We start from the raw sequence: 107,056 nt of genomic DNA on the forward strand, positions 1-107,056 counted from the left end.
GGATTTGTGTGGATGGATTATAAATATCACAATTAGCAGAAAGTGGTACTATATTTAACACGGATTTAATGGCTATAAATATATATTTGGGTGATACCTGGTTCTACACAAACACCACTGTGTAATGAAAGATCCATGTCGCATACCTATATTACTTTAACAAACTGAGATACCTAAACAAAAATACAATTGCAAGAAAAAAATTGATTCCTCAATAAACATTAACAACTATATAATGGTTGGTACACCAGAAATCATTATTATTTCAAAACTTGTAAAAGAAAAAAAGAAAACTATCTTAAAGAGATCAGCTATAAATACATCGAGGATTTGTTGACGAAAATTAAATGAAAAATAGTATGTTTGTTTAGGTCTGTAAATAATCGAGTCTGGAGGGAATAGACATTCCACTGACTGACACCATGAGCATCGATCCACGCAAATGGGATACGATGGCATGCTGTCAGCAAGCCTGAACACCCGATGTCGTTTGTCGCCTCCTTCACCAAGTATGGTTTGCTTGAGACCAATTGTAACCAGAATCTACACCGGTGTGCACTTACTGAAGGAAACCAGGTACTATCTTGACTCATTAACACATATCCACACATGAATCTATTAATCTTAATTTATCTTTCAGGAATCACCAACATGTTCTGATATAAACACCGAAGTACCATGCGAACTTGCAATCTATTCCAATATCTTTCAAAGAAAAACAAATGCAAAAAAAAATCTTCGAATATTTATTTTGTATGACAGCATTGTTTGTATCAACACCACCCAGGACTCCATACACCGCCATAGTATTTTGGGTTCGCCCTTGGAACATGAGAAGGGTCCTGGGCCGGGACACGGGTTTTCTTCCAGTTCTCCAGCCTCTTCTTCATCATGTCCAATAGCTCAGGGTACTTGGCTGAGAGGTCGAAGTGTTCCGTTGGATCTGCAGTAATGTTGTACAGCATGAAGGGAGGGAACTTCTGGTTATCAGCTTGATAAACACGTTCATCAATTCCCAAATGTGGTAAAGGAGCCCAACCATTGTGAGATCCCGGACTTCCTTGCATGAGTTTGAGATCTCCATACCGTATTGCAGCTGCTTCCCGCTTGCCATAGATGTTGTAGACGAACTCATTCCGTTTGGAGGGTCCACCATTGATGAGCATGTCGTACTGACTGACTCCGTCCATGTTTGGGTCTGTGTTCTCTCCACCAGCCAGCTCCAACAATGTCGGGTACCAGTCTACAGCATGCATCATTCCAGTGTTGAGGTAGCCCGTCTTCTTCAAAAGTGTTTTACTGTAGATGAATCCTGTACCTTTCGTTCCCCCTTCCCACAGAGTAGTCTTGGCCCCTCTTAAAGGCAAGTTATTAGCAGCAACATATGTGGGACCACCATTATCGGTTGTAAAGACTAACAATAAATTGTCCATGAGACCTTTGTCTTCTAATGCCTTAGTGATATTCCCAACAGCTTCATCCAAAGCACTCACCATTCCACAATAGACCCTTCTGTTTATGGTTTCTATATTTTTGTACATGTTTTCATATTTAGGTGGAACTTCGAGTGGTACATGTACAGACTGGAATGGAAGGTATAGATAAAGTGGCTTACTATTGTCGTGGTTCTCAATGATTTCAACAGCCCTGTCCGCAAACACATTTGCAGAATAGGTTCCATTGGCGTCTCTTTTGACAGTCTTGTTGACGCGAAAATCCAGCCCCACTTCATCGCTTCCTCCCTGTCTTACGTGAGTAAAGTAGTCCTCTGAACCAGTGTAAAATCCAAGATAGGAATCAAAGCCTCTCTCCGTGGGTGTATATTTCCAGTTACAGAATCCAAGATGCCACTTTCCAACCATGTGAGCATCATAGCCAAGTTGTTTCAGTTTTTGTGGTATTGTTATTAGGTTGGCCGGCAGGTGTTTTGCTTCGTCCAACCCAATAACGCCGTCCTGTAGTCCGGTGTGATAAGGAAAATATCCCGACATGAAGCAGTTTCTGGAGGGCGAACACACAGGTTGGACGTAAGAAGAGTTGAGGATGACTCCAGCTTTGGCCAGTCTGTCCAGGTTAGGAGTGATCATTTGAGGGTTCCGAAATCCAACATCGTTCCATCCGAGGTCATCAGCGACTATAAATACAATGTGAGGTTTCTCTGCACATTCGCAGATAACAAAAGTCAGAAGAATAAAGACAGCTCTTTGGAGATTCATTTTGCTTCTGCTCAATGTGATACATTGTACTTCCATTTAAAGGTTTCCAATAGATAACATGATTTTCGTGACTTGCCTAGAGCATGAATTCTTTCTGTGTTATTACCAGCTGGATAGTTCCCTTGTCAAGATATATACCACAGAATTTATGCAGATGTTGCATGACCTTTTTCACGAAGCCTGCAAGTAAAACGATAACCCATATAATATATGAAATTCTTCAGTCTGAGATGTTTGAGAAAATCGGAAGAACTGGACAATGTTACGACTGCTGAGCATCATTGTTGTTAATATTTTAGTTCAGTGCTCGTATGTGTAATTGTGCTATGTGTTCATTGGACTCAAATAACAATACATTTACACTTCTTCTTTAAAATCTTATCACAGTGTTAATTGTGCATATGAACGGGGCCTACAGAAAAACATCAGCAGACACCAGCCAGCCATGAGCCGTGACCAGGGAACCTATCTGCCTTGTGCTTGGGACTCATTGCTTTGGCTTGCATTTGCCCATTGCTATGTCCATTCTTTCACCAATCAGTGCTATGCCTCATGGCATTTATTCGCCTGATGAAGGAGTAAGCATATACTCCGAAACGTTGTGTTCCTCATAATAAAGAAGTTGACATCCATATATTCTCTTCCTTACACAATAACACAAAGAAATATATGTTCAAGAATCAATGAACACTATCTCTTGAACTTTTTTACTCTCTTAACATAGTGTTAATTGTGCATATGAACGGGGCCTACAGAATAGCTCTATAGCTGGTAATTGTTTATGTCATGGTTTATGTAGTGGACATGTGGGGGACGTGTTGGGCAGGATACGCTCAGATGTTCCTGCTATCAGTACTATTTGATAATGAATCATGAATACATGCTCATGATAGAGTCGGAATCGTATAATAGAAAGGGTTTTGTCGCTTTTATTTACACTTTTACAGCTACACATCTTTTTCTTGAGCGTCATTGTATTCTATTACAAGTAATTGATGTTTTGTGAAGCTTTGACATGTATTAGTTTGGAAGAACAAATGCATTGGGTTAGTTGTCCTGTGTTGTGCACGTTGGTATGTATCTAGGACATGACTGAAAAAAGTCCGGGAGCCGAATTTATTAATTATTCATTGATCATTTGTAGTCATTTATTGATTTCACACTTACGTTCTGTAGATATTGATTCATGGGTTAACCTCTGATTTCAAATTTGATTTGCGGTGGATTTGTCTGATGCAGAATATACAGACAGGCGTGATTGAGCGGTTTTACCTCTTAATGTGGATTTATACAACAATCTTTCAATTATTCACACATTTGACTTGATTAGTGTTGCGTTGATACATTCTGATTTTGGTAAAAGACAAAATATGATTTTGACCGCATTTTTTTCAGGACACCAAGCATGACTCTTTATACATGTGGGAAATGTCAATTAAATGATTACTTACCCGCATCTACTGGTACAATTCATTAAACCAAGCCAAAACCCTATCTGAATCTCACCTTTCAGGTTATACAGAAAACCTTTGTATACTATTGGAAGAATAACAGACACACGTATCTTATTGATCAGGGTTACACCCTTCAAAGCTTCAGCAAAACTTTGAAAAAGTTTATTGTAGACATATGGAGAACATTTCGAAATTTGGAGCATCAGGGACAAAAGTGATGTCTGATGCAATTCCCTGTTTTGACTTCACGACGTGTCCATATGTATTTTCAGGTGAACAATTGACTTGCCTTTAATCGTTTTCCTTTGCTTATAAGTACTAGAATCTCTTTACAGGTACACAGCTGGGGTAATTCAATATTGACATATTGTTTCACTTGCCTTTGCATGCGTTTGTGACGGGTGCCAACGATGGGACAGTATACACTCAACTTTTTGCGAACATCTTGTATCATCACTATTTGATAGTGATTCAGAAACACATGCTCATGGTACATTTGGGAACGTACAAGCGACGCGCGAGAGTCTTATGATTATGGAAATGTTTTATGTCGTATTTCTGTCAGCTTTAATTTTTATCCTCGGAGGAAATGCTTCCGTCGACACATTCCTTATTATGTACACGTGGAAGCTTAAAATTGCTTAAATATGAAATCTATTGACATAATCGCTGTAGGCGAAAGGGCCCATGTTCTCCTCCAGACTGGATATATAATGTTAAAAACAGAAACACCATCGAATTAAATACGAAAAGTCAACGCACATATCTGATGCTGAAGACAGACAACTATGCTTCCAAGCCCTATAACTCCAGATGTTACACATTATTTGTATTTGCCAGGTCAGTGCAAAGACTTGGGGGTAGTGGGCCGGTATGTTGAGGGAGAAATCTGAAAAAACCGTGCATCAGTGATGGGTCCATCAAATGTACCACCCAATCCCTGTCTCAAAGAATAACCACAATCCTTAATACAACCAAGGAGCTAGTGAACGAGTGTGTGGTTAAATGAATGATTGAGTGAGATTTTATGCCGTTTTAGCAATGTCACGACCAAGGATACAGAAAGGGGCATCACGGACGAGGGGTATCTTCGGTGACGAACGCTGTAACAACTTAATGTTGCAGAAAGTATTTGAGACAAGCGTAATTGATACCATGTGGATTCTCCAAAACTCTGCTTAAATGTTTTGTTATATCAGGAAAGAACAAAGTTCAAATATGTCAATACATTTGATTATCAACGTTGTACAATAATATTCCGCACGAAATCTGAATTAAATACTTCATTCATCGACCCAAGAGCCTTTGACACTAAACGTGGTGACCAAAGATAAAGTTATATCTTTAACTGCAAGGTTCAGGACAATTTGTCCAACATGAAAGTTAAATTCATGTGGAATGCTGAACCCTACCTAATTGATAACGTCAATGCGGCAAAAGGTAGGCGTCTCCATAGTGTTCCCCTCCTTGCTGATCGCCGTGCGTACTGGCAACATAAAACAAAATTTAGCCAAGAAGTTTCACTTAAGCTCTGTGACGCATCGGTGACACTAATGATATCCGATGCAATTCCCCATTCAGGTGAACAATTGACTTGCCTTTCATGTGTTTTTGACGGGTGCTACCTTTAGGTACACGTGGTTTCATCACTATATGGTAGTGATTCATAAACACATGTTTATGTTACAGTCGGGATCGTACAATGGACTTCTCATGATTCTTGAAGGTTTTTTTCGCTTTTATCACACGTTCTCCTTTCTTGACTGGACCAGTGAAAATCTAGAGTAGAGTAGGTCTTCAGCAACTCATACTTGGCGTAAAAGGCGACTATGCTTGTCGTAAGAAGCGACAAACGGTATCGGTCGGTAAGGCTTGGACTTGGTTGATGCATGTCATCGTATCCCAATTGCGTGGATCGATGCTCATGGTGTCAATCACTGGATTGTCTGGTCCAGACTCGATTATTTGCAGAAAGCCGTCATATAGCTTGAATACTGCTGAGTGCGGCGTTAAACAACAAACAAACAAACTTTTCTTCGACTTACCATCACGATGTAGATGTTACTGAAGGATGGAATAGGGCAGCTATGGATTAAACAATCATATATCGATATATCGATAAAAGAATACAATGGCATATTTATACATTAATTAATGACATCATTTGTACAGAAATTAAATGTTAACATTGATACAGTCGGAATCTTACAATGGATTTCTTATGATTATGGAAGGGTTTTGTAGCTTTTAATACATATTCTGTTGTCTTGACTGACCATCACTATGTGGATGTCACTGAAGGATGCAGTAGGGCACTTATGGATTAAACAATTAAATTTCGATATATCCATGCAATATAATGGCATGCCATGAGTATGCCAATGACATATTGATACACCACGTAATGATTATCCTTTGTACAAAACATTAATTTTGACATTGAATTGTTGGTGACTTGTAAAATATGGCAGCCATAATTTCCCACAACTCTTAACCATGTCTTTACACGGAAAATCGTTTTTTGTCAAAACACAGAATATTTAAGTTGGTTCAGAAACTGTTTGTGAAAAATTTGGTTAAGATCAAGGTATCAGTACATTAGGTTGAATAGATGTCTTCATTTAACATTATTTGGCGATGTATACTCCTGTCATACAATGTTATATCTAGTTTGATCCTAAGTATGTTTGACACCAATGACTAGGTCTTTCTACTGCCAACTGTCACATGACTTAAAACCCTCAAGGGTGATGTGCTTACAAAGATAACACAGTTAAAACATTTCCACATGCCCTTGAATGACATCTTCTGACTTGTAGCATTTGTTTCGTTGCAACAACAATAATGAATGAATGAATGAATGAATGAATGAATGAATGAATATAATAAACAACATTGACATTACATATCATTACTATGAATAAAAACAGGGTTTGTCATGTGATTCTAAATTACCCACCGCATTTTAACTTTTTAAAATATTTTATGGGTACTTCTAAGCGACAACTTCCACCAGAACTGTTAATGTTGTAAGGGACACAGCTCTTCAAAATACTATTTTGTATATGTTGTAAACGACTTGACCTCATTGTGTAGTTGCGCAGCTGCCAATGAGACCTTTAAGTCAACTGTCAATATTACGTCACTATTGCTAGTAGGCTCGGTGGTTTGAGAGAGACGGCATATTTATTCACACAGTGCATTACAATTCACCGGGGCACTTATTCCTATTTCTATTACTTTCGTCATCACTCGCATCTTTCCGTAACCTGCAAGAAACCTCCGCCATGCGTCGAAACGGCGTAAGTTAATCAGAATGCTCGTCAGGATATGGGTCCTTCGAAACATACAATTTCGAGTATTTAAATCAAATTTGGCAATATGTGTTGTTTAAAAGCCTCGGAAAATGTAGATTGTCAATTTCACACCACAGTGTATACGGATAACAGTAATATGTTACACAAATTTATGTTGTTGCATAAAAGGCAGGATGTTGGATGTACACTGCGTTTGAGTACGTTGAGGAAACAGCTCACTTGACTACGACATCCGTTCATTTGAGCTAAAACTAGACCGGTTTCCATAACTACATTGAGTCTAATATCCAATGTATAATATCGCAAGAGTTGAAAAAAGATGTATTTAAGTAATTAACTAATCACCGATTGCAATACAAAGTATTCACGTAACTCTTTAACTCTCATTATGTGATATTGTGTTGCTGACATGTTAGTCCATTTGCCATATTTACAAATTTGATTGTAACAGACCAAGATAGGTAATGCTCCATGAAAGTCATAAAAACATGAGTAATTTTCATACAGATTAACGGAACATATGTTCGAGTGAAGTATTAGAATTTGTAAAATGGACATGTAGCTTGAAGAGATGGCTAAATTTGCTAAGGTCACACATATTTTTCATGGTATTGATGGATAATGTCTAAAGTGCACAATTGAAGTGTATGTCAGCTCAGCTGAGTTTAGACGTGCACCAATAAGACAGCTGTTATCTATAAACTATGTAAACTGCTCTGTGTTATAAAGATAATGTTGACCCGCCAGCACTGACATTTATAGAGACAATCCACTTCTATGACACGTGATTTAACAATGATGTTTGACGTTTCTTTATTTGCATAAACGCGTGGATTTGTGTGGATGGATTATAAATATCACAATTAGGGAAGTGGTACTATATTTAAAACGGATTTAATTGCTATAAATATATATTTGGGTGATACCTGGTTCTACACAAACACCACTGTGTAATGAAAGATCCATGTCGCATACCTATATTACTTTAACAAACTGAGATACCTGAACAAAAATACAATTGCAAGAAAAAAATTGATTCCTCAATAAACATTAACAACTATATGATGGTTGGTACACCAGAAATCATTATTATTTCAAAACTTGTAAAAGAAAAGAAGAAAGCTATCTTAAAGAGATCAGCTATAAATACATCGAGGATTTGTTGACGAAAATTTAATGAAAAATAGTATGTTTGTTTAGGTCTGTAAATAATCGAGTCTGGAGGGAATAGATATTCCACTTACTGACACCATGAGCATCGATCCACGCAAATGGGATACGATGGCATGCTGTCAGCGAGCCTGAACACCCGATCTCGTTTGTCACCTCCTTCGGCAAGTATGGTTTGCTTGAGACCTTGCACTTACTGAAGGAAACCAGGTACTATCTTGACTCATTAACACATATCCACACATGCATCTATTAATCTTAATTTATCTTTCAGGAATCACCAACATGTTGTGATATAAACACCGAAGTAGCATGCGAACTTGCAATCCATTCCAATATCTTTCAAAGAAAAACAAATGCAAAAAAAAAATCTTCGAATATTTATTTTGTATGACAGCATTGTTTGTATCAACACCACCCAGGACTCCATACACCGCCATAGTATTTTGGGTTCGCCCTTGGAACATGAGAATGGTCCTGGGCCGGGACACGGGTTTTCTTCCAGTTCTCCAGCCTCTTCTTCATCATGTCCACTAGCTCAGGGTACTTGCCTGAGAGGTCGAAATGTTCAGTTGGATCTGCAGTAATGTTGTACAGCATGAAGGGAGGGAAGGTTTGGTTATCAGCTTGAAAAACACGTTCATCAATTCCAAGATGTGGCAATGGAGCCCAACCGTTATGATGTCCCGGACTTCCTTGCATAAGTTTGAGATCTCCGTACCTTATGGCAGCCGCTTCTTGACTGTCATAGATGTTGTAGACGAACTCATTCCGTTTGGAATGTCCACCATTGATGAGCATGTCGTACTGACTGACTCCGTCCATGTTTGGGTCTGTGTTCTCTCCACCAGCCAGCTCCAACAATGTCGGGTACCAGTCCACAGCATGCATCATTCCAGTGTTGAGGTAGCCCGTCTTTTTCAAAAGTGTTTTACTGTAGATGAATCCTGTACCTTTCGTTCCCCCTTCCCAGAGAGTAGTCTTGGCCCCTCTTAAAGGCAAGTTATTAGCAGCAACATATGTGGGACCACCATTATCGGTTGTAAAGACTAACAATAAATTGTCCATGAGACCTTTGTCTTCTAATGCCTTAGTGATATTCCCAACAGCTTCATCCAAAGCACTCACCATTCCACAATAGACCCTTCTTTTTATGGTTTCTATATTTTTGTACATGTTTTCATATTTAGGTGGAACTTCAAGAGGTACATGTACAGACTGGAATGGAAGGTACAGATAAAGTGGCTTACTGTTGTCGTGGTTCTCAATTATTTCAACAGCCCTGTCCGCAAACACATTTGCAGAATAGGTTCCATTGGCGTCTCTTTTGACAGTCTTGTTGACGCGAAAATCCAGCCCCACTTCTTCGCTACTTAGCTGTCTCACGTGAGTAAAGTAGTCCTCATCACCATTGTAATATCCAAGATAGGAATCAAAGCCTCTCTCCGTGGGTGTATATTTCCAGTTACAGAATCCAAGATGCCACTTTCCAACCATGTGAGTATCATAGCCAAGTTGTTTCAGTTTTTGTGGTATTGTTGTTAGATTGGCCGGCAGGTGTTTTGCTTGATCTATCCCAATAACGCTGTCCTGTAGTCCAGTGTGATAGGGGAAATATCCCGACATGAAGCAGTTTCTGGAGGGTGAACACAAAGGCTGGACGTAAGAAGAGTTGAGGATGACTCCAGCCTTGGCCAGTCTGTCCAGGTTAGGAGTGATCATTTGAGGGTTCCGAAATCCAACATCGTTCCATCCGAGGTCATCAGCGACTATAAATACAATGTGAGGTTTCTCTGCACATTCGCAGATAACAAAAGTCAGAAGAATAAAGACAGCTCTTTGGAGATTCATTTTGCTTCTGCTTAATGTGATACATTGTGCTTCCATTTAAAGGTTTCCAATAGATAACGTGATTTTCGTGACTTGCCTAGAGCATGAATTCTTTCTGTGTGATTACCAGCTGGATAGTTCCCTTGTCAAGATATATACAACAGAATTTATGCAGATGTTGCATGACCTTTTTCACGAAGCCTGCATGTAAAACGATAACCCATATAATATATGAAATTCTTCAGTCTGAGATGTTTTGAGAAAATCGGAAGAACTGGACGACTGCTGAGCATCATTGTTGTTAATATTTTAGTTCAGTGCTCGTATGTGTAATTGTGCTATGCGTTCATTGAACTCAAATAACAATACATTTACACTTCTTCTTTAAAATCTTATCACAGTGTTAATTGTTCATATGAACGGGGCATACAGAATAACATCAGCAGACACCAGCCAGCCATGAACCGTGACCTATCTGCCTTGTGCTTGGGACACATTGCTTTGGCTTCCATTTGCCCATTGCTATGTCCATTCTTTCAGCTATCAGTGCTAATTACCCACGGCCTCCTGTTTGCCCATTGTCCATTGCCTATTACTTATCTATGATAACTTAGGTACTGTCTTTCTTTCTAGTTGCTAGTTTCTACCCGTTGTTCTTTTCCACCTTTTGTTATCTTATTAATTTTGTTGTCCTTACATGTACATATATTAGCTCTCTGCCTCATGGCATTTATTCGCCTGATGAAGGAGTAAGCATATACTCCGAAACGTTGTGTTCCTCATAATAAAGAAGTTGACATCCATATATTCTCTTCCTTACACAATAACACAAAGAAATATATGTTCAAGAATCAATGAACACTTTCTCTTGAAATTTTTTACCCTCTTAACATAGTATTAATTGTGCATATGAACGGGGCCTACCGAATAGCTCTATAGCTGGTAATTGTTTATGTCATGGTTTATGTAGTGGACATGTGGGGGACGTGTTGGGCAGGATACGCTCAGATGTTCCTGCTATCAGTACTATTTGATAATGAATCATGAATACATGCTCATGATATAGTCGGAATCGTATAATAGAGCGGGTTTTGTCGCTTTTATTTACACTCTTACAGCTGCACATCTTTTTCTTGAGCGTCATTGTATTCTATTACAAGTTATTGATTTTTTGTGAAGCTTTGACATGTATTAGTTTGGAAGAACAAATGCATTGGGTTAGTTGTCCTGTGTTGTGCACGTGGTATGTATCTAAGACATGACTGACTGAGTGAGTGAGTGAGTTAAAATTTAAGTCACATTGGCAATATTTCAGCAATATCGTGACTAGCAATAGTTTAACATAATACATATATTGAAATTTATATAAAAACCTGCCAACGAAGGACAGTAAAATAACTAGACTTATCACAGAAATATATTTTAAAACTAGTATGGAATCATAAAATTGATAGCACTAAAGATAACATCATAGTATAAAAACGGGCCGTAGATCGCAAGCAACTGAAGGTAGATCACCATACTAGGTCCCATTGGGACTTACAGTACTTCAGCTTCCTGCATGGAACCCAGCAGGATTTACATCATCCCTTCAGCAACTGGTGATTGTGCGCAAAATTAGCCAAAATTAAAATGACAAATATACTACGTTTAAAAGAGTATAGGCAGAACTATTCTTAATATATCCTCTCAGGGGGACAATAATTTTACACTACGTCAACCCCCTTTGAGGATACTGCCAGTAACAAACTCAGCTATATAAATTCATTCTACAAATGTTAAAAGGTCATTCATTTTATACAACACATGTAATCAAAATTTTCTATACAATTTTATTTCTTTTAAAAACCCAATAATTAAATGAGAATCAATATTGTTAAAAAGATCCTTTAGAGAAGATGATTTGAAATATTTATCCCTTGTGATGGCAAAATCAATACAGTCAAGCAGAACATGCTTGACTGATTCTCTCATCACAAGGGATACAAAATGGAGGATCTTCACCGTTTAATAAATATTTGTGACTATATTTACTATGGCCAATACGACATCATCGTAAAATGACCTCTTCAAATCTGGACTGACAACCCAAGTAGGTGTAACGGATATTTGGTTTAATTTCATGTAATTTATTGATACCTAATTGGGAGTCCCCCTTCTGTTGCATTTAATCTCTGATGTAACATCTAATAACTGGTTTGATGTCGCTGTATGGGATCAGATGTGGTGTCACAGATTTGTTGAGGGCTGCTTTTGCAGCAGCATCGGCCATTGTGTTCCCAGTGATTCCAACATGGCTGGGTAACCAACAGAAAACGATGTCGTATTGGCCAGTAGCAAGATCATTAAACAATTCAATAATTTCTATTAAAAGTGGATGCGTGGAAGACTTTTTTTTAATAGCCTGAAGGCAAGAAAGAGAGTCTGATAAAATAATGAACTCTTTATGTTTAGTTTGGTTGTGGATGTATTTTAGAGCTGTTAAAATAGCATTTGCATTCGCTGTGAAAATAGAGCAGTTATCTGGTAATCTGGTTGAGATAGTTCTAGATCCAATGACGGTGGCGCTTGCAACAGCGTCACCGTCCTTGGATCCATCTGTAAATATAGAACTGTGAGTATCATACGTGCTACGTTATTCATTTTATTGTTGTTGATAAATTAGTTGATTTGAGTCCGATTTTTTTAGTTTACTTAATGTCAAGTCCACCTCTTGCTTTACTAACTGCCATGGTGGAGAAGTGAACAGCCGAGTGGGGGCTATGGTTTCAAGATTGATTTGGGCAGCAGAAACATCAGATTGTATTCTTATTCCAAGTGGTGGAATAAGAGATGTCTTTTTATCTTATGGAATTTTAATGAAAGATTCTAAACGTACTAAATGATCGACGGTACTACAATTTTTGCGGAAACCACATTGAATGTTAGTAATGAGATTGTTGGTTTCCAAGTACCAAACTAAACGATTATTTATCATACGTTCCATAGTCTTACAAACACAGCTAGTGAGGGATATTGGTCTATAATTCGGGATCGGTATGATCACGACCAGGCTTAGGAATAGGAATGACAGTAGCATTTCGCCATGATGATGGAAAATTACCAGAAGTCCAAATATCGTCAAAGATATTTAACATTGTTTCTAAACACGATTCAGGTAAATGTTTAAGGAGCTGATAGTGAATATTATCTGGCCCCGAAGCACTATCATGAGCTTGCCCAAGGGCGATATGGAGCTCACGAACGGAAAAGATTCCATTATAATCCTCACCGTTATCGGACTTAAAATTAATTTTCTTTTTTTCTTGCTGTGCCTTAAATTTCTGAAAGTTTGGCACATAATTTGACGATGAGGAATGTTTAGCTAATATTTCACCTAATTTATTTGCAATATCAGATTTATCTGTTAGAAGAGTGTCACCCTCCTTCAGATGGCGAACACTGGATTTGGACCCATTTCCTTTAACTTTCTGCACCATATTCCAAACCTTAGTAATAGGTGTTCGTGAATTAATTTTAGAAACATACTTTTGCCATGACTGTCGTTTATTTTGCTTAAATGTGCGACGAGCCTTGGCATTTGAAATTTTAAATAGATTTAAGTACAGTTATGGACTGTGGGATGACGACGAAAATATTTTTCTGCCTTCTTTATGACCATTCTAGCTTGTTTGCAGTCGAAGTTGAACCATGGTTTACGAATATGTAGAACTGTAGAGGACTTTGGGATACACTCATCAGCAATTATATCATCAGAAAAGACTTTAATTGGATCAATTACACTTAGAAATAATTCGGGTTTTAATCGTTCAGTGCATAATGTGTGAAATAAAGACCAATTGGCATTTGTAAAATTCCATATTAGTAATGGTGGGGTATCAGTTTGGTTTAAAGTTGAAATAACAGTGGGGAAATGGTCACTTCCACAAAGGTCATTGTGGACTGACCATTCGAATTCATTCAATATATTGGCATCTACAACAGACAAATCAAGAGAAGAGTATGAGCCAGTTGCAGGATGTAAATATGTGTTAGTGCCATCATTATAAATACATAAATCATTATTTGAGAAGAAATCCTCGAGTATCTTACCAATTGAGTTGGTGTTATTACTGCCCCAAAGTGGATTACGGCCATTGAAATCTCCCATGATAACGCAGGCTTTAGGGAGTTGGTCATAAAGGGCCTGAAGTTCAGACTGACGTAGAGAAGATGATGGCGGAATATATAGTGAACACAAAGTAAAAACAATGTGCATGGTCACTCGGATAGCTACAGCTTGAAGTGTAGTATGCAGAGGAACAGGGCTGTGGGTTACACCATGCTTCACTAAAATTGACGACCCTCCAATAGCTTTAGGTCCTGGAGGAGAAAAGAAATGATATGAATTATAGTGTCTTATATCAAGTTGATCTGTATCTCTAATATAGGTTTCCTGCAGGCAAAATGCTGATGGTTTGAAGTTTTGTATTAATAACTGGAAATCATTAAAATTATTCTTTAGTCCTCTGCAGTTCCATTGAATTATATTATCTGAGGCATTCATGGGGATTCAATTGGAGAACGGGGGCGGGAAGAAGGTCCGTTCCCATGATCTGGGAGTGAGGGACCAAACTCCATGTCCAGAGGTTCAAATGGATTATGAACCTCAACAGGGATTTCAACAGAAGGCACCTCCAAGTGCTGGAGTGCCCTGGTCCTTTTCTTCATTTGTTTTTTTTCTGTTTACTAGTCAAGTGGGCTTTGCCCAAAGTTTGAGTATCATTTCCTGTTGCTGATGGTGTAATTGGTGGAAAACGTTTCAGTTTGAGAAGCAGATGTCGATACCATAGGGTCAGTTTGGGAGATCTGATGAGCGTCATAAAGGATTATCTGGTCATCTCTGACCCAGGAGATTGTTGTTTGGCACAGAATAGAAGCTGTGGAAACTTTGGACACTAGAGAGGGAGAAGAGACAGCGACTGAATATGATTTTGTAGAAAGAGATAAGGATGGAATTAACTTTTTGGCTTCATGATAAGTAATGTTATTTGTGTGCTTTTATTTTAGAATTTTGGTCTCATGATCCAAATCAGGGCATGTTTTAGAAGAAGCAAGGTGCTCACCGCTACAGTTAGCACATTTGACATCATTGGTGCACTCGGAGCTGTCATGAGCTCCACTGCAGCGGCAACAAATGATAGTCTTGGTACAGCAGAATTTAGCGCCATGGCCAAATTTTTTATATTTGAAACATCAGAGTGGGTTGGGTATGTAAACCTCCACTCCGATGTTGAAAAAGGCAGTTCTGTAACAATTTCCTCCTCACTCATGTCCGTCAGACAATGAGCTCGGTCCCGTACAATCCCTCTACTTGAATTCAATGTTCTGTGCTCTGACACAACAACCTAAGTATTGACAATACGGTGACTTGTTAAATATGTCAGTCACACTTGGCAGGTGAAATTCTTATCTTTTGCTCACATCGACACATTCCTGACTATTATATCACACATTAAATAGAACAGTCTAGATTGTACATGTAGAAACTTTAAAACCCAATGCCAATTTCGTACTGTCATAATGGATTGATGTCAGAGGGTATTCTGTTTACTTAGGAAGAAATCTGCCCAAAACATGCATCAGTACAACTACCTTTTGACTTGACTCTAAAACCTGAAGACATGCCCATTCCTCTTCTGTACTGGATTACAAAGCTGCAGTACAAAGCGAGATATATTGCAGGTCCAGCAAATGTACATTTAAATCACTGTCTCAAAGATTAACCACAATCCTTCATAAAGTCACAGAGTGAGTAAGTGAGTATGGTTCTTCGACGCTTTTAGCAATATTCGAGCAATATCACGTCGAGGGACACCAGAAAAGGGAACCACACATGTGGGGAATCGAACCCGGATCCACGCTTTAACAACTAAGCTACTCCACCGCCGCACAATCAAGGAAGGACTTATTTGCAGTAAGTATTTGAGACGACTGTAAATAATACCTTGTGAATTTTCAAAAACTCAAAGGATCTGCTTGAACTACAGTCAAAACAAGGCATACATCTGATATGAAATGCATATTGTTTCTGATGTGTGAGGTAAAACGTAGTCGTATTTAAGGGTGCTTTAAAAGATAGCATGACTCGTGACTGCCGTATTTTTGTCAGCTTTAATTTTTTTCCTCGGAGGAAATGCTTATATCGACACATTCCTGGTGTTGTACATGTGGAGGCTTAAAACTGCTTAAATATGAAATCTATTGACATAATCGCTGTATGTTCTCCCCTGTAGTATTAAAACAGAAACACCATCGAATTAAATACGAAAAGTCAACGCACATATCTAATTTTGAAGACAGACAACTATGCTTCCATGCCCTATAACTCCAGATGTTACACATTATTTGTATTTGCCAGGCCAGTTCAAAGACTTGGGGGTAGTGGCCCGGTATGGTGAGGAAGAAATCTAAAAAAAACGTGCATCAGTAATGGGTCCATCAACTGTACCACCCAATCCCTGTGTCAAAGAATAACCATAATCCTTAATAGAACCAAGGAATGAGTGAACGAGTATGTGGCTTAATGAATGATTGAGTGAGATTTTATGCGGTTTTAGCTATGTCACGACCAACGAAAACAGAAAGGGACATCAAGGACGTGGAGTATCTTCGGTGACGAACGCTGAAACAACTTTATGTTGCAGAAAGTATTTGAGACAAGCGTAATTGATACCATGTGGATTCTCCAAAACTCTGCTTAAATGTTTTGTTATTTCAAAAATGAAATAAGGTCAATTATCTCAATACATTTGATTATCAACGTTGTACAATAATATTCCGCACGAAATCCGAATTAAATACTTCATTCATCGACCAAAGAGCATTAGACACTAAACGTTGTGACCATAGATATAGTTATATCTTTAACTGCAAGGTTCAAGACAATTTGTCCAACATGAAAGTTAAATTTTATGTGAAATGCTGAAGCTTACCTAATTGATACATGCTTGTCGTAAAAGGTGACTATGCTTGTAATAAAAGGCGACTTACGGGATCGGGTGGTCAGGCTCGCTGACTTGGTTGATGCATGTCATAAATCCCAATTGCGTGCACGTGGATTGATGCTCATGATATTAATCACTGGATTGTCCGGTCCAGACTCGATTATTTACAGACCGCCGTCATATAGCAGGAATACTGCTGAGTGCGGCGTTAAACAACAAACAAACTTTTCTTGACTGACCATCACGATGTAGATGTTACTGAAGGATGGAGTAGGGCAGTTATGGATTAAACAATCATATATCGATAAAAGGTTACAATGTCATATGGATACATTAATTAATGATATCATTTGTACAGAAATTAAACGTTACCATTGATACAGTCGGAATCTTACAATGGATTTCTTATGATTATGGAAGGGTTTTGAAGCTTTTAATACATCTTCTGTTATTTTGACTGACCATCACTAGGCGGATGTCACTGAAGGATGGAGTAGGACAGTTATGGATTAAACAATCAAATATCGATCTTTCCATGAAATATAATGGCATGCCATGAGTATGCCAATGGCATATTGATACATCACCTAATAATTATACTTTGTACAAAACATTAATTTTGACATTGAAGTGTCGGTGACTTATATGGCACTTAACCAAGTCTTTACACGGGAAATCGTTTTTTGTCAAAACACAGAATATTTAAGTTGGTTCAGAAACTGTTTGTGAAATAATTGGTTATGATCAGTACATATAGGTTAAATAGATGTCTTCATTTAACATTATTTGGCGATGTATACTCCTGTCATACAATGTTATATCTAGTTTGATTCTAAGTATGTTTGACACCAATGACTGTAGCTATATAGATCTTTACTGCCAACTGTCACATGACTTAAAACCTTCAAGGGTGATGTGTTTACGACAGATAACACAGTTAAAACATTTCCATATGTCCTTAAATGACATCTTCTGACTTGTAGCAATTGTTCCGTTGCAACAACAAAAATAAAAAATAAATAAAATAAAATAAACATCACTGACATTACACATCATTACTATGGATAAAAACAGGGTTTGTCATGTGAATCTAAATTACCCACTGCATTTTAACTTTTTAAAATATTTTATGGGTACTTCTAAGCGAAAACTTCCACCAGAACTGTTAATGTTGTAAGGGACACAACTCCTCGAAATAATATTTTGTATATGTTGTAAACGACTTGACCTCACTGTGTAGTTTCGCAGCTGCCACTGAGACCTTTTAGTCAACCGTCAATATTTCGTCACTATTGCTAGTGGGCTCGGTGGTTTGAGAGAGACGGCATATTTATTCACACAGTGCATTACAATTCAACGGGGCACTTATTCCTATTTCTATTACTGCCGTCACCACTCGCATCTTTCCGTAACCAGCAAGAGACCTCGCCCCCTTCCCGAAGGCCTCCATGCGTCGAAACGGCGTAAGTTAATCAGTATGCTCGTCAGAATATGGGTCCTTCGAAACATACAATTTCGAGTATTTAAATCAATTTTGGCAATATGTGTTGTTTAAAAGTCTCGCAAAATGTAGATTGTCAGTTCCACACCGCAGTGTATATGGATAACAGTAATATGTTACACAAATTTATGTTGTTGCATAAAAGGCAGGATGTTGGATGTACACTGCGCGAGTGTACGTTGAGGAAACAGCTCACTTGACTACGACATCCGTTTATTTGAGCTCAAACTAGACCGGTTTCCATAACTACATTGAGTCTAATATCAAATGCATAATATCACAAGAGTTGAAAAAAGATGTATTTAAGTAATTAACTAATCACCGATTTCAATACAAAGTATTCACGTAACTCTTTAACTCTCATTATGTGATACTGTTTTGCGGACATGTAAGTCCATTTGCCATATTTACAAATTTGATTGTAACAGACCAAGATAGGTAATGCTCAATTAAAGTCATAAAAACATGAGTAATTTTCATACAGATTAACGGAACATATGTTCGAGTGAAGTATTAGAATTTGTAAAATGGACATGTAGCTTGAAGAGATGGCTAAATTTGCTAAGGTCACACATATTTTTCATGGTATTGATGGATAATGTCTAAAGTGCACAATTAAAGTGCATGTCAGCTCAGCTGAGTTTAGACATGTGCACTAATATGACAGCTGTTATCTATAAACTATGTAAACGGCTCTGTGTTATAAAGATAATGTTGACCCGCCAGCACTGACATTTATAGAGACAGTCCACTTCTATAACACGTGATTTAACAATGATGTTTGACGTTTCTTTATTGCATAAACGCGTGGATTTGTGTGGATGGATTATACATATCACAATTAGGGAAGTGGTACTATAAAACGGATTTAATTGCTATGAATATATATTTGGGTGATACCTGGTTCTACACAAACACCACTGTGTAATGAAAGAAAAAATTAATTCCTTAACAACTATATGATGGTTGGTACACCAGAAATCATTTAATTTATTATTTCAAAACTTGTAAAAGAAAAGAAGAAAGCTATCTTAAAGAGATGAGCTATAAATACATCGAGGATTTGTTGACGAAAATTTAATGAAAAAAAGTATGTTTGTTTAGGTCTGTAAATAATCGAGTCTGGAGGGAATAGACATTCCACTGACTGACACCATGAGCATCGATCCACGCAAATGGGATACGATGGCATGCTGTCAGCGAGCCTGAACACCCGATCTCGTTTGTCACCTCCTTCGGCAAGTATGGTTTGCTTGAGACCAATTGTAACCAAGTCTACACCGGTGTGCACTTACTGAAGAAAACCAGGCACTATCTTGACTCATTTACACATATCCACACATGTATCTATTTATCTTAATTTATCTTTCAGGAATCACCAACATGTTCTGATATAAACACCGAAGTAGCATGCGAACTTGCAATCTATTCCAATATCTTTCAAAGAAAAACAAATGCAAAAAAAAAAAATCTTCGAATATTTATTGTGTATGACAGCATTGTTTGAATCAACACCACCCAGGACTCCATACACCGCCATAGTATTTTGGGTTCGCCCTTGGAACATGAGAAGGGTCCTGGGCCGGGACACGGGACTTCTTCCAGTTCTCCAGCCTCTTCTTCATCATGTCCACTAGCTCAGGGTACTTGCCTGAGAGGTCGAAATGTTCAGTTGGATCTGCAGTAATGTTGTACAGCATGAAGGGAGGGAAGGTTTGGTTATCAGCTTGAAAAATACGTTCATCAATTCCAAGATGTGGCAATGGAGCCCAACCATTGTGAATTCCTGGACTTCCTTGCATGAGTTTGAGATCTCCGTACCTTATGGCAGCTGCTTCTTGGCTGTCATAGATATTGTAGACGAACTCATTCCGTTTGGAGGGTCCACCATTGATGAGCATGTCGTACTGACTGGTTCCGTCCATGTTTGGGTCTGTGTTCTCTCCACCAGCCAGCTCCAACAATGTCGGGTACCAGTCCACAGCATGCATCATTCCAGTGTTGAGGTAGCCCGTCTTCTTCAAAAGTGTTTTACTGTAGATGAATCCTGTACCTTTCGTTCCCCCTTCCCACAGAGTAGTCTTGGCCCCTCTTAAAGGCAAGTTATTAGCAGCTCTATACGTAGGACCACCATTGTCGGTTGTAAAGACTATCAATAAATTGTCCATGAGACCTTTTTCTTCTAATGCCTTAGTGATATTCCCAACAGCTTCATCCAAAGCACTCACCATTCCACAATAGACCCTTCTGTTTATGGTTTCTATATTTTTGTACATGTTTTCATATTTAGGTGGAACTTCAAGAGGTACATGTACAGACTGAAATGGAAGGTACAGATAAAGTGGCTTACTGTTGTCATGGTTTTCAATTATTTCAACAGCCCTGTCTGCAAACACATTAGCAGAATAGGTTCCATTGGCGTCTCTTTTGACAGTCTTGTTGACGTGAAAATCCAGCCCCACTTCATCGCTACTTAACTGTCTCGTGTGAGTATAGTAGTCCTCATCACCAGAGTAATATCCAAGATAGGAATCAAAGCCTCTCTCTGTGGGTGTATATTTCCAGTTACAGAATCCAAGATGCCACTTTCCAACCATGTGAGTATCATAGCCAAGTTGTTTCAGTTTTTGTGGTATTGTTGTTAGATTGGCCGGCAGGTGTTTTGCTTCATCTATCCCAATACAGCCGTCCTGTAGTCCAGTGTGATAGGGGAAATATCCTGACATGAAGCAGTTTCTGGAGGGCGTGCATAAAGGCTGGACGTAAGAAGAGTTGAGGATGACTCCAGCTTTTGCCAGTCTGTCCAGGTTAGGAGTGATCATTTGAGGGTTCCGAAATCCAACATCATTCCAGCCGAGGTCATCAGCGACTATAAATATAATGTGAGGTTTCTCTGCACACTCACAGACAACTAGAGTTGCAATGAAGCATAAAGCTGATATGAAATTCATATTGTTTCTGGTGTATGTGCATTAAAACGGAGAGGTATTTAAGGGTGTTTTAAAAGATAACGCGATGCGTGACTAACATTATTCTAGTCAGCTTGAATTCTTATCTCTTGGAATGCTTACATTGACACATTCCAGACTATGTTTATATCACGCATTAAATGGAACAGTCTAGATTGTACATGTGGAGGCTTTAACATGTAAAACTTTTTTTTGTATTCTATAATCGTAAAAGGATGGGATGTCAGGCTTTAGTCCTTGGATATGAAGTTATTTGACATAATCTATGGCGTCAAAAAGTCCGTGTCTCACCTCCAATGGTTTTTAGAACTGGGACACATACTGTAAAAACAACAAACCATCATGAAAATTATTAAAAACCAATACTCAACTCAAATGCCCACTACTTTTTTGAAAACAGGTTCTGTGCTTCCAAGTCCTATAAATGCAGATGTGACACATTATTTGGACAATTTGTCAAAAATGAAAGTACATGTCATCTGAAATGTACTTGGAAAACAATATGTTAAATGATGGAGTTCCAAGTTGATAACATCTATGTGCAATTTGGTCAACATGACTGACAGGCCAGAGGTAGGGGTCGCCACGTGCACTAATTGTGTTCCCCACCTTGCTGATCTTTTTGTTGAGGCATTTGTGTCAAAATGTCTTCTCCGATTGGCAATATCAAAACAACATTTGGCCAAGTACTTATAACTTAAGCTACGGGTATATACATGATCTAAATTCGTCTCTTTATGATTATAAACCTATTCCCTTTCACTGATTTACCCACCTTAACTAGAAATAAAAGGGACCAGTGAAACCGCCTCATACTTAGTTGTATGTATACATGTTGTTCAGAGATATTAAAGAGTATCACACAGAATGTCGACAAGAAGGATGGCTTCAACTTGCCAATAGTCAACTTTCCCTTTCTGTCGAGCAATTTTCCAGCATTTGGTGTCTACTTTCTGCATCTGTTTATACTCTATCAAGCATGCTCCTTCTACGAACATTTCAAACAGTGTCATGTGACTCTTGTTTGATCGGGGCTACACCATTAATGGCCTACGAAGCTCTTACAAAATGTTTTATGGTAAAATGTGGAGTGTGATATAATTTGTACTGAAATAAAATGTTGACATTGAATTATAGGATTGTCGGTGACTTGTCAACTATGTCAGTCATTATGTCTTGTTAATCTAAACCATGTCTTTACACAGAAAATCTGTTGTTGTCAATATATAGAATATTTTAATGAAAGTTGATTCAGATAATATTTGTGAAATAATTGGTTACGATCAAGGTAAGACACATGTCTTCATTTAACATTATTTGGCAAAGTATACTTATGCGTACAATGCCTTATCTATTTTAATTCTAAGTAAGTTTTGACACTATTACTGTAGGCCTTTCTATTGCTTACTGTCACAGAACGTAAAATCTTCAAAGGTGATGCAACTCTGCACAGCGAATTACGGTGCAAAGACGACAAAACGACAAGACGACCCGTCCCTAAGGATGTTTTACAACTTTATTGTTTGTTTGTTTGTTTAAAGCTGTTCTCAGTAAGATTCCAGCTGTATGACGGCCGTCTGTAAATAATCAACCAAGTCAACAAGTATGACCTACAGATCCTCTTAGTCGCCTCTTACATCATTCTTGGGTTGCTGAAGGCCAATTCGAACAAGGATCTTCACTGGGATGCAATTTCATGATTGAAACCAGGTAATATGTTGACTCAATAGCACATATCTATGTGATGTATAATCAGATATCTGTTATTTTTAATTTATCTTTCAAGGATAACCAAGGTCTTAGTGCATGTCCATAAGTAGCATGCTAACTTGCAATCTATTCCAATCTCTTTCAAAGAAAACAAATGCAAAAACAATCTTTGGATATTTATTTGGAACGGGACACGGGTTTTCTTCCAGTTCTCCAACCTCTTCTTCATCATGTCCACTAGCTCAGGACGTTTGGCTGAGAGGTCGAAGTGTTCCGTTGGATCTGCAGTAATATTGTATAGCATGAAGGGAGGGAACTGTTGGTTATCAGCTTGATAAACACGTTCATCAATTCCCAGATGTGGTGGAGGAGCCAAACCATTGTGATCTCCCGGACTTCCTTGCATGAGTTAGAGATCTCCATACCGTATTGCAGCTGCTTCCTGCTCATCGTAGATGTTGTAGACGAACTCATTCCGCTTGGTGGGTCCGCCATTGATGAGCATGTCGTACTGACTGACTCCGTCCATGTTGGGGTCTGTGTTCTCTCCACCACCCAACTCCACCAAAGTCGGGTACCAGTCTACAGCATGCATCATTCCAGTGTTGAGATAGCCTTTCTTTTTCAGAAGGGTTTTACTGTAGATAAATCCGGTGCCTTTCGTACCCCCTTCCCATAGAGTATTTTTGGCTCCTCGTAAAGGCACGTTATTTGATGCTGTATATGTGGGACCACCATTATCGGTTGTAAAGACTAACAAAAGATTGTCCACGAGACCTTTGTCTTCTAATGCCTTAGTGATATTCCCAACAGCTTCATCCAATGCACTCACCATTCCACAATAGACCCTTCTGCTTTTAGTTTCTATGTTCTTGTACATGTTTTCATATTTAGCTGGAACTTCAAGAGGTGCATGTACAGACTGGAATGGAAGGTATAGATAAAGTGGCTTACTGTTGTCGTGGTTCTCAATGATTTCAACAGCCCGGTCCGCAAACGCATTAGCAGAATAGCAGAATAGGTCTCATTGGCGCTTCTGTTGATGGTCAAGTTGAAGCGAAAATCCAGCCCCACTTCATCCCTACTTTCCTGTCTCATGTGAGTAAAGTAGTCCTCCATTCCAGAGTAATATCCAAGATAGGAGTCAAAGCCTCTCTCTGTGGGTGTATACTTCTTGTTACAGAATCCAAGATGCCACTTTCCAACCATGTGAGCATCATAGCCAAGTTGTTTAAGTTTTTGTGGTATTGTTGTTAGATTGGCCGGCAGGTGTTTTGCTTCGTTGACCAATATAACGCCATCTTGTAGTCCGGTGTGATAAGGGAAATATCCTGACATGAAGCAGTTTCTTGAGGGCGAACACAAAGGCTGGACGTAAGAAGAGTTGAGGTTGACTCCAGCTTTGGCCAGTCTGTCCAGGATAGGTGTGATCATTTGAGGGTTCCTAAATCCAACATCGTTCCAGCCGAGGTCATCAGCGACTATAAATACAATGTGAGGTTTCTTTGCACATTCACAGATAACAAAAGTCAGAAGAATAAAGACAGCTCTTTGGAGATTCATTTTGCTTCTGCTCAGTGTGATACATTGTGTTTCTATTTAAAGGTTTCCAATAGATAAAGTGATTTTCGTGACTTGCCTAGATTATGAATTCTTTCTGTGTGATTACCAGCTGGATAGTTCCCTTACCACAGAATTTATGTAGATGTTGCATGACCTTTTTCACGAAGCCTGCAAGTAAAACGATAACCCATATAATATATGAAATTCTTCAGTCTGAGATGTTTTGAGAAATTCGGAAGAACTGGACAATGTTACGACTGCTGAGCATCATTGTAGTTAATATTTTAGTTCAGTGCTCGTATGTGTAATTGTGCTCTGCGTTCATTGGACTCAAATAACAATACATTTACCCTTCCTCTTTAAAATCTTATCTTAGTGTTAATTGTGCATATGAACGGGGCATACAGAATAACATCAGCAGACACCGGCCAGCCATGAACCGTGACCAGGGAACCTATCTGCCTTGTGCTTGGGACTCATTGCTTTGGCTTCCATTTGCCCACTGCTATGTCCATTCTTTCAGCTATCAGTTTAATTACCTCCGGCCTCCTGTTTGCCCAGGGTCCATTGCCTATTACTTATCTATGATAACTTAGGTACTGTCTTCCATACTAGTTGTTAGTTTCAACCCGTTGTTCTTTTCCACCTTTTGTTATCTTATTAATTTTGTTGTCCTTACATGTACATATATATGCTCTCTGCCTCATGGCATTTATTCGCCTGATGAAGGAGTAAGCGTATACTCCGAAACGTTGTGTTCCTCATAATGAAGAAGTTGACATCCATACATTCTCTTCCTTACACAATAGCACAAAGAAATATATGTGCAAGAATACATAAACACTTTCTCTTGAACTTTGTTACACTCTTAACATAGTGTTAATTGTGCATATAAACGGTGCCTACACGATTAGCTCTATACCTGGTACTTGTTTATGTTATGGTTCATGTAGTGGACGTGTGGGGCAGGATACGCTCAGATTTTCCTGCTACCAGTACTTTTTGATTATGAATCATGAACACATGCTCATGATAAAGGGTTTTGGCGCTTTTATTTACACTTTTACAGCTGCACATCTTTTTCTTGAGCGTCATTGTATTCTATTACTTACAAGTTATTGATGTTTTGTTAAGCTTTGAAGTTTGGAAGAACAAATGCATTGGGTTAGTTGTCCTTAGTTGTGGTTTGTATCTAGGACATGACTAAAAAAAGTCCGGGAGGCGAATTTATTAATTATTCATTGATAATTTGTAGTCATTTATTGACTTCACACTTACGTTCTGTAGATATAGATTCATGGGTTAACCTCTGATTTCCAATTTGATTTGTCGTTCATTTGTCTGATGCAGATTATACAGACAGGCATGATTAAGCGGTTTTACCTCTTAATGTGTATTTATACAAAAATCTTTCAATTACTCACACATTTGACTTGATTATTTTAGGATAATGCTTTAGCAGAAGTAGATGTTGCACCATTGCAAGAAAAAACACAAAGACTTGAGTTGGATGTAAGGCCTAAGGTTTATATACAGAAAAGTACAGGGACTGGAGAACACTCCTGGGTTGGGAAACGCTAAACACGGCTGACTGTCAACGCGAAGGTGCCCCGACAGAACAGCAAACGCGGCTCCGAGGGTACAAACCATACGGAGCCAAATGATGGGACCCCCCAGGGAAAAGCGCATAGGGGGTCTGCTGTAGGCTCTACAACCACCATTATACAATAGGGCCTAGAGGGTATGCCTCAAAGACGCCCAAAACACCAAAATCACTACTCCCAGCCCAAAAGTGTTACGCGTTGATACAAACCAATTGTCGTGCGATGTAATGTGTAGAATGTGCTAGTCCAGGATCTTCACCTGTTGTGCACATACAAACCCCTGTGACTTGTTCGACGCATGTTTATGCCAGGACACCTCTTGCCTCGCATATACTGAATTGTCCAAAACTTGCCACAACTACAATGTAAAGGAAATAAAGCAGCAGTACATGTTCCTGATACATACAAATACTTGCAATTAGATTAACTATCAACTGAGGAAATGTTATACATATATATATACGTTTGAAATGAGAAGTAATGGGCGGGATGGGAGGGAAAAAACGTGTCACCGGTGTGGTTGTGTGGATGAAAAGAGGATGTAGCCACTAGATTCAGCTGCAACATGGGTTACTTTCCTTTGTTTAGAGCATTTGAAGAACAATTCCTGAATAATACACTGATAAGGTGCCTTGCACTATTAAACCATGAAGAGTAGCTTTCTTTGCACTATTAAACCAGGAAGAGTAGCTTCCCTTTGACTGTGGACCACAAATGCATGGGGAGAACGCCCCTTAAATTGGAATAACGTAAGATTGACAAAATAATGCATTTTATTAATTAATAATAAAATTAATAATTTTAGGATAATGCTTTAGCAGAAGTAGACGCTGCACCATTGCAAGAAAAAAACACAAAGACTTGAGTTGGATGTAAGGCCTAAGGTTTATATAAAGAAAAGTACAAGGACTGGAGAAAACTCATGGTCCGGGAAACGCTAAACACGGCTGACTGTCAACATGAAGGTGCCCGGACAGAACAGCAAATGCGGCCCTGCGGGTACAAACCTTACGGAGCCAAATGATGGGACCCCCAAGGGAAAAGCGCATAGGGATTCTGCTGTAGGCTCTACAACCACCATTATACAATAGGGCCGAGAGGGTATGCCTCAAAGACCCCCAAAACACCAAAATCACTACTCCCAGCCCAAAAGTGTTACGCCACGAGATGTGTCTATACACATCTCCTCCAATACTTGTACTGTGATTACTGTTATATTGGTTATGGTGTAGGAGATTAATTAGCCAAAAATACCTTACTTTTTCAAAAAAGTTTGAAAAATCCTGTTTTAGACATGGTAAGCTTTTTATAAATACAGCGGCCACTCCAATGCAAAACTGCTTTGAACCCAGCTCGGTTCAGACGACTTCGAGGCCTCTCCATTGCCTCTGGATTGAGTGATCGAGTGAGTTAAGATTTAACGTCACATCGGCCGTATTTCAGCCATATCGTGACGACCTTTGAATTGACAACTCCATGCCAGTATAACCGTGGTAGCAGTTGAGTCAGGTAGTAGATGCCATCAGTAACATGCCAAACAAGGGAACCAATATTCTGGTCAACAAAATCATTTGATCCCAAATGCAAGAGTATTAGACTTGGGGGAGGTATACGGCCTAATTGTGTCTGGACGACTTGCAAGAGTTCTGATCACTTCATGCCCCACTTTCCAAACCAGTGAAATCATAACCCTAGATTGTCACCCAGTTTCAACCTCAAAGATTGACGATGAGTTAAATAAATGAATGGGTAGCCTATTATCCATACATCTGGAAGAATAATAATTATTTATAAATATCAAATTGCCTGAAGTTATTGACTGTGCATCCAAAGTTTAGAGTCTAATGTAAGTTGAGTACGCCTTAGACTTGCATCGACGCCACAACTGTATTGTCTCCGATGACATGCCTATTTTGGCGGCAGAAGTGGCTGCTCCATTGCGGGACGAGTGTGACTTGAACTTACATAGGTCGAGGTCCCATATATCTGATGCATTTGGAAACCATAGCTGCAAACTGGTATCATGTTAAAGGTTGACAGTTCCCATGGCAAAACGGAAAGACCAAACCCGCTGGACGAAGAAGTGCAACGTATTGCTTCATTGCTTTTAGTTGGCATATTTCACTTGCATTACCTTAGATGTGGAGCGAGCAAGTCCTTGCTAACTGATCTGTCTTTGACAATCTCACAGTTACTTCTAAAAATGTCCTCTGGACTGTGACATCTGAAATCCTAAGACATCTGAGATCGTTCCAAATAAACCATCACGCCAACTCTCATGAAACCGAAAAAGGCCAGGAATTTAAAAAAAAAATGCAGTTGTAAACAAAATAGCTTCATATGGAGAACAGCAAAGAGCATTAAGAGTGAGTGAGGGAGTGAGTTAAGCTTTAAGTCACATCGGCAATATTTCAGCCACATCGTGACTATCAATGGTTAAATATAATACATATATTGAAGCTTATGTACAAACCTGCCAACGAGGGACAGTAAAATAACTAGACTTATCACAGAAATAAATGTAAAACTAGTATTTAATCATAAAATCAATAGCACTATACATAACGGTACAATATAAAAAAGGGCTATAGATCGCCAGCAACTGAAGGTAGACCACCATGCTAGGGTCCATGGGGACTTACAGTACTTTTGCTACCTGCATGGACCCCAGCCGGATTTACATCATCCCTTCAGCTGTTGGCGATTATGACAAATTTAGCCAAAGGAAAACGAACATATATACTACTATTAAAAATGTGGCCAAAATAAATATACCTTGAAAGATGTGGTCTTACATACCCTCTCAGGGGGACAATAATTTTACATTACTTCAACCCCCTTCGAGGATACACCCACTAACAATCTCAGTTATCAAATTTATTTTACCAATTATAAAAACTATACTATATACAAAACATATCAATCAAAATTTATGCAACAATTCAATTTCTTTTAAAAAGTCAATAATTAAATGAACACTGATATTGAAAAGATCCTTTAAGGATGAAACTTTGAAATATTTATCCCTTGTGATGGAAAAATCAACAAAATCAAGCAGGACATGCTTGACGGTGATTTTTTCATCACAAGGGATACAAAATGGAGGATCCTCACCTTTTAAAAGATATTTGTGGGTATACCTGCTATGGCCAATACGACATCGCATAATGACCTCTTCAAATCTGGACTGACAGCCCAAGTAGGTGTAACCAATATTTGGTTTAATTTCATGTAATTTATTGATACCTACTTGGGAGTCCCACTTCTTTTGCATCAGATCACAAATATAAGATCTGATTACAGGTTTAAAATCAGTGTATGGGATAAGAAGTGGTGTCACAGATTTGTTGAGTGCTGCTTTTGCAGCAGCATCAGCCATTGAGTTGCCTTTGATGCCCACATGACTGGGCAACCAACAAAAGACGATGTCGTATTGGCCAGTAGCAAGTTCATTAAATAGTTCAATAATTTTGATTAAAAGTGGATTTTGACATGATATGTTATGGATAGCCTGCAGGCAAGAAAGAGAATCGGAAAATAGGATAAACTTCTGATATTTTGACTGTTTACTGATATATTGTAAAGCTGTTAAAATGGTATTGGCCTCTGCTGTGAAAATAGAACTATTATCGGGTAATCTGGAGGAGATAGTCCTGGATCCAATGACAGTGGCGCTGGCAACAGCGCCACTATCCTTGGATCCATCTGTAAAGAAAGATTTGTAAGTATTATATGTGTTTCTTAATTCATTTTCTTAATTCATGTATTTTTGTTGATAAATAAGTTGATTTGTTTCCGATTTCTTTAATTTAGTGAATGTCAGATCCACCTCGGGCTTTACCAACTGCCAAGGTGGAGAAGACAAAAGCTGTGTGGGGGCTATAGCTTCAAGATTAATTTTAGCTGCAGAAATATCAGATTGAACTCTTATTCCAAGTGGGGGGAGAACCGATGATTTTTTATTATAGAGATTTTCATAAAGGGGGTGAAAAACACAGTCATATGCTGGATTCGAGTTATTAGAGCGTAATTTAGTGACATATTGTAAGGATAATTTAATTCGGCGTTGTTTGAGGGATGGTTCATCAGCCTCAACGTACAGACTGTCGATAGGAGAAGTTCGGAAAGATCCAATACAGAGTCTCAGACCTTGATGGTGGATAGAGTCCAAAAGTTTAAGATTACTTTTGCAGGCTCCACCATAGATGATGGAGCCATAATCAAGTTTAGAGCGAATAAGTGCTCTGTACAGTTGAAGGAGGGTTTTCTGATCCCCTCCCCACTTGGAATTTGAAACAACTTTTAGGAGATCAAGGGCCTTCAGGCATTTATTTTTCAAATATTTTATGTGAGGTAAAAACGTTAAATGGTGGTAAAAAATAAGACCCAAGAACTTAGCCTCTTTTACAACTTTAATCGGAGTGCTATCTAAAATTAAAACAGGGTCTTTATGGGGTTTGTATTTCCTACAAAAGTGGAAACAATTTGTTTTGTTTTTTGAAAATTTAAAACCATTTTCTAAACACCATTTATTTATCTTATTTAGACATAATTGTAATTGTCTTTCGATAGTATGCATGTTTTTACCACGACATGATATGTTAAAATCATCCACGAATAAAGATCCATCAATGGAGTCATTTAAAACCTTAGAGAGGCTATTTATTTTAATACTGAAGAAGGTGACAGACAAAATACTGCCTTGTGGGACACCCTGATCCTGATTATAATGATCAGACAGGGTAGTACCCACGCGGACTTGAAATTGTCTGTCAGATAAAAACTTGGATATGAATTGAGGCAAACGGCCTCGCAATCCAAAGTCATGTAAGTCTTTTAAAATACCGTGCTTCCATGTAGTGTTGTATGCTTTTTCTAGATCAAAAAAGATAGACACTGCATGTTGCTTATTTACAATGGCATTTTTAACGAATGACTCCATTCGAACTAAGTGGTCAATGGTACTGCGATTTTTACGGAATCCACATTGGATATTTGTGATTAAGTTATGGGATTCTAAGTACCAGGTTAATCTGTTATTGACCATGCGTTCCATGGTTTTGCAAACGCAACTAGTCAATGAAATTGGTCGATAATTGGAAGGATCAGTATGATCACGAGCAGGTTTAGGTATGGGAATTACTATAGCATCACGCCATGAAGAAGGAAATTCTCCTGACGTCCAGATTTTATCAAAGATCATCAAGAGGGTTTCTTAACAGGATTGCGGTAAATGTTTTAAGAGTTGATAATGTATATTATCAGACCCTGAAGCAGTGTCATGAGCTTGCCAAAGGGCAGTATTGAGTTCATGAATGGAAAAGATTTCATTGTAATCCTCCCCATTATCTGAATTAAAATTAATAGGTTTCTTTTCTTGTTGCTTTTGATATTTTTGGAATTGAGGGGCATAGTTCGAGGAGGAAGAATGTTGAGCCAGAGTTTCACCAAGTTTGTTAGCAATATCAGAAGTATTGGTTAATAATTCATTCCCATTTTTAAGGTGGTGGACACTAGATTTAGAACCCTTACCTTTTATTTTCTTAATCATGTTCCATACCTTCGATATCGGCGTACGTGAATTTATCTTCGAGACATAATTTTGCCAAGTCTGACGCTTGTTTTGTTGAAATGTACGCCGTGCTTTAGCGTTTAATATTTTGAATTTATTTAAATTGTGGACCATAGGATGGCAACGGAAATATTGTTCAGCTTTTTTCCTCGCCTTCCTAGCTAGTTTGCAATCATTGCTGAACCATGGTTTACGAAAGTGAGGATTTGAAGAGGACTTCGGAATACATTCATCAGCTATTTTCTTAAGATTATCAGAGAAAAGCTTTATAGGATCAGTGGCATCAATAAAAACATCAGGATTTAGTTGGTTTGTGCAAAGGACTTCATATAAAGCCCAGTTTGCCTTAGGAAAATTCCATCTTGATGATGGAGGAATATCAGATGGTGTCACAGATTTTAAAATGGTAGGAAAATGGTCACTTCCACAGAGGTCATCGTGGACTGACCATTCAAATTCATCAAGTAAATTAGAGTCTACAACGGACAAGTCAAGACAAGAGTAAGTTCCAGTTACCGGATGTAGATACGTATGAGAACCATCATTAAAAATGCATAAATCGTTAGTTAAGAAAAAATCCTCTAGTAATTTTCCTTTGTTATTGATATCATTACTACCCCAAAGTGGGTTATGATCATTCAAATCTCCCATGATGACACATGGCTTAGGGAGCTGGTCATACAGTGCCTGAAGATCAGACTGTCGGAGAAAGTACGATGGTGGGACATACAAAGAACATAAAGTAAAGACAATATTTAATGTCACACGTACTGCAACAGCCTGAAGCGGGGTACTGAGGGGAACAGGACTGTGAATGATGCCCTGCCTCACCATAACAGAAGATCCTCCAGTTGCTTTATCACCCGGAGGTGAAAAGCAATGGTAAGAATCATACTGTCTTAAATCAAAGTGATCAATATTTTTTAGGAAGGTTTCTTGTAAACAAAATGCAGATGGTTTGAAGTCTTGAATTAAGAGCTGAAGATCATTAAAAGTGGTCCGAAGTCCTCTACAGTTCCACTGTATCAAAGTGGGAGAACAACTCATGGGGGTTCAACTGGAGATCGCGAGCGTGGGGAAGGTCCTCTCTGCTGTAACGGCAGCGGTGGAGGGACCTCCATAGCTAGAGGTTCAAAAGGGTTTTGAACCTCTAGTGGGACAGTTAAAGGTGAAGGCACCTCAATGTGTTTGAGGGCCTTGGATTCTTTTTTCTTTTGTTGTTTTTTTTCTTTTCTTGTCGAAGATACATTTGGTTTCATATAAGGAACAGATTTACGAGTTTCGTGTTTAGGAATAGAGTCTGGAAGAGAGTCGTTTAACAGCTCAGTTTGTGAAGCTGCTGATGAAGTTGGGGATTTTTTGTCAGCATGAACTTCATACAAGATGGTCTGTTCGTCAGAAATCAAGTTTATAGCCGTTTGGCATCCAGTATCCACTTTGAGTGGAGAAAAGGAGACTGCAGCAGAATAAGTCAGTGTAGAAGAGGAAGGATTAGATTCCTGATCAACCAATTTCTTGGCATCAGCAAAGATGTCATTTGTGTACTTTAGTTTTAGAACTTTTGTTTGTTTCATAAAAGCAGGACACGATTTGAAAGAGGACATGTGGTCGCCGCCGCAGTTGGCACACCTGATGTTATCAGTGCAATCAGTGCCATCATGATGTTTACTGCAGCGTGAACAAATTTGGGTGGCATGACAGGATTTTGCACGATGTCCAAAATGTTGGCAGTGAAAACACCGGAGTGGGCTGGGAATGTAAACATCCACACCAATGTTAAAGTACCCAGCTTTGACAGAGGAAGGGATCTTTGGAAGAGCAAACGTAAACAGATACGTGTTGGTCTTGATGATGGTATCGCCTTCTTTCCTGGTAAATCGTTTAACAGACGACACACCTTGTTGCTGTATTTCTGTTGCAATCTCCTCTTCAGACATATCTGAGAGGCACTTTGCACGATCTCGTACAATGCCTCTACACGAATTTAATGTTTTGTGCACTGAGACAACAATCTCAGTATTTGCAAAATGATGTGCATTGAGGAGATTTTGAGATTGTTGTCTCCTGGCACACTCCACAAGCAGTGATCCGGACCGGAGACGAGTAACATTTTTAACTGTTCCACATATACCTTCAATTGACTTTGAAACAACGAAGGGGTTGATCTCGAGGGACTCTCCATCAACTCCTCCAACAACCAGAAATCATGGCCACGAATCAATATTGTGTACAGACTCCTCATCCGAAGATGTGGCTGTATCTGTATCAACATGCCTACGTTTAGTTTTTTATCTAGAACCAGTGAATTGTTGGGTAGCCATAATGAAACAAATGAAATTCAACACCCCTGCTCCCCACCCACCATGGAGTGTCAACAGAAACGATGTTGAAGTTGAAACCAACTGCAAACACCAGGGTTACAGGGGTGCTATACTCCAGCAAAAAGGACACAGGTAGCTAAAATTGTCAAACAGGGTTAAAAGTCAGGCTGGTTCCGCCCTAGACAGTTACCTGATAACAAATAGAACCCGGAGGTCATTGATGCCAGATTGGCCCATGAGCCACCGCCTTCTGGCGTAAGACTCTAGGCAATTTATTCAATCCAAAATTGAGTATTCACACAAATTATGAACCGCCAAGACCAAAATATACAGTAAAATATAACACAGGTGTGCATATACAATATTACGCACAGGGCCTGGCATGACCAGTCGATTGATAAGACCGGGCCCATCTTACCACCCGTCTAGGCGAAGTAAGGGTCGAAGTAGTGTGTTGGGCAAAGGAACACAGTTCCAGGAACCAGTGCCCTCAACTACCAGACTCCCGTCCTTGAATTGAATAAATGTAAGATTTGGTAAAAGACAAAATATGATTTTGACTGCATTTTTTTCAGGACACCAAGCATGACTCGCATGACTCTGTATAGCCGTATTTTTGTCAGCTTTAATGTTTATCCTCGGAGGAAATGCTTACATCGACACATTCCTTATTATGTACATGTTGAGGCTTAAAACTGCTTAAATATGAAATCTATTGACATAATCGCTGTTGGCGAAGGGGTCCATGTTCTCCTCCAGACTTGGTATATCAAACAGAAACACCATCGAATTAAATATGAAAAGTCAACGCACATATCTGATTTTGAAGACAGACAACAATGCTTCCATGCCCTATAACTCCAGATGTTACACATTATTTGTATTTGCCAGGCCAGTGCAAAGACTTGGGGATAGTGTGCCGGTTTGTTGAGGGAGAAATCTGAAAAAAAACGTGCATCAGTAATGGGTCCATTAAATGTACCACCCAATCCCTGTCTCAAAGAATAACCACAATCCTTGATACAACCAAGTGGTGAGTGAGCGAGTGTGTGGGTTAATGAATGATTGAGTGAGATGTTATGCGGTTTTAGCTATGTCACGACCAAGGAATACAGAAAGGGCATCACGGACATGGGGTATCTTCGGTGACGAACGCTGTAACAACTTTATGTTGCAGAAAGTATTTGAGACAAGCGTAATTGATACCATGTGGATTCTCCAAAACTCTGCTCAAATGTTTTGTTATATCAGAAAAGAACCAAGTCCAATTATGTGAATACATTTGATTATCAACATTGTACAATAATATTCCGCAAGAAATCTGAATTATATATTTCATTCATCGACCCAAGAGCATTTGTCACTAAACGTGGTGACCATAGATATAGTCATATCTTTAACTGCAAGGTTCAGGACAATATGTCCAACATGAAAGTTAAATTCATGTGAAATGCTGAACCTTACCTTATTGATAACATCAATGCGGAAGTTGGTGGACAGTATTTTTAGGCAAGAGGTAGGCGTCTCCATAGTGTTCCCCTCCTTGCAGATCTCCGTGCGAACTGGGAACATAAAACAAAATTTAGCCAAGATGTTTAACTTAAGATCTGTGACGCATCGGTGATACTAATGATATCCGATGCAATTCCCCATTCAGGTGAACAATTGACTTGCCTTTCATGTGTTTGTGACGGATGCTACCTTTAGGGCAGGTCTCACCTTTTCGCGTACACGTGGTTTCATCACCATATGGTAGTGATTCATAAACACATGTTTATGTTACAGTCGAGATCGTACAATGGAGACTTCTCATGATTAGTGATGTTTTTTTTTCGCTTTTATCACACGTTCTCTTTTCTTGACTGGACCGTTGAAGATCCGGGTAGAGTAGGTCTTCAGCAACCAATACTTGGCGTAAAAGGCGACTATGCTTGTCGTATGTGTGTGTGTGTGAGTTAATGCTTTACGTCACATCGGCAATATTTCAGCCATGTTGTGACGAGAAGTTAGACATGAAATATACATATATTTAAACTTTATAAAAATCTGTCATCGAAGGACAGTATGATAACTAGAATATCACAGATAAGATTTAAAACTAGTTGTGGAACATTTAAAAGCATTAAGTATTAAGGAACAACACAATATAAAAATGGGCTAGAGATCGTCAGTAACTAAAGGGAGATCACCACACCAGGGACCATGGGGACTTACAGTACCTTTGCTTCCTGCATGGGCCCTGGCAGGATTTATATCACCCTACAGTCACTGACGATAATTGACCAGTTAAGCCTAAGATTAAAATGACAAAAATACTACGTTTAAAAGCCTGGCATGCATAAAAATACTTCGAATGATTTGGGACTTACATACCCTCTTAGGGGGACAATAATTTTACGCTACTTCAACCCCCCTCGAGGGTACAGCCACTAACAATCTAAGTTATTAATTAGCACCACCAATGTCTAAAAACTTATTATGGACAACAAAATTTATGAATTAATTCAATTTCTTTTAAAAAGCACAATATTAAATGAGAATGTACGTGATTAAAAAGGTCCTTTACTGTTTTTACATGATAATATTTATCCCTACAATCAAGCAGGACATTCAAAAGATACTCATGTGTATATCTTGAATGGCCAATACGACATCGTCGCATTATGACCTCTTCAAATCTGGACTGACAGCCCAAGTAGGTGTAACCGATATTTGGTTTAATTTCATGTAATTTATTGATACCTACTTGGGCGTCCCACTTCTGTTGCATAAGATCTCGGATGTAAGATCGAATCATGGGTTTATAATCAGTGTATGGGATCAGAAGTGGTGTCACAGATTTGTTGAGGGGTGCTTTTGCAGCAGCATCGGCCATTGTGTTACCAATGATACCAACATGGCTTGGTAACCAACAAAAGACGATGTCATATTGGCCAGTAGCAAGATCATTAAATAATTCGAGAATTTCGATTAAAAGTGGATGTTTTGATGACATATTTTTAATCGCCTGAAGGCATGAAAGAGAATCTGAAAACAGTATGAATTGTTTATGTTTAGCTTGATTACGGATATATTTAAGTGCTGTAAAAATGGCGTTTGCTTCTGCAGTGAATATGGAACTGTTATCAGGTAAACGTGAAGATATTGTTCTGGATCCAATGACGGTGGCACTAGCGACTGCGCCATCATCCTTGGATCCATCGGTAAAGATATATTTATAAGTGTCATAATTGTTTCTTAATTGACTGTATTCTTGTTGGTAAATTAATTCGTTAGTGTCTGATTTCTTTAGCTTTGTTAATGTAAGATCTACCTCTGGCTTTACCATTTGCCAAGGAGGAGATGAGAAAAGTTTAGTAGGAGCTATATCTTGGAGTTGAATATTAGAAGCTGATATTGCAGATTTTATTCTGATTCCGAGTGGTGGAGTAAGTGTTGATTTCTTATTGTAAAGATCCTCGTAGAGAGGATGGAATATGCATTCAATAGCTGGATTGGACTGATTAGGAAATAATTTAGTGATGTATTGTAAAGATAATTTTAAACGGCGTTGTTTAAGAGAAGGCTCATCTGCTTCTATATAGAGACTGTGAATGGGAGACGTTCTAAAAGCTCCAAGGCAAAGCCTCAGGCCTTGATGATGGATGGTATCGAGTTTTTGTAAATTACTTTTGCAGGCTCCACCATAGACGATGGAGCCATAATCAAGTTTTGAACGGATTAGTGACCTGTATAAGTGTAAGAGAGTTGTTTGATCCCCTCCCCACTTTGAATTAGAAACTACTTTCAATAAGTCGAGTGCCTTCAGGCATTTAGCTTTTAGGTATTTAATATGTGGAAGGAAAGTTAAGTGGTTATCAAAAATAAGTCCCAAGAACTTGGCCTCCTTTGATAGGAGTGCCATTCAGAAATAGTTCAGGGTCCTTATGTGGCTTATATTTTCTGCAGAAATGTATACAATTAGTTTTTGATTTGGAAAATTTAAACCCGTTTTCCAAACACCACTTGTTAATTTTATTAAGACATAATTGTAATTGCCTTTCTATTGTGTGCATATTTTTACCACGACAAGATAGATTAAAATCATCCACAAAAAGTGATCCATCAACTGAATCATTTAAAACTTTTGACAAACTGTTAATTTTTATACTGAATAAAGTGACAGACAAAATACTGCCTTGTGGGACACCCTGATCCTGATTATAATGATCAGACAGGGTTGTACCCACTCGGACTTGAAATTGCCTGTCTGTTAAAAACTGGGATATAAATTGAGGCAGACGGCCTCGTAATCCAAAATCATGAAGATCTTTTAAAATACCATGTTTCCATGTTGTATCGTATGCTTTTTCTAAATCGAAAAAGATCGATACAGCATGTTGTCTATTTACAATGGAATTTTTAACGAACGATTCTAAATGCACTCAGTGATTGATAGTACTTCTGTTCTCCCGGAAACCGCATTGTATATTGGTAAGAAGATTATTTGTTTCCAAGTACCACACTAATCGATTATTTACCATGCGTTCTATAGTTTTACAAACACAGCTAGTGAGAGATATAGGTCGGTAATTTGATGGATCAGAATGATCTCGCCCAGGTTTGGGAATGGGGATAACAATGGCATTATGCCATGAAGGTGGAAACGTCCCTGATGTCCAAATGTCATCGAATATAGTCAACAAAGTTTCAAGGCATGATTCGGGCAAGTGTTTCAGTAGCTGATAATGAATATTATCAGCGCCTGCTGCTGTATCATAAGCTTGCCCTAAGGCAGTATATATGTTGTGAAAATACCTCATTGTAATCTTCACCATTATCAGATGTAAAATTTACTTTTTTCTTTTCCTGTTGGAGCTGATATTTTTGAAATTCAGGAACGTAATTTGATGAAGACGAATGTTGAGATAACGTTTTCCCAAGTCTATTGGCAATATCAGATTTATTCGTTAGCAAAGTATCGCCATCCTTTAGATGGTTTACTGTAGAATTTGATCCCTTGCCTTTGATCTTTTTGATCATGTTCCATACCTTGGACATAGGGGTACGAAAGTTAATTTTTGAGACATAAGTCTGCCAGGATTGACGTTTATTTTGCTTAAATAGACGTCTTGCCTTGGCATTTGAAATTTTAACAGTATTTAAATTATGGACAGTACGGAAGTATTTCTCCACCTTCTTACGACATTTCCTAGCTTGTTTGAAAGTGTCATCAAACCACGGTTTACGAACACGTGGGTTGATCGAGGACTTAGGTATTGATTCATCAGCAATTTCATTCAGTTGATCTGAGAAAAACTGAATCGGGTCAGTAACATTCTGAAAAGACGTAGGTAGTAATTTATCTTTGCATAAAGATTGAAATAAAAGCCAATCAGCCTTCACAAAAGTCCATCGAGGTGAAGGTGGATCATCAGTGGGATGAATGGGCTTAAGCACCGTGGGGAAATTGTCACTCCCACATAGGTCATTATGGACGGACCATGAGAATTCATTCAACAAAACTGAATCCGTCAAAGACAGATCTAATGATGAATACGTACCAGTTGCAGGGTGTAAGTAGGTGTCCGAGTCATCGTTAAAAATGCAGAGGTCATTATCAGAAACAAAATCCTCGATGACTTTATCCTTTTGATTAATGATAGAACCTCCCCATAGAGGATTATGCCCATTTAGATCACCCATGATGAGACAGGGCTTTGGGAGCTGGTCGTACAGTTTTTGGAGATCATTACGCAGAAGATTTGAGGATGGAGGAATGTATAAGGAGCAAAGTGTGAAGGCAATATGCAGTGGAAGTCTAACTGCAACAGCTTGCATATTCGTGTCAAGCGGAACAGGACTGTGAACTACGCCCCGCCGCACCAAAATAGAAGCTCCTCCAGTAGCTTTATCTCCCGGAGGAGAGAAGGAATGATACGAACTATACTGCCTTAAATCAAATTTGTCGGTTGTTTACAGGTACGTTTCTTGTAAAGAAATTGCTGATGGACAAATATCCGTTGATAATAATTGCAGTTCGTTAAAATTGTGCCGAAGTCCTCGGCAATTCCATTGAATTAGATTCGAATGATTCATGGTGGTTCTACCGGAGATCGTTCACGTAAACGTGAAGAGGAGTCACCACTGTTTTGGTGTGAAGATGGGGTGACATCCATCTCAAGAGGCTCAAAGACATTATGAACATCTATAGATGTGCCAGTGAGAGTGGGGATCTTAGTTGTGATTTTTCTGTTTTGTTTTTTCTTTTGGTTTTTTTCCATTTCAGTTGATGGTTTGTTGGTAGCTGGTATATCAGGAGTGGGTGTAGAAGGGGCCACAACCTGAGTCACAATGATAGAATCTGGAGACATTTCACCTGGGCTGACAGAATGAGTTGTTTGACTGTCACATGAGTGAGTGAGTTAGTGAGTATGGTTTTACGCCGCTTTTAGCAATATTCCAGCAATATCACGGCGGGGGAAACCAGAAATGGGCTTCACACATTGTGCCCATGTCGGGAATCGAACCCGGGTCTTCGGCGTGACGAGCGAACGCTTTAACCACTAGGCTACCCGACCGCCCCGACTGTCACATGATGTAGTCAGAGGCAGCGGGTGTTCAGAATGTGTCCACGTCAAGTCCGTCTGACATTCTATAGATCTACTGGTTGAAGGGCGAGAGACAGCAGCAGCAGCAGCAGCATAAGATTGTTTGGATGAAGGTGTCCGGCTATCATAGAGTTTTTTCGCATCCAAGTAACTGACGTTGTTTTGACATTTGATTGTCAAAATGTCTTTTTCACGTGTCCAAAAAGGACAGGATTTTGATGACGCTACATGTTGACCCTTACAATTTGTACATTTCAGGTCTGCTGTACAGCCTGAACCATCATGATTTCCACCACCATGGAGGGCAAACAGTCGGACGATCACATGATTTGGAGCCGTGGCCAAACTTCTGACATTTGTAACATCGGAGCGGATTGGGGACATACACCTCCACTCCGATGTTAAAATAGCCTGCCTTAATAGATTGTGGAATTGTTGGAAGAGAAAAGAACAAATAGGTATTTGTTGGAACGATATTTTCACCATCTTTTCTATTGAAACGTTTCACTGATGTGACACTTTGTCCTTTGAGTTCTTCCAAAATGTCTTCTTCTGACATTTCTGCCAGGCAACGAGCTCTGTCGCGGATGATCCCCCGACTCGAATTCAACGTTCTGTGTTCGGAAACAACAACTTCTGTGTTAGCAAAGCTAGTACATTTTAAAAGATTAATAGCCTGCTGTCTCCGTGCACACTCCACCAAAAGAGAGCCGCTCCGGAGCCGTGAAACATTCTTCACCTCACCACAGATGCCGTCAATGGCTTTAGAAATGGCGAAGGGATTGATTTTCAAAGGTAGTTGATTACGTGATTCCACTACGATAAACCGAGCCCAAGAATTTGAAGTTTGTGAAATAGAAGCATCGTCGTCAGATGAGAAAATCTCAGCTTCCAGACGTCTCTTCTTGTCATTGCGGTTTGAACCAGATATATAGTGAGCCATGATGAAATTAATGTATTCAGCACCCCTGCTCACCCACCAAAGAGCGATGTTGTCCTGCACCGGATCTCCAACATGCAAACATCAGGGATACAGAGGTGTTATACTCAAGTAAGAACAACATGAATAGCTGTATTTGTCTATCAAATAAAATGTCAGGCTGGTTCGGCCCATGGCAAGAAATTGAAGACATACAGAACTCAGAGGTCGAAAGTACCAGATTGGCCCATGAGCCACCGCCTTCTGGCGTAAGACTCTAGGCAATTTATTCAATCCAAAATTTAGAATTCACACAAGTTATGGATGGCCAAGACCGAAATATACATTAAAATACAACACATGTGTGTATATACAATATTACACACAGGGCCTGGCATGACCAGCCGATTGATAAGACCGGGCCCATCTTACCACCCGTCTAGGCGAAGTAAGGGTCGAAGTAGTGTGTTGGGCAAAGGAACACTGTTCCTGGAACCAGTGCCCTCAACTACCAGACTCCCGTCCTCCGCCGACACAGGGACGCAACCCACGGCAAACAGGTTGCCCATTTTAGTCGCCTCATACGACCAGCAATGGGAGGCTGTGGAAATATTCTGCCCCGGTTCCACACAGGGGAAGAGCTATTAGCGTAACCCAGCACTAACCACGAGGAGGTTGCTCTTCACGAGTGCCTATGCTTGTCGTAAGAAGCGACAAAAGGGATCGGGTGATCAGGCACGCTGACTTGGTTGATGCATGTCATCGTATCCCAATTGCGTGGATCGATGCTCATGATGTCAATCACTGGATTGTCTGGTCCAGATTCCATTATTTACAGGTAGCCGTCATATAGCTTGAGTGCGGCGTTAAACAACCAACAAACAAACAAACTTTTCTTGACTGACCATCATATTTAGATGTTACTGAAGGATGGAGTAGGGCAGTTATGGATTAAACAATCATATGTCGATTAAAGACTACAATGGCATATTGATACATTAATTAATGATATCCTTTGTACAGAAATTAAATGTTAACATTGGTACAGTCAGAATCTTACAATGGATTTCTTATGAGTACGGAAGGGTTTTGTAGTTGTTTATACATGTTGTCTTGACTGACGATCACTATGTGGATATCACTGACGGATGGAGTAGGACAGTTATGGATTAAACAATCAAATATCGATCTATCCATGAAATATAATGGCATGCCATGAGTATGCCAATGGCATATTGACATCACGTAATGATTATCCTTTGTACAAAACATTAATATTGACATTGAATTGTTGGTGACTTGTAAAATATGGCAGCCATAATTTCTCACAACTCTTAACCATGTCTTTACACGGGAAATCGTTTTTTGTCAAAACACAGAATATTTAAGTTGGTTCAGAAACTGTTCGTTAAATAATTGGTTATGATCAAGGCATCAGTACATTAGGTTAAATAGATGGCTTCATTTAACATTATTTGGCGATGTATACTCCTGTCATACAATGTTATATCTAGTTTGATTCTAAGTATGTTTGACACCAATGACTGTAGATCTTTACTGCCAACTGTCACATGACTTAAAACCTTCAAGGGTGATGTGTTTACGATAGACAGTTAAAACATTTCCACATGTCCTTGAATGACATCTTCTGACTTGTAGCATTTGTTTCGTTGCAACAACAAAAATAAATAAATAAATAAATAAATAAATAAATAACATTGACATTACATATCATTACTATGAATAAAAACAGGGTTTGTCATGTGATTCTAAATTGTCCACCGCATTTTAACTTTTGAAAATATTTTATGGGTACTTCTTAGCGACAACTTCAACCAGAACTGTTAATGTTGTAAGGGACACAGCTCTTCAAAATAATATTTTGTATATGTTGTAAACGATTTGAACTCACTGTGTAGTTTCGCAGCTGCAACTGAGACCTTTTAGTCAACTGTCAATATTTTGTCACTATTGGTAGTGGGCTCGGTGGTTTGAGAGAGACGGCATATTTATTCACACAGTGCATTACAATTCACAGGGGCACTTATTCCTATTTCTATTACTTTCGTCACCACTCGCATCTTTCCGTAACCAGCAAGAAACCTCGTCCCACTCCCGAAGGCCGCCATGCGTCGAAACGGCGTAAGCTAATCAGAATGCTCGTCAGGATATGGGTCCTTCGAAACATACAGTTTCGAGTATTTAAATGAAATTTGGCAATATGTGTTGTTTAAAAGCCTCGGAAAATGTAGATTGTCAGTTCCACACCGCAGTGTATACGGATAACAGTAATATGTTACACAAATTGATGTTGTTGTTTAAAAGGCAGGATGTTTGATGTACACTGTGTGAGTGTACGTTGAGGAAACGGCTCTCTTGACTACGACATCCGTTCATTTGAGCTAAAACTAGACCGGTTTCCATAACTACATTGAGTCTAATATCCAATATATAAAATCACAAGAGTTGAAAAAAGATGAATTTAAGTAATTAACTAATCACCGATTTCAATACAAAGTATTCACATAACTCTTTAACTCTCATTATGTGATACTGTTTTGCGGACATGTTAGTGCATTTGCCATATTTACATTTGTTGTTGGTTGGTTTGTTGTTTAACGCCGCACTCAGCAATATTCCAGCTATATGGCGGGGATCTGTAAATAATCCAACTAATCACCGATTTCAACTCTTTAACTCTCATTATGTGATACTGTTTAGCGGACATGTTAATCCATTTGCCATATTTACAAATTTACAGATTGTAACAGACCAAGATAGGTAATGCTCAATGAAAGACATAAAAAACATGAGTAATTTTCATCCAGATTAACGGAACATATGTTCGATTGAAGTATTAGAATTTGTAAAATTGACATGTAGCTTGAAGAGATGGCTAAATTTGCTAAAGTCACACATATTTTCCATGGTATTGATGGATAATGTCTAAAGTGCACAATTAAAGTGTATGCCAGCTCAGCTGAGTTTAGACATGTTCACCAATATGACAGCTGTTATTTAAAAACTATGTAAATTGCTCTAGGTTATAAAGATAATGTTGACCCGCTAGCACTGCCATTTGTAGAGACAATCCACTTCTATAACTAGTGCTTAAACAATGATGTTTAACGTTTCTTTATTTGCATAATCGAGTGGATTTGTGTGGATGGATTATAAATATCACAATTAGGGAAGTGGTACTACAGTGAACTACGGTTATAACGAACACGCTTATAACGAACTGACGGATATAACGAACTTACATTTTTGGTCCCAACTATTTGCTGTAGTTATGTTGTATATATGCTTATAACGAACTACGGTTTTAACGAACAAAAATTAGTAGTCCCTTTGAGTTCGTTATAACCGTAGTTTACGGTATATTTAAAACGGATTTCATTGCTATAAATATATATTTGGGTGATACCTGGTTCTACACAAACACCACTGTGTTATGTAAGATCTATGTCGCATACCTTTATTACTTTAACAAACTGAGATACCTGAACAAAAATACAACTGCAAGAAAAAACTTCAAAACTTGTAAGAGAAAATTCTTGAATAAAAGGAAGCTATCGTAAAGAGATCAGCTTTAAATACATCAAGAATTTGAAGACAAAAATTTATTTAAAAAATATTATGTTTGTTTTGTTCTGTAAATAATCGAGTCTGGATGGAATAGACATTCCACTGACTGACACCATGAGCATCGATCCACGCAAATGGGATACGATGGCATGCTGTCAGCGAGCCTGAACACCCGATCCCGTTTGTCGCCTCCTACACCAAGTATGGGTTGCTGGAGACCAATTCTAACAAGAATCTACACCGGTGTGCACTTACTGAGGGAAACCAGGTAATATCTTGACTCATTTACACATATCCACACATGCATCTATCAATTTTAACTTATCTTTCAGGAATCATCACCATGTTCTGATATAAACACCAAAGTAGTATGCGAACTTGCAATCTATTCCAATATCTTTCAAAGAAAAACAAATGCAAAAAACAATCTTCGGATATTTATTTTGTATGACAGCATAGTTTGTATCAACACCACCCAGGACTCCATACACCGCCGTAGTATTTCGGGTCCGCCCTTGGAACAGGAGAAGGGTCCTGAGCCGGGACGCGGGACTTCTTCCAGTTCTCCAACCTCTTCTTCATCATGTCCACTAGCTCAGGGTACTTGGCTGAGAGGTCGAAGTGTTCAGTTGGATCTGCAGTAATGTTGTACAGCATGAAGGGAGGGAACTTCTGGTTATCAGCTTGATAAACACGTTCGTCAATTCCCAGATGTGGTAAAGGAGCCCAACCATTGTGATCTCCCGGACTTCCTTGCATGAGTTTGAGATCTCCGTACCTTATGGCAGCTGCTTCCCGCTCGTCATAGATATTGTAGACGAACTCATTCCGTTTGGAGGGTCCACCATTGATGAGCATGTCGTACTGACTGATCCCGTCCATGTTGGGGTCTGCGTTCTCTCCACCAGCCAGCTCCAACAATGTCGGGTACCAGTCTACAGCATGCATCATTCCAGTGTTGAGGTAGCCCGTCTTCTTCAGAAGTGTTTTACTGTAGATGAATCCTGTACCTTTCGTCCCCCCTTCCCACAGAGTATCTTTGGCCCCTCGTAAAGGCAAGTTATTAGCAGCATCATATGTGGGACCACCATTATCGGTTGTAAAGACTAACAACAGATTGTCCATGAGACCTTTGTCTTCTAATGCCTTAGTGATATTCCCAACAGCTTCGTCCAAAGCACTCACCATTCCACAATAGACCCTTCTGCTTATGGTTTCTATATTTTTGTACATGTTTTCATATTTAGGTGGAACTTCAAGAGGTTCATGTACAGACTGGAATGGAAGGTATAGATAAAGTGGCTTACTATTGTCGTGGTTCTCAATGATTTCAACAGCTCTGTCCGCAAACACATTTGCAGAATAGGTTCCATTGGCGTCTCTTTTGACAGTCTTGTTGACGCGAAAATCCAGCCCCACTTCTTTGAGTTTCTGGTGCACGTGAGTAAAATACTCCTCTGCACCAGAGTAATATCCAAGATAGGAATCAAAGCCTCTCTCTGTGGGTGTATATTTCCAGTTACAGAATCCAAGATGCCACTTTCCAACCATGTGAGCATCATAGCCAAGTTGTTTCAGTTTATGTGGTATTGTTGTTAGATTGGCCGGCAGGTGTTTTGCTGCGTTTATCTCAATAACTCCGTCCTGTAGTCCAGTGTGATAGGGGAAATATCCCGACATGAAGCAGTTTCTGGAGGGCGAACACAAAGGCTGAACGTATGAAGAGTTGAGGATGACTCCAGCTTTGGCCAGTCTGTCCAGGTTAGGGGTGATCATTTGAGGGTTCCGAAATCCGACATCATTCCAGCCGAGGTCATCAGCGACTATAAATATTATGTGAGGTTTCTCTGCACACTCACAGATAAATAGAGTCACAATAAAGCATAAAGCCGATATGAAATTCATATTGTTTCTGGTGTATGCGGTAAAACGTAGACGTATTTAAGGGTGCTTTGAAAGATAACGCGACTCGTGACTAACCTTATTTTAGTCGGCTTGAATTCTTATCTTTTGGAATGCTTACATTGACACATTCCAGACAATGTTTATATCAGGCATTAAACAGAACAGCCTAGATTGTACATGTGGAGGCTTAAAAATGTAAAACTAATTTTGTATTCCATAATCGTAAAAGGATGGGATGACAGGCTTAAGTCCTTGGATATGAAGTTAATTGACATAGTCTGTGGAGTCAAAAGAGTCTGTGCTCACCGCTAATGTTTTTTGGAACTGGGACACATACTATTAAAACAACAAACCATCATGAAATTATTAAAAACAAATGCTCAACTCAAATGCCAACCACTTTTTTAAAAACAGGTTCTATGCTTCCAAGTCGTATTAATGCAGATGTGACACATTATTTGGACAATTTGTCAAAAATGAAAGTAAATGTCATCTGAAATTTACTTGGAAAAAAAGGTGAAATGCTGGACTTCCTAGTTGATAACACCTACGTGCAATTTGGTCGACATGACTGACAGGCCAGAGGTAGGGGTTTCCACGGGCACTAATTGTGTCCCCCTCCTTGCTGATCTTTTTGTTGAGGCATATGTGTCAAAATGTCTTCTCCGATTGGCAATATCAAAACAACATTCGGCCAAGTACTAATAACTTAAGCTACGGGTATATCCATGATCTAAATTCGTCTCATTATGATTAAAAACCTATTCTCTTCCACTCATTTAACCACCTCAACTAGAAATAAAAGAAACCAGTGAAACCGCCTCATACTTAGTTCTATGTAGTCAACTTTCCCTTTCTGTCGAGCAATTTTCCAGCATTTGGTGTCTACTTTCTGCATCTGTTTATGCACTATCAAGCATGCTCCGTCTATGAACATTTCAAAGAGCGTCATGTGACTCTTGATTGATTGGGGCTATACCATTCAAGGCCTTTGTTAAGCTTACAAAATGTTTTATGGTTAAATGTGGAGGGTAATATCATTTGTACTGAAATAAAATGTTGACATTGAATTATAGGCTTGTCGGTGACTTGTCAACTATGTCAGTCATTATGTCTTGTTAATCTAAACCATGTCTTTACACAGAAAATCTGTTGTTGTCAAAATAGAGAATATTTTAATGAAAGTTGATTCAGAAAATATTTGTGAAATAATTGTTACGATCAAGGTAAGACACATTAGGTTCAATACATGTCCTCATTTAACATTATTTGGCAATGTATACTTCTGCGTACAATGCCTTATCTATTTTAATTCTATGTAAGTTTTGACACTATAACTGTAGGCCTTTCTATTGCCAACTGTCAAAAAAAACCGTAAAACTTTCAAAGGTGATGCAACTCTGCACAGCGAATTACGGTGCAAAGACGACTAGACGACAAGACGACCCATCCCCAAGGATGTTTTACAACTTTATTGTTTGTTTGTTCCACGCTGTTCTCAGTAATATTCCGGCTGTATGACGACCATCTGTAAATAATTGAGTCTGGACAGTTCCATGGTTGATATCATCATCGTCATCATCATCATCATCATCATCATCATCATCATCATCGTCATTATCAACCAAGTCAGCAAGTATGACTTACATATCCTCTTTGTCGTCTCTTACACAATTCTTGGGTTGCTGAAGGCCAATTCGAACAAGGATCTTCACTGGGATGCAATGTCATGGTGGAAACCAGGTAATATGTTGACTCAATAACACATATCTATGTGATCTATCATCAGATATCTATTATTTTTAATTTTTCTTTCAAGGAATCACCAACGTCTTAGTGTATAACTCCCGAAGTAGCATGCGACCTTGCAATTTATTCCAATATCTTTCAAAGAAAAACAAATGCAAAAAACAATCTTCGGATATTTATTTTCTATGACATCATAGTTTGTATCAACACCACCCCGGACTCCATACACCGCCATAGTATTTCGGGTTCGCCCTTTGAACAGGAGAAGGGTCCTGAGCCGGGACACGGGTTTTCTTCCAGTTTTCCAGCCTCTTCTTCATCATGTCGACTAGCTCAGGATATTTGGCTGAGAGGTCGAAGTGTTCAGTTGGATCTGCAGTAATATTGTACAGCATGAAGGGAGGAAACTTCTGGTTATCAGCTTGATAAACACGTTCATCAATTCCCAGATGTGGTAAAGGAGCCCAACCATTGTGAGATCCCGGACTTCCTTGCATGAGTTTGAGATCTCCATACCGTATTGCAGCTGCTTCCCGCTCGTCATAGATGTTGTAGACGAACTCATTCCGTTTGGTGGGTCCACCATTGATCAGCATGTCGTACTGACTGACTCCGTCCATGTTAGGGTCTGTGTTCTCTCCACCAGCCAGCTCCACCAATGTCGGGTACCAGTCTACAGCATGCATCATTCCAGTGTTGAGGTAGCCTGTCTTCTTCAGAAGGTTTCTACTGAAGATGAAACCAGTGCCTTTCGTTCCCCCTTCCCACAGAGTATTTTTGGCTCCTCGTAAAGGCAAGTTATTTGATGCTGTATATGTGGGACCACCATTATCGGTTGTAAAGACTAACAAAAGATTGTCCATGAGACCTTTGTCTTCTAATGCTTTAGTGATATTCCCAACAGCTTCGTCCAATGCACTCACCATTCCACAATAGACCCTTCTGCTTTTAGTTTCTATGTTCTTGTACATGTTTTCATATTTAGGTGGAACTTCAAGAGGTGCATGTACAGACTGGAATGGAAGGTATAGATAAAGTGGCTTACTGTTGTCGTGGTTCTCAATTATTTCAACAGCCCTGTCCGCAAACACATATGCAGAGTAGGTCTCATTTGCGCTTCTGTTGATGGTCAAGTTGAAGCGGAAATCCAGCCCCACTTCATCGCGACTTTTCTGTCTTATGTGAGTATAGTAGTCCTCTTCACCATTGTAATATCCAAGATAGGAGTCAAAGCCTCTCTCTGTGGGTGTATACTTCTTGTTACAGAATCCAAGATGCCATTTTCCAACCATGTGAGCATCATAACCAAGTTGTTTCAGTTTTTGTGGTATTGTTGTTAGATTGGCCGGCAGGTGTTTTGCTTCGTTGGCCAATATAACGCCATCTTGTAGTCCGGTGTGATAGGGGAAATATCCCGACATGAAGCAGTTTCTGGAGGGCGAACACAAAGGCTGGACGTAAGAAGAGTTGAGAATGACTCCCGCTTTGGCCAGTCTGTCCAGGTTAGGGGTGATCATTTGAGGGTTCCTAAATCCAACATCGTTCCAGCCGAGGTCATCAGCGACTATAAATACAATGTGAGGTTTCTCTGCACATTCACAGATAACAAAAGTCAGAAGAATAAAGACATGTCTTTGGAGATTCATTTTGCTTCTGCTCAGTGTGATACATTGTGTTTCTATTTAAAGGTTGCCAATAGATAACGTGATTTTCGTGACTTGCCTAGAGCATGAATTCTTTCTGTGTGATTATCAGCTGGATAGTTCCCTTAGCCCAGAATTCATGTAGATATTGCATGACCTTTTTCACGAGACCTGCAAGTAAAACGATAACCCATATAATATATGAAATTCTTCAGTCTGAGATGTTTTGAGAAAATCGGAAGAACTGGACAATGTTACATCTGCTGAGCATCATTGTAGTTCATATGTTGCTTAACATTCAGTGCTCGTATGTGTAATTGTGCTCTGCGTTCACTGGACTCAAATAACAATACAATTACCCTTCCCCTTAAAATCTTATCATAGTGTTAATTGTGCATATGAACGGGGCATACAGAATAAAATCAGCAGACACCTGCCAGCCATGAACCGTGACCAGGGAACCTCTCTGCCTTGTGCTTGGGACTCATTGCTTTGGCTTCCATTTGCCCATTGCTATGTCCATTCTTTCACCTATCAGTGCTATTTACCCCCGGCCTCCTGTTTGCCCAGTGTCCATTGCCTATTACTTGTCTATGATAACTTACTATCAGCGCTAATCACTGTAATGTGTTGGCTTCCATTGTCTATTGCTAATCACCTCTCAGCGCTATCTGTTGGCTTCCCTTGTTAGTTTCTACCCTTTGTTTTTTTCCACCTCTTGTTATCTTATTAATTTTGTTGACCTTACATGTACATATATATGCCCTCTGCCTCATGGCATTTATTCACCTGATGAAAGAGTAAGCATATACTCCGAAACGTTGTGTTCCTCATAATAAAGAAGTGAACATCCATATATTCTCTTCCTTACACAATAGCAGAAAGAAATATATGTGCTGGAATACATTAAAACTTCCTCTTGAACTTATTTAAACTATTAACATAGTGTTAATTGTGCAAATGAACGGGGCCTACAGAATAGCTCTATACCTGGTAGTTGTTTATGTTATGGTTTATGTATTTGACATGTGGAGGCGTGTGGGGCAGGACACGCTCACCTTTTCGCGAGTACCCGGTATCATCACTCATTGATAGTGAATCATGAACACATGCTCATGATATAGTCGAAATCGTATAATAGAAAGGGTTTTGTCGCTTTTATTTACACTTTTACAGCTGCACATCTTTTTCTTGAGCGTCATTGTATTCTACTACAAGGTATTGATGTTTTGTTAAGCTTTGACATGTATTGATTTGGAAAAACAAATGCGTTAGGTTAGTTGTCCTGTGTTTTGGTACGTATCTAGCACACGACTGAAAAAACCCGGGTTATTAATTATTCATTGATCATTTGTAATCATTTTTTGATTTCACACTTACGTTCTGTAGATATAGATTCATGGGTTAACCTCTGATTTCCAATTTGATTTGTCGTTGATTTGTCTGATGCAGATTATACAGACAGGCACGATGAAGCGCTTATACCGATGACTGCGGCTTTATACAACATTCGGGGCACGGGTGGCCCTGTCGTCTGAGGCGCCGCGATTCGCTGTGCAGAGTGGCGCTGTGATTGTGGGTTCGAATCCCGGTTCGCCCCGATTATGTTTCTTTGTTTGTCAGCACTATACCCGTATAAACGTCTGATACCTACATCACTTCGGGCTTTCCTCAAAAATCAAGCTGACCCGCCGTGATATAACTGGAATACTGTAAAAGGCGGCGTTAAACCAAGCTTACTCACTTATACAACATTCGTTGTTGTATGGTCCGTCACTTGATTGTCTGGTTTGTTTCCAGGCCGCAATTGCATGGAAGAATACTGATGTGTGGCATCAGGCGACAATTGTACATTTAATATTTCATGCAAATTGTGTGAGTGGCGGACATGCTTACTCATACTAGTGTCATCACTTATGTTCACTGATCATTCAAATATTTTGACCGCTATTTTACCTTTTATGACCAAAGGAATCAGTTTCGATGGCTAACTGGGGCTATTCTCTGGAGTTTTAAATTTGCATGTGTTTGTAACGGGTGTCACCGGTGGGACAGGATATACTAATCTGTTCGCGTACACGTGGTGTCAACACTATTTGATAGTGATTCATAAATATCCTCATGGTTTGGTCGGAATCGTACAATGGATTTCTTATGTTATGGAAGGGTTTTGTAGCTTTTATTATATGTACTGTTGACGATGTCGACTGAAGGATAAAGTAGGGCAGTTATGGATTAAACAATCATATATCGATATATCGATGAAAGAATATAATGGCATACATATTCATACATCCAACAATGATACCATGTGTACAGAAATTTAATGATAACGTTGAATTATTGCCTTGTCGGTGACTTGTAAAATATGTCAGTCACACTTTCTCATAAGTCTTAGCCATGTCTTTACAACGACAATCGTATGTTGTCAAAATCGAGAATATTCAAATGAAAGTTGGTTCAGAAAATATTTGTGAGGCAATTGATCACGATGAAGGTCAGATACACATCAGTTTAAATACATGTCTTCCTGTATCATTATTTTGCGATGTATTCTTGTCATACAATGTCATTATATCTATTTTGATTCTAAGTATGTTTGACACTAATTACTGTAGACCTTTCTGTTGCCAACCGTGGCATGACTTAAAACTTTCAAATTTGATACGTTTCCGACAGATAAAAGAGATTTTTTTCACATCTTCATTAAATGGCATCTTCTGACTTGTAGCATTTGGTTCACATTGCAAATAATAGAATAAGTATCTTTCAATGGTCGTGTTGTTTAAATATGAGTTTTGAAAAGAAACAAAATTATCAACAGTAACTTTTATCCACAAAATCACAGATCCTCGGTGAGCTGTATGTGTTACACAATAAAATGAAATGAAATTAAATGAAGCTTGCAGTGCCCCCCTTCTTGCAAATGGGGGCCAGAAGAAGTTAACATCTACGCTAAACAAGGTTAATTGATTACATTTTTACTTTTACAAATTACTTTTGAGTGAAAAAGTATGAAGAACATGTGTTGTTGCGAAGTAACGAACTTTCTGATATTTTAAGGGTACTTCAAAGCGACAACTTCTACACGTGCAGTGTTAATGTTGTAAAGTGAGTGAGTGAGTATGGTTTTACGTCGCTTTTAGCAATATTCCATCAATATCACGGAGGGGGACACCAGAAACGGGCTTCACACATTGTACCCGTGTCGGGAATCGAACCCGGGCCTTCGGCGTGACGAGCGAACGCTTTAACCACCAGGCTACCCGACCGCCCCTAATGTTGTAAAGGACACAAATCCACAAATACTATTTCGTATATGTTGTAAAGGTTTTGACCTCACTATGGAGAAGAACAGCTGCCACTGGTACCTTTTAGTTGTCACTGTGTCAATATTACTTCACTGCTGCCAGTATGATCGGTATATCTTCACACAGTACATCTAAATCACAGGGGCACTTATTGCTCTTTCTGATACAAGGGGGTTTCAGAGTGAATGAGTTGGGTTTACAACCGCCCCTAAATAATATATGTCAGCTTGATGGGAGTGTAAAAGTTGTGCAGGTCATTGACGTTTATCGCCTTTGTGAAACACACGGGCATAGGAGTGGTGTTGATATACTACCAATGGTAATTCTCAGGATGAATCTGAGGTACAATCCCCGACGGTTGGATGGCGGCTAGGCCAGGGGACGGAAACTTTGTATTACTTAGTCAAACGTGATCCTGTGAAGACACAATTAGAAAGTGGGCATTTGATCTCAAATTGAAGAGTCCCTGAATTCGACTAACAAAATGTCAAATCTGTTAAATTACGTCTGCACAGCGAATTGTGGCGCATTAGGCGACCAGACGACCCGTCTCCAATGATGTTTTACCACTTAATTGATTGTTTGTTTAACGCCATACTCAGCAGTATTCCAGCTATATGATGGCCGTGTGTAAATACGCGAGTCTGATCACCCGATCCGGTTAGTCGCCTCTTACACCCAACATGGGTTGCTGAAGACACAGGGTGCACTTACTCAAGGAAACCAGGTAGTATCTTGACTCAATAACACATTCCATACATTCAGCTATGATCCTTCATGAATCTTTCAAGGAATCACCAACATCTTCGAATATAAACACTGAAGTAGCATGCAAACTTGCAATCTATTACAATATCTTGAACAGAAAATCAAACGCAAAATATGTATCTTGGGTGATTGATGTGTATCCTAGCGTACTTTGTATCAACAACACCCACGACTCCATACGCCGCCATAGTATTTCGGGGGGAAATGGAAGAGAGTTCTGTTTCAATTTGGGAATCGACATGCATAACGTTGTTTTGACCGGCAGTTTACATCTATACATTTACTACTTCATTTAACTTTCTTTATTTGAAAATAAATGAAGTTGGAATGACAGAAGTTCTTGTTTGAACATTACGTATTCACAGTATATACGTATTTGAGACACATGGAATGTCTGCTTAAAAGAGTCATTAACACCAACCAGGGCTCCATACACCGCCGTAGAATGAGGGGTTTGCCCCAGGAACAGGAGTATTACTCTGTGCCGGAACACGGGACTTCTTCCAGTTCTCCAGCCTCTTCTTCATCATGTCCACTAGCTCAGGGTACTTGGCTGAGAGGTCGAAGTGTTCAGTTGGATCTGCAGTAATGTTATACAGCATGAAGGGAGGGAAGGTTTGGTTATCAGCTTGAAAAACACGTTTATCAATTCCAAGATGTGGCAATGGAGCCCAACCGTTGTGATCTCCCGGACTCCCTTGCATGAGTTTGAGATCTCCGTACCTTATGGCAGCTGCTTCTTGCCTGTCATAGATATTGTAGACGAACTCATTCCGTTTGGAGGGTTTACCATTGATGAGCATGTCGTACTGACTGATCCCGTCCATGTTGGGATCTGTGTTCTCTCCACCAGCCAGCTCCACCAAAGTCGGGTACCAGTCTACAGCATGCATCATTCCAGTGTTGAGGTAGCCCGTCTTCTTCAGAAGTGTTTTACTGTAGATGAACCCAGTTCCCTTCGTTCCCCCTTCCCATAGAGTTTTTTTGGCTCCTCGTAAAGGCAAGTTATTAGCAGCATCAAATGTAGGACCACCATTGTCGGTTGTAAAGACTAACAACAGATTGTCCATGAGACCTTTGTCTTCTAAAGCCGTCGTAATATTTCCCACAGCTTCATCCAATGCACTCACCATTCCACAATATACCCTTCTGTTTTCGGTTTCTATGTTCTTGTACATGTTTTCATATTTAGGTGGAACTTCAAATGGTACATGAACAGATTGAAATGGAAGATACAGATAGAGTGGTTTATTATTGTCGTGGTTTTCAATGATTTCAACAGCCCTGTTAGCATACACATACGCAGAGTAGGTCCCACTGGCGTCTCTATATGCAGTCTTGTTGAAGCGAAAATCCAGCCCCACGTCACCTTGGCGATCCTCTGACATGTGAGTAAAATACTCTTCCATTCCAGAGTAATATCCAAGATAGGTGTCAAAGCCTCTCTCTGTGGGTGTATATTTCCAGTCACAGAAGCCAAGATGCCACTTCCCAACCATGTGAGCATCATAGCCAAGTTGTTTCAGTTTCTGTGGTATTGTTGTTAGATTGGCCGGCAGGAATTGCGCTGCGTTTACAGCAATAGTGCCATCTTGTAGTCCAGTGTGATAGGGGAAATATCCCGACATGAAGCAGTTTCTTGAGGGCGTGCATAAAGGCTGAACGTAAGAAGAGTTGAGGATGACTCCAGCTTTTGCCAGTCTGTCCAGGTTAGGGGTGATCATTTGAGGGTTCCGAAATCAAACATCGTTCCAGCCGAGGTCATCAGCGACAATAAATACAATGTGAGGCTTCTCTGCACACTCACAGAGAACTATAGTCAAAATAAGATATAAAGCCGATATGAAATTCATGTTGTTTCTGGTGTATGCGGTAAAACGTAGACGTATTTAAGGGTACTTTTAAAGATAAGATGACTCATGACTAACCCTAAGTTTGTCAGCTTGCCATCTTATCTTTTGGAATGCTTACATCGACACATTCCTGACTCTCCTAATAGTCCAGATTGTACATGTTCAGGCTTAAAAACAGGAAGCTAATTTTGTATTGCCATAATCGTAAAATGATGGGATGTGAGTCTTCAATACTTGACCATGCTGTTATACGTTTTAACGTATTACTTACTTAGAAACATGTCTGATCGTCAAAGACTTGTGACAACGTAACGTCAAGTTCGATCATTCGCCTATTGCTCGGTGCCAGACTGCTTCCTGCCATTTTTCACATGTCAATGCCTTGACGGTTCAAGGCGTGCGAAGGTTTCACGGTGGATACATACCATTGTGTCTGCCCTGCCGGTGGCGTCACTCATTCTCTTCTTTATGACACCACGAATGAATTTTCTGGACGTAATATCGAGTACAACCGATTTCTAAGAGAGTAATTTACAAGCTAGTATGAAACTCATGAAAACAATTACAGCTCTATGTTAAATATGTGGATAACTTCTTATCCAAAAGTGTCTACCCATTTTCAATGAATATGCATTTTGTTTTTACGGTAAATCCGTAAACCCGTTTCAAAAACTTTAAACATATGAATGATACGTTTTATCTCATTTATCATTTCGTTTCTAACCGATAAATGTTTGTCTGTTGTTCGTGCGCACTCAGAAATATTCCAGCTATATGACGGCGGTCTGTAAATAATCGAGTCTTGGCCAGACAATCCAGTGATTGACATCCTGAGCATCAATCCACGCAATTGGGATACGATGACATGCATCAACCAAGTCAGCGAGCCTAACGTTAGTCGCCTCTTAAATCAAACATGGGTGGCTGAAGACCTAGTCTATCCCCGATATTCACGGGTCTAACTGTTAAATGATTGTTAAAACAACCAAACACACGTATGCTGGTCATAGTCAGGCATGATAACTTATCTGTTTTGATGTACAGCTGCAGATTAAGCCCCAACAACCTTCTGAATTATGCTTTGTATTGATTTTTTTATCTACCATATGTTACCATATTAATTATAAGCGACGCCCTCAGTATTTTCTTGTTGATAAGTGTAAGTCAGAATCTTTCCTCTGAGGCCCGGAAGAAATAGAAAAGCAATTAAATATAAAACCAATGTTATCTATTAAATGATATTGCGTCAGATGATCTTCCTTCAAAGATTATCTCAAGCTTTATGTTTCGTGATAAATGATGTCATCATGTTAATGTTAATTTAATAAATCGTCCTTTGTTTCTTCCATTTGGTGGAAAGTTTGGACAACGACATATTAATGTTTTGTTGCCGAACGACAAAGTATCAGGTGGCTCTTCAAACTTCTACCAATGATATTTTAAATTTGTGTTAAACGATTTGAGCTTAAAAGAAACGAATTACATTGCAGCCACTCACACTGTCTTCGCTTCACTAGTGGTCCCATTAACTTTATTCTCTCTATCACTTCATTACTGCCACTACTTCTAGGAATATTGCACTGTGAAGATTCGGGTTAGATTTTGGACTTCACCAACCCATGTTTGTTGTAAGAGGCAACTAACGGGATCGGGTGGTCAGGCTTGGTTGATGCATGTTATCGTATCCCAAATGCGTAGACCAGTGCTCATGATGTCAATTACTGGACTGTTTTTTCCAGACTCGATTATTTACAGACCGCCGCCATATAGCTGGGATATTGCTGAGTGCGTCGTTTAACAACAAAGAGACAAATCTAGGAATATGGTCATAATAATAGGACACCTATTCCTATTACAACATATCGCCTCCATGGTCTAACTAAACTTGCTGGGCCAAAAACTACAACTTACGTTTAGTCTGTTAATTCTACAACTCATCTGGAACGAGATTAATCATGGTGACGTCACTTCCGGAAATAAATGCAGCTGAAGACGTCAAAAGTTGGAGCAAGAAGAATGCAATTAAACACCAAATATACACGTGACAGTAATTAGGATGGATGTAATGTACCCAATACCCAGGAAGGTGTTTACGTAGGTATTTTGGAATAAATATTTTTACTTCAGTAAAACATTAAACAATCTCGGAATGAACTACACACCTTTCGATCACGTAAGCGCCGGTAGATTGCGGGACTATTTGAGCCGATCACTGGAACTATAACTGTTACATGTTACGATGAAACATTTAATTGATCTTATACCTACAATATACGCAGTCTTTTACACACAAGACGTCTATATATAATAATAATAAATAATCATATCTTGAACAACTATGAAAACTTCAAAACGATTTCGGGAACGTGGGCGAAAACCAAAGGTCTCGATCGATGAAAAACAAAAAACAACAACCAAAAAACAACTTACCTGTCGGTCATGTGAAACAATTTCAATGATTGTGCGAATAATGTCCAGGTATGGTAAGTAGACCAATGTTAGGCTGTATCATGCCTTGTCCTTTGTATATTTCCCGTGAAATGTAATCCAGTGCATCTGTGTCTGTGTGGTGCTGGTGAAGATTGTAACACGTTAAGGTAAGCGACAAGATGATAAACACCTACACCAAAAGATAGCAGATCTGAATACTATCAGGAGAATGTTGATAACTTAATATCATTCTGGACCATTTATTTGAAGTTTATTTTTTCACGTGGATTTAATTTGTTTTTAAAAATACTGGACACAAATTGGTCACTGGATGTCCTGACAAAATGTGTTGTCTCTAAGTCCATGCTTGTCGGTCTCCTAGACCCTAGAGAATAAATTACCAAATGAACCCAACCTAGAAGGAATTGATAAGTCTAGCATTTCCCTGGGCTCCTTTTGGATTTTATTTTGTATTTTGTAGACTGCAAAGTATCCACAGAACATTCAATGTATTTATTTATATTCAATTATTGTAACCATTCTATATTCATTAAACATTTTTTTAAATGCTTAGTTTTCTTAAAGCCCAATCTGCGGTAGCAACTACCGCATTCTAGTGGGCGGAGCTTATACGAGTGATCTGACAGGTCAATATGACGTCATGATAACACACACATTTCATTGGTTAATGCGTAAACGTGTGACGTCATGTAAACACCGACCCATGTATACCGTTTTACAACAAGGACGTAAGTTTTAATGGTAATAAATATCTATCAAAAGATTCCAAGACTTTTCAACAAACGCGTAGGTCTTTGGTTTCAAAACATACCTGCATGTCGTCTTCACATCTTCATAAAATGATACCGTGGAATGTCCACGATTTATCCAACAATATATACGGCAATCGGTGATTTCAACAGTGTTTTTCTTCGTTGTGTTGGTCTTGGCTCATCTGAAATCTGGATGACAACGATCGTGTAAAAACCCTGGTAATGGTCAAATATATTTTTAAGTGATCAAAGTAGTTTTTTGTCTTTTCCGTGACATGTTTTCATTGCCCAGTAGCAATGTATTTTGGCAAAGTCACACTTGTCCGAAAGATCCTCATGCCGAATTAACTCGATCCGTGAAACTTGGCGAGTCCCAGTGACCCAGATTCCTTGTTGATTGGCATGCCAAGTGTCATTTGCATAAGGCCCTACATAATTTTTTGGTATGTGTTTCTGACCTCAAGCCTCAACTAACCAGAGAGCGGGCGGACGAAATAAAATAAACTGACGTCCAAAAGAAGTCTATCTAAAACACAACCTAAATACAACAATAGTGTATGCAGAAAATGTTAATCGTCTGTTACATGTTTGCGAGATAAAACGCGAAAAAGTGAAAAACACGTGCACGTGCGGGTAAGGGTATAAAACGATTGCAACGGCAAGTCAGACATCCACAGTGATAAAACAATACAATAAGAAATGCAACGACTCACAGTCGAACAACGTGAACGAGCCTTGAGTATGGTACAGATGGGAGCCACCCACTCCCATATTGCACGAACCTTCGGTTGCTCCCATGTTGCCGTTACCAACTTGATGCAACGTTACAGACAGACAGGGCGGACCGCTGACAGGCCAAGAACAGGCAGAACGCCCCATGATGACCGGTACCGGAGAAGCTTTTTGAAAACCGTATGTAAACAAGATCACCAAAGACCCTCAAACTTCGTATCAACTTGAGTGACAAACCCTGGATACCACAAATGGCTCCATATCTAGATATAAGTCAATTCATTTTCTGTAGTTTTATCATAAAAAATCGAATCGATCGTGTTTGGCGTCTGCATCAATCACAGTAGGCGACGCTTATTTACGGTTGAGCTTATATAAATAGCAAAGCACATGGTCATGTGTACATGTGACACATTCAATGACTTTGTGGTCAAAGTGTATTGTGTTGTATATTTTTACGGCAGAACAGCAGCAGAACATCGATCAGTTTCGGTTAATGTAACAGTAACCATACATACATACACGATTCTTTCAGTTAAATCCGAAAATTACAGATATTTCTTTAATTTTTGGTCATTTGCATTCAACAGTTGAATCTGTGCCACACAATAATCAGATTATAAACTGACGTCCAAAAGAAACTTTACCAACTGAAAATATAAATTTCAGATAAAGTATAAATTTGTTTTCGATGAAGTCTATCTAAAACACATCACCTAAATACAACAATAGTGTATGCAGAAAATGTTAATCGACTGTTACATGTTTGCGAGATAACACGCGAAAAAGTGAAAAACGCGTGCACCACGGACAACTGCAAATGCACGTTCGGGTAAGGGTATAAAACGATTGCAACGTCAAGTCAGACATCCACAGTGATAAAAAAATACAAAAGAAATGCTACGACTCACAGTCGAACAACGTGAACGAGCCTTGGGTATGGTACAGATGGGACGCCCATATTGCACGAACCTTCGGTTGCTCCCGTGTTGCCGTTACCATCTTGATGCAACGTTACAGACAGACAGGGCGGACCGCTGACAGGCCAAGAACAGGCAGACCCAGGGTGACCACGCCCCATGGTGACCGGTACTTGCGTACCTTGCACCTCCGAAATCGCTTCCTGACAGTGACGTCATCGGCGACAAATGCCTTAGGTCCAAGGTTAGTCGACAGACAGTGGCCAGGAGACTCAGGGCTCATGGAATCAGGGCTTTTAGACCATACAGAGGACAGCTTTTGACAGCGCAACATCGTCGTCTGCGAATGAGATGGGCTCGGACTGTACGACGTTGGCAACGACGTGACTGGCAGAGGGTTGTATTCACTAACGAAAGTCGAAAGTTCCATCAGCCCTAAACATACAGAATCGACTTTCGTTAGTGAAGACAACCCTCTGCCAGTCACGTCGTTGCCAACGTCGTACCGTCCGGGCCCATCTCAATCGCAGACGACGATGTTGCGCTGTCAATAACTGTCCTCTGTATGGTCTAAAAGCCCTGATTCCATGAGCCCTGAGTCTCCTGGCCACTGTCTGTCGACTAACCCTGTGACTTAAGGCATTTGTCGCCGATGACGTCACTGTCAGGAAGCGATTTCGGAGGTGCAAGGTACGCAAGTACCGGTCACCATGGGGCGTGGTCACCCTGGGTCTGCCTGTTCTTGGCCTGTCAGCGGTCCGCCCTGTCTGTCTGTAACGTTGCATCAAGTTGGTAACGGCAACACGGGAGCAACCGAAGGTTCGTGCAATATGGGCGTGGGTGGCTCCCATCTGTACCATACCCAAGGCTCGTTCACGTTGTTCGACTGTGAGTCGTAGCATTTCTTTTGTATTTTTTTATCACTGTGGATGTCTGACTTGACGTTGCAATCGTTTTATACCCTTACCCGAACGTGCATTTGCAGTTGTCCGTGGTGCACGCGTTTTTCACTTTTTCGCGTGTTATCTCGCAAACATGTAACAGTCGATTAACATTTTCTGCATACACTATTGTTGTATTTAGGTGATGTGTTTTAGATAGACTTCATCGAAAACAAATTTATACTTTGTCTAAAATTTATATTTTCAGTTGGTAAAGTTTCTTTTGGACGTCAGTTTATAATCTGATTATTGTGTGGCACAGATCCAACTGTTGAATGCAAATGACCAAAAACTAAAGAAATATCTGTAATTTTCGGATTTAACTGAAAGAATCGTGTATGTATGTATGGTTACTGTTACATTAACCGAAACTGATGGATGTTCTGCTGCTTTCTGCCGTAAAAATATACAACACAATACACTTTGACCACAAAGTCATTGAATGTGTCACATGTACACATGACCATGTGCTTTGCTATTTATATAAGCTCAACCGTAAATAAGCGTCGCCCACTGTGATTGGTGCAGACGCCAAACACGATCGATTCGATTTTTTATGATAAAACTACAGAAAATGTATTGACTTATATCTAGATATGGAGCCATTTGTGGTATCCAGGGTTTGTCACTCAAGTTGATACGAAGTTTGAGGGTCTTTGGTGATCTTGTTTACATACGGTTTTCAAAAAGCTTCTCCCGAAACTCGGTTGTGTTTACATTGTCAGTCACTGTTCGAAACTGAAACTTTAATTGAAAACAAACGAAGTTGATGCAGTTAAGATTCGATTTTACATGTTCGTATGACTGTTGGTACTTTGAACATTAATATACTATAAACGTATCTTTGTAAGATAATGTGTCTGTTTGTAAGAGACATCAACACCAGCCTGGACTCCAAACACCGCCAAAATATTTGGGGTTTGCTGCAGGAACAGCTGAATTGTCTTGTGCCGGGACACGGGACTTCTTCCAGTTCTCCAGCCTCTTCTTCATCATGTCCACTAACTCAGGATATTTGGCTGAGAGGTCGAAGTGTTCAGTTGGATCTGCAGTAATGTTGTATAGCATGAAGGGAGGGAAGGTTTGGTTATCAGATTGAAAGACACCTCCATCAATTCCAAGATGTGGTAAAGGAGCCCAACCATTGTGAGATCCCGGACTTCCTTGCATGAGTTTGAGATCTCCATACCTTATTGCAGCTGCTTCCCGCTCGTCATATATGTTGTAGACGAACTCATTCCGTTTGGTGGGTCCACCATTGATGAGCATGTCGTACTGACTGACTCCGTCCATGTTGGGGTCTGTGTTCTCTCCACCAGCTAACTCCACCAAAGTCGGGTACCAGTCCACAGCATGCATCATTCCAGTGTTGAGGTAGCCCGTCTTCTTCAGAAGAGTTTTACTGTAGATGAACCCAGTTCCCTTCGTTCCCCCTTCCCACAGAGTATTTTTGGCTCCTCGTAAAGGCAAGTTATTAGCAGCAACAAATGTGGGACCACCATTATCGGTTGTAAAGACTAACAAAAGATTGTCCATGAAACCTTTGTCTTCTAAAGCTTTAGTGATATTCCCAACAGCTTCGTCTAACGCACTCACCATTCCACAATAAATTCTTCTGCTTTTGTTTGCGATGTTCTTGTACATGTTTTCATATACAGGTGGAACTTCTAAAGGTTCATGAACAGACTGGAATGGAAGGTATAGATAAAGTGGCTTACTGTTGTCATGGTTCTCAATGATTTCAACAGCTCTGTCCGCAAACACATTTGCAGAATAGGTTCCATTTGCGTTTCCATAGACCGTCTTGTTGAAGTGAAAATCCAGGCCCACGTCACCTTGGCGATCCTGTGACGTGTGAGTAAAATACTCTTCATCACCGGAGTAATAGCCAAGATAGGAATCAAAGCCTCTCTCTGTGGGTGTATATTTCCAGTTACAGAAGCCAAGATGCCACTTCCCAACCATGTGAGCATCATAGCCAAGTTGTTTCAGTCTTTGTGGTATAGTTGTTAGGTTGGCTTGGAGGAATTTTGCTGCGTTTATGGCAATAACGCCATCTTGTAGTCCAGTGTGATAGGGGAAATATCCCGACATGAAGCAGTTTCTGGAGGGCGAGCACAGAGGCTGAACGTAAGAAGAGTTGAGGATGACTCCAGCTTTGGCCAGTCTGTCCAGGTTAGGGGTGATCATTTGAGGGTTCCGAAATCCGACATCGTTCCAGCCGAGGTCATCAGCGACTATAAATATAATGTGAGGTTTCTCTGCACACTCACAGATAACAAAAGTCAGAACAATAAAGAGAGCTCCTCCGAGACTCATTTTGCTTCTGCTCAATGTCGTACATTGTGCTTCTATATAAAGGTTTCCAATAGATAACGCACGTCGTGACAAGCCCAGAGCTTGCATTCTTTCTGTGTGATTACCAGCTGGATAGTCCCTTTGTCGAGATTTATGCCACAAAATCAGTGCATATGTTGCCAACATAAATGTATTCACAATACCTATAAGTGAAGCCATTGCACCATTAATACATCGCATTATTATAAGCTAGCATGGTTTGACAAAATTGAAAAATGCCCCTTTCAGACAAGTGGCTGAACAACATATGTGTAGTCATATGTATTTCATTTATATTTAAACAAAAACTCTTTAAATGTTTGACTGTATGCATTATGCCCGTGCCCCCTCCCTGCGTGATGAAGCAGGAATATTTTTGAATGGGTTTAAGAGCCTTTTCTCAATGACTCTCTCATTTCACTCATATATCCTCGATGATCTTTAGAGGAGATTTGTTTTAGTGACGGATTAAATCTCATTGTTTCAGGATATCCAGAACGCCAGGCAAACAAGTTTGTGTGTTTTAAATCTGAGATAAAATATTTAATTTTTGAATATCCCAGACCATATCTGCATGTGAAATATCTCGTTATCCATATGACAGAATGTTTTTGTCCTTTTTTTATCCAGATTAAGTGTTCAATGTCATTTGCTTCAAGACATGCAGTACATGGGGGATTTTTGTGTTTGTTTGAAGCATATAGGAAAGTTATTTATGACGTATTTTCTAGTACAATTTTCCTTGTATATATCCCAGACCATTTCTAAATCAACCTTTCTTGTTATACAGCAACTCCTTGTTTCCGAAATAAGCATAACAAACACAGTTGTCATATGGCGTTACATGTTGTGATTGCACTGTTGAAAGGACGGTTGTATATGATAATGCCGACTTTATAAAAAAAACTTTAATTTCTTTTAATAAACCCGTTGTGAGATATCATGAACAGTAATGCTACATAAAAAAGGCCGATTGAAGGAGACAACTAATTACGAGCAAATCCGTTGATAATATCACAAAAAGAAAATTAGCTTGGGCAAGGAACGAACTTATGTTATAAATATCCAAAACATATTAAGCCGTCCTATATCACATGGTGAAGTATAAAAATGGAGAAGTGGGAAGTTGGTTAATTGTTAAATGTATATATCCCATGAAATGTAGTAGTGGTGGAGAAAGGAGAGGCAGAATATTCGCAAACTTACTACCATTCTGGTCCATATGTGTTTCTTTTAATTTCTTATCTTTGTACTAACCTTGTGCTATTTCTGACTTGAGCTAGAAAATACTTGAAATGTATTATGTGACATATGTCTTTCTCAAATTTGGAGATAAGGCATTTTGCAAGTGGTAGATACCACATACATGTACGTACGATTTGTGCCTGTCCCCCAGCTGACCTGTTTCACAAATCGGAATTGGTTAAATTAAAGAAACGACACGTTGCCCAAAAATTCAACCGAAGTTTCAGATATATATATGCCCCTCTTCAGTGGGCAACACAGCACCAGCATTGGCGCCACAAGAAGTGGAGAAGAGTCCTCTTCTCATACGAGAGCCGTTACTGTATCTCAACAGCAGATGGCAGAGAGAGAGAGAGTCTGGCGACGGCATTGGGAACGTTATTCGGATGCTTGTGTTGTTGAGAGACGCTCCTGGGGGCAGTCCGAGCATTATGGTGTGGGGTGGAGGCCCTGTGTGGTGCACGGAGGGTAGGCCCTGTGGTCTTCCAGAACATCGGTCCAGGGAGTGGCAATGGTGTCACAGCATTGATCAAGTCTTGAGACCAAACGCCATACCTCATTTGGCACGTCGGCGCAACCACGAGTTTCAGCATGATTACGCCCGTACCCACACTGCGAGAGCAACAAGAGACTTCCTCCAGCAGAATGGCATCAGAACCATGCAGTGACCTGCCCTCGATTTAAATCCCATTGAGCACCTGCGGGACGAGATTCAAAGACGGCTGAATGACGTCCGACAAAGGCCGACAAGTGCAGCTGAACTGCGTCAGGCGTTCCTCAGAGTGTGGGTTCAAGTGCCTATGGCCTTCATCAACCACCTCATCCATTCCATGTATCGACCTTGCACGGCAGTCATCAATGCACATGGCGGACACACGAGATACTGACTTGTAATGCCATTTTCTCAAAGACTAGTGTTGTGTTTCACTTTAAGAACATTTGACACTTTAATTTCAACCTTGATGATCAGTTTTGCCAAGTTTCATCTTTTAACATGTCTCAAAGTATGTTTACAGTGTTTGGACAAATAAGGTTTCTCATATATCTATCCATGGTGACATTTCTTTTGCGGTTCAGTATATATATGACCTAATTTGTTTCAACAATGCCGGGATAAATGAACATTACCCGATGTATAAATCAAAGAATGGCAGAAAACATATTCAATGTCTTTTCTGAATCTGTACATGGACGGACTCTGCTGGCAGCCTCCATACCAAGTTTCATGACAAGAAGGATGATTTTGATTTACCAATCGTGAACTTCCCTTTCATGTTGAGCAGTTATATCATCAGCTCCAGCTTAAGGTTTCTACATTTCTCAATTGTTTTGGTATGGCTGAAATATTACTGATGTGACTTCAAATTTTAACTCACTCACCATTTCAATTGCTTTTGTACTTTCGAGCGTGTATATTTTATTCAGATTTTACGGAAAGTCACATTTCGGACTAAAGACCTAAGCTTTTCAATTAGGGATTCGCCATCAAAGCCCAGTTTAGTTGTTCCAGAGCATTTTATGGTAGACATTCAGCAAAAATTACTTACAAATATTAGACGGAGTTATCTCACCTCTGACTGTCGGGCGCTACCGGTAGATCAGGACATGCTTTCCCTTTTCGTGTCATCGCTGATTTTCAGTGATCCATTCATACAATGTCCGTAAGTCCCCATGGTCCCTAGTATGGTGGCCTAACTTTGGTTGCTGGCGATCTACAGCCCGTTTTTATATTGTATCGTTTGTATTGTATCTGATTATTTTATTGCTCTAAAACTAGTTTTAAAATTATAATCTGTGATATATTGCTGGTTGTTGTACTGTCTTTCGATGACAGCTTTTAATATATAATATAAATGCCTAACTTGTTCAACCTAGTTCACATCGCTATATGGCTGAAATATTGCCGATGCGATGTAAAATTTAACTCACTCACTCACTCACTCATACAATGTCCATTATGAATTTCCCTTTATGTCCTATAGACATATAGGCTGCTTTTTAAGGCTGATTATTCTCTAGCGTTGGCGTTTTGAAGTCCTTTGCAGTAAGCACGTATTATTTATACATCTTATGCATTGACGTGATAAACCTTTGTTACATCACCATCGAAAAACCATTTCTTTTTGTTTCATTTTAGCAACCATCAATCATCAAACATGGGTGTTATTACATGGGTGTAGTTTATTGTTGAACAACGTTTGTAACTGCGTTACATTGTTAAATTGTGTTTGGACAGTGATTAGTTGTCAGGAAGGTAGTGCTAATTATTGTAAGCACTTTTGAGCAAGTTACTGTATTAAGATGCTCGTGTGATATGTAAACTTCCGGAATACCGTGGACTGTGGTAGTGTGTTACAGAAACATGTGGAATATTCTATATTGTGAGGGCAATGTGTGGAAGTTTCCAGTAGCTAGTTAGACGGTGTATTAGGGGACAAAAGCATGCCTGTCTTTCCCTCACACATTTCATCACACATTTTCATCTGAGAATACATCAATGCAGCTTTCGTTTGAAGATCACCCCGGATTCCCTGCCTAGGCGTCGCCGCTGGGTGAATATACATTTATCACTGACTTTTACTATCACCACCGTATTTTCGTATTTGAATATTGTACAGCCACTCTATTGTGTGCTGCCATTGTAATTGCTGTGCCGTCATTTGTATTGATTTGTGAACCCAGATAATTTTGTAATATACTGCTCACAAAAAGTAGGGGATATTGAAATTAAAATCAGTGGCACAAAGACAGTAACATAGAGGCCTACAAAAAAAATATGTATGATTGAGGAAAAGCATACCGGGTTGGCCCACCATTAGCAGCCATGCTTGTTTGGCTGCTAATGGTGGGCCAACCCGGTATTCACCCATTTATGACTTTTGGGTTTCTACCCCTCATGAACTTTCCCGTGTCTACAAAATGAAATTGCAGCTTGATCAAAGTCATTACTTTCAAAACTGTTTCTTAACATCTTTATTTCCACATTATTATTGTTTCCCAATGAAAATAAAACATAATTCTGAAGCTTTTCGTCGTAACTTTTCACTATCCCTTACTTTGTGTGAGCAGTATATTTGTGGACTGTATACTATTTGTCGGTTCTATTATGTGCAGATTTCTGGGTTAACATACTGTTTCAATTTGGGAATCGACATGTAACGTTGTTTTGACCGGCAGTTTACATCTATACAACATTTACTACTTCATTTAACTTTCTTTATTTGAAAATAAATGAAGTTGGGATGACAGAAGTTCTTGTTTGAACATTACGTATTCACAGTAGATACTTATTTGAGAAACAGGGAATGTCTGCTTAAAGAGTCATTAACACAAACCAGGGCTCCATACACCGCCGTAGTATGAGGTGTTTGCTCCAGGAACAGGGGCATTGCTCTGTGCCGGAACTATCAGCAACTATAAATACAATGTGAGGTGCACATTCACAGATAACAAAAGTCAGAACAATAAATACAGCATTTTCGAGACTCATTTTGCGTCTGCTCAGTGTCGTACATTGTGCTTCTATATAAGGAGAACCTAAATCTTGCATTCCTTACAGAAAGATAAACTACAATATGGCATTTTAGTTCGAGATGAGGACCACTTTATGAACGTCGCTTTAAGCAAAAATTAATTTCCATTATCTGTAAGATAAGATTCATAGATTACATTAAAAACATATTTTCATCGAATTGGAAGAACTCAATCAGCCATGGTATTTTTTTACCTGTAGGAACTATACGTGCTTGTATCTCATATATGTTCAATGCCATACATAAACACTGAACACATTGAAGTCATTTATAATGCAATTTGTAGTCCCTGCTTTGTTAATGAGCTTCATTCGTCTTGGGTGTACTGCAATGCGTGTTGGTCCTGTAAGACCTGTGCAAAGTTGAAATCAGTACCCCACCATTGGATTTCTTGTTTAAGAATACTCATGAATATTTATTAAAAGGTGAGGATTCTCCGTTCTGCATCCTTTGTGATGAAAGAATCACGGTCAAGCATGACCTGATTAGATTTTTCCATCACAAGGTTTGACTATTTCAACGTTTCATCGCTCAAGGATCTTTTTAACAATATCAGCTCTCATTTAGTGATTGGTTTATTAAAAGAAATAGAATTATTAAGTAATTTTGAAACATATGTTTTGTAATTTTTAATCGTAGAATATATGTTACTTCAACTTTGGCTTAATTTGTCAATAATTGCCAACAGCTGAAGGGATGATGTAAACCCGGCTGGGGTCCATGCAGGTAGCAAAAGTACTGTAAGTCCCCATGGGCCCTTGTATGTAACTTTGGTTGCTGGTGATCACTAGCCAATTTTGATAATGTATTGTTCCGAATATTCACAGTTTTATGGTAACACACTAGTCATAAATCTATACCTGTTATAATCTAGTGCTTTTACTGTCCTTCGTCGACAGATTTTATGGATTTCATTCTCATGGTTTCACGAAAGTGATAAACGTCTGAGACCTGCATCACTTCGGGTATTCCCCCCACATAAAGCTGACACGCCGTGGTATAACTCGGTATTGTTCAAAGCAGTGTTAGTCACGATATCGATATGGCTGAAATATTGCCGATGTAACTTAAAATTTTAACTCACTCACTCTTTTCATCCCACATTATCATGGGGTCCGCGTTAAGATGAATCTTTCGAAAATGTTTTCAAAATCTTACAGCAGATAAAATGCCACCTGGGGTGACTTACCTTGACATCAATTCCTAACAAGGTATCATTGCCACATTCTTTGGTTAGGCGACACTTTTTTTGTTTCTTGGTTTACGGATTTCAAACTCATTTCAAAAGTGAGGCAGGCCAATTAAAAACAAAAAACAAAAAAAACCTCTCACGTTTTTTTTACCTGAATTTTGTCCTAAAAAGTTAGGTAGGTATGAAAAAAAATATCCTGGCGTAATAAAAGTAAAATAACTCAATTTTTCAAGAACATTTTTTTTATATCCCTGGCACTCAGCTTGTGCAAGGATGGCAACATAACAATATTCATGTCATGGGTGGAAATGCATGAAAGACGCTGCTATTTTGGCAGCATGGGCAACGTTTAACTCTTTCAACACCAGCCAACCAGAAGATTACTGCTGTGACACCAAGTTCCCAGAGACTGTTGTGTGATAGATGAAACCAACATGTATCAAGGAATTATCTGCTGAAATTAACATCTTTGCTACTACATGTTTGGCCATACACTATTTGAAAGGTCTAATTAATCCTATCGTTTATAAATATGAAAGTTATGTGTATTTCATTATTTAAATAATTCATGAACAACTAAATAAAGTTTGTTTTAAATAAATAATAATGTAAGCTAAAACATTCATAACGTCCAAATTTAGCGCAAATCTAACGATTTTTTCGGCAAATATAAGAATTCATAAAATCCACTTACCTATTTCTTTTTAATTTTCATTTGTTTACGTTGTTGGAACATTATTTTAAAAAGAATTACAAATAATATCTGTCATCACCCATTTCCCGATGATAGTGGCTGTCCGCTCACTAACATGAGGAAATACCTCGGTTTTCAAAGCTTCGTATGAATAACACATACGTCCTGCCATGTCAGTATACATTAAAAAAACTTCTATTGTTTCACCGACAAAATCTGCTACAAGGTTCGTGATTGGTCAAATTTAAGCACGTGACCTAAGGCAGCTAATCAAATTACAGCAACGATAATTTTCAGACTTTGGCGAAAGGTTTGGGTTAAATCATGTTATTCTGAACATTTTAGCATGAAATCGCGATCTATATTAAAAATATGGAACTTTATGGATGCATAGAGCTAAGTTACGAGCTGTGACAAAGATTTCTTATGCATATATTTTGGCATTAAGACATCGTGTCCGAGCCGAGAAATCGAGGCGACGAAAGCCGAGATGTCATTTGACTTACGATATGCGATCGCACGAAAAGTTGGAAATAATACTTTTATAGATATATTTTTGATGATTTTATTACTTTGTAAATAAAGACGTTTCAGCGCGTGAAACGTCTTTATTTTGCTATTTGACATGTTCGATGAGGACCCGTTGTCGAAGTGTGCCCGAGAATTTTATTTTCAATAACATTGCGGGAAATAGTGTCAAGTGAATACATTTTTAATCTATAGATAAAAAAATGATAAAATCAAATGGAATACGTATTTCAGACATTGTGAATTGTGATAGATTTAATAAATGAATGATATGACAAGTAGGTTAATATAATTATAAACTATTTTGACGATACTTGGACGGTCTACCGTGCGGTGTGACTTGTGGCTTTGAACGGCCAACAGTGTTGAAATAGTTAAACTGGTCACCACTGCGCTTTGCGTTGACAAGCTTTGATGGTATTAGAGAAGGTTCCCAGCAAGAAATATCAGAGTGACTTCCCTTTGCTTTCCGCTTGACGAGGAAAAGAAATCTTTTTTAGTTTGAACTTTTTGTCGAAAAGATCGGCGGTAATAAAAAAAGGGTAATTTTCATTTTTATTTTTTTTTAACATTTGGACTTTGAAAGAGCGGCGCATCCGTAAACCAAGAAATAAAAAAAAATGTCGCCTTATCTACAAATGTGCGATTTGTCAGTGAATATTTTAACCACGCTGCATATTGCAGTTAGATAATGTCTCATAAAACTTAAATTGTTTAACATAATTTGCATAAAATGGAAATATAAATAAAAATAACTAATTCTAACAGATGTGTCCTGGAATGTTGTGGTTTTCTGTGTGAGCAATATTCCAGCTGCTCCGGACTTTGGGGTCCACATGTCACAACTTTTGAGGCATAAATCGAGCACTCTCTTTCCACAAATATTTCAAAGAGCATGATACGATTCGTGTTCAAAATTTGTTTTGTTAAGGTTTCAACATTCAGGCCTTAGTAAAGCTTTCAAAAGGTTTCACGGTAGACATGTGGATGACATTTCAAAATTTGACGCATGAATGACAAAAATGATGTCTGATGGAAACCCCTATTTTGACTTGTACCATATGTCCCTGTGTATTTTAAGGTGAACAAGCAGCAGAATATCTTCACTTGTACACAGCAAGCGTAATGTGTTTCTTAAATGAACATATCGTTTTAAGTTCAACAAATTCAGTAAATGCCCTATCGTGTCACTTGATTGTCTGGTTTGTTGGCAGGACTCTTGCTGTGCAGCGTCAGGGAACTAACAAATATTTACTTTCTTTTTGCAAATTATGTGAGTGGCTTGTGCTACCAGTGGGACTGGACATGCCTAACCTTTTCTAGAACACCCAGTGTCATCACCGTTTTTCTCTGAACCAATTATACAATTTTTCAAAGCTATTTTGTCTTTTACGCAAAGTGGAATGTGTTTTCGAGGTATAATCAAGACTGACTATCCTATGGCTGTGACGTTTTATATTTATGACTATGACTGATGCCACAGAATAAACTGACCGTTTGGTGAACACCTGGTAGTATCGCTATTTGATAATCATTCATCATATAGTCATACAAGTGACTTTTCCTTTAATGGAGCTGAATTATGATCATGAAAAGTTTTTTTTCGTTTCTATTAGCTCACCGGGTCCAAAGGACCAAGGTGAGATTTTATGCCATACCGTTGTGTCCATCGTCCGTTCGTCCGCCCGTCGTCCGTACGTCAACATTTTTTTCAAACGACTTTTGGTTCTGTACCACTTGTTTGAAATTATCGAAATTTGACTGGAAGCATTTCTTGGCAGTGTGGAATCAAAATTGTACAAATGGTGTGGCTGACCCCCAAAGGGGCTGAGGAGCGGGGCCAAATAGGGGTAATTTGGCAATATTGCTTTAAAAGACTTCTTCTCTGTATCTAAGAGATAGATATCAACCATATATGGTTGGAAGCATTCTCCAGTGGTTAGAATTCAAAATTGTACAAATGGAAGGACTTATCACCCCCCAAGGGGCTGTGGGGCGGGGCCAAATATGGGTAATTTGGCGTTATTGCTTTAAACGACTTTTTATCTGAGAAAAGAGATCGACATCAACCATATTTAGTTGGAAGTATTCTCGGGCTAGACCCCCTAGGAGCTGAGGGGCAGGGCCAAAAAAGAGTTTATAACTTTGACACATTTATGATCCCCACCGTATAACAATACCTTCAAATGCTGCGTATAATAAAATGAATGCACATATGCTACAAGGACTGGCCCTTTTGTTTATCTGTCCGGGACTCCCAAAGGAGTAATAACCTTGACCAAAACATGCAAACCGATATTATCCCCACCCTATAATAAACAGATACATTGTACACTTTTGTTTGTTTTAAAGAGAATAATACACTTATGCCAATAGGATTCGCCCTGGGACCCAGCCTTGCCTCTGGAAACTTAGATCCTGGATCATAACATGGAAACGGTTCAGATATTTATGCAACATTTGTATCTAGAGAAGTACCTGTTCATGCTGTCAGATTTGCCATCCACCCCTTTTAAATCCTGACAGAGTCAAAATTACCAAATATTTGCAGTATTATATACATGTACCATTCAAATGTATATTTTGTCATGATTGCGTAAATATCCCGGTGAGCGATAAAGGCCCTTTGGCCTTTTGTTTATTCATTTATTCATATAAATAGCATGTGATTGATATCATAACAATATTAATCCGACCTATATCACATATTTCAATCCAAAAGTTCAAAAGTCGAAGCTCCAAAATGGAAACAAGAACGACAAAACCACTCAGCTATCGGTTTCAGTGAATGAAAAATACGTTTCATCTTAGTAGACCTAAGAGAGGCTTTATCATACCTTGGCCTCTGTGTTTGTTCATTGTTGAATGTAAATGTGTCCCAAAAATGTAACCCAATGCGTCTGTGTCTGTGTGGTTCTGGCGAAGATGGTGGCACACAAATGTAAGTGCCAACATGATAAACACCTACACGTCTATATCCCAAAATTCGCAGATCCGAATACTATCAGGATACTGTTCATAACTTAATCTTCTTCTGGCCCATTTAATTTTAATTTATTTTTATTTAATTTTTTTATTAAGTCCTGGATAAAAATTGTTCACTCGATTTCCTGACACGATGTGTTGGCTCTATGACCACGCAAATTATCCAAGGTGCCTTCAATAGTGCTCCTAAATCCATTATTGTAACCTCTTTTATTAACAAAACATGTTCTAAAATACAGAGTGTTCTATATTTGAAGACAAATGAAGTTATTGCGGTTAAGACTCGATTTGACAAGTAGGTGTGACAGTTCGTATTCTGAACATCAATCCAGTGTTAACGAATTTTTCTGTGAGGAAGTGTCTGTTTGAAAGAGTCATTAACACCAGCCTGGACTCCATACACCGCCGTAGTATTCAGGGTTTGCTGCAGGAACACCAGCATTGCTCTGCGCCGGAACACGGGACTTCTTCCAGTTCTCCAGCCTCTTCTTCATCATGTCCACTAACTCAGGGTACGTCGCTGAGAGGTCGAAATGTTCAGTTGGATCTGCAGTAATGTTGTACAGCATGAAGGGAGGGAAGGTTTGGTTATCAGCTTCATAGACATCTTCGTCAATTCCCACATGTGGCAAAGGAGCCCAGCCATTGTGATCACCCGGACTCCCTTGCATGAGCTTGAGATCTCCGTACCTTACGGCAGCTGCTTCCCGCTCGTCATATATGTTGTAGACGAACTCATTCCGTTTGGTGGGCCCACCATTGATGAGCATGTCGTACTGGCTGACTCCGTCCATGTTGGGGTCTGTGTTCTCTCCACCAGCCAGCTCCACAAACGTCGGGTACCAGTCCACAGCATGCATCATTCCAGTGTTAAGATAACCCGTCTTCTTCAGAAGGGTTTTACTGTAGATGAATCCTGTGCCTTTCGTTCCCCCTTCCCACAGAGTATTTTTAGCTCCTCGTAAAGGCAAGTTATTAGCAGCAAGAAATGTAGGACCGCCATTATCGGTTGTAAAGACTAACAAAAGATTGTCCATGAGACCTTTGCCTTCTAAAGCCTTCGTAATGTTTCCCACAGCTTCATCCAAAGCACTCACCATTCCACAATAGATTCTTCTCTTTATGTTTTCTATGTTCTTGTACATGTTTTCATATTTAGCTGGAACTTGATGAGGTGTATGAACAGACTGGAATGGAAGGTATAGATAAAGTGGTTTACTTTTGTCGTGGTTTGTAATGATTTCAACAGCCCTGTTAGCAAACACATTTGCAGAATAGGTCCCATTGGCGTCTCTATATGCAGTCTTGTTGAGGTGAAAATCCAGTCCTACTTCACCTTTGACTTCCTTCATCTTTCTCAGGTGGGTAAAATAGTCCTCTGAACCAGTGTAAAATCCAAGATAGGAGTCAAAGCCTCTCTCTGTGGGTGTATATTTCCAGTTACAGAATCCAAGATGCCACTTCCCAACCATATGAGCAGCATAGCCGAGTTGTTTCAGTTTCTGTGGAATTGTTATTAGATTGGCTGGCATGTATTTCGCTGCGTCGTCGTCGATAACGCCATCCTGTAGTCCAGTGTGATAGGGGAAATATCCTGACATGAAGCAGTTTCTGGAGGGTGAACACAAAGGCTGTACGTAAGAAGAGTTGAGGATGACTCCAGCTTTGGCCAGTCTGTCCAGGTTAGGGGTGATCATTTGAGGGTTCCGAAACCCAACATCATTCCAGCCGAGGTCATCCGCGACAATGAATACAATGTGAGGTTTCTCAGCATACGCACAAGTGAAAAAAATCAGAACAAGGAACACAGTTGTTAAAAGATTCATTTTGATTCTGCGTAATGCAAGGAGTGTGCTGCTATTTAACGTATTCTGACAGATAACATACATCGTGACGAACCTAGATCTTGCATTCCTCCCGGTGAGATAAAATACAACCTAATCTTTAAGTTCGAGATGTAGACCACTTTATTTATGTTGTTTTGAGCAAAAAATGCATTTACATTATCTATAATTACATTCAAAACATATTTTCATCGAATTGAAAGAACTCAATCAGCCAATTCTACTTTACCTGTGGGAATACTACATGCTTGTATCTCATGTATGTTCAATGCTATACATAAAGATTGAACACGTTAAAGTCATTTGTAATGCGATTTGTAGTCCCAGCTTCGTTAGTCTTGGATGTTCTGCAATGCCTGTTCCAGTAAGACTTGTACAAAGTTAAACTCAGTACCTCACTGTTGGATATCTTGTTTAAGACAACGTAACCCGACCGACCATTCAATAGTGTTTCAGCAGCTGTTTGAAGACATGCAATTCTTTTCCTTGAAAGAAGAAGGCGACAATCTTTTTATACTTTTTCACTCCCACTCTTACACTTACGCCGCACTCAGCAATATTCCAGCTATATGACGGCGGTCTGTAAATAATCGAGTCTGGACCAGACAATCCAGTGATTGACATCATGAGCATCGATCCACGCAATTAGGATACGGTGACATGCATCAACCAAGTTGTCGAGCCTGACCACCTGATCCCGTTTGTCGCCTCTTACGAGAAGCATAGTCGCCTTTTAGGACAAGCGTTGGTTGCAGAAGTACCTATTCTACCCCAGAACACGATATGTTGAGATTGACAGGTATTGGTTTTAATCACCATTAATCATTTTGAAGTCCTTTGAATACTAAGTGTAATTGTATTTAGGATATTCATCTTACATGGGGATAATAATAATGTAGAGGGGGCAAGGGCCCCATCAATGCGGTTATTACCAATCCCTGTTTCAACTACAGATATCTCGAAGTAGACAACTGTTGTCCCGAATATACTGACCATAATTGACCTATGCTCACATTATATTGCATAAACTGTGAGGACTTGTTATTTCGTTTCTGATAGGCCAGGAAACGTTGCCTTTTTGGGTGGGGTAGGGGGTGTTACTATGTACCCATGTCGTCAATCCCGAAGGATTCACGTGAAACCAGTAACCGTGAAATGTAACCGCCTGATTGCCCCGTCTGTAACCTGACTGTTGAAAAGTTTCAGTTTATGTTTATTTGCCAGGTATATAACAAAATAAGAATGGACTATTTACCCGCCTGGTCATTTGCATGCATTTTCCACCCCACATTAGGCTCACACGCCGTGATATAACCGGAATACTGTTCAAAGCGGCGTTAAACCCAACTCATTCACACTCTTAATCCTTCATGTCATGGGGGTCGGCGTACATATGATTCTTTGGAAAATGTGTTCAAGATCTCACAGCAGATAAAATTCCACGTGGGTTGAGTTACTTTGACATAAATTCCTTCAGAGGTATGAGGCTATCAATTTCACATTCTTTGCTTGTCTACAAATATGTAACCTCATTGCATGTCTGATAATACTTAAAATGTTTTCGACTTATGGGATAGGTCTAGATGTAAAAATATGGGTATAGGAATATTCCTTTCGTCAACATGATAGTGAATTCCAGCTTTACCCCATTCCCCCATTAACCTATGCTTGTTGTGAGATGTGACGTAATAGGTCAGGTGGTCAGGTTCGGAGACATTGGTTGGTTGCGGGTCATCATACCCAGACTGAGTGGTTCATTGCTCATGATATTAACCAATCACTGGTTCAGACTCCATGGCAGATCGCCATATACATGGAATATTGCGGCGGTAAACGAAAAAAAGAAGAAAGAACAAAAGACTTTAAATGGACCAGTAGGTAACTTAGGGTAATTAACGTGCCTTCACATTAGGCTTTACAAATATGTTCATGACCCCGTGGTATATATCTAGATGATAAAACATGGTTATCGGGATACACTTTGTGCCGACGTTGTTCAACATGTTGTTTATATCACATCTGTTTGCTTCATGGAATGGACGATACCCAAAGGCTGGAAGACCCTTAAGAAACATGTGACCTAAACACGTCACAATGAGATTCCTATTTGGCCCAGAAGTGTTATAACTTACACTACAACTTATAACTGAACAGAAAAATACATAATGGGTGATGTAATGGGTAATCCCGCGATGCTTAAATATATTCAATAATGTAGGCCTGGTTTGGCATTCAGCAACGTTTTTACTGGACACCCGATGGCTACCTTAAATTTGCATGGCCGTCTCTTGATCTGTTTGGAAGATGTTAAAAGCTGGGACTGAATTCTAAAGTTATGTGGTGGGGTAAAATGGGCTTTAACGTCATCTATATTATAACACTTACATTGAGACTTGCCAGCCCACTGAGATACCATGCCGCAGTTTAACGGGAATTCCCCACTAAGTCACAGTGTACTGACTCCGAGCCGACCGGTCCTTATTTTAGCCCCTTAAAGCCGCGCGCCAGGCAGGGTAACAATAAGTACAATAGTCTAACCTATTTTGGTATGACTCGGGCGGGGATCGAAACCCAGGCATTCCGCTCTCCGGGCGGACGCTCTACCACCAGACCACGGAGGCGGTCCGATACTGGAAATATTAATCTCTGTTGTTGTGTTGTGGGCACATATTACAGACATTCGCGTCTAGGCTATTATATGAAGTAAAATATAGATATAAATTTCAAAAAAACTATTTCTGACAGATGTGTCCTCGAAAGCTGTGGTTATCTGTGTGAGCAATATTCCAGCTGCTCCGGACTTTGGGGTCCACATGTCACAACTTTTGAGGTTTAAATCGAGCATGCTGTTACCACAAAGCTATCAAAGAGCATGATACGACTCAAACTGATGGAAATCCCTATTTTGACTAGTGCCATACGTCCCTGTGTATTTTCAGATTGTCTCTCCTTTGACGCTTTTCTTCACTTATAAGCAGCAGGCGTTATATATTTCTAAAATGCACATATCGTTTTAAGTTTCAACAAAAACAGTAAATGCGCTTTCATGTCACTAGATTGTCTGGTTTGTTTACAGGCCGCCGCCGCATGGCAGGACTACTGTTGTGCAGCGTCAGGGAACCAACAAATATTTACTTTTTTTTTGTAAATTATGCGAGTGACGGCTGGTACCAGCTGGGCTGAATATGCTAAACCATTTCTCGAAAACCTCGTGTCATCCTTTTATATAATTTTCTTGTGCATGTTTTCATATTTAGGTGGAACAAGAGGTGCATGTACAGACTGGAATGGAAGGTACAGATAAAGTGGCTTACTGTTGTCAAGGTTCTCAATGATTTCAACAGCTCTGTCCGCAAAAATATTTGCAGAAGTGCACCAGAGTAATATCCAAGATAGGAATCAAAGCCTCTCTCTGTGGGTGTATACCTCTCGTTACAGAATCCAAGATGCCACTTTCCAACCATGTGAGCATCATAACCAAGTTGTTTCAGTGTTTGTGGTATTGTTGTTAGATTGGCCGGCAGGTGTTTTGCTGTATTGACCAATATAACGCCATCTTGTAGTCCGGTGTAATAAGGGAAATATCCCGACATGTCGAGCATAAAGGCTGGACGTAAGAAGAGTTGAGGATGACTCCAGCTTTGGCCAGTCTGTCCAAGTAAGGGGTGATCATTTGAGGGTTCCGAAATCCAACATCATTCAAGCCGAGGTCATCAGCGACTATAAATACAATGTGAGGTTTATCTGCACATTCACAGATAAGAAACGTCAGAAGAATAAAGACAGCTCTTTGGAGATTCATTTTGCTTCTGCTCAATGTGGTACATTGTGCTTCCATTTAAAGGTTTCCAATAGATAACGTGATTTTCGTGACCTGCTTAGAGCATGAACTCTCTCTGTGTGAATATAAAAAAAAATTACTCTCAGCATTTCAACGACATTTGTTGTTGCCTAGCCACGGACTGTCTTACATTTTATGGGTGTTTCAAAGCAACAACTTCCACAAGTGCACTGTTAATGCTGTACAGGACACAAATCCTCAAACATTATTTCGTATATGTTGTAGAGGTACTGACCTCACTATGGAGAAGAACAGCTGCCACTGGTACCTTTTCGTCAACTGTCAATATTACTTCACTACTGGCAGTATGATCGGTGTGTCTTCACAGAGTACATACAATTCACAGGGGCACTTATTGCTCTTTCTTATACAAGGGTGTTTTAGAGTGAGTGAGTAGAGTTTACCACGCCGCTAAATAATTTGTGTCAGTTTGATGGGAGAATAAAACCCTATGTAAAATAGGAAACACACTGGCTGGGTACGATGTTGATAAGCTACCAATAGTAATTCTCAGGGTGAATCTGCGATATGATCCCACGATCGTTATTTCGAGGCACGACAAAGGGACGTAAAGTTTGCCTTATTTGGCCAAATGTGATCCTGTCAAGAAAATGGGCATTTCTTCTCAAATGTAGACCTAGACTAACACAATGTTAAATCTGTTAAATTAAGCCTGCATCCAGTTTGAAAACAGTAGTATAGAAGTGAGTAAGTGAGGTTTTACGCCACTTTTAGCACTATTCTAGTAATTGCAAGGCACTGGACACCAGAAATGGGCATCATAAATGTGTGGAATAAAACCGAATCTTTAAGGTGAAACTTTAACAACCTTATATTAGCAGAAAGAATTTGAGACAATTGTAATTAATACCATGTGGATTCTAAAAAAACGTGAATGATTGTGTGTGATTTTAGTACAGCAAAGTAAACACAAACAAACTCAGGACGAAGCTGAGATTCGAGACCACGTCCCCTTGGTTGTTTTGCAACTTTATTGTTTGTCTAATAAACTCCGTCCGGCTATATGACGGCCATCTGTAAATAGTTGAGTCTGGACCAGACAATTCCATGATTGATATCATCATTAGCAACCAACTCAGCAGTATGGCGAACAGATCCTATTAGTCGCCTCTTTCACCATTCATGAGTTCCTGAAGACCAATTCTAACAGGATCTTCACGGGGATGCACTTATCCATACATTCATCTATTATTTTTATTTATCTTCAAGGAATCACTAACATGTTCGGATGCGAAAATTATATCTTGGGTGTACAATCTCAGCGTACTTTGTATCAACACCACCCAGGACTCCATACACCGCCGTAGTATTTTGGGTTCGCTCTTGGTACTGGAGTAGGATCCTGGGCTGGGACACGGGTTTTCTTCCAGTTGTCCAACCTCTTCTTCATCATGTCCACTAGCTCAGGGTACTTGGCTGAGAGGTCGAAATGTTCAGTTGGATCTGCAGTAATGTTGTAGAGCATGAAGGGAGGGAAGGTTTGGTTATCAGCTTCATAGACACCTTCGTCAATTCCCAGATGTGGCAAAGGAGCCCAACCATTGTGAATTCCTGGACTTCCTTGCATGAGTTTGAGATCTCCATACCGTATTGCAGCTGCTTCCCGCTCATCGTAGATGTTGTAGACGAACTCATTCCGTTTGGAGGGTCCACCATTGATGAGCATGTCGTACTGACTGACTCCGTCCATGTTTGGGTCTGTGTTCTCTCCACCAGCCAGCTCCACAAACGTCGGGTACCAGTCCACAGCATGCATCATTCCAGTGTTGAGGTAGCCTGTCTTCTTCAGAAGGGTTTTACTGTAGATAAATCCTGTGCCTTTTGTTCCCCCTTCCCACAGAGTATTTTTGGCTCCTCGTAAAGGCAAGTTATTAGCAGCACCAAATGTGGGACCACCATTATCGGTTGTAAAGACTAGCAAAAGATTGTCCATGAGGCCTTTGTCTTCTAAAGCCTTCGTAATGTTTCCCACAGCTTCATCCAAAGCACTAACCATTCCACAATATACCCTTCTGTTTTCGGTTTCTATATTCTTGTACATGTTTTCATATTTAGGTGGCACTTGAAGAGGTCCATGTACAGACTGGAATGGAAGGTATAGATAAAGTGGCTTACTGTTGTCGTGGTTCTCAATGGTACTAACAGCTCTGTCTGCAAACACATTTGCAGAATAGGTCTCATTGGCGCTTCTGTTGATGGTCAAGTTGAAGCGAAAATCCAGCCCCACTTCATCGCTACTTTCCTGTCTTACGTGAGTATAGTAGTCCTCCATTCCAGAGTAGTATCCAAGATAGGAGTCAAAGCCTCTCTCTGTGGGTGTATACTTCTCGTTACAGAAGCCAAGATGCCACTTTCCAACCATGTGAGCATCATAGCCAAGTTGTTTCAATTTCTGTGGTATAGTTGTTAGATTGACCGGCAGGTGTTTTGCTGAGTTGACCAATACGACGCCATCTTGAAGTCCAGTGTGATAGGGGAAATATCCCGACATGAAGCAGTTTCTGGAGGGCGAGCACAGTGGCTGAACATATGAAGAGTTGAGGATGACTCCAGCTTTGGCAAGTCTGTCCAGGTTAGGGGTGATCATTTGAGGATTTATATATCCAACATCGTTCCAGCCGAGGTCATCAGCAACTATAAATATTATGTGAGGTTTCTCTGCACATTCACAGTAAACGAAAGTGAGAACAATAAAGACAGCTCTTTGGAGAGTCATTTTGCTTCTGCTCAATGTGGTCTATTGTGCTTCTATTTATAGGTTTCCAATAGATAAGGCACGTCGTGACTGGCCTTCGACTTGCATTCTTTCTGTGTGATTACCAGCTGCTCCCCTTGTGGTATATATATACATATACCACAGAATCTACGCAGATGTTACATGACTTTTTTCACAAAGCCTGCAAGTGAAACGATAGCGCCTATAATACATGGAATTCTTCAATCTGAGATGTTTTGAAGTGGACAATGTTAATACTACTGAGCATTATTGTATTTCATATTAAGTTAAACATACAGTTCTCATATGTGTACTTGTGCTTTCCGTTCATTGGACCCAAATACACAGTAGGAGAAAGAAATATATGTGCAAGAATGCATTAACACTTCCTCCAGAAAAAGTCTATACCTCGTAGCTGTTTATGTTATGTATTAGACAGGGGGGAGGACCTAGTATCATCACTATTTGACAGTGTATCATGAACATAAAGTCGGATTCGTATAATGTTGTGAGTGTGAGTGAGTTTGGTTTAACGCCGCTTTTACGCTTTTAACAGTATTCCAGTTATATATATGGGAGGAAAGCCTGAAGTGATGCAGGTCTCGGACGTTTACCACTTCGGTGAAACCCACGAGCACGGGTATGGTGCTGTCAAACCTAGAAACATAATCGGGTCAAACCGGGATTCGAACTCGCAATCATAGGTTTCTGGTGTTTCCATGGGACGCAACTCTGCACAGCGAATCCCGGCGCCTTAGACGACCGGGCCACCCGTGCCCCCTCGTATAATGGATGAAATTGTTGAAGCGAATCATGAACACATGCTCATGATAAAGTCGGAATCGTATAATGGACTCCGATGAAAATGGAAAGGGTTTTGTCACTTTTTATTACACTTTTACAGCTGCAAATCTTTATCTTGAGCGTCATTGTATTCTATTACAAGGTATTGACGAGACACATTGTACCTATATGGGGAACGAGCGAATGCTTTAACCATAAGGCTACCCCACCAGTATAAGAGAAGGGCGAGTGGAGACAATTTCGGTTTGACTAGTTTTAGCATTATTCTGGATTCAAGTACTGAGGCAGGCCTCTTTCAAGACATCCCACAGTGACAATATTCTACACATGTGAGAGCACACTAACATTAATCCTAGGGTCAGTTACTAATTGCTGCTAAAACGTATTAGCCCCGGTGTATGTATGGTATTTTTTATTGTTAACCTAAAACTTTGTTCTTAAATATAATTTATTGATTTTTCATTGATCATTTGTAGTCATTTATTGATTTCACATTTACGTTTTGTAGATATCGATTAATGGGTTAACCTCTGATTTCCAATTTGATTTGTCGTGGATTTGTCTGATCCAGATTATACAGACAAAGGTGATAGAACGCTAAGGCCGATGGCTGTGGCTTTATACAGCATTCTGAGTTACTCACATATTTGACTTGATTAAGTGTTGCGTTGATACGTTCTGATTTTCGTAAATCAACCATGACCCGCATGACTCTTTATACATGTTGGAAATGTCAATTAAAATGATTTCTTACCCGCATTTACTGGTGCAATTCATTAAAGAAAGCCAAACCCCAATCTGAATCTCGCCAATCTGGTTATACAGAAACCCTATGTATACTATTAGAAGAGTGAGTGAGTGAGTGAGTGAGTGAGTGAGTGAGTGAGTGAGTTGGGTTTAACGCCGCTTTTAACATTCTATCGCGTCGTGTCAGCTTAATGTGGGAGGAAAGCCCGAAGTGATGCAGGTCTCAGACGTTTACCAATTCGGTGAAACCCACCAGCACGGGTATGGTGCTGACAAACCTAGAAACATAATTTGGGCGACTATTAGAAGAATAACAGACACACGCAATTTATTGATCAGGGTTACACTATACAAAGCTTGAGTAAAAATATCAAAAAGTTTATTGTAGACACGTGGAGAACATTTCCAAATTTTGAGCATCAGTTACAAAAGTGATGTCTGATGCAATTCCCTATTTTAACTTTACGGCGTGTCCCAATGTATTTTCAGGTGAACAATTGACTTGCGTTTAAACGTTTTCCTTTGCTTATAAGTACTAGAATCACTTTACCTTGTATACAGCAGGCGTAATTAAAACTAATTATATTGTTTCACTTGCCTTTGCATGTGTTTGTAACGGGTGCCACCGATGGGGCAGTAAACACTCTCCTGGTATTATCACTATTTGAAAGTGATTCATAAACACATGCTCATGAGATGTGTCGGAATTGACATTCGACTCTCGAGAGTTTTTATAAATATGGAAAGAGTTTTGTCGTTTATATTTAAGTTTCGACAAAATCAGTAAATGTGCTGTCGTGACATTGGGTTGTCTGGTCCATCACTTTATTGTCTGGTTTCTTGCCAGGCCGCCATTGCACAGAAGAGTAGTCCTGTGTGGCGTCGGGCGACAAATGCACATTTAATTATTCATGCAAATTGTGTGAGTGGCGGACATGCTTACTCTTAACTGGTGCCATCCATCTCTGATTTTGAGTGATCATTTAAATATTTTCACAACTATTTTACCTTTTTCGCCCAAAGGAATCAGTTTCGGTTGATACTTGAGACTGGCTATTCTCTGGAGTTTTAAATATGCATGTGTTTGTAACGGGTGCTACCGGTGGGACAGGATACGCTAATCTTTTCGCGTACACGTGGTATCAACAGTATTTGATAGTTATTCATAAACACATGCTCATGGTATAGTCGGAATCGTACAATTGATTTATAATGATTATGGAAGTGTTTTGTAGCTTTTATTGTATGTACCGCTGTCTTGATTGACCATCACGATGTAGATGTCACTGAAGGATGGAGTACGGCAGTTATGGATTAAACAATCATATATCGATATATCGATGAAAGAATATAATGGCGTATTGATGCATGAAGTAATGACACCATTTGTAAAGAAATGAAATGTTAACATTGAATTACTGCCTTGTCGGTGACTTGTGAAATATATCAGTCATAACTTATCATAACTCTTAGCCATGCAACCCATGTTTGCCGTAAAAGGCGACTATGCTTGTCGTAAGTGGCGACAAACGGGATCGTGTGGTCAGGCTCGCTGACTTGGTTAATGCATGTCATCGATCCCAATTGCGTGGATTAATGCTCATGATGTCAATCACTCGACATTTTTACAGACCGCCATCATATAGCTTGAATATTGCTGAGTGCGGCGTTAAACAACAAATAAACAAAGTGGCTTCGGGAAAAATAGAAGTACTATTGATCGTTTAGTATGATTAGAATCCTTTGTTAAAAATGCTATTTTAAAAAAACAACACGTAGTATCAATTTTCTTTGATTTCGAGAAAGCATACGATACTACCTGGAAACAAGGCATTTTAAAGGATTTACATGATTTTGGTTTGAGAGGTCGTTTACCTCATTTTATATCACAATTTTTAACACAGTCAGTTTCTCAAGTCCGAGTGGGTTCCACCCTGTCTGACCATTAAAATCAGGATCAGGGTGTTCCACAAGGCAGTATTTTGTCTCACCTTGTTTAGTATCAAAATAAATAGTCTGTCCAAGGTTTAAAGTGATTCAGTGGATGGATCACTTTTCGTGGGTGATTTTAATATTTCTTGTCGTGGTAAAAAATGAATACCATAGAGCGGCAGTCACCAATCTGTCTCAATAAAATTAACAAGTGGTCCCTTGAAAATGGGTTTAAATTTTCTATATCAAAATCTAATTGTATACATTATATATATATATATATATATATATATATATATATATATATATATATATATATATATATGCCGCATAAAGACCCTGAACTATGTTTTAATGGTACCCCTATCAACGTGGTAAAGGAGGCCAAGTTCTTGGGACTTGTTTTTGACATCCATCTAACTTTCTTACCGCATATACAATACCTTAAAGCTAAATGTCTGAAGGCACTCGATTTATTGAAAGTAGTTTCAAATTCTAAGTGGGGAGGGGAGTCATCCCTAAAACAACGCCGTCTGAAACTATACTTACAGTGCGACACTAAATTATAGTCTAATCAGTCAAATCCAGCTTTTGAATGCAGATTTCATCCTCTTTCATACAAAGATCTTTACACTAAGAAATCAACTCTTATTCCGCCACTTGAAATAAGAATTAAATCTGTCGTTTCCGCTGCTAAAATTAACCTACACGATATAGCTCCCATTCAACTTTTATCATCACCTCCTTGGCAAATAGTAAGGCAAACTGTCGACCTGACATTTACTTAACTTAAGAAATCAGACACAAGCCACTAATTAATAAACCAGAATATATGTTGGAATCATTGGTAACACAATGGCCGATGCTGCTGCAAAAGCACAACTTAGTAAATCTGTGACACCACTTCTGATCCCCTACACTGATCATAAACCCGTGATTCGATCTTTCATCCGAAATCTATTGCAAAAGAAGTAGGACACCCAAGTAAGAATTAATAAATCAAATGAAATTAAACCAAATGTCGGTAACACCTACTTGGGTTGTCAGTCCAGATTTGATGAGGTCATTATGCGACGATGTCGTATTGGCCATTCAAAATATACTCATTAATATATATTGAAAGGTGAAGATCGTCCATTTTGTATCCCTTGTGACGAGAGAATCACGGTCAAACATGTCCTGTCTGACTGTATTGATTTTTCCATCAGAAAGGAACAATATTTGAAAGTTTCATTGCTGAAGGATCTTTTTAACAATATCAGCTCTTATTTAATCCTTGTTTTTAAAAAAAATAAATAGAACTGTTGAATAAATTGTGAAACATGTATTTTGTAATTAATAAATGATACTTTAATATTGGTAGAATAAATTGGATAATTAAGATTGTTAGTGGCCTTATCTCGAAGGGGGTTGAAGTAGTGTAAAAGGATTCTCCCCCGAGATAGAACGTAAGTCCACATCATTCACAGTATATTTATTACTGCCACGGTTTTAATCGTAGAATATGTGTTCTTTTAATTCGGCTAAATTGTCAATAATCGCCAACACATAAAGGGATGATGTAAATCCTGCTGGGGTTCATGCAGGAAGCAAAAGTACTGTAAGTCCCCATGGTCCCTAGTATGGTGATCTACCTTTACTTGCTGGCGATCTTTAGCTCGTTTTTATTATGAATTATTCTGTCCGTGATGTATTTTTATGGTTCCATCATAATCTACCATAAGTCTAGTTATTGTACTGTCTGTTGTTCTTATAGTTCTTACATAAACAAAATCAGGACGAAGCTGGAACTCGCTACCACGTTCGCAGGATTTTGGACTTTTATGGAGGCAACTCTGCACTGCGAATTCGGCGCTAAGACGACCCGTCCCAAAGGATGTTTTACAACTTAATTGTTTGTTTGGTTAATGACGTAATCAGTGGTATTAGGGCTATATGACGGCCATAAGTAAATAATTAAGTCTGGACCAGACAATTCAATGACTAATGTCATCAGCATCAACCAACTCAGCAAGTATGACCAACATATCCTGTCAGTCGCCTCTTACACCATTCAAGACTCATTCTAACAGGATCTTCACGGGGATGCACTTAAGGAAAACCAGGTAATATCTCAACTCAGTAACACATATCCATATATGCATCTATTACTTTTAATTTATCTTCAAGGAATCGACCAATCGGCCACGAAGTAGCAAGCGAACTTGTAATCTATTCCAACACATATCTCAGTAATTCCAATGCGAAAAATATATCTGGGTGTACAATCTCAGCGTACTTTGTATCAACACCACCCAGGACTCCATACACCGCCGTAGTATTTTGGGTTCGCTCTTGGTACTGGAGTAGGATCCTGGGCCGGGACACGGGTTTTCTTCCAGTTGTCCAGCCTCTTCTTCATCATGTCCACTAGCTCAGGGTACTTGGCTGAGAGGTCGAAATGTTCAGTTGGATCTGCAGTAATGTTGTAGAGCATGAAGGGAGGGAATGTTTGGTTATCAGCTTCATAGACACCTTCGTCAATTCCCAGATGTGGCAAAGGAGCCCAACCATTGTGAATTCCTGGACTCCCTTGGATGAGCTTGAAATCTCCGTACCTTATAGCAGCTGCTTCCTGTGCGTCATAGATGTTGTAGACGAACTCATTTCGATTGGTGGGTCCACCATTGATGAGCATGTCGTACTGACTGACTCCGTCCATGTTGGGGTCTGTGTTCTCTCCACCAGCCAGCTCCACAAATGTCGGGTACCAGTCCACAGCATGCATCATTCCAGTATTGATGTAGCCCATCTTCTTCAGAAGGGTTTTACTGTAGATGAATCCAGTGCCTTTCGTCCCCCCTTCCCACAGAGTATTTTTGGCTCCTCGTAAAGGCAAGTTATTAGCAGCAGCAAATGTGGGACCACCATTATCGGTTGTAAAGACTAACAAAAGATTGTCCATGAGACCTTTGTCTTCTAAAGCTTTAGTGATATTCCCAACAGCTTCGTCTAACGCACTCACCATTCCACAATAGACCCTTCTGCGTTTGGTTTCTATGTTCTTGTACATGTTTTCATATTTAGCTGGAACTTGAAGAGGTTGATGTACAGACTGGAATGGAAGGTATAGATAAAGTGGCTTACTGTTGTCGTGGTTCTCAATGATTTCAACAGCTCTGTCTGCAAACACATTTGCAGAATAGGTCTCATTTGACCTTCTGTTGATGGTCAAGTTGAAGCGAAAATCCAGCCCCACTTCATCGCTACTTTCCTGTCTCACGTGAGTATAATAGTCCTCAAAACCAGAGTAATATCCAAGATAGGAGTCAAAGCCTCTCTCTGTGGGTGTATACTTCTCGTTACAGAATCCAAGATGCCATTTTCCAACCATGTGAGTATCATAGCCAAGTTGTTTCAGTTTCTGTGGTATAGTTGTTAGATTGGCCGGCAGGTGTTTCGCTGAGTTGACCGATACGACGCGATCCTGTAGTCCAGTGTGATAGGGGAAATATCCCGACATGAAGCAGCTTCTGGAGGGCGAGCACAGAGGCTGAACGTAAGAAGAGTTGAGGATGACTCCAGCTTTGGCAAGTCTGTCCAGGTTAGGGGTGATCATTTGAGGATTTATATATCCAACATCGTTCCAGCCGAGGTCATCAGCGACAATAAATACAATGTGAGGTTTCTCTGCACATTCACAGAAAACGAAAGTCAGAAGAATAAAGACAGCTCTTTGGGGAATCATTTTGCTTGTGTTCAATGTGGTACATTGTGCTTCTATTTGTAGGTTTTCAAAAGATAACGCACGTCGTGACTAGCCTTGGGCATGCATTATTTCTGTGTGATTACCTGCTGCTACCGTTGTGGTATATATATATACCACAGAATCTACGCAGATGTTACATGACTTTTTTCACAAAGTCTGCAAGTGAAACGATAACACCTATAATACATGGAATTCTTCAATCTGAGATTTTTTGACGAAATAGGAAGAACTGGACAATGTTACTACTACTGAGCATCATTGTATTTCATATTAAGTTAAACATACAGTTCTCATATGTGTAATTGTGCTATGCGTTCATTCGCCCCAAATATACACAATAGCAGACAGAAATATATGTTATGTTATATACAAATTATTTACACTCTTATCATTGTGTTAATTGTGTATATGAATGGGGCCTACAGAAGAGCTCTATACCTGGTAGTTGTTTATGTCATGGTTTATGTAGTGGACATGTGGGCAGGACACGCTCACCTTTTCGCGAGTACCTAGTGTGATTACTATTTGATAGTTAATCATGAACACATCTTGTTTTGAGCGTCATTGTATTCTATTACTAGGTTGTGATGTTTTGTTAAGCTTTGAAATAAATTAATTTAGAAGAAACATGCGTTTGGTGGGTTGTCCTGTATTGTGGTTGACCAGAAATAGACGTCACACATTGTGCTCATGTGTGCGTGACGAGCGAACGTTTTAGCCCCTCGACTACCCCACCAATGTAACAGCAACAGGAGGGTGATTTAAGAACAGAGGAAGACCTCTTTCAGAGACTCATCTGTGACAATATTCTGAAACTTCGTGAGTGCACTAACATGAATTATAGGGCCGGTTATGTGTTGCTCCTGAGACGTATTGATCAATTGTATTGCCTTTTTTATTGTAAACCTAAAACTTTGTATTTACATATAAATTATTGATTATTCATTGATCATTTGTGGCCATTTATTGATTTCACACTTACGTTCAGTAGGTATTGATTTATGGGTTAACCTCTCATTTCCAATGTGGAAATCACATCTTACCACTTTCAGTCCTTGATTTGTCTGATCCAGATTATACAGAGAGGCGTGATAAAGCGGTTATACTGCTGACTGTGGCTTTATACAGCATCCTCTCATTTACTCACACATTTGACTTGATTAGTGGTGCATAGATACGTTCTGAGTTTGGTAAGAGACAAAATATGTTCTGACCGCATTTGTTTACAGGACTTAAAACATGAACCGCATTACTTTTATATGTGTGGGAAACATCATTTAAAAGTATTTCCTACCCGCATTTTCTGGGACAGTTCATTTAAAAAGTTCAGCTCCTATCTGAATCTCGCCTTTCTGGTTATACAGAAACCCTTTGTTTAATTAGAAGAATATCAGACACACGTATCTTATTGGTCAGGGTTACACTATACAAGCCTTCAGTAAAACTTTCAAAAAGCCTATTGCAGACATGTTGAGAACATTTCCAGATTTGGAGCATCGAGACAAAAGTGATGTCTGATTTTGATTCCTTATTTTTATGATGTGTCCCTGTGTATTTTCAGGTGAACAATTGAATTGCTTTTAATATAAGGTTTTCCTTTGCATATAATTACCAGAATGTTCTACTGGTATACAGCAGATGTAAGTAAAACATATTATATTGTTTTACTTGCCTTTGCATGTATTTGTGATGGTTGCCAACGATGGGGTAGGATACGGTCACCTTTTTGCGAACACCTAGTATCATCACTGTTTGATAGTGATTCATAAATACATGCTCATGATGTAGTCGGAATTGTACAATCGACTGTCGACAGTTTTATGAAAATGAAAGAGTTTTGACACTTATATTTAAGTTTCAACAAAATTAGTAAATTTGCTATCGTGTCACAGGGTTATCTGGTCCGTCACTTGATTGTCTGGTTTGTTTTCAGGCCGCCATCGCATGGAAGAGTACTGATGTGTGGCTTCAGGCGACAAATACGCATTTGATTTTTCGAATTGTGTGAGTGGCGGACATACTTACTCTTAACTGGTGTCATCTCTGATTTTCACCGCTATTTTACCTTTTTTTGCCCAAAGGAATCAGTTTCGGTTGATACTTTGTTGAAAATTTGTATGTGTTTGTCACGGGTGCCACCAGTGGAACGGGATACACAAATCGTTTCGCGTACACGTGGTATCAACACTGTTTGATAGTGATTCACACACATCCTTGTGGTATAGTCGGAATCGTACAATGGATTTGTTATGGTTATGGAAGTGTTTTGTAGCTTTTATCGTATGTACCGTTGTCTTGACTGACCATCACGATAAGAATGTCACTGAAGGATGGAGTAGGGCAGTTGTGGATTAAACAATCAAATATCAATATATCGATAAAAGAATACAATGGCATATTGATACATCAATCAATGATATCATTTGTACAGAAATTAAATGTTAACATTGAATTATTGCCTTGTCGGTGACTTGTGAAATATGTCAGTCATAATCTCTCATAACTCTTCGCCATGTCTTTACAACGACAACCTAAAGTTGTCAAAAGAGCATATTCAAATGAAAGTTGGTTCAGAAAATATTTGTAAAGTAATTGATCGCGATCAAGGTTAGATACAGATTAATTTAAATACATGCCTTCATGTAACATTACTTCTGTCATACAATGCCATTATACCTATTTTGATTCTAAGTATGTTTGACACTAATTACTGTAGACCTTTCTATTGACAACTGTGTCACTCTTCACATCTTCATTAAATGGCATCTTTTGACTTGTAGTATTTGTTGTACATTGCAAATAATGGATTACAGCATATTTCCATGGCCGTGTTGTTTAAATGTGAGTTTTATAAAGAAACTTTTATCCACAAAATCATACATACGTAAGTTGTAAGCTGTATGTGTCACACAATGAAATGAAATGAAATAAAATGACAAATATTGACAATTTGTTCAGCAGTGTTTTCATGAGATAAGGCTTAGGTTACTAAAAGCCACTTTCCTTTTATAAATGAAACTTGCAGATAGATGTACGACAAATATAAGGGTCAGAAGATGTAAAAATCTAAACTAAACAACATTTCATTACCGTAGGGAAATAAGTTTGTTTTTTGTTTTTTAAATATGAATTACTCCCCGCATTTAAACCTTTGAGTTCAAAAGAACAAAGAATAATATTTGTTGTCAAGCTACGATTAATATTTTATGGATACCTCAAAGCGACAACTACCTCAAGTGCAGTGTTTATGCTGTAAGGGACACAACTCCAAATACTATTTTGTAGACGTTGTAAACGACTTGACCTCACTATGGAGTAGAACAACTGCCACTGGTACCTTCTAGTTAACTGTCAATATTACTTCACCCCTGGCAGTGGGCTCGGCATATCTTCACACTATTCACCGGGACTCCTAATCCTATTTCTATTGGAAGGCCGTTTCAGAGTGAGTGAGTTGGGTTTAACAACGCCGCTAAATAATATCTGTCAGCTTGATTGGAGAGTAAAACACTAAGTAAAAATAGTCCATTGACGTTTACCACCTTTGTGAAACACACGGGCATGGGTTTGGTGTTGAGAATTGTGAGATACAATCCCCCCGACCGTTGGATTGAGGCAGTTTGTCACTGCAAACACGAAAACGTCGTTTTTTTCCGTATATGGTCATTCGACGGAAAAACGACGTTATTTGGACGTTTTCAAACCATCGTTTTTCCGTCCAAATAACGTCGTTATTTGACATCGGAATTTACTGGGAGAGAACGATAGCGTTAAGCTCCTCCCTTTCTTGATTGACATTGTCAATCAAGCAACAGCGTCTACCGGTATTTCTACTTCTCAGATTTCATTGGTCAGTCCCCGCGTGTTAGATTACAGGCCCGCGTTCGACGCTGCACTCGAAGCGCTTAGCGGAAGTACTGAAATCAATCGTTCTGCGCATGCGGATTACTTAATGCCTTGACCAAATTTTCCGTTCTGTGCATGCGCGATTTCGCGTATTGTTTCCTAGATATAATGTCACCACTATTTGACAATGGTTCATAAACACAGTCACGTGAAGGTTCGGAATCGTAACGAGTAACTCCATTTAAATTGAAAAGGATTCCCAGTGATATGGGAGATTCCAAGATGAAACTATTCTATGGCCATCTAGGCTGCCACCCAAACCGATCTAAACGGGACCCGATAGCTTAGTGTATGCTATATAGTCATATGGAAGTGGACAAGAACTATACATTGTATTCCGGCCGATTGTTCTTGCATTTACTTATAAGTCAGGAAAATGGACTTAAAAGGGGAGTTGTTGAATGTAATTATTTTAATTATTAAATGTTGCCTATACACTAATCTCGACGAACTTCTCATTGTTCTGTTTATGTCATCCTATATACTATTAGTATGTTACCGTTCTAAAGTCAACCTCTCACATAACATTATATTGTTCATAGTATCAAGTTTAATCAACAATGGTTCATAAACACAGTCAATATCAAGAGCAGCGATGTAAACCACTGAAACACCCAAACACAAGGCTGTTATCAAGCGGTAGTGCAGACGTGATGCATCGTAAAAACTGTATCGTGATGTCTTCAGAAATTCAATTATACTACGAGATAGTACGGCTAACGCTGACTCACCGGTGGAACAAAGACAATATCGCTAATACAGATATAACGTATTTGAATGTTAATACTAAAGACAAACAATCATTATTTTTGCAGTGACGATATAACACGTATATACGTTTATTGTTAACTTTCATCAGTTTTGCTCTTCATTTTAATAACTTTGTTTTCACATATATATGTAGCAATACCCGACAAGCATGTCATACATAATTATGGGGCAGTTTTCAATCTTGTACTGACTTACTCTGGTGTTAATGAGCGAAGTTTATTGGCTTGTTTGTAAAACCCCGTTTTTCTTGTAATCCTATTATTACTTAGTTTAATTCTATCTAACGACACCCTGTTCTCTGGATCATGGCTCCGTGACTATCCATAACAATTAAGATGAACATTCAGTTCAAGTAAATGAATGAGTTTGTTTTGACGCTACAGTCAGTCAAAAAACCAATGCTGTGAGGTTTGATAACACACTTCTACCAGGTCGAACATCGTGGATCCTCATTTTCTGCCTAAAGAGAATCATAGTTCATATGCTAATCCATCTGCGAATACCCTCCCACTCAAGATGACCTTACTTGTTGCTAAATCTATCATCTATCCCCCTAATCTCACCCGCCCCCACCCCCCACACGCACGCACGCAAACGCGCCCACACACACGCACGAACGCACACACACACGCACACACACACACACACACACACACACACACACACACACACACACACACACACACACACACACACACACACACACACACACACACACACACACACACACACACACACACACAAACAACTGACCTAAATAACTTGGACAGGAAATACTGCTGATAGCCTCTGGTCAACTCAGCCGCGCCACCGCAGAATGTTCGTCCAACTCTGCAGGGGGCATTCTCAGTGGCTTCAACCGCGCTGAAATGTTTTCGCCTTGCATCCAAGATGGTGGACAAGTGAAATCGTATGAAATTTGGCTATTTTAGGTCCTATCTCTTTTTTGATTACCCAATAAAGTCAATTCATAGTTACACGGTTGTGAAGAAGCTTACAACTTTATAAGACTTATTCATCTCATTCCAAAAAAGCTACTCGCGCTCACATAAAGTTGTGGTTATTATGTCACTGTTTTATTTCTTTAAAAATATATTACATGTTCAACAATAACAATTAAGATGAACATTCAATTTCCGATATAAGTAAATGAATAAGTGTGTTTTACGCCACAATCAGTCAAAAACCAACGTTGTCCGGTCTGATGACACACAATCTACCAGGTAGCACATTGTGTACACCCTATCCCCCTTGACGTCTCCACTGTGGGTATTCCTGGGGACGAAAAGGCCCCATGTACCTAGGAATTTCATCAATACATTCATGCGCGGCATTCTCTGCCTAAAGAAGATCATATAGTTAACATGCTAATCCAACTCGAACTACCATCCCGCTCAAGATGAATGTTTTATGTAACATCCAACAGGCCCACATTTACGCACGCACGCACGCGCACACACATATTTGGATTTACCAATCCCTGAATTGAGAAGACGTGCGTTACGAAGCTCCTCCAAGTCATCATCAATATCCGTATATGTCTGTGATATCATTACCCATCCAAAGCCGAATATACATTTATTGTGTTTTCTTGACAACAAATGTTATAATTGGGATAACACTTTCTGAGTAAAGTACAGATTCTCGTACTTTCTTGGGTTGAGCCCCGTCCGGGATTTGAACCGACACTGTGAGTGAGGCACCCAATCGCCAGAACACAAAGTTGGCGATCTAACCCAGCCACCGAACCAAAAATGTTAGTCCAGATGACGTATACTTTGTGTACTCCTCTGACAAGAGAAAAATGGCACGGCTTCTATGACCGAAAGCTTTGAACCAACAATGCCTTTAAGAAAGTGGTCAACAGTAACACACATTATATTTGGATACCACTTTCTCAGTAAACTACATATTTTTAGGGTGGAGATAATAGACGTTGATGGTTGATTATCAATGGACAAATTAAAGCCAAAACTTAACTTATGAATGATTGGTAATGGGAAATGGACAATGGGCAAACGGGAGGCGGGGTAATCAGCGCCATGCCAGTTATCTGTTGGCTTCCCTTGTTGCGTTCCCTTCTTTGCTATCTTTTTACTTTTGTTGTTTTTACAGGTACAAATATATGTTCTCTGCCTCATAGCATTTAATAATATGCACCTGATGAAGGAGAAAGTATATATTCCGAAACGCAGTGTTCCTCCGTTGACATCCATAAATATTTTTCCTAGTGTGTATCAGTTCTTAATGCCCTTCAAAGAGTCAATCTAGCTTTGTTTTTAAATGTGGTGATATTTGCGTAGAATTTAATATGGTCATGCCTATATACATTTGGGTCTTTGTCTACATAAGCATTTGGATATACAATTTAGAGCTAAGGACATTGCTAATTCTGCAGGCATGAAGTACGCGTCATAGCAAGCTGTGATCTTTATTCATACTTTAGATATTCGTAATGGAGATCTGTAACTGAAGTTTACCGTAATCTTCCGCAACTCTCACCTCCTGACCAGTTGAACGTCTTTGTGCATTCAGATGCCATTGTAAAATTCCAGGCTGCCCCTCTTTCTGTGATGTTTTGACGGATGAAATCTATTGCGTTATAATAATCTCTGTTTGCTGATATATAATATGTACATGTTGTAAAATATTTACGATATTTTAAACGTGTAATTCGATGCATATGCAATGCAATGTGAACATAAGTGCGGATGCACGAAGGCGGTTATAGTCATAGTTATACTGCGATGGATGTAGGGGAATGGTAGGGAGGGTGTATGTATGTATGAAAGCACGAATACCGATACATGAGGGCGGATATAGTTATAGTTCGATGGATGTTGGGGAATGGTGGGAGGATGGATTATGTATGAAAGCATGCGCATGGATCCATGATGGCTGACGTAGACATAATGGTGGGGAAAGAAGAATGTGATGTGTGTGTGTGTGTGCGTGCGTGCATGCGTGCATGCGTGCATGCGTTGTGATACGAGGGTTGGCGAACATGTTGTCAGATGATTGTGTGAGTAAGTTAAGTGGTTGAGGATGTGGCAGGTATGAGTATTGATACATGCAGACTTGGGGTTGGGGGACTGGTTGTGCCTGTGCTGAGGTCTTTTGTTTCACTCACTTATAGTGTTTTCTTTCACTCAAATACTGTTTTACGCATTTTAATGACTGCAACTGTAGTGACTCAAAGGTCATACTGGCCGGGCATTCAACATATCTACCCCAACTACATACGTAGCCATTTTTATGGTGTACAATTCTTCTTCTACCTCTCACACACACATACACACACACATACACACACACATACACACACACACACACACACACACACACACACACACACACACACACACACACACACACACACACACACACACACACACACACACACACACACACACACACACACACACGCATTAATTGTTTTATTAAATGTATCTTCGAGAGTCAGTAAGAAACTAGAAATAACTGCCTTTGTTCTGTAAACCTCACCAAGTTTCAGCTTTCGCCTCTTCCTTTGTGGACTGAGGTTTCACATTTGTAAAATGATCTCTCTTATCTGTCTGTACCATCAACTTAACTGCCCTCACCCCCTGCAGTTTTCCCGTCCTATATTGCCAAGCAGTTGACCCACAAGGAGGAATACCGCCCTCCCTCAGTCCAGTGATACTGTGCCTAGCACAATATGTTGGGGATACGTAGCCTTGCTGTGGGCAAACATTTTGTAACAATTTGGCAAACTTTGATATGTAAACAGCAAATATTATTCAGTTTTATTTCAACAAAAACGGAAAAAATCGGATCCTACTTATTTTGTGGATACCATAACAATAAATCAAGCCAATAGATCGTTTGAGCTGGCATGAATATAAAAAATAATTAGCAAGTCGATAGTCATAATTCCCTCTGTTGGTCCCACGTGAAATGTTGTTCATGAATAGAATAGATGGCTGATAGACGTTCGACCGAATAATATCATTTGCTAACTTCAACTGTTCATCTAATTTCCATGAATGTATGTTACATAGTTCATATGTTCATGGGCTTCTTCACTGAATGTATAGTGTGGAGGACTACTTCACTTGAGGATAAGTAACATAAATAATGATGATAATTATGATAGTATTGCCATTATTATTCCTTCAGATTATTAAAAAAAAAGTTATTATGTTTTCATAGAGAGAAAGAGATATGGAGATTGTGAGATTATTTTTAGCATCGGAATTGTTAACATAATTCTTAAAGATATTATGTTTTGTTTGTTTGTTGTTAAATGCTGCACTCAGCAACGTAAGGATATTAAAACATTACATTTAGGTTCAGTTGTATTTTTATATTTGTATCATTTTGCAAATGTTACAGAGACCTGATAAGGGATATATAATCATGTATAGTCGCTATTCTTAAAGTAAGAATACGTTAGATTTATCAACCAGAAATATTGCACACAAGAGGATAATCATATTTCATGACACTATTCAACGTCGAAGTCAACGATATTTGTGTATGTTATTGCTACATGACACGGATACGTCATGATAAAGCAAAAAATTATTAGAAATTGGCATTTGATGATATAAGATAGCTACGCGATAAATCACAAAGAACAAAGAAGGAAGCGATATTTATTTCACGATAAAACATTGTTCTATCATGACGTCATTTATTGAGATTCGAACATGCACTCGCAACTTGAAAAGTAAAATTTGTAAATTTGACCTTATTTTTGAGAGGCCTGTGTCTAGTGAGTTGTTCCCAATAAATGTTGCTGGAGAATCCGAAAATGAGAGTGATATGACAATCGGTATTGGGAGAAAAGGTACAGATGATTGACGAGAAAATTGTGAGAATATGCGGGACCAAACTCAAATCCTAAAATGGATTTATCTAGCATGGCCGCTGTCGGATTCTATTCAAGGAATCATCATTATTTAAGTACGGGTAAATATTGTAAAGCGTGTATTTTTTCCTAATTTAACACCCTAAAAGAGGCTGTAAGTAATGTTGATATCTCATATAGAATTAAATGAGTCTCGGTCGTTGTTTATCGTACAATAAACAACTCCCACTCGTCGTTTGTTTCTTAATAACATGACCATATACAGTAACATTATATCTTTTCATGTTTATCGGTCAACAAAAGCGACATAAGCATTTCCTTTATCATGACAAACCCTTGCCAAAAGTAGCGCCAACTGCACCATTGCGACAACATCAGGAGCATGTTTCATGATTCATCATAATAAATGATGACATTGGATGCTCGCAAAAACGCGAGCTCATTCCGATCCACTAGTTGCACCCGCCACAAACACATCCAAAGGCAAGCCAATTGTTCACCCGAAAAGGCAGAGAATTGCATCTGACATCATTTTTGTCATTGATACGTCAAACCTGGAAATGCCGTCTACACGTCCAACACAAAGCCCAAGCCAGGACCCAAATCCTTCAAACCCGGCCAAAGTTCTGTTAATTACATACATTTCCCCCTAAGCTTAAATAATCTATACTAGTTCTGAAGTAAATCGTATTTACCCGTATGAATCGTCTTATGTTATTTATTGCCGATAAACAGAATATGCACACTTTCTGAAAGTACTGTGTGATGTCACGCACCAAACCTATACTCTCGATATACATGCTGTTCTTACTTAAAAAAGAATATTGGGTTAACAAGATACGTATATTAAAGTACCATGCTTTCCTGATGTGCTCTCATTCTAATTTGAAATAATGGCATAAATAGTTACCACTCATCTTTCAATATTTTTCAAGTTTGGGTTAATCACGAACATATTTGAATATGTACAACATCTGTACTTACTTATCTTTATACTTAAAGGCATCAGGTTTGTCTGTCGTAAGACCCCGAAACAAATATGTCCAACACAGCCCAATATTTGGCTCTTGGCTCCTTGTTCTTATATTTTATAAGTATTGTTTAAACAACTGTTTTTTTCTGTAAAATATGTTCATTTCAGAAATTAGATGTTATTCTAGCATTAGGTCTGTGGTACGTTTACTGCATCAGCATTACATTAAAACGATATTACATTATATAAATCCATACAGAGGAAATGCTTAACATTTATCTTTTAAGGAAGAGTGCAGGACGACTTGCTTTATACATATAAATGTGGACATATATGTATGGACATTTGGATGATACAGATATACCTCCTTAAAGATAGTGTTCGTAGATGACTGTAGAAAATGGAATAATTATGTGAGTAATCGGGTTAATACCACGTTCAGCAATATTTAGCCATATTGCGATATTGGTTTCCAACATACAAGACGGACCATGAAATTATGACTTGAATTTAGACCTGGCTTTCTGGTGTGATGTAACAACCCAGAATCTCCGGTAGAAAAAGGGCTCAAAGCACGAATTAAGATCACGAGATGATACTGATGTATGCATCTGGACATATATTTGCGTAGTATTACTACCTTAATTCATCAGTATATATGTATTTTGCATAAAAGGATATTATAGGATCGACGCTGACATGCGCATATAACCTATTTACCAGTGCTGTAATATTTCATTTCTTCTGACACATATCGACACGAGAAATTATATTTAAATTTAAAAGGAGCCCAAGTGGGATAGAAATTTGAGTCTGAACCTGTTGAACAAGGCTTGTTTCATTTTGGGCTATAGCATTGCCGCAAGGCCTGGGCGGAAGGGAACACCTGTTTGCACCCATCAGATACCAATCACAACTTCTCTCTCCAAACGAAAACAAAATACGAAAAATGTCGGAAGTGTATCCTTCTAATTTTCTATTTAGATACATGTTTTAACTTTAAAGTAATTATATGTATCTCATGTATTATTGGTATCTGTGATGCTGGTACCGTTTTGTTGCCATTGTGTAGCTTTTGTGGAGTTATTATGAATATCAAATACATGCCTTGAAATATGGACTTGTGAAAGAACTCATCATTGAATCATTTGCATTAAATTAATGCATATACCATTTACTTGGCGTGTATGGACATATTATCCATCTACTTATACACACTTATTATGGACATATACAGAATTTCATTTTACCTTATTATTTAAAAAAATACCCGTGAAGATCCGGGTTAGAATAGGCATTCAACAACCCACGAAGGCGACTTGGCTCGCTGACTTGGTTGATGCATGTCATCGTATCCCAAATATGGTATATTGCTGAGTGCGGCGTTAAACAACAAACAATCAAACGAAATCTATATAATTATTAAACACCTTCCAACAATGAGAAATTAAACTTATATTTTCTAAATATTCTGTTATATTTATAACATAATTTGATTCATAATTTAATTATTGCGTTGCTTTCTTCCCTGTCATTCAATGTGCATGTTCAAACCCCTAAACTTTTAATATTTCATTTTTCATAAATGGCTACGTTAGTGCGTTGCCTAGATCTCTCGTTACCTACTCAAAAGAATAGATTAAAATAATTTGTTTTACTATCATATTTCTGTTTATCTAATTCATAATACAAAATTGATAATTCATTTATAATAGTATAGATCATATTCGTGTATATCACTATCTGATGCTAAGGTTTTATTTCAGAAAATATAATTAATTCAAAATGTAGAAAGATACACAATTTGCCATTATTTGACTTTTAAACTGTACAAAGTATGATATAATGATCAGAATACCTGTAACGGGTAGTATTTAAGAAAGAAATATTTGTCGAGAAGTCCCATTTTTTAGATATGCCCTTCAGTAGTATTATTGCATATCTCCAGAGAGAGGTTTACATTGTAGTTCTCATTATTTGTGGATAATTCAAAAAGCAACATAGAAAATATATATGCTACCATGACGAAAGAATACAGAGTATACATAACTCGCAATTCTATATATTCAGCAAACAGCCCAAAACCGAAACTCCACAACATATCCGATTACACTGATTAAGGCTGTCCCAGTTCTCCATGCGATACTGACGCCCGTTCGTCTCCCAGACCATACAGAATAAATTTAAAAGGAATCCAGCTCAAGTCTAGAACGATTTGGCAAGCCTAGATTGCCTTAATTCTATCCATGAAATTAAGCATTAATAAAACAATATTGTTCTTGTCTGCTTCAGGTTATATTTTGTAGATACTTATTTTAACTAGGAAATTTGTACTGACACCGGCGCTGTCCCTATTGAAGCTATCCATAAGAATTTCGAATTCCCGTCCATTGTTCGATGTCAATACATCGATGACAAGTGAGGATATCATAAAGTAATCGTTGATGCCGCGCTACACTTTGATAAAAATTATAATCAAGTTGACTGGTGTGTACATTACTACAGTGAACATGTACATGATCATGCCCTAATAACCAAATGCCGTAATGTCAAATACTAATTTATTATTGTGTGATGAATTTAACTGGATCAGTGGTAATATGTAATATTAATATTCCATCAATTTCTTTCCTGATTGGTCCATCCATGTCTACAAAATGAAAATAATACAATTAAAATGGAGCATATAACAATTCTTAATTTCAGGCTAGAGCTGTGGAAATCTAGACTTTCCCAATCATTATAGACTTGAGTTGGTCTCATGTTTTACATTATTCTCTTGGGTCAACGTCACAGCTCATACCATACACTAACAAGACCAGCTTGCCCCCCGACGGAGCGCCTGGATTTTGGTTATATCATCTAACATGGTCAACTCTGCTCTTAAGTAAACAAGAACCTAATCAGCGAGGGGTCCTTTATCATCCCTATGTGGCTGCTTATAAAAATCTGATATCTTTTCCCAAAGACCTGGTTAATAATATATTTTCTGCTGAATATTCGAAACAAATAGAGTGAGTTGGTACTACATGTACATATGTATACGGTTCTATTTTAAATGCAGCGCTCCATTATGAAAACAATTTGTTTTAACGCCGCTCTCAGCAGTATTCCAGTGATATATGACGGCGGTCTGTTGTATATGAAATATATGCAAATTGAATCTTGAATCTTGAAAGTCGTAACATGTCCGCAAATAAGTATCACATGCAGTATACAGTATATCAACTGCAATATACTGTATACAGTATACATCAGTATACAGTGTGTCGCGAGCTCTGCGCTGGGCCGGAGCACACATTTCCTACACCTCTCCCTTCGGCAAACACATCACGAGGGTTGCAACGAGGTCACAGGTCAGGCGTGCACTCGTCAGTTGTATAATACGGTCGAGAGTAAGATCTTCCGGAAGACCACTGCACTGGAGGTATGTGGATTATTGAGGAGGTACTACGTGTTTGGAACTGGGAGTTGAACACTAAGCACTTTTAGAGAAGAGCTCACAATAAAACGTTATGGACTCGCGGACGGACTTGTGTTTTCATTTCAAGACGTACATTTATCAGATTGAACTTCCTAACTGTAACAATAACTGAACTTTACGCCTTTTATACACATTTGTGATGGGGCGACAATGCGACAACGAGACATATTTTGACCTTGAAAATGTCGCGTTACGGCATCGTCGCCCTTTTGTAAAATAAAGAAAAGGATTATCAAAGAGCGACAATGCGAACACGCGACAATGCGACAAATGGCCAATTGTCGCGCTTTTGTTAATTTTGACACGTTTTGCTTGTTTTTGTAAAGGCGTCAATGCGACAATGCGACAACGGGACAATGTCCCTTCCATAGTAATCCGTGCAAATAAAACTGAGTAATGAAATAGAAGTCTGACATGCCAGTTAAAAGATAGAGTGTTGCAGCTTCTGATTTCATAGATCTTCAAGAAGGGTTATCAATAATGGGATGGGTGATGAGTTCAACTGCATACGCTGTGATTAACAATGATGCTCCGAGTCAATACATTTTGTCAAATGTATGACATGTATTACGTGAATGAACATATTGTTTATACTCGTCTATGTTTTTGACGGACAAAATAATTTACATGCTCGGTAAAACTGAGGACGGGCATCATTGTGTGTTTCCGTGCTTTGTTCAGGTGAACAATTGACTTGTCCATGCATGTTTTGTGACGGGTGCCACTTGTGTGGCAGGATACGCTCACCATTGGAGGACTTGAACCACTTCGGATTTTTATCCCACATCAGTCTGATACACCATGATATAACTGAAATACTGAAATACTGTACAGTTGAAAATGATGTTTAATGCGATTACCGTAGTGTGTTACTGCAACTGTTCATATTTTGTGCAGTGATGTTATGTAATATGTAAAAGAAAGCATATTCAATTATCCAATTGATTTAAATAGAATATACTTGCGTCAGTGTATTTTATTAACGCCCCAAATCGTAATTTAAACACATAAAATAACAGATCACGCATGGTGCCTTGACCTACTACTAGATTTAACGGGCCACCCCGGAATAAAATAGTTCCCCCAAAGCGAGGAACATATGTTTTAGTATGTTTACAAGAAATATATTTCACAACAATATCCTCATTAGATGAGAAGATCTTTTACAGAATTACCTCAGTAAGTCAATTACAATGACAGAGCGTCGTAATACATTTACATCAAGTACAATACGTCAAAATGGCCGACACGATAAACGTGACGGGAGATATTTTCGAAGTTGTTAATTAACCTGTGGCTATTTCAAGCCTTTGGCATCACTGATCAATTGGCAGATCATTGAAAGGTGATTGTGAAGATGTGTCAAATAGATACTAAGGTAAATTCATAGATTTCTGTAAATTGTCACTGCGACAGTTTGGATTTTTTTTCGTGTTTTTTCTCTCTGGGATGGGTTGCAGCGAGGGTATCCTTAAATGGGCTTGCAACCACGCTTCTGTATGAATTCGTACCAGGGAATTCCAAGGGTTTTCCCCAGGAATGTGGAAGTAGTCAGTGTTTACGCCTTTTTAAGAATACAGTCACGTGAAGAACGTCATGTGACCGACCTCGCGTCCAAGTCGTATAACTTGTAAACTTCACATTTAAAAATAAGTTATTGTTATAACCAAATGAAACACAACCCATTATCCGATAGGGGTAACTGTACATAGCCGTTACCACAATAAACTTAGTAACATTGTTTGGTTTGACTTCTTGGCGCGTGTCTGAATTCCATTAACATGTAACATATCCTAAAACTAGCTTATCAGCAAATCTCGCTGCACTGCGCGCGACAGATACAAGAGCAAGGCATGCCAGAAATACGAAACCTAAAGCTTCCGAAAGGAAGCCTTGGACATCACGTGCGTCGGGGGACCAGCGCCATCTGATTGGCCGTTAACAGTTGTACAAGGCGGAGTAAAAAGCATCGTTTTTCCGTCCATTTTACGCTTGAAAAACTCGACCCTTTTCTGGACACTTTCTAGACGCTGACCAATTAATCAATTTTAATGAATTTTTAGTCGTTTTTCCGTCCAATGACCATATACGGAAAAAACGACGTTTTCGTGTTTGCAGTGTGTATCACTTGGTCAAACGTGATCCCTTGAAGACACAATTACAAAACGGGCATTTCTTCTCAAATTGTCATTAGACCAACAAAATTCCAAAATCTGTGAGAATTTGTCTGTCCCCAGTTTAAAACCCAGAAACCGGTAGTATAGTAGTGAGTAAGTGAGTGAACAAGTGAGATTTTACGCAGCTTTTAGCAGTATTCCAGGAGTAGCACGTTTAGTCGCCTCTTACACCGAACATGGGTTACTGAAGACGGGTCATATCATATCATATATCTAGACTCATATCTAGACTCAACAACACATGTCAGTATGTATCTATGATCTTTAATCAATCGTTCAAGGAATCACCAACATCTTCGTATATCAACACTGAATTAGCATGCAAGAAAATCAGAAAATCAGAAAATCAAACGCAAAATATGAAGCGTGGGTCTTTAATGTGTAGCCCAGC

General features: G+C 39.1%; 11 protein-coding genes and 1 pseudogene across 11 annotated transcripts; all 12 read right to left on the bottom strand.

Annotated features, from left to right (window-relative positions):
- Positions 1-732: 732 nt before the first annotated feature.
- Positions 733-2,283, bottom strand: LOC124143795 (arylsulfatase B-like). The gene has a single exon (XM_046512911.2). The coding sequence runs from the start codon at positions 2,250-2,252 to the stop codon at positions 774-776; it is 1,479 nt and encodes a 492-aa protein (XP_046368867.2). The 5' UTR covers positions 2,253-2,283; the 3' UTR covers positions 733-773.
- Positions 2,284-8,524: 6,241 nt separating this feature from the next.
- Positions 8,525-10,045, bottom strand: LOC124143811 (arylsulfatase B-like). The gene has a single exon (XM_046512935.2). The coding sequence runs from the start codon at positions 10,042-10,044 to the stop codon at positions 8,566-8,568; it is 1,479 nt and encodes a 492-aa protein (XP_046368891.2). The 5' UTR covers position 10,045; the 3' UTR covers positions 8,525-8,565.
- Positions 10,046-19,941: 9,896 nt separating this feature from the next.
- LOC124143822 (arylsulfatase B-like) lies at positions 19,942-21,445 on the bottom strand. Its single transcript, XM_046512946.2, has one exon. The coding sequence runs from the start codon at positions 21,423-21,425 to the stop codon at positions 19,983-19,985; it is 1,443 nt and encodes a 480-aa protein (XP_046368902.2). The 5' UTR covers positions 21,426-21,445; the 3' UTR covers positions 19,942-19,982.
- Positions 21,446-23,340: 1,895 nt separating this feature from the next.
- Positions 23,341-24,759, bottom strand: LOC124143401 (annotated as a pseudogene).
- Positions 24,760-32,935: 8,176 nt separating this feature from the next.
- On the bottom strand, positions 32,936-33,829 carry LOC125381988. The gene has a single exon (XM_048399395.1). It carries the CDS (start codon positions 33,827-33,829, stop codon positions 32,936-32,938), a length of 894 nt encoding a protein of 297 aa, XP_048255352.1.
- Positions 33,830-45,734: 11,905 nt separating this feature from the next.
- LOC124142661 (arylsulfatase B-like) lies at positions 45,735-47,220 on the bottom strand. The gene has a single exon (XM_046511248.2). The coding sequence runs from the start codon at positions 47,213-47,215 to the stop codon at positions 45,776-45,778; it is 1,440 nt and encodes a 479-aa protein (XP_046367204.2). The 5' UTR covers positions 47,216-47,220; the 3' UTR covers positions 45,735-45,775.
- Positions 47,221-49,127: 1,907 nt separating this feature from the next.
- On the bottom strand, positions 49,128-50,640 carry LOC124142654 (arylsulfatase B-like). Its single transcript, XM_046511235.2, has one exon. It carries the CDS (start codon positions 50,608-50,610, stop codon positions 49,168-49,170), a length of 1,443 nt encoding a protein of 480 aa, XP_046367191.2. The 5' UTR covers positions 50,611-50,640; the 3' UTR covers positions 49,128-49,167.
- A 4,429-nt stretch (positions 50,641-55,069) lies between these two features.
- LOC124143410 (arylsulfatase I-like) lies at positions 55,070-56,494 on the bottom strand. Its single transcript, XM_048399257.1, has one exon. It carries the CDS (start codon positions 56,408-56,410, stop codon positions 55,097-55,099), a length of 1,314 nt encoding a protein of 437 aa, XP_048255214.1. The 5' UTR covers positions 56,411-56,494; the 3' UTR covers positions 55,070-55,096.
- Positions 56,495-63,105: 6,611 nt separating this feature from the next.
- LOC124143835 (arylsulfatase B-like) lies at positions 63,106-64,671 on the bottom strand. Its single transcript, XM_046512954.2, has one exon. It carries the CDS (start codon positions 64,652-64,654, stop codon positions 63,212-63,214), a length of 1,443 nt encoding a protein of 480 aa, XP_046368910.2. The 5' UTR covers positions 64,655-64,671; the 3' UTR covers positions 63,106-63,211.
- Positions 64,672-75,040: 10,369 nt separating this feature from the next.
- Positions 75,041-76,678, bottom strand: LOC124143839 (arylsulfatase B-like). Its single transcript, XM_046512966.2, has one exon. It carries the CDS (start codon positions 76,673-76,675, stop codon positions 75,227-75,229), a length of 1,449 nt encoding a protein of 482 aa, XP_046368922.2. The 5' UTR covers positions 76,676-76,678; the 3' UTR covers positions 75,041-75,226.
- Positions 76,679-81,526: 4,848 nt separating this feature from the next.
- LOC124143421 (arylsulfatase B-like) lies at positions 81,527-83,271 on the bottom strand. The gene has a single exon (XM_046512399.2). It carries the CDS (start codon positions 83,269-83,271, stop codon positions 81,829-81,831), a length of 1,443 nt encoding a protein of 480 aa, XP_046368355.2. The 3' UTR covers positions 81,527-81,828.
- Positions 83,272-88,906: 5,635 nt separating this feature from the next.
- LOC124143844 (arylsulfatase B-like) lies at positions 88,907-90,524 on the bottom strand. The gene has a single exon (XM_046512982.2). It carries the CDS (start codon positions 90,479-90,481, stop codon positions 89,039-89,041), a length of 1,443 nt encoding a protein of 480 aa, XP_046368938.2. The 5' UTR covers positions 90,482-90,524; the 3' UTR covers positions 88,907-89,038.
- Between the last annotated feature and the right edge of the window lie 16,532 nt (positions 90,525-107,056).

The sequence above is a fragment of the Haliotis rufescens genome, unplaced genomic scaffold (genome assembly GCF_023055435.1).
Source record: "Haliotis rufescens isolate VD_foot unplaced genomic scaffold, xgHalRufe1.0.p SCAF_2, whole genome shotgun sequence".
Classification (NCBI taxonomy): Eukaryota; Metazoa; Mollusca; class Gastropoda; order Lepetellida; family Haliotidae; genus Haliotis; species Haliotis rufescens.

Bases quoted from the DNA above. Each gene is read 5' to 3' on its own strand.
- LOC124143795 (XM_046512911.2), bottom strand. From the start codon at position 2,252: ATGGAAGTACAATGTATCACATTGAGCAGAAGCAAAATGAATCTCCAA.
- LOC124143811 (XM_046512935.2), bottom strand. From the start codon at position 10,044: ATGGAAGCACAATGTATCACATTAAGCAGAAGCAAAATGAATCTCCAA.
- LOC124143822 (XM_046512946.2), bottom strand. From the start codon at position 21,425: ATGAATTTCATATCAGCTTTATGCTTCATTGCAACTCTAGTTGTCTGT.
- LOC125381988 (XM_048399395.1), bottom strand. From the start codon at position 33,829: ATGTCTGAAGAGGAGATTGCAACAGAAATACAGCAACAAGGTGTGTCG.
- LOC124142661 (XM_046511248.2), bottom strand. From the start codon at position 47,215: ATGAATTTCATATCGGCTTTATGCTTTATTGTGACTCTATTTATCTGT.
- LOC124142654 (XM_046511235.2), bottom strand. From the start codon at position 50,610: ATGAATCTCCAAAGACATGTCTTTATTCTTCTGACTTTTGTTATCTGT.
- LOC124143410 (XM_048399257.1), bottom strand. From the start codon at position 56,410: ATGATCACCCCTAACCTGGACAGACTGGCAAAAGCTGGAGTCATCCTC.
- LOC124143835 (XM_046512954.2), bottom strand. From the start codon at position 64,654: ATGAGTCTCGGAGGAGCTCTCTTTATTGTTCTGACTTTTGTTATCTGT.
- LOC124143839 (XM_046512966.2), bottom strand. From the start codon at position 76,675: ATGAATCTTTTAACAACTGTGTTCCTTGTTCTGATTTTTTTCACTTGT.
- LOC124143421 (XM_046512399.2), bottom strand. From the start codon at position 83,271: ATGACTCTCCAAAGAGCTGTCTTTATTGTTCTCACTTTCGTTTACTGT.
- LOC124143844 (XM_046512982.2), bottom strand. From the start codon at position 90,481: ATGATTCCCCAAAGAGCTGTCTTTATTCTTCTGACTTTCGTTTTCTGT.